Here is a 121,896-nt window from a genome sequence, read left to right as displayed (position 1 = left end):
ATTGATTAATATACCGGTATGAAATTCAATCCTTCTATAAAAAGTGCTTAGCTAACACATGCTAAAATTAGATCGATGTCCATAAGGGTCAGTTTAAAATATCCTGTCCAAGTAGGAGAAAATGAGTCATTCGTGTTCGTGAATGGAAATATGAAATGTGTTGCATAGTTTATCCAGGCCAAACATGTTCGCATATTTTTCCTGTGGCTCTATCGATTCTTGCAGATCATGTAGAAACATATTTTTAGGTTTCGTTTCATGCAAATATTATAAACGTCATTCCTAAATATGCATTATCCTACGTGACGTCAACAGGAATCAACCAACCCGATTGCGTTTCACTGACCCCGATAGAACCCATTTATTTTCTATGAGGTGCATCTAACTGCACCGTCTTAGCCATGGATACTAGAAAACCTTAGGCGTCTAGGGAGTGTGCTTGTAATCAGATTTAACAGAACATGGCGGAAATGTTACATTCTACACGGTAACAATAATGTAGCCGTGTGTGTGTGTGGAAAACATCGCTACAAGAGGCCGCTATCGAATGTAGAAAAATCAAAGATGGCAGCCGCATTGGGGGATACCCCCAGTAGCTGGGATAATCATGGAGATAGTACAGGTATGCGTCTGGCGATTTCGTATTTGTATCTTGCATTTACACTTATAAATATATAACTACCGGGTTTAGTCTTTCATTTGCTGACAATTATTACGACAGCTGAATAATCAGCATAATCTTGCTACCCCTCACCCCTTTGTCAACAATTATTTCTGTTCGCGTTTCGTTTTCATTTCGTCTTAGGTCTCCCCAGAAATAGAATCGCTAATCATTCATAATGTAATGTGTGTTTTTTATTGGCTGGACATTTCTTCAGATTCAATTCGCATGATAGAGAAGTTGTGAAGAAGGAAGTAAATGGAATTCTACCGTTGATATTTCATATCACTGGAAATGCTGGGAAGGAGCCAAATTTCACATCCGTAACCAGATACAAGTTTCCACTTTCGTATCATAATATTACGCCAAGCAAATTATGTTGCGTGTTTTTTTTCTTCCACATAACTAATGTTGTCAAGTTGTCACGTACATGGCTCAAAATTAAGAGGTCCAATCTTGAAAATTAGTAGGAATTGGGTTTTGGTTCTGATGTGTTAATACCTGTAGTCATCGTTAAAAGTAGGTCACTCAGAACTAGAGCCCTATCTCCCTAAATTATGCATGTTTTATAAGAAGGGAGAAGTAAAACATATTGTTAAGTGGCCACCTCCTACAAGTCATCTTGTTGATGGATGGGAGCATATAATATTGATGTCCTTGCTGTATGAACCTTCAGGGAGTAAGGAGCAAGAAAACTGGTCAATAGCTGTTGTCATTTTCACAAATATGCGTGGTCAGTGAGATTACTCCTTGTAACCCTGGGGGCACTTGGAGGCCATGAACCTATGTCTTCATTTAGCACACAGTTTTATCAGCACTGTGATGACCTGTCATTCCGTCACTCTTGCTATTGATTGTGCTTCTACTATGGCATCACACCATGTGCTGTTTGTAAACAAGCGTTGTAATACCTATCAAAATAATGGGGGTAAACAACAGCGATAAATGCAATCTATTATTAAATATTAGTGTACAATTTTGTACTACAGTTACACAATCTATTTTTGCTACATTAATTGAAAAATTGAAGGTGTTTTTTTTTCATAGAACTTTCCTGAATTTGTTGATAGATGAAAATACAAAGAAATTATAGTAAAATTAAATTTTTCATAAAGAACACAAATGGATATGATTTTCAGAGGAAAAATGACATTAATAAAGCAGATATTTCTTCCTGTATATTTTTGAAATATTACTGTAATATCTGCTTCAGATTGGTATACACAGATCTAGAGGTTTTAAGTCAAAATTACAAATTTTACCATTCCTGTTGATTTTCTATGGTAATTTGCATATTATACATAACCATGGATAATTATGATACAAGTATTTTACAGTATATTTTTTTTGTAACCATTATAATCTGTGGTTGCATATTAAAATTTTTGTTATTTTGTGTATAAGAAGATACTTTGAAAACATGAAATGTGAAATTTCTTAAAAAAAACAGGTAGAAAATATCTGATCATTTTTTTTTCAAATGGAATATTGTCAACTTTTCCAGCCAGGAACTATTAAAGAAGTAATTTTCTGTCCAATGGTGATTTACTCATATAATTATAAATGGTAAAGAATGTGATGAAAATTTATATCCATTCATCGTTCAGTTATTTTTTTAGTAGTGTTGGAAATCACTTAATAATTCATGATCATCTTATTAATCATCACCTTATGATTGATCATGAACTAAAATATAAATGGGAAATGAAAGGAGCATTGACATTTTTAATATAGATAGTAATCATGGTCAGTTTAGTTCTTTATGGTATTATTTTTAATCCTTTGGTTCATCAGTGCATAGAGTTCAAACAAGCACTACAATACAAAATGTATACAGACACAATTAACACTCAGTGTAGGTACGGTGTATAGAGAGAGACATCACACATGACCTTCATCTATTACCATTATGTATACTTTTAACTGGTTTATCCTAAATTACTCTAGCTAGTTTCCTATATTAAAAATAAACAACTCATCATGTGAAAGCATAAAAGTGAGATGAATCATATGCATGGTGCTTAAAAGTAGTCTTTAGAAAATATTGTGATAAAGAGATATCAATTAATCACACTAACTTTACATTGTTGGGCATATGTGCACTCAGTCTTGAAGTTTCAGTGTTATATTTCATGCTGATGTTGTATTACATTACCGTATAATGTAGTTTCAATGTTTGGTGGGACAATTCCAATTGAAATAATTCTAGACTTTATGCATGTAATTGCGATGTATCACTGAAAATTTATAATCGGTGAACGCATGATGACAGCTCATTGCAAATTGGCTACCGTATATCTACCCTAGGCCAACACTTCATTTTGTTGAGTAATTAATAGTACCATGATCATATATTATATCCTCCTGAACGACCCATGTTATTCGGTCTCATTTTTAGTGCTACTGATATGATGATATCATTACTCGATAATAGTGACCCAAAATTAGTATTTTTCTTGGTGGATTTCTATTGAAAATGATTGTTGTACTTGTGCTTTAGTCACAGACTGTTACACCAGTAAAACCTCATTTTCAAGAGTGTTATCACATATGATTGCATTTAGAACATAAATGAATAATAATGTTTTAAAATACTCCACCAAAGATATCCCCTAATTATTGATAAGATAAAACACAGCTTCATCATACTGAATTTGTTATTGACATGTGGTATCATGACAAGAAATCTTGATTAGAGTAATTTACTTTGATAAATTACTGACCCTCCACGCCCAACCCACCCCCACAAATTAACTTATAAGGAATATTTTTAAGCTAACATGTTCAATGTGTATCTAATGTCAATGATTGTCAATCTAGGAATGCCCTGAACTTTGACCTCATTCAACAATAAAAATTGGACAATAAACTATAAACTAAATGATAGTACTTTATTTTGCAAAAACCAGATGATGAAATGTTCAGAGATGATGCCTCTGGTCATGGTAGAAATACAATTATCTGATGCGAGCTTTACACATGTGTCGACCTTAAAACTAAGAGTATACAGCAAGCTTGAGTGTATTTATGTATTGATTGATCTGTGGCGACAGGGTCAATCTGGGATATGACAAGCACTGCTTTCAGGGTGCTGACATAAACCCATATAGCCTAGGCTATTTGCTAAGGACAGCATGAGTGCTTGGATTTCATTCCGCTTCAAATTAAGTCAGATTTAAAAAAAATTAATTTCCACCCAATGCAACAGAACAGTCTAACTACCATAAATAGCTATAATTTTTCCTGAAAATACTGTGAAATATTTAGTTACAAATAGGGAGAGCTTAGAAAACACAAGCTGTAACTGATTAATACCAAATTGGTTTGTACTGATCTGCATGAATCTATATCATACACTGTAATTATAACTTATAAGGAGACTGAATTCTTCTGAGATAAAGAATTAAGAATTATCCCGCTCCTTATTTTCACCAGCATATATATATATATATATATACATCATGCATATGCATGAAATGTATACCGATAATATTATTATAATGGTTCAGTGATATTTATGATCTGATTTCCTGGTATTATCAAGCAATTGTGTACTTGATATTAATATTTTATGATTCTATCACATTCTATTACAATTTCAATTATTTCATGCATTGGAATTTCAATGAGGATCATTATGTCATGTGGTTAATGTATATATATACACACATACCTGAGATATTTATAACATCATGCTATACAATCAGATTTCAATTTCTACCACTTTTGAAATTAACATATTTATTAATTGATATCATATATAGTATAGTCATATTGTAATTGTCATTTTGCCAACATGTATATTTAAACTATCATATGAATGTACAGTTATGGTATTTTGACAGATCTTTTTAAAAATGAAGATCAAGCTTAAGTGATAATGCATCTTTTCACATAAGGATAATATAATAAATGTAATGGACATTATAGAAATATTTAATTGTCAGATATTTCAAATAAATAGTCTGACCCTGGTTAAAAAATTTGGAACATTTTTGGACATCTTTAAGAAGTTTGAGAGATGTCAATGTTTTTGTTTTAATGTTGATCTTTACATTTTGGCACGTTATTGTCGTTCAAAAGTTTTCAAGGATTTAAAAGTTCAAAAGAATTTTTTTTGAATCTATGTAGTACTAGTCTTTGTCTCAAAAGTCAATCATGGTTCTCTAAAATACATATATGATCATCATACTTATGTAAAATGATATATTCATGTATCATTCGATAGATCTGATAAGGATGAGTCACAGGTTTCTGAATTCTACTTTACATGAATGTCATAATTATGTGGGTCCTTGCTAACATCAGTTTAGAGTTATGAAGTATAGAGAGATTTGGCCATGGGTAGTGATGGGAACTCACTGTTAGTCTAGTTTCCTGTGTGTACCATACATAATGACAGACAAATATAACACTATATATACCAAGGCTGTAAAATAATGATGGAAGGTGTGAAAACTGGCAACTGAGATAGTGATGTGTTGATGATGTGGGTGTGAGATGTTGATGATGTGGGTGTGAGGTGTTGATGATGTGGGTGTGAGGTGTTGATGATGTGGGTGTGAGGTGTTGATGATGTGGGTGTGAGGTGTTGATGATGTGGGTGTGAGGTGTTGATGTGGGTGTATGTTGTGATGTGGGTGTGATATGATGTGTTTGGTGTGATGTTTCTGATGTGGGTGTGCGGTTTGCTGCTTGTGGGTGTGCGGTGTTGCTGTGTGGTGTGAGGTTTGTGCTGCTGTGGTGTGTCGATGTGTGGTTTGGGTGTTGCGGTGGCTGTGGTGTGGTGTGCGGTGTTGCTGCTGTGGGTGTGCTGTGGTGTGCTTGTTTGCTGCTGTGGGTGTGCTCTGTTGCTGCTGTGGTGTGCGTGTTTCTGCTGTTGGGTGTGCGGTGTTGCTGCATGTGGGTGTGCGTGTTGCTGCTGTGGGTGTGCGGTGTTGCTGCTGTGGGTGTGCGGTGTTTGTGCTGTGGGTGTGCGGTGTTGCTGCTGTGGTGTGCGGTGCTGCTGTGGGTGTGCGGTGTTGCTGCTGTGGGTGTGCGGTGTTGCTGCTGTGGGTGTGCGTGTTGCTGCTGTGGGTGTGCGCTGTTGCTGCTGTGGGTGTGCGGTGTTGCTGCTGTGGGTGTGCGGTGTTGCTGCTGTGGGTGTGCGCTGTTGCTGCTGTGGGTGTGAGCTGTTGCTGCTGTCGGTGTGCGCTGTTGACTGCTGTGGGTGTGCGCTGTTGCGGCTGTTGGTGTGCGCTGTTGCTGCTGTGGGTGTGCGGTGTTGCTGCTGTGGGTGTGCGCTGTTGCTGCTGTGGGTGTGCGCATGTTGCTGCTGTGGGTGTGCTGTGTTGCTGCTGTGGGTGTGCCTGTTGCTGCTGTGGGTGTGCTCTGTTGCTGCTGTGCGTGTGCGGTGTTGCTGCTGTGAGGTGTGCGCTGTTGCTGCTGTGGGTGTGCGGTGTTGCTGCGTGGGTGTGCGCTGTTGCTGCTGTGGGTTGGCGGTTTTTCTGCTGTTGGGTGTGCGTGTTGCTGCCTGTGGGTTTGCGCTGTTGCTGCTGTGGGTTGCTCTGTTGGCTGCTGTGGTTTGTGCGGTGTTGCTGCTGTCCGTTGCGGTGTTGCTGGCTGGTGGTGAGGGTTTGGGCCGGTGTTACTGCTGTGGGTAGTGCGGTGTTGCTGTGGGGGGTGCGGTGTTGCTGTGTGTGTGCTTGTTGCTGTGGGTGCGGTGTTGCTGTGGTTGTGCGCCTGTATGTGCTGTGGGGTGCGCTGTTGCTGCTGTGCGTGTAGCGTGTTGCTGCCTGCTGGGTGTGCGGTGTTGCTGCTGTGCGTGTGCGACCGTGCTGCTGGGTGTGCGGTGTGGCTGCTGTGGGTGTGAGGTTGTTGCTGCTTGGTGTGCGTGTTCTGCGTGGTGTGCGTCTGTTGCTGCTGTGGGTAGTGGCTGTTTTGCTGGGTGTGCGCGGTTGCTGCTGTGCTTGTGCGCTGTTGCTGCTGTGGTTGTTCGGTGGTGCTGCCTGTGGGTGTCGCGGTTTTCTGCTGGTGTGCGGTGTTGCTGCTGTGCGTGTGCAGGTTTGCTGCTGATGGTGTGCGGTGTTGCTGCTTGCGTGTTCTCTGTTCTGCTGTGGGTGTGCGTGCGCTGTTGCTGCTGGGCGCCGGGTGCGGTGTTGCTGCTGTGGGTTGGCGGTTGCTGCTGTGCTTGTGCGATGTTCTGCTTTGGTTGTGCGTGTTGCTGCTGTGTTGTGGGTGTGCGGTGTTGCTGCTGTGGCGTGTGTCGTGGTGCTTCTGGTGGGTGTGCGTATGTTGCTGCTGTGGGTGTTCGCTGTTGCCTGTCTGTCGGTGTGCGCTGTTGCTGCTGTTGGTGTGCGCTGTTTGCTCTTTGGTGTGCGGTTGTTGCTGCTCTGGGTGTACGCGCGTTGCTGCCTGTGGGTGTGCTCTGTTGGGGGGGCTGTGTTGGGTGGGCTTGGGTTTTGTGGGCGTTTTTTGGGTGGGGGTTGGGTGGGTGTGGGGCGGGGGGTTGTGGGGTTGGTGGGGGGGTGGGGTTGTGGGTTTGGGGTTGGGGGGGGTTTGGGCGGTTTTGGTTCGGGGTTGTTGGGGTTGGGGGTTGGTGGGGGGTGGTGGGGGTTGTGGGCCCCCGTTTGTGGGCTGGGGTTGGGGGGGCTTGTTTGGGTTGGGTTTGTGGGGGTGTTTTGGGGCGCGTTGTTGGTGGTTTTGGGGGGGGTTGTTGGCTGGTGTTTGGGGTGGGGGGTTGTGGGGTTTTTGGGGGGTTTTGGGGTCGGGGGGGCCCCGGTGCTGGGTTGGGGGTTGTGGTGTTGGGGCTGGTTGTTGGGGTTTTTGGGGGTTTTGGGGGGGGCTGGTGTGGGGTGTTTTGGGGGGTTGGGGTTTGGTGTTGTTTTTGGGTGTGTTGGGGGGGGGTGTTTGGTCCCTTTTTGGGTGTGTGTGGGGTTGTTGGGGTTTTGGGGGGTTGTGGGTGAGTTTTGGGGGTTTGGGGGTTTGTTTTGGGGTTTTTTGGGGGGGGGGGGGGTTTGTGGGTGGTGTTGGGGGGTTTGGGGGGTTTTGGGTTGTGGAAAGGGTTGGGGGGTGGGTTTGGGGGGGGTTGTGGGGGGAGGGGGTTGGGGGTTGGGGGTTTCGGGATGTTGGGGATTGGGGGTTTTTATGTGTGGGGGGTGGGGGTTGTGGGGGTTTTGGGGGGTTTTGGGGGGAGGGGTGGGTGTGGGTTTGGGTGGGGTTTTGGGAAAGGGGTTGTGGTGGGTGGGTGTGGTTGGGGGTTTGGGTGGGGTTGGGGGTTGGGGGTTGTGGGCTGGTTTTTGTGGGCTTTTTTGGGGTTTGGGGGTGGGGGTTGTTGTTGTTTGGTTTGGGGGGTTGTATTGTTTGGTTTGGGGGGTGTTTGGGTTTTTGGGGGTTGGGGGTTTTGGGGGGTGTGTGGGGGTTGTGGGTGGTTTTTGCCCGGGGTTTGGGCTGTTGTGTGGGGGTTTTGTTGGTTGGTTGGGGGGTTTTGGGCTGTTTTGGGGGTGGTCGGGTGGTGGGGGGTGGTGGCGGGGTTTTGGGCCCCGGTTGGGGGGGGGGTTTTTTGGGCCCTTTTTTGGGTGGGGGGGGGTTGGGGGCGGGTTGGGTTTTTGGGGGGTTTTTGGGTTTTGGGTGGGGGGGTTTTGGGGGGTTGGGTTGGGGGTGGGGGGGTTTTTGGGTGTGGGGTTGTGGGTGGTTTTTTTTGTGGGTGGTGGTGGGGTTTTGGGGGGTTTTTTTGGGGGGTTTTGGGGGGGTGGGTTTTTTTGGGGCCGGGGGTGGGGTTTTTTCTGTTTTGGGCCCGGGTTTGGTGGTGGTGGTTGGGTGTTGGTGGTTGCTGCTGTGCGTGTGCGACCGTGCTGCTGGGTGTGCGGTGTGGCTGCTGTGGGTGTGAGGTTGTTGCTGCTTGGTGTGCGTGTTCTGCGTGGTGTGCGTCTGTTGCTGCTGTGGGTAGTGGCTGTTTTGCTGGGTGTGCGCGGTTGCTGCTGTGCTTGTGCGCTGTTGCTGCTGTGGTTGTTCGGTGGTGCTGCCTGTGGGTGTCGCGGTTTTCTGCTGGTGTGCGGTGTTGCTGCTGTGCGTGTGCAGGTTTGCTGCTGATGGTGTGCGGTGTTGCTGCTTGCGTGTTCTCTGTTCTGCTGTGGGTGTGCGTGCGCTGTTGCTGCTGGGCGCCGGGTGCGGTGTTGCTGCTGTGGGTTGGCGGTTGCTGCTGTGCTTGTGCGATGTTCTGCTTTGGTTGTGCGTGTTGCTGCTGTGTTGTGGGTGTGCGGTGTTGCTGCTGTGGCGTGTGTCGTGGTGCTTCTGGTGGGTGTGCGTATGTTGCTGCTGTGGGTGTTCGCTGTTGCCTGTCTGTCGGTGTGCGCTGTTGCTGCTGTTGGTGTGCGCTGTTTGCTCTTTGGTGTGCGGTTGTTGCTGCTCTGGGTGTACGCGCGTTGCTGCCTGTGGGTGTGCTCTGTTGCTGCTGTGGGTGGGCGGTTTTGCCTGCTGTCGGTGTGCGTGTTGCTGCTTTGGGTGTGCGGTGTCTCCTCGCTGTGGGTGTGCGGTGTTGCTTTGGTGTGCGGTGCTTGCTGTGGGTGTGCGGTGTTGTGTGGTGGGCGTGTTGCTGTGGGTGTGCGCTGTTGCTTCTGTGGTTGTGTGCGCCTGTTGCTCTGGCGTGGTGCGGGTGTTGCGCTGTGGGTCGTGCGGTGTATCGCCTGCGGTGCGTGTGCGCTGTTGCCTGCTCTGGGCTGTGCGGTGTTGCTGCTGTGGTTGTGCGGTGTTGCGGCATGTGTGCATGGCGGTGTTGCTGCTGTGGGTGTGCTCTGTTGCTAGCTGTGGGTTCTGGCGTCTGTTGCTGCTGTGGTGTCGCTGTTGCTGCTGTAAGCTGGCACTGTTGCTTTCTGTGGGGGTTGCTGTGTTCTGCTGTGACGTGTGCGCTGTTGCTGCTTGGGTGTGGCGGTGTTGCTGCTGTGGGGTGTGCGTGTTGCGGCTGTGGGGGTGCTGTCGTGCTTCTGTGGGGTGTGGCGCTTTTGCTGCTTATGGGTGTGCGCTGTTGCTGCTGTGGGTGTGCCGCTGTTGCTGCTGTGCGGTGTGCGCTGTTGCGCTGTGGTGTGCGGTGTTGCCTGCTGTGGGTGTGCGCTGTTGCTGCTGTGGGTGTGCGCTGTTTGCCTGCTGTGGGGGGTTGTGCGCTGTTAGCGGCTGTGGGTTTCGCGCTTTTTGGCTGTGGTTGTGCGCTGCTGCGTGCTGTGGGTGTGCGGTGTTGCCTGCTGTGGGTGTCGGTGTTGCTGTGGTGGGTGTGCACTGTTTCTGCTGTGGGTGTGCGCTGTTGCTGGCATGTGGGTGTGCGCTGTTGCTGCTGTGGTGTGCGCTGCTGCTGCTTGGTGTGCCTGTTGCTGCATTGTTGCTGTGGGGTGTGCGTTCTGTTGCTGTGGGTGTGCAGCTGTTGCTGCTGTGGTGTGCGCCTGGGGGTTTTGCTGTGGGGTGCGCTGCGCCTGCTGTGGGTGTCCGTGTTGCTGCTGTGGGTGTGCGCTGATTGCTGCGTGGGGTGTGCATCTGTTGCTGCTGTGGGTGTGCTGTGTTGCTGTGGGTTGGCTGTTGCTTCTGGGTGTGCGCTTTTGCTGTGGGTGTGCTCTGTTTGATCGCTCGTTGGTGTGCATGTTGCTGCTGTGGTGTGCGCTGCGCTTGGGTGTGCGTGTTGCTGCTTTGGGTGTCGCGCTGTTGCTGCTGTGGCTGTGCGCTGTTGCGGCTGTGGGTGTGCGTGTTGCGCTAGTGGGTGTGCGGGGTGCTGCTTTGGGTGTGCGTTGTTCTGCTGTGGGTGTGCGCTGTTGCTGCTGTGGGTGTGCTGTGTTGCCGGCTGGTGGGTGTGCGGTGTTGCTTGCTGGGCGTAGTGCGCTGTTGCTCTGTGGTTGTGCGGTGTTGCTTCTTGGTTGTGCTGTTTGCTGCTTTGGGTGTGCGGTGGTGCTGCTGTTTTGTGCGCTTTTGCTGCTGTGAGTGTTCGCCTTTTGCTGCTGTGGGTGTTCTCTGTTGCTGCTGTGGGTGTGGCTGTTGCTGCCTGTGGGTGTAGCGAGGTGTTTGCTGCTGTGGGTGTGCGCTTTTGCCCCTGCTGTGGGTGTGCGCTGTTCCTGCTTGGCTGTGCTCTGTTTGACTAGCTGTGGGTTGTAGCGGTGTTGCTGCTGTCGGGTGCGGTGTTCCTGCTTTGGGTGTGCTGTGGTTTGCCGGGGGTGTGCGGGTGTTGCTGTGGGTGTCGGTGTTCGTTTGGGTGTCGGTGTTGCTGTGGGTGTGCTCTGTTGCTGCTGTGGGTAGTGCGCCTGTTGCTGACTTGCGTGTGCGGTGTTGCTGCTTTGGTGTTGCGGTGTATGCTTCTTTGCGTGTGCTGTCTTTTGCTGCTGTGGGTGTGCGGTGTTGGCGCTGGGTGTGCGGGTGTTCTGCCTTGGTGTGCCGGTGTTGCCTGCTGTGGGTGTGCTCTGTTGCTGCCTGTAGGGTGTGCGCTAGTTGCTGCTGATGGGTTGCGCTTTTTGCTGCTGGCGTGTTCGCTGTTGCTGCTGTGTGTTGCGGTGTTGCTCTTGCGTGTGCGCTGTTGCTGCTGTGGTGCTGCGGTGTTGCTGCTGTGGGTGTGCGGTTTTGCTGCACTTTGGTGGGTGTCGGTGTTGCTGGCTGTGGTGGGTGCGGCTGTTGCTGCTGTGGTGTGCTCTTTTGCTGACTGTGGGTGATGCGGTGTTGCTGCTGTCGGTGTGGGTGTTGCTGCTGTGGGTGTGCGTGTGCTTGGTGGGTGTGCGGTGGTGCTCTGTGGGTGTTCGCTGTTTGCGCTGTGGGTGTGCGCTGTTGCTGCTGTGGGTGTGCGTGTTGCTGCTGTGGGTGTGGCTGCTTGCGGCTGTGGGTGTGTCGGTGTTGCTGCTGGGGGTGTGCGGTGTTGCTGGTGGGTGTGCGCTGTTTCTGCTGTGCGGTGTGCGCTGTGCTGCGTGGGTAGTGCTGTTGCTTGCTGTGGTGTGCGCTGCTAGCTGCTGTGGTGTGCGGTGTTTGCTGCTGTGGGTGTGCGCTGCTGCTGCTGTGGGGCGGGTGCGCTGTTTTCTGCTTTTGCTGTGGTGTGCGCTGTTGCTGTGGTTGTGCGCTAGTTTGTCTGCGTGGGGTGCGCTGTTGCTGGTGTGCGCTGCTGCTGCTGTGGTGTCGGTTGTTGCTGCTGTGGGTGTGCGCTGTGCTGCTGTGTGTTGGCTGTTCTGCCTGTGGTGTGCGTGTTGCTGCTGTCGGTGTGCGGTGTTGCTGCTGTGGGTGTGCGGTGTATGCTGCCTGTGCGGTGTGCGGTGGGGCTGCTTGGAGTGTGCGCTGTTGCTGCTGTGGTGTGCGCTGTTGCTGCGTGGGTGTGCTCTGTTGCCTGCTGTGGTGTGCTCTGCTTCTGCTGTGGGTGTGCGGTGTTGCTGTGTGGGTGTGCGGTGTTGCTGTGGGTGTGTGCTGTTTGATGCGTGGGTGTGCTCTGTTCTGCCGTGGGGTGTGCGCTGTTGCTGCTGTGGGTGTGCCGCTGCTGCTGGCTGTGTGGGTGTGCGGTGTTCTGTCGTGGGTGTGCGCTGCTAGCTCTGTGGTGTGCGCTTTGTTTCTGCTGTTGCTGTGGGTGTGCGCTGCTTCCTTTGGGTGTGCGCTTTGCTGCTGTGGTGTGTGTGTCGCTGTTGCTGTGGCTGGGCTCTGTTCTGCTGTGGGTGTGCGGTGTTGCTGCTGATCTGTGTGGAGGTGTTCCTGCTGTGGTTTTGCGGTGTTGCTGTGGGCGTGCGGTGTTGCTGTGGGTGTGCGGTGTTGCTGTGTGGTGTGCGGTGTTGCTGTGGGTGTGAGCTGTTGCTTCTGTGGGTGTGCGCTTTTGCTGCTGTGGCGTGTGCGGTGTTGCTGCTGTGGGTGTGCGGTTGCTGCGTGCGTTGCGCTGTTTCCTGCGTGGGTGTCGGTGTTGCTGCTGTGGGTGTGCGGTGTTGATGCTCTTGGTGTGCGGTGTTGCTGCTGTGGGTGTGCTCTGTTGCTGCTGTGGTGTGCGCTGTTGCTGCTGTGGGTGTGCGCTGTTGCTGCTGTGCGTGTTCGCTGTGCTGCTGTTGGGGTTGCGGTGTTGCTGCTGTGCGTGTCGCTATTGCCTGCTGTGGCTTGCTCTGTGTTGCTCTGTGGGTGTGACTGTGTTGCGCTGTGGGTGGGCGGTGTTGCTCTGTGGGTGTGCGCGGGTGTGTGGTGGGCTGGGGGGGGCGTTGGTGTGTGTTGTTGTGTTATGTCTGCGGCGTGGGTGGTGACAGAATATGGCGCTGTCGCCACTGCCCTGCTGTCGTAAGTGGGTTTGCTGCTGTGGGTGTTGAGCGCCGAGTGCCTGTGTTGCTGCGTGGGTAGTGCGTGGTGCTATGTGGGTGTGCGCGGGTGTTGCATGGCAGTGTTGGGGGGGACACAGGCTGTGCCTCTGTTTGTGCTTGTTGGCGCGCTCGTACTTTCCTGGAGGGGGTGTGAAGCTATGATTGTGGTTGTGAGGTGTTGCTTGAGGTCGCTTGAAGCGTGGAAAGGGTGACGAGGTGTCTCGGATTGGGTGTTGAGAGGTTGATTATAGAGGAACAGGGGGTGTGCGCAGGGGGGGGTTGATTCGCTAAGCGTGTGGTGTAGCTGGTTTCTGATGTGGTTTGCGATGATGCTTACTGTGGTGTGAGGTGTTGCATGCTGGGGGTGTGCGATCTGCTGCTGTGGTGTTAGCTGTTGCTGCTGGGCTGTGGGGTGTGCTCTGTTGCTGTGGGTGTGCCGCTTGTTATGTTGACTGCTGTGGGTGTGAGCTTTGCTGTGGGTGTGGCGCTGCATGCTGCTGTACGGGTGGCTTTATGCTTCTGCGGTGTGCGCTGTTGCTGCATGTGTGGGTGTGAGCTGTTCTGCTGTGGGATCTTGCAGGGGGCGGGGTTTCCCGCCACGTCACCTAAAGTCTCTCCTCCTCACTGAGTCGTGCGCTGTTGCTGTTGGTGTGCGCTGTTGCTGCTCTGTGGGGGGTGTGCGCTGTTGCTCTCGCTAGTCTGCGGATAGCGCGAGGGAGGTTGATCTCTGGCAGATTCTGCTTCGTGGGACGGGGGTGCGGTTTTGATGCTGTGGGTGTGAGCTGTTGCTGCTGTGGGTTGTGCAGCTTTGCTGCTGTGGTGTGCGGTGTTGCTGCGGTGGGTGTGCGGTGTTTGGGCTAGTGGGTGTGCGGTGTTGCTGCCTGTGGGTGTGCGCTTGTGCTGCTGTGGGGGTAGTCGGGTTGCTGCTGTGGTGTGCGCTGTTGCTGCTGTTGGGTGTGCGGTTTGTTGCTGTGGGGGTGCATGTTGACTGCTGGGAGTAGTGCGTGTTGCTGCTGTGGGTGTGCGCTGTTGCCTGTGGGTGTGCGCATGTTGCTGCTGTGGGTGTGCGCGGCTGCTATCCTGTGGGGTGTGCGCTGTTGCTGCTAGTGGTGTGCGGTGTTGCTGCTGTGGGTGTGCGGTGTTGTCTGCTGTCGGGTTCGCTGTTTGCTTCTGTGGGTGTGCGGTGTTTCGCTGGTCGGTGTGCGCTGTTGCTGCTGTGGGTGTGACGGTGTTGCTGCCCTGTGGGTGTGCTCTGTTGCGGCTGGGGTGTGCTCTGTTGCTGCTGTGGGTTGTGCTTGTTGATGACTCGTTGGTAGTGTGCGGTTTGCTGCTGTGGGTGATGCTATGTTGCTGCCGTGGGTTTCGTGGTTTGCTGTGTGGGTGTGCTGTGTTGCTGCTGTCGGTGTGCGCAGGAAAAACGCCGAGGGATGACGAAAGAAGGAGATAAGAAGAGAGAGAAAGAGTGTCGATGAAGAGGACGGGGGGGGGGGTGATTTGACAACAGAGGAAGGAGAAAGAAGTGATAGGGAGCGTGGGGGGCGACGAAAAGGAACTAGAAGGAACTGGAGGAGGGAGGGAAGAAAGGAATTTTAGAAGGCGGGGGCAACGGGAAAAAAATAGTAAGGCGGACAGGAGAGGGGTAAAAAGTCGAAGATGGGGCGAGACCGCTGTTTGCGCTGTGGGTGTGCCGGTGATTTGCTGTGGGTGTGCGCTGTGCCTGCTGTGGGTTCGCTTTGCTGCTGTGTGTGTGCTCTGTTGCTGCTGTGGTGTGCTGTGTTGCTGCCTGTGGGTGTGCGTGTTGCTGCTGTGGGTGTGCGGTGTTGCTGGCTGTGGGCGTGCGGTGTTGACTGCTGTTGGTTGCGCTGGTGCTGCTGTGGGTTTGCGGCTGTTGCCTGCCGGTGTGGCATTGCGGTGTTCCTGGCTTTGGGTGTGCGGTGTTGCTGCTGTGGGGTGCGGATGTTCTGCTTTGGGTGTGCAGGTTTGCTGCTTGGGTGTGCGTGTTGCTGCTGTGGGTGTGCGGTGTTTCTGCTTGGGTGTGCGTGTTTGCTGTTGGTGTGCGGTAGTTGCGGCTGTGGGTTGTGCGGTTTTGCTTCTGTGGTGTTTCGGTGTTGCTGCTGTGGGTAGTGCGGTTTTGCTGCTAGTTGGGTGTGCGGTGTGTTGCTGCTGTGGGTTGCCTCTGTATGTGCTTGGGTGTCGTTGTTGCCTGCTTGTGTGGTGTAGCGCTTGTTGCTCTGTTGTGTTCGTGTTGCTGCTGCTGAAGTGTGCTCTGTTGCTGCTTGATGGCGTGGCGCCTTTCTCGCCTGTGGGTATTTCTCTGTTGCTTGGTGCGTGTGCGGTGTTGCTGCTGTGGGTGTGCTGTGTTGCTGCTGGTTGTGCTCGGTCGTTCCTTACTTTGGGTGTGCGGTGTTGCTGCTGATTGGTGTGCGATGTATGCTGCGATGTTGTGCGCTGCTGGCTTTGGTGTCGCTGTTGCTGCTGTGCGTGTGCCGGTGTTGGCTGCTGGGGGCTGTGGCGGTGTTGCTGCGTTCGGTGGTGCTGTGTGGCCTGTGGGTGTCGCTGCTGCTGTGGGTGTGCCTGTTTTGCTGCTAGATGCGTTGCGGCTGTTGCTGCTGTGGGTGTGCGCTTTGCTGCTGTGGGTGTCGGTGTTGCTGCTTGGGTGTGCGGTTGTTTCTGCTGTGGGTTGTCCTTTGCTGCCTGTTGGGTGTGCGGTGTTGCTGCTGTGGGTGGGCGGTGTTTCCTGCTGTGGGTGTGCGGTGTTGATGCTGTGGGGGGTGCGGTGTTCCTGCTATTCTGGTGTGCGGTGTTGCTGCTTTTGGGTGTGCGGTGTTGCTGCTGTTTGTGTGCGGTCGGTTGCTGCTGTGGTTGGGCGAGTATTCTGCTGTGGGTGTGCGGTGGTTGCTGCTGTGGGTGCGGTGTTGCTGCTGTTGGGTTTGCGGTGTTGCTGCTGTGGGTTTGCCGTGTTTGCCTGCTGTAGGGGTGTTGGTGTTGCTGCTGTTGGTGGCTCTGTTGGCTGTGGGTGTGCGTTTCGTTTGCTGCTGTGTGGTGGTGTGGCTGTTGCTGCTGTGGTGCTGCGGTGTTTGCTGCTGTGGGTGTGCGCTGTTTGCGGCTGTGGGTGTGCGTGTTTGCTGCTGTTGGTGTGCCGTGATCCTGCTGTGGGGGTGGGGCGGTGGTGGCTGCTGTGGGTGTGCGGTTCCTGCTGTGGTGTGCGGTGTTGCGCTTTGGGTTGTGCGGTGTTTCTGCTGTGGGTGTGCGGTGTTTGCCCTGTGGGTGTGCGGTGTTGTCTGCCTTGTGGGTGTGCCGGTGTTTCTTCTGTGGGTGTTCGGTGTTCGCTGTGGGGTGTGCTGTGTTGCTGCTGTGGGGTGCGGTTTTGCTGCCTTTGGGTGTGCGGTGTTGCTGCTGTCGGGGGGGCGGTGTTTGATGCTGTGCGGTGTGCGGTGTTGCTCTGTTCGTGTAGCGTGGTTGCCTGCTGTGGTTGTGCGTGTTGCTGCTAGGGATGTTGCTGTGTTGCTGCCTGCTGGGTGTTAGCGTTGTTGCTGCTGTGTGGGTTGACGCTGTCTGCTGCTGTGGGTGTGGGGTGTTGCTGCTTTGGTGTGCGCTTTTGCTGGCTTGGGTGTGCGCTGTTGCTCGCTGGGGTGGTCGCTCTGTGCTGCTGTCCGTGTGACGGTGTTGCTGCTGTGGGGCTAGCTGTGGGGGCTGTGCGGTGTTGCTGCTGTGGGTGTGCGGTGTTCCTGCGTTGGGATGATGCGGTGTGCTGCGGGGTGTGCGCTGTTGCTGCTTGCGTGTGCGGTGTTGTTGCTGTGGGTGTGCGGTGTTGCTGCTGTGGGTTTTTGGTGCTGGCTGATGGGTGTATGCGATGCTGCTTTGGGTGTGCGCTGTTGCTGCTTTGCGTGTGCGGTGTTGCTGCTTTGGGTTGCGCTGTTTGCTGCTGTTTGGTGTGCGGTGTTGCTGCTGTGTATGTGCCTGTTGCCTTTGGGCTGTGCCTGTTGCGCTTGGGTGTGCGCTGTGTGCTGCTGTGGGTGTGCGCTGTTGGGTTGGTGTGCGTTGTTGCTCTTTGGGTGTGCGCTGTTGCTGCTGTGGGTGGTGCGTTGTTGCTGCTGTGAGGTGTCCCTGTTGCCTCTTGTGGGTGTGCGGTGTTGCTGCTGTGGGGGGTGTGCATGTTGCTGCTGTGGGTGGTGCGGTGTTGCTGTCCGTGGGTGTGCGTGTTCCTGCTGTGGGTGTGCGGTGTTGCTGCTGTGGGTGTGCGGTGTTCCTGCTGTGGTGTGTGCGGTGTTGCTGCTGTGGGGTGTGCGGTGTTGCTGCTGTGGGTGGCGGTGTTGCTGCTGTGGGTGTGACGGGTGTTTCTGCTGTGGGTGTGCGGGTGTTGCTGCTGTGGGTGTGCGGTGTTGCTGCTGTGGGTGTGCGGTGTTGCTGCTGTGGGTGTGCGGTGTTGCTGCTGTGGCTGTGCGGTGTTGCGCGTTTGGGTGTGCGGTGTTGCTGCGGTGGGTTGCGGGTGTTGCTGCTGTGGGTGTGCGGTGTTGCTGCTGTGGGTGTGCTCTGTTGCTGCTGTGGGTGTGCGTTGTTGCTGCGTGGTGGGTGTGAGGTGTTGCTGCTGTGGGGTGTGAGGTGTTGATGATGTGGGTGTGAGGTGTTGATGATGTGGGTGTGAGGTGATGATGATGTGGGTGTGAGGTGTTTATGATGTGGGTGTGAGATGTTTATGATATATCACGACAAGGATACTGATGGAAATTCATTTTTTTTTCACAGATGCTGTGGTAGATCAAACCCGTGCTCTGTCTCTCCTGATGGACAAACTACATGGACGCGCTGCCCAGCACAAAAACTGGGCTGAAAGCATCAAGGCAGTCCGTATGGCCATCATGAATGTAAGTATGAGCATGTATTTGCATCTTTTGAATGTTCATTTAGTTTTCATTCTAAATCTGATATAAAGAAACCTATTGTCATTCTCATTAAAATTGTCAAAGTGGTCTTATGTTAGATTTGAAATGTCAGATTTGACTGATGATGTCATGATGATGATGACGATGATGATGATGATGATGATGATGATGATTTTTACAGGACAAGCGGCAGCAGTCGGATGCTTTGGAGAGGATGCACATACAGACATGTTTGGACAAACTTCATCGGGCCATTAAAGGTACTGTAGAGATGACAGGGCATCCAGTTGACCCTTGACTTTTAGCAATTTCAGAAGTCAAATCAATATTTCTGAGAAATCCGAAGGGTCAAATAAATGTCAAATAGACATGTCACTTCAAACCCTAGAGTCAGATCTCAATTTGGGGAGTCAAAAACATACTCTCAAGGGTCTACTGGATGCCCTGGATGACCGGTCATTTTTAATTGAACAAGGGAAATTGAAACCTGTAGCTGATCAACAACAACTCAACGAATTTCAGAGATGGTTGGAGTGCACTCACCAACACACATCTTGAATTAAAAAAAAGTTACCTCCTTTCTCTTGAGAATACTGACATCCATCCACAGGAATGTCTGTGGACTAGTTCTTGTTAAGGGGCACAACATTTTTATTGTCAAAAAGCCTTAAAAGCTTTCAGGCATAGAAAGAGAATCTTTCGAAAGGGATCATGAATGGAGTGTAATATTTTGTTATTCAGCCTTTCAGATGTAGGAAGAGACTGCCATGCTCTGACGTCATTTTCTCAAATTATGATTTCCAAGCCATTTTTGTTTAACAACTAGCGGCTCCTACTACACTGACACAGGTTAAGATGAGAGAACCAAATTTTATTGATTTTTGGGATTGTATTATGGAAGTACTGCTGTCAGATCAATGCCACATAATACTGGTCCACTAGTTGTCAGATACCTGCTCACTTGTAAACTTGTAACAGGATCGTTCATAATGGACACAAGTGATAAACACTAGATTGTAGAGTCCAAAACCTTCCTAACTTACCAAAGTCAAAAACAGTGTTCAAGCCTTTCTAACTTAAATAAGTCAAGAACACTAGGTTATCATGTCCAAACCTTTGTTATTAATAGACATGATACACAGGCCAAGGTAAAAAAAAACATTTGGTTATATATATATATGGTGTCCAAACCTTTGTAATTAAAGGACACAGGCCTAGGTAAAAAGATTTAGGTTTATACAGTGCGCTCTGTCCAAACCGGACTCTGTCCAATCCGGATTTTTGCCAAAACCGGCCAAAAAATTTGGTCCCGAAAATTTCCTTCTTTAGGCCACACCAAATTAATCAGTTGTTCGTCGGGAATCCCGCTCCAAAAATATCAAAGTCGAGAAAAAAATAAAAATAATTTTTTCCCGCACCTCCGGAAAAATCGTCAAATCCGGATTTTTTTTTCCGTTTTCCGACTTCTTTTTCCGGTTATTACAACACATTTCGACGCTTGAAACGCCGACCCAAACAAGCGTTTCGTTGATACCTGATGCAGAGATGAAAAAAATGGCGGAAAGGCTCCGGCCTAGCACGAGGATAGTTACTCCAATAACATTAGAGGTTTACACGACAGGAAACTTTTGACAGGCTGTCATGTAACGATATCCACCAATGTAATCAGGTGGAATAAGACCTCATATACGTATAGGAGAGTCTGCTGTAAATTCTTGGAATAGTATGGGTATTTTTATAGTAAGTGTACAGAGGGGGTCGGGTGCACTAATGTAAATACAGCGATCGAAGCGGAGAACAATGAAACGTTTTATGACCTTTTTATCCGCAGTATTAACTACCACCTTGGTTTAAACAGTATTTTATTATCAATGGTATATACAATACATGGGTCATTATATACAATAATTGGAAACTACCACCTTGGAAATTTTTTGTAATGTGGTAACAATCAAAGTATTTATTTTATTTCGAAGAATGATATTTTTTGTTAAATAAGGTCAGTACCTATGTGATATTTTTTTTATTTGTATTCCATAATAATAATCAGAAAATGTGGAATTATTTTATTCCAATTTCATCATTTCACAGTTGTCCTCTTAGTATTAGGGCTATTCCATTAAAATATTTAAATGACCCCAGGATTCCAAAACAATTCACCTCTGTCCATGGTTAGATTTCGCTCCAATTACTTCTGTGTATTAAAATTAATTAAATAAATTCTTTGGGTGGTACCCCTAAAACAAACTGGACTCCTGGGGTAGGGTAGATGTTTTACTGGAAAAGCCCTTAGTTTTACTGTTAAATACAAGTCAATTATATTTGATAGATGCTGAATTCCGAGCCATATACATTTTAATGATTGTGTTTCTAATATGCCAATTTTCTGTTGTTTTATATGGTATTATTATTTTTGTTCCAGATAATTATATATGATATAGTGATTTTGTTTTTTCTGTGCCAATTTTCTTTTGTTTTATACATTATTTTCTATTATACCGGTATTTGTTCCATACAAATGAGAGAACTGTGTTAAATTTGATTTGATCAAGTAGATCAGGTATTAAATTGTTGTTGGATTTTACATACAATTGTTTAGTTATTTGTGTATGAAATCACTTCATGATATACATGTACTTGAATTGATCACAAATAGACACAAACATCTGTTCAATATGGTATTCAGTTTATTTCCAACATTTAATGAAAAAAAAATAATGGAAAAAAATATCGCTCGCACATCATTTGAACGCTTCGCCTCTTGAAATCTCTAAATGGAAATTTTTTGCTAGAAAAAAAAATTTCGCTCGCTCGCCCCAATTTTTTTTACCAGTTTCCCGAAGAACAACTGATTAATTTGGTGTGGCCTTATTTATAGTTAATAAACTCTGCATAATCCGGACTCTGTCTATTCTGTAATCTGGCCATATCTCCCGGCCCCATTCCTTCTGTATACTAGTAAATCTACTCTGTATAAACCGGCGTCGGTCCCATTGATGTTTCCCTGGTAGCGGTAGCTTCAGGGGTTCCCGACGAGTGTTAATACAGTTGTAATTGCCGCACAGGTATATTATTAATTGACCATTAAACGCCATTGTCCACAGGTGGCTACGGCTGGATAATCACCGAAACAGTTGTTAGGTACAATAAAGAATTCATTTTGTCAATTAATACCCATAATGTTACGTGTTTGTAAATGTATCGTAATTAAGAAATGTTTCATGCTACATGTACCTGGCTTCCCCTTCGCGGATCTCACTACACGAACGTACCCGGATGAGGAAGTCAGAGATGATGGTGACGACAAACCTTTTGTATTAGTCCGTTTCTATTGTAAAACAAACATGGATCTCATGGCAGCCGCCAACATTAAGGACCAATAAGAAATTGAGGCTAATTCCTCAGATTGGGAATCTGCACTTGTAGAAAGTGTCAGATCGGTTGATTGTTCGGACTCGGTGAAAGGCCTCTTAAAACAAGCAACAATCTGATTTTTTTTCAACCGATGTAACGTTACACATGGTGTCATATTGCCAGTGTTGAATTAAATTATGTTATTCAATTCAAAGTTTGAATATGCATGAATAATGCACAATGACATCTTCTTTGTAATATATCTTTATTATTATTATTATTATTTTTTTGCATTCAACGACGATATCAAGTAGAATCTCTACAATCCGGAACTCTCTACAAACCGGTCTTATTTTCTGGTCCCAAAGGTGTCCGGTTTAGACAGAGTGCACTGTATATAAATATAATGGACACAGGTCTAGGTAAAAACATTGGGTTATATAAATATATTGTCCAAACTGTTGTAATTAATGGACACAGGCCTAATTAAAGACACTTTGTAATTGATGTCCAAACCTTTGAAATGGACAGTCTCTAAAACACTCCACCGTCATGATGTCTGAACCTCCGTAATGGACACAGGTCAAAACACAATGTAAAATCACTCCACAGTGTGTGGATTCTGTGATGGGTATGTCAGGTGATATATACACGGTCACTGCTGTGGATTCTGTGATGGGTTTGTCAGGTGAGATACAAGGTCACTACTGTGGATTCTGTGATGGGTATGTCAGGTGATATATACAAGGTCACTACTGTGGATTCTGTGATGGGTATGTCAGGTGATATACAAGGTCACTACTGTGGATTATGTGATGGGTATGTCAGGTGATATATACAAGGTCACTACTGTGGATTCTGTGATGGGTTTGCCAGGTGATATATACATGGTCACTACTGTGGATTCTGTGATGGGTATGTCAGGTGATATACAAGGTCACTACTGTGGATTCTGTGATGGGTTTGTCAGGTGATATACACGGTCACTACTATGGATTCTGTGATGGGTTTGTCAGGTGATATACAAGGTCACTACCGGGATTCTGTGATGGGTTTGTCAGGTGATATACATGGTCACTACTGTGGATTCTGTGATGGGTTTGTCAGGTGATATACACGGTCACTACTGTGGATTCTGTGATGGGTTTGTCAGGTGATATACACGGTCACTACTATGGATTCTGTGATGGGTTTGTCAGGTGATATATACAAGGTCACTACTGTGGATTCTGTGATGGGTTTGTCAGGTGATATATACATGGTCACTACTATGGATTCTGTGATAGGTTTGTCAGGTGATATATACAAGGTCACTACTGTGGATTCTGTGATGGGTTTGTCAGGTGATATATACATGGTCACTACTGTGGATTCTGTGATGGGTTTGTCAGGTGATATACACGGTCACTACTGTGGATTCTGTGATGGGTTTGTCAGGTGATATACAAGGTCACTACTGTGGATTTTGTGATGGGTTTGTCAGGTGATATATACAAGGTCACTACTGTGGATTCTGTGATGGGTTTGTCAGGTGATATACATGGTCACTACTGTGGATTCTGTGATGGGTTTGTCAGGTGATATATACATGGTCACTACTGTGGATTCTGTGATGGGTTTGTCAGGTGATATACAAGGTCACTACTGTGGATTCTGTGATGGGTTTGTCAGGTGATATATACATGGTCACTACTGTGGATTCTGTGATGGGTTTGTCAGGTGATATACAAGGTCACTACTGTGGATTCTGTGATGGGTTTGTCAGGTGATATATACAAGGTCACTACTGTGGATTCTGTGATGGGTTTGTCAGGTGATATACATGGTCACTACTGTGGATTCTGTGATGGGTTTGTTAGGTGATATATACATGGTCACTACTGTGGATTCTGTGATGGGTTTGTCAGGTGATATATACATGGTCACTACTGTGGATTCTGTGATGGGTATGTCAGGTGATATACATGGTCACTACTGTGGATTCTGTGATGGGTTTGTCAGGTGATATACACGGTCACTACTGTGGATTCTGTGATGGGTATGTCAGGTGATATATACAAGGTCACTACTGTGGATTCTGTGATGGGTTTGTCAGGTGAGATACAAGGTCACTACTGTGGATTCTGTGATGGGTATGTCAGGTGATATATACAAGGTCACTACTGTGGATTCTGTGATGGGTTTGTCAGGTGATACATACAAGGTCACTACTGTGGATTCTGTGATGGGTATGTCAGGTGATATACCGTATAGCGGGAAATTTTAGCGGTCATAAAATTTGGCGATTTGGTCATGAAAACTGGAAGTTAAATTTTGGCGAGTTAAAATTTAGCGATTTCCATTAAATCTAGGGTTTTAATTTGGCGTTGAGCATATATATTACCTACCGGTATATATAGATAATTATGTTATGCCCATACATTCTATCCATGCTGATGAAGTGTGTTGTCAAATTAATGTTTATATGAGTATGTGTACAAGCAACAGACAAAGAGAATTTAATCAACTGTAGCTATCGACGTGGTCATCTATTGTATGATGTGTATACGTACAGTTATGTTAAACAATGAGTATACAGGTAAAGTGTTAACATCAGTCCATTGAATGGTAAGGGTAGATAGCTTTGTTTTCACAAAAAATAATTATGATGCGATATATGTCATACTTGTATTGCTATAAAGGATAGCATAATTACAAGTTTATGTTTGGGTGTATCGTGAGTAGTTGTTCACTAGCTATAGCTATTCATACCTATCGGCATTTTGGCCGACAGGTGCAAGGCAACAACCAACGTTACGCACCAGTCGTTACTCTCGGGAGTAATCAAAGGTAAATGGCGATCGGAACGGAAACTAATGGCAAAATTGAAATTTTCGCATCTTTTTAATTGGCGGTGTTAAAATTTGACGGGTTAAATTTTGGCGATCTATATACGGACCCGCCAAATCGCCAAATTAAAGCCCCGCTAAAATTTCCCGCTATACGGTATACAAGGTCACTACGACACTACTGTGGATTCTGTGACGGGTATGTCAGGTGATATATACATGGTCACTGCTGCGGATTCTAGAGTGTTCCTTCATTACTAGTTCTCTGATCAATCAAAAAACCAAATATGGATTGACTTTATAGGAGTATCGGAGACAGTATTAATGGTGATCCTGGTTGAAGGTGTGATGTGAGATTATACTGAATGTGAAGTCATATGTGTGTATATGTATGGATATAGTATGGAATTCATCACTTTTCATTACATGTTCAAACACTATATATACAAAGTAAAAAAAAGAATACAAAACATTTCCCATTGTGTGTTGATGATAAATTTGTACAGTTGAACGTGACTTAACATAAATAATTTAGATTGTAATTTTGTAAGAAAAGCTTGATGATTAACATGTACACACATACACTAACACCCTGGGTTTACTATTATTAGTGTGTTCACACGTTCTAGGTTAATGTCCTCACAAGGATAAATTATTTTTGGGTTTCATGATTTCATAAATTCCTTTGATTATAATTTATATGTACTATATTTTTGAATTTTAGTCATGATAAATATAAAAATAAATTTCAAATTCAAATCTTGTCTAAATTTAGTATTAAGTTGATAAAAGTTGATCTGGGACTGTATAATGCAATGTTTATTTTCCTAGAAATTAGCATATGTATACTTATCTCATTGATATTAATGTATGTATATGAATGATGTATTGAAAACTGCATGGTACTTGTACGGACATGGTAGTCACATACATGTGATGCCTATCGACTGCCATTGATCACATAGAGCTAGCCATTGTAGTAAGAGACAAAACATTGATTTATTTGTGAAACACTGTGTTCAGATCGAAGATGATACGAGGATGGTGGAAATATGTACATGCATATGTGCTATAAAATTAATAAATTGTTGGGTAGTATCAATTTATGATAGAGACAGATGTTTCTGTGTCCATTAAACCTGGGGATATATAAAATGCTGGGTTGTCTGTAAAGTGACACGTCCTGGTATATGTGTCCCTGTGAAATCAATAAATGTGTGTAGTATTGATCATTGTCCCTGACCTTTAACCTTCACACTGACATAGGATCTTACATGTGTGACGTCTACCTCATTTCTCTCGTGTCCATATAATGGGTATACAATACTGTATTGTTATATTTTTATTGTCTGATAAATGTTGTTGTTATGGTCATTTTTTTTTTCCAATTTATCTACTTCATACACCGGTACCGATATAGATAATTTATAATATGCATGCTGTAAATATTCAGAGAGTATTGTTTTTCTTTGCTGCCATGATTGTATAGTGAAATTTGAAACAAATCTGTTAATTGCTAAACATAAACCATATGTTCAACATGAATAATAAGCACATAATAAAAAACGCATGCATCCACTTACTTTTCTGTGAAAGAAGATGCATATATTCTTATATGTGTTTTTAATTAAAATAGATAAAAGGTTTCTTTCCTCACTGATCTGCTAATAATCTAAGGAAAATGAAGATTTTCTAAGAAATGAAAAAAGCTTACCCCTGTAAATGAATTTCATGCACGCTGACTTAATGTTTTTGTACATAATGTATGTGCGCTAACCGTATTTGACCTAATTAGCACACTGTGCACTTATAAAAATACAAAAGGGGTGTGCTTAATTAAAACCATGTTCAGAGAAAAATTATGTGAAATTTGGATGGGAATTTTTTTTTTCATTTGCATACCTTAAAGCTTTTATGTAACAAAAACGAGTTTTGGTTAAAGGACTGAGGATTTTATTTTGGCAGATAAGTGAGGTAATGAACTTTTCATGTTTGATTAGTGCGCACATCATCTTTTCTTGAGTGAATGTACATTTTATAGGCCAGATACATTTATTAGGTTGAATATGGTAATAGAGCAAATACAGTAATATCAGCTGGCATTTGTTTGTATTTTCAGTTAGATTTAATTTCATTTTCTCTTATTAACTGTTTTAGTAGCCATGAACTCTTTCATTACAGAATTTCAGTTTACAAATTCAGTACAGGCCTCAGATATATAGGTTAATAATGACGATATGTACTACTGTTTTCAGTGGTGAATCAACAGGTATATAGGTTAATAATGACGATATGTACTACTGTTTTCAGTGGTGAATCAACAGGTATATAGGTTAATAATGACGATATGTACTACTGTTTTCAGTGGTGAATCAAAAGGTATGTAGGTTAATAATGACGATATGTACTACTGTTTTCAGTGGTGAATCAAAAGGTATGTAGGTTAATAATGACGATATGTACTACTGTTTTCAGTGGTGAATCAAAAGGTATGTAGGTTAATAATGACGATATGTACTACTGTTTTCAGTGGTGAATCAACAGGTATATAGGTTAATAATGACGATATGTACTACTGTTTTCAGTGGTGAATCAACAGGTATGTAGGTTAATAATGACGATATGTACTACTGTTTTCAGTGGTGAATCAACAGTCTTTACTGGAGAGGTTGGAATCCATTGCCCGTCAGTTGGGTCTTAGCTTCAGTGTGCCTTCCTCACCAGAGAACCGTGCTGTCATCAGCTCTGAGATGTTCCAAGTGGAAATTATCATGGAGACTGGGGGTGTAGTAAAGGATGTCAAGGTTTTTCACAATGGAGATCCAACGGTAAATTATAATCACTTTGTAAATTTATTGGGTTTGAAAAAAAAAGTGGTATAATTAAAAGTTGGTAACCACATGTACTGTCACTACTAGTAGTCCAAGCCTGTGTATATTTTGATCACCAGCACCGTTCCATAAATTATTTTAAGAATAAAAATGTATTCAGCGATTTTAACTTTTCTACCTACATAACTATCTGTGTTACATTCTTGAAGTAAAAGGGGTAATAATTCATCATCACAGATTTTTTGATACTTCTATAAACCAGGAGTGACTCATAGAGTATCTTATGTTAAATTGAATATGCATGTTTTACATTCACAGAGTTGTGAGGAGCTTACAGAAATATTAAGGTATAGTGAATTATTTTATCATTCTTTTCTGACTAAAATTGGAACTTATTTGTAGAAAATGTATTATCTGAGGCAAAAACAAGTTTTGTTTGGTTGGAACATTTTAAATACTGTTTAACATAAAATGTTTGTCGTGTTTTAAGTTTTGTTATTTTCATGGTTTCTATGGAACCACAAATGTATGTATTATTGTGAAAGTATTGTTGCATGTATGTGGGATAAAGTTTGTACCCATGGAAAATTTCATGTTATTGCAGTAGGTTGGTAAAAAATTTTTTTCAAAAATGTTTCGATGATTATGTATACATGTAATGATATTGGTACTTTGCCTACGGAAGTCATATAAAATAGTGATATCTACATACTTATCCACCAATTGGACTTAATTTAACATTAGAACAAAACAATAAATCTCTACATACTTTCCAGAGGTCCATTGACTGTATATATGTTAGTGGTGAAGGTCGTTACAACGATATCGGTACATGAATTGTAGTAAGGATAGGGGATGTAGATACATGTATGCATATTAAGAATGTTTTATATGAACACTCAGAGATCTGTTTTTAACCTCTCAAAACTGCTTTCAATTTAAAACTTCAAAATTTCATTATACAGAATTAAGTGGATTTTATATGTATCGTTAATCAACAAAATTGCATACATAGAAAATTGTAAGTTATAAAAAGAAAAGAAAAAAATGGACCCATGGAAAATATCTAATACTAAAGAAGCTAGGAGCATGTTTATGACTTTGAAAGCATGTCCTTAGAAATTATCAAAACTGTTTCAGATACACGCTATATATATATATATGTATACGTATTGCACAAAAAACATGGTTGATGGGGTATTACACAGCATACTGGAATTTGGCAGTGTTGATTATAAAAATACATGGACGTTTTCAGTGTTAATACTGAATTCAGTATTGTGGAAATACTTTCCCCAATATAATTAAGAAATGTTAGATTTTTACAAAAACAGCTATACCAGTATTACAGGAACCAGGACACTTTCACACATGAGAATTTTGCTTGTGTCGGTTATAAGACTGTGACTGTGTCGGTTATAAGACTGTGACTGTTGGTTATAAGACTGTGACTGTGTTGGTTATAAGACTGTGACTGTGTTGGTTATAAGACTGTGACTGTGTTGGTTATAAGACTGTGACTGTGTTGGTTATAAGACTGTGACTGTGTCGGTTATAAGACTGTGACTGTTGGTTATAAGACTGTGACTGTGTCGGTTATAAGACTGTGACTGTGTTATAAGACTGTGACTGTGTTGGTTATAAGACTGTGACTGTGTTGGTTATAAGACTGTGACTGTGTTGGTTATAAGACTGTGACTATGTTGGTTATAAGACTGTGACTGTGTTGGTTATAAGACTGTGACTGTGTTGGTTATAAGACTGTGACTGTGTTGGTTATAAGACTGTGACTGTGTTGGTTATAAGACTGACTGTGTCGGTTATAAGACTGTGACTATGTCGGTTATAAGACTGTGACTGTGTTGGTTATAAGACTGTGACTGTGTTGGTTATAAGACTGTGACTATATCGGTTATAAGACTGTGACTATATCGGTTATAAGGCTGTGACTGTGTTGGTTATAAGGCTGTGACTGTGTTGGTTATAAGACTGTGACTATATCGGTTATAAGACTGTGACTGTGTTGGTTATAAGACTGTGACTGTTGGTTATAAGACTGTGTCTGTGTTGGTTATAAGACTGTGATTGTGTTGGTTATAAGACTGTGACTATATCGGTTATAAGGCTGTGACTGTGTTGGTTATAAGACTGTGACTATGTCGGTTATAAGACTGACTGTGTTGGTTATAAGACTGTGACTGTGTTGGTTATAAGACTGTGACTGTGTCGGTTATAAGACTGTGACTGTTGGTTATAAGACTGTGACTGTGTTGGTTATAAGACTGACTGTGTTGGTTATAAGACTGTAACTGTGTTGGTTATAAGGCTGTGACTGTGTTGGTTATAAGACTGTGACTGTGTTGGTTATAAGACTGTGACTGTGTTGGTTATAAGACTGTGACTATGTCGGTTATAAGACTGTGACTGTGTTGGTTATAAGACTGTGACTGTGTTGGTTATAAGACTGTGACTGTGTTGGTTATAAGACTGTGACTGTGTTGGTTATAAGACTGTGACTGTGTCGGTTATAAGACTGTGACTGTGTTATAAGACTGTGACTGTGTTGGTTATAAGACTGTGACTATGTCGGTTATAAGACTGTGACTGTGTTGGTTATAAGACTGTGACTATGTCGGTTATAAGACTGACTGTGTTGGTTATAAGACTGTGACTATGTCGGTTATAAGACTGTGACTATGTCGGTTATAAGACTGTGACTGTGTTGGTTATAAGACTGTGACTGTGTTGGTTATAAGACTGTGACTGTGTTGGTTATAAGACTGTGACTGTGTCGGTTATAAGACTGTGACTGTGTCGGTTATAAGACTGTGACTGTGTCGGTTATAAGACTGACTGTGTTGGTTATAAGACTGTGACTGTGTCGGTTATAAGACTGTGACTATGTCGGTTATAAGACTGTGACTGTGTCGGTTATAAGACTGACTGTGTTGGTTATAAGACTGTGACTGTGTTGGTTATAAGACTGTGACTGTGTTGGTTATAAGACTGTGACTATGTCGGTTATAAGACTGTGACTGTGTTGGTTATAAGACTGACTGTTGGTTATAAGACTGTGACTGTGTTGGTTATAAGACTGTGACTGTTGGTTATAAGACTGTGACTGTGTTGGTTATAAGACTGTGACTGTGTTGGTTATAAGACTGTGACTGTGTCGGTTATAAGACTGTGACTGTGTTGGTTATAAGACTGTGACTGTTGGTTATAAGACTGTGACTGTGTTGGTTATAAGGCTGTGACTGTGTCGGTTATAAGACTGTGACTGTGTTGGTTATAAGACTGTGACTGTGTTGGTTATAAGACTGTGACTATGTCGGTTATAAGACTGTGACTGTGTTGGTTATAAGGCTGTGACTATGTCGGTTATAAGACTGACTGTGTTGGTTATAAGACTGACTGTGTCGGTTATAAGACTGTGACTGTGTTGGTTATAAGACTGTGACTGTGTTGGTTATAAGACTGTGACTGTGTTGGTTATAAGACTGTGACTGTGTTGGTTATAAGACTGTGACTGTGTCGGTTATAAGACTGTGACTGTGTTATAAGACTGTGACTGTGTTGGTTATAAGACTGTGACTATGTCGGTTATAAGACTGTGACTGTGTTGGTTATAAGACTGTGACTGTGTTGGTTATAAGACTGTGACTGTGTCGGTTATAAGACTGTGACTGTTGGTTATAAGACTGACTGTGTTGGTTATAAGACTGTGACTGTTGGTTATAAGACTGTGACTGTGTTGGTTATAAGGCTGTGACTATGTCGGTTATAAGACTGTGACTGTGTTGGTTATAAGACTGTGACTGTGTTGGTTATAAGACTGTGACTGTGTCGGTTATAAGACTGTGACTGTTGGTTATAAGACTGACTGTGTTGGTTATAAGACTGTGACTGTTGGTTATAAGACTGTGACTGTGTTGGTTATAAGGCTGTGACTATGTCGGTTATAAGACTGACTGTGTTGGTTATAAGACTGTGACTGTGTCGGTTATAAGACTGTGACTGTGTCGGTTATAAGACTGTGACTGTGTTGGTTATAAGACTGTGACTATGTCGGTTATAAGACTGTGACTGTGTTGGTTATAAGACTGTGACTGTGTTGGTTATAAGGCTGTGACTGTGTTGGTTATAAGACTGTGACTGTGTCGGTTATAAGACTGTGACTATGTCGGTTATAAGACTGTGACTGTGTTGGTTATAAGACTGTGACTATGTCGGTTATAAGACTGTGACTGTGTTGGTTATAAGACTGTGACTGTGTCGGTTATAAGACTGTGACTATGTCGGTTATAAGACTGTGACTGTGTTGGTTATAAGACTGTGACTATGTCGGTTATAAGACTGTGACTGTGTTGGTTATAAGACTGTGACTGTGTTGGTTATAAGACTGTGACTGTTGGTTATAAGACTGTGAGTGTGTCGGTTATAAGACTGTGACTTTGTTATAAGGCTGTGACTGTGTTGGTTATAAGACTGTGACTGTGTTGGTTATAAGACTGTGACTGTGTCGGTTATAAGACTGACTGTGTTGGTTATAAGACTGTGACTGTGTTGGTTATAAGACTGTGACTATGTCGGTTATAAGACTGTGACTGTGTTGGTTATAAGACTGACTGTGTTGGTTATAAGACTGTGACTGTTGGTTATAAGACTGTGACTGTGTCGGTTATAAGACTGTGACTATGTTGGTTATAAGACTGTGACTGTGTCGGTTATAAGACTGTGACTGTGTCGGTTATAAGGCTGTGACTGTGTTGGTTATAAGACTGTGACTGTGTCGGTTATAAGACTGTGACTGTGTCGGTTATAAGACTGTGACTATGTTGGTTATAAGACTGTGACTGTGTTGGTTATAAGACTGTGACTGTGTTGGTTATAAGACTGTGACTGTGTCGGTTATAAGACTGTGACTGTTGGTTATAAGACTGTGACTGTGTTGGTTATAAGACTGTGACTGTTGGTTATAAGACTGTGACTGTGTTGGTTATAAGACTGTGACTGTGTCGGTTATAAGACTGTGACTATGTTATAAGACTGTGACTGTGTTGGTTATAAGGCTGTGACTGTGTCGGTTATAAGGCTGTGACTTTGTTATAAGACTGTGACTGTGTCGGTTATCAGACTGTGATGTTGTTTGTTATAAGAATTTCATCATGTTATGGATGTGAAAAACTGACCTACATTCTCTCCATTGTTATTTCAGCAAGGGGCAGTTTGACGAGTTTGTTGTTCACTTGGAAGGTCTGCAGGATATCTACAAGATACCGGGTGACAAGTAAGTCATCAACCTCACCATTTCCATGGAAACTATGTCATCAGGATATAAACAATGTCATCAGGACCGTTGCTGAGGAATATCCTCAGAAACCAATATATTTATATATTTATAACCAATACATTTGTGTCCATGAAATGGATAAAGTTACAAGAAAAGTTAAACAAATTTAAGGAACTATCTATATGTTGAAACACAGTAGATCTATATTTCTAAGTCTGCAGTACATATGTAATTTCTAAAGGATGTGATGTTAATTCATCCTCATGGGTGAAGCTACCACCCCCCCCCCCTATAACATGGATAGCTATCTATATTTATCCCTGTGTGTAATGTTGGCACCTAGTAACACATAAGCAGCTGTCAAGCATTTTGATTGAAGCAAATGTTTATACAGTAAAACTCACTTGTGTCGAACACGGTTGAATCGAATACATCGGATGAGTCGAACGTTTCGTTCGGTCCCGATTTTTTCCCTTCTTTATCTTAGTAAATTAAGCACGGATGACTCGAACACTGTTGAATCGAATACTGCGGTTGTGTCGAATATATTTTGTGGTCCCTCCCTTCTAAACTATACCAAAATTTCCATTTTTGTGTCGAACATCGAGGCGTCATGCTGTCTCAGGTAAAATTTGCTGGCCTCGTCTGATTGACCGAGTGTGACCGATCACCCGTAACGGTGTAAACAGAGCCTATTATTAGTTTCCGGCTGTCGGTTACGCATCATCCAATTGTTTATACAGGTGCCCAGGTGAAGTAAAACGTTCAGGTATACATAACTAAGAATAAAATGTGCACGTTTTAGTCTACAAACCGATGTGTTCTGTTTACTGTTTTGATGCACAAGGCCGCCGAAAAAAATAAGGAAAAGGTAAACGATAAATTACATATCTTCCATCGAAAAATGCAAAGAAAAATACCTGTCTGTCATTGATTTATCTATATATGCCTAAATTCTGAATACGACGATGCAATAGTAACAATGATATGCGGAATGTTTTTACTCTGTTCAAAAGATTGTGGCAATGCATGATTATGCAGCCGATAAAACACTGACCGCGGCCTTCACCTTTGATACAAAATCAGCACGCGTACGGTCGATCAATTTTCCCGGACTGTTTATTGTTTAATATTGTTAAATTGGAGAACAATATAAACGGATTTAAAGATAGATAATATGAGTACAATATATATATTTATATTCTTATAATATATGTAACGTTTTCATAGAATATTATGCTGTCATTTGCGACTCCCGTGTGTAAATCGTGTGTCTATGTCAAAGACTATTTTACGCATGAACTTTGTTTTTATCTGTAACTGTGCACAATATTGTTTATTAGATAAATGAATAATTGTTATCATGTACAATTAATTAATTTCTTTGTTATTATGTATTGCTTATTTTCGACTATCTTATCATGCAAGCACTTGTTCTGCATACAACCGATGATAGTTGGGTTTTGTCTCCGTATACAAACACGGATAAGTCGAACCATCGGATAAGTCGAATATTTTGCTTGGTCCCGTCGACTTCGACTTATCCGAGTTTTACTGTAATTCGGTTGCTAATTCAGCAAAAGATGTACATGATGAAGCACATTTTTATGCCCTTGCTATGAAATGGGGAAAGGGGTGGGGGGGGGGGAGCGCATAGTGTTATGCCATGTCCGTCCCATCCTGATGCAATGTAACTAACTAATCCCAGGAACTGCTGATGCGATTCTAACGAAACTATGTTTTGGGTGACAATAGTCATTGGGGGCATTTATATCTTACAGACATATTCTAGTTTGAAATTACATTTTAGTGGAGTTGAACCTTCAAATTTGAAATTTCAATTTTTTATGGCAAAGTTCATCAAATATTCATAAACCAGTAAAGATAAAGCTAGGATTTGATTAATTCTACTGTAACCTTATTTGATATATACATTGTTATGTATGTGTTTCAATTCATCACTCCAGAAAACAGAAGTCAAAGGCCTTCTTAGCCTTGCATTCTCTGGAGACAGATCTCAACAACCTTGCTCAGCTACAAAGGTAGGTAGTGTAACTGGAACTAAATGTCAGTGTGGATCTCTGGATACAGAATCTTACAAATCTATTTAAAAAAACCTGTATCTTATTAAATTCATAAACAAGAATGCCATACATGAACTGTATTATATTATCAACAACAGGCTTATTTCATTCCAGACCACAATGTCACAATACAATATGTCACTTTTTGATATCAAAATTTTTCTGAAATAGGAGAGCATCTTTAATTTAGAAGTTATTACCATCAGAGCACATTCGTCTGCATTTGGTTTAGTATGTAAAAAAAAAATATTAGCCCCTACTCCTACTACAGTAAACTCCACATTTCACGAAGTCGGATTTAACGATATACCGCATTTCACGAAGTCCTTAAAAATCCCCTACTGAGCCTCTATATAAACCTTTGTAAATTAATCCTGTATTCACGAAGTCGCTATGTACGAACTATCGCTTTGTGCGATATGGTCTGGGTGTCCCCACGGGATAATTTACCTGTATGTACGAACTGTGAAAACAACTCATTAACCCTACCCGATATAAATCGCTGTAAAAACAAGTCACTGTTCATTTGTTTGTCACTTTATACACGAAGGAAGGTGTCAAAATGGCTACTCCAAAAAAGAGAAAGATATTGGATCTTCAAACGAAACACCAAATTTTGATTGATGTCGACAAAGGAATTCAATCAAAAAAAAACATAGCGGAGGCTTATGGCATACCGCAAAACTCGTTGAGTACGTTGTTGAAAAATCGGGCACAAATAGAGAAAGCTTTTAATACTGGAACTTTCAGTCCAAAACGCAAGTATTTACGGACAGCAAACCACTCAGATATTGAGGAAGCGCTTTTTAAATGGTTCCACATGCAATGTGCGTGATAAAAATGAATGGAGATCAATCTCCGAGGACCAAATCTCGCTTGCCGATTTTGTGACGATCAACGAGGATATTGTCACCACTGAACAAACAACACAGAGTGATGTTATTGAGGAAATAAAAAACAAAATGGATAACAAATCGGAAGACTCTGAGTCGGACAGCGATAGTGATACCGGGATTGAATTGAAAATTCCTACTCTCGTAGAGTTCGTGGACAGTGTTGACAAAATAAAAATGTTCGTAGAGTCACGCGAGAATGTCGATGAAACAATGTTTGCGTGTATCACCAAACTTTCTGACTTTGCTGACAAGTGTCATTATTCTTCAAAACAGAAACAAATGACTGACTTTTTTTTACGAAAGTATGAAAAAAAATGTTCGATGATCGCTCGCCGGTATATTTTCCTGTGTAACTGATACGTACACGTGTACTGTATATAGGCTAATGTACACATGATTCAATGCATGCGTTTAGCTTACGTTGTGTTAATAACAATTTGTAAATAATAATCAAAATGTAAAACAAGTTTAACAAAATGTCCAGTGATTGTTGTTTTTAAATACTGATCATACAGTTAGTGTTTACACATTTACGCTAGGCCTAGCTAGCCAGCTGGTGAACGGTATATATATCGAGACTAATTTTAGACAGGGAGGACTGGTCGTGTTTCACGAAGTCCGGTTTCTACGAAGTTGTTTTCATGGTCCGACTGACTTCTTGAAAACCGGAGTTTACTGTATATTGACATTTGAAGGTCAAATGATGCATCAACTCAGGAACCAAGGTATAGGCTATCTATCTTAGGGCCGTTTTAAAATGAGCTGTCTGATTGGTCGACAGCTATAGTGGGTATTGTTGACAGAGCTGTCGGCTAATCAGATTGCCCAAAATTGTTCCATCGTTGGCTATCACAACCACTTTTGGTCAATTTTCCTACCTTAAAATCATTGTCACATGACAAAAGAATAACATGCATTGATATCTAAGGATTCTAAACCAAGGTACAATACTGAAGATTGTGTGCATTTTGTATTATTGTCAGACTGAGTTTGAATTTAAAGTGAATTGACATCATCCCCTCTTCCGAATAGTAACCAGATGCAGACGCCTGTGATAAGAGAAAAGAAATGTTCTAAGTGTGAGTCGACTGCTAGATGTTGCTATTGAAAGAAAACTCGTAAAAGAATGATGAGGTCACAAGCCAGGTCATCATAGAAGTGAGATTGTAACTATGACATGTTTGACTATGTAGCAGCATTTGACTTGTTCATAAGCAGTGTCATTCTTGTTTCATTGAAGTGCTATTAAGGGGGTGGCCAACTGTATCCACAAGTCACCGCTAGGAATTCTGCTGCCAAGGAAAGGTGGTAAGTAAAACAGCATTAAAACAACTGTTTTCTCCATAAAGTTTCATGTAGGATCGGGAAGGAACATGATTTCTCCAATGGTTGGTAGCTGGTTTAACGTCTCCTTTCACGGCCATACAGCTTTATACCTAGGTGATGTGAGAGGGACTGGTGGTAGATACAGATGGTGGCCTAAATCTCCCTATAATTAGACATGTCCTATCTGTCTGGTATGTCCACAGGGCTGGAAGGCTACCTGGGACACGGCCGTGGTCCTCGTCAGTCCAGTGTCAAACACAATATGATTCTCCATTGTCTTCTGTTTAGGGGATATCAATGAGACAAAGACTGATTTGCTGTTCTTATTGCAACATTTTAGGTCTTCATCATTTATCACATGATACAGGTTGACTAGTGTAAAAACTGTTTCAAGAATCATGCATATCGGTGATCTCTGATAAAGGTAAAAGGGAGTTGAACTAGTGAATTATGTTGTCCCTGATTTGGTGAAGCTCCTGTAATTGTTGAAGGATAATCAGGCTAATTGTATGTCAGGTTTAATGCATGAAACCAATCACAAATCTAATTTTGAAAACACATTGTAAGGGGGCAGAGAAGAAGATTATGGAGAAGAGCACTCTTTGGACATCTATGTATCATTGTATGACTCTTTGTACATGTATGTATAGGACTTGTATAGCATGTCACATGTCCTACATGATTCATATACATGTATGTATAGGACTTGTAAAGCATGTCACATGTCCTACATGATTCATATACATGTATGTATAGGACTTGTATAGCATGTCACATGTCCTACATGATTCGTATACATGTAGTGTTAACAATGTATTCCAAACAAGCAAACATTGTTTACATTATTTATTTGAAAACAAAACAAAAACGTGTCCTCAACGTGTCTAAGATTTTGGAGGATTTTTAATGTTATATTTTATAGGTGTTAGAATGATGCCTGATTTCATTATTTATCTTACTTTGTATGTTCCAGGATGTCCAATGAAATTGATTTACTTTGTTTCACCATATGATCTGTTAGACAAGAAAACAAAATCACCACATCCGATGACAGTAGAAGGTAAGTTTCTAGATGAATGACAGTGAAGTATGAGTTGAATTAAAGATGGAGGTTGAAGGTGATTTCCAATGACTTGGCTGAACATGGTTTCAGTGTCTGTTAGTCATCATGTCTCAGTACCAATAAAAAAGTCGAATATGAAACTCTTAGGTACAAAGTAAGAGCTAAGTAAGACAATTTACATTGTTGTTCGCTTTAGTTGTAACAAATTCCGAGTAAGGCCAGAGTATTGTTTGTTTTAGTTGTAACGGAGTACAAGTTAGGCCAAAGTATTAAATTGTTTGTTGTAGCTATAACGGAGTACGAGCTAGGCCAGAGTATTTTCATTGTTTGTTGTTTGTTGTAGCTATTACGGAGTACGAGCTAGGCCAAAGTGTGACCGTGTGTATAGAACCCTGCAATCCTAATAAACTACAAACCATGCCACTGATGAGTGTTGTCAAACAAGAAGGCAAGAGGTAAGCTGCCCACACCTGTTAACGACAGTTTTACTGCATCGAAAAGGCAACTTTTGTGCTGTTAACTATTTAAGAGGGGCATAGTGGGTCCCAAAGGAGGGGTGATGGACTATCATGTTCACAAAATTAACTCAGACTGGTATGATGATGTAAATCTTAAAGACATGGTTCTAAGTTCTTTATATATAATAGGATGTAACATCAGCCTTCTGTGTGTCAACTTTTTAGGTTCCACCGTAAAATGGGGGTGAGAGGTGGGGGTGGGAGGCATATAGCTTGTGTGTCACGTCATGCCATGTCCTGTAGCATTCCCGTCTCAATGTAAACACTATAATTAGCTACTTCATTCTTAGACAGAGTGTGGTCAAACATTATATAAAGGTCAAGTATGAGTATACTTGCGACGTCGTTTTGTTTCAGGGTTACAAGGTCAAGGCCAAGGCCAAGGTCACACTTGCTATATATAGAAAACCGATTCAATTTAAACACTTAGCAACTTAATTCTTTCATGGGTTTTGGTCAAACTTTATGCACAGGTCACATGGCAGTGTGGGCATTTATATGTTTCAGACATTTTCTAGTCTTTAATTGCTTCTTGTAGATAATTGTTAGAACTACAGTCATCATATTTGGTTCAGCATCAAATGTTATAAAGATTCCTCATAAACCTGGTAAATGACATTGACCTGTTTTCTAGGTCACAGCTAGAAAACAACATTGTTTAAAGATTCCTTAATTAGATTACTGTAACTTCTTCAATTAATCCTTAATTGCCACTTAATTACTGTTACTTCTTCAATCAATCTTTAATTGCCACTGTACATGATATGTTTGACACAGTTCCGTTGTGTGTTTTCAGTCTTCCTTGCTTCCAAGGCCTTTCCAATGTTAACAGCTGTACACTGTCTGCGAGTTTTGTGTTGGTTCTGCCTCAGCCGATTCCAGTGGCCATGTCTAACGTGCAATCTATCCAAAGTGTTACAGGTAATTTTATTTTATGTTTTTCTTGTGGTCTTCATTTTATCCTCTGGATATTCAGGGTGTAATTGGTATTTATATCCCTCAAACTAAGTACGTATACCTGGTGTCGTCAATGTTTCCTTACTTAAGGAAATGTCTTAACTTTAAATTTTTCATAGGTTTGATTTGAGAAAATTCTTCATTAAGGTACTTTCCTTAAATTTTCTATAATTCACTCCAATGGAAAATTTTAGTTAAAGAAGTATAGATGAAACTGGGGCATTTTAGAACCAAATGACTACAACGTGTATATTATGTGCTTGAAGAACTAAACATAATGCTGTGTGTATATAAGTGTTTGAAGTTCTAAACAAAATACATTGTGTTTATATAGAAGGAGTGATCCCAACACAGAGTTTCTTCCAGAAATTTAGTCCTTCAGTTTCGAAACATGTAAACAACTGAAGGAATAAATTTCTGCACGAAACTCCATGTTGGGATCACTCCTATACATTATTACCTGGATTTTTGAATAAGATCCACGGCAGTTTCATCAGGATTGGCACCTATAGCTACACTTATAGGGATGTTATAGTAAGTGTTTGAAGTTCTAAACAAAATACATTGTGTATATATAGTAAGTGTTTAAAGGACTAAACCTCATACATTGTTGTTTTTTTTCTAGAACTAGATGTGATATCTGTTGGTGAGACGAAGCCCTTGTTACAGCTTATAAAGCAACGTGCAGCCAAAACACAGAATCATACAGAGGGCAATGAATTTTTTGTTGTAAGTCACATATGCCATTTATATTGGTTCAGGTGGAATTGTTATTACTAATTAATGTAACATTTCCCAATTTGGTTCAGAATTATCTTTTGCTCAGATCTATAAACCTCATATTTCTGTTAAAATTGTAAAATTAAATAAGTTTTTTTGTTAACTTGTCATTGGTCATAGACAGATTTGGACTGGAGACATGAGATTCACAACACATCAGAAGAAGAAAAATGTCAATCTTTTGTTATGATTATTGAAATTTCTCTCTTTTAAAAAAAAATCAGACAGAAAAATTGTGCATAAGAGACTGAATTCAAATTAATTCCACTTCTGAGAATAAATAGTTTTTCTCTGTATTATTTCAGACATTGCCTGACCAGCAGCATGTTTACTTTATGTGTGACATCAGTGGGTGTTCACTTGACCAGCCGGCCGTGATGGTCAGCAGAATCCCGTTCACACATCCGACCAGTGTGGCTCAAGTCCTTAACCACCTACGACAACAAGTCATCTTTAATACTGTTATAGAGAGTTGTATTCGGCCAAACGCACAGCAGGGTATGTTACAGCTACTCCAGAGCTCCTCTTGTGATCTCCATGTACAGTCTATTCTAAATATAGATATTTGAAAAAAAAAACTGAACATAGTGCCAATGGGGCCTGAACAAATATTCCCAAAATATTGCCTTAAACTGCAGACTTATACCTACTTATAAAAAAACTTGAGTCAAGACAAGTCAAGTTTTTTTTTTTAATTACATTAACTGTTGAGAATTCCAAATATCATAAGTATGATTCTGAAAAGTCACAACATAGTGTCACAGAATGTATAGAAAGGGACATCTTTAGATTGGTTGTTTTAAGGCATTATACTACTATTAAAGATGTAATGTACTGAATGCTTGTTAAAGATTAGTGGTAAAGTACTGAATCCTTGTGTTAAAGATTTAAATGAGATGTACTGAACGCTTGTGTTAAAGATTAGTTATTATGTACTGAACACTTGTGTTAAAGATTAGATTTAATGTAAATTACTGAACGCTTGTGTTAAAGATTAGATTTAATGTAAATTACTGAACGCTTGTGTTAAAGATTAGATTTAATGTAAATTACTGAACGCTTGTGTTAAAGATTAGATTTAATGTAAATTACTGAACGCTTGTGTTAAAGATTAGATTTAATGTAAATTACTGAACGCTTGTGTTAAAGATTAGATTTAATGTAAATTACTGAACGCTTGTGTTAAAGATTAGATTTAATGTAAAGTACTGAACACTTGTGTTAAATATTAGTTGTAAAGTACTGAACACTTGTGTTAAAGGTTAGTTGTAAAGTACTGAACACTTGTGTTAAGATTAGTTCTAATGTACTGAACACTTTCCTGTATTAGTGCTATTTCATTTCAGATATTAAGAGTTCGGTAGTGTTTGATTTAGCTGCAGCCTCCCTACAGAGTCTGACGGTTACGTTTGAGCATCCATTACAGGATACCATGGTTACAGGTAAAACATAGTACATAGACACAATCTTCATCTCCCAAACACTTAATGATGAACTTGTTTTTCTACATTTAACCCCAGACTGAAATTTCTGTGTTGGATTCTACTTATGTGCATTCCATACATGGATACAAATGTCATTTTTTTGCCACAACATCCATACAGCTGTATAATTATTGACTTTTCCTTCTTAATTCGTAGTCAATGACTTTTTTCTCCCAGATCTTAAATGATGTTTATATGTATATATATATAGCTTGCAAAAATCAAGATCTGTGCTGATCTCAAAATATAAATATAATTGAGAAAAATAATTTATTTTATGCTAATTTTCAAGGAATATTCCACACATGTTTGGATATTTATAGCTTTTATAAAAATTGCACAACAGCATCTACTTAAGCTTGTGCTCTTATGGAAATTGTATGCCACAATTAACCATTCAAACAAACATACAATATTTAATCACTTAATTATCAATTTAGCTTGTCTGATCTGACCATAGGAAAGATATTTTGACACTGACAATAGTTTTTAAAAGTCAGTAGTTCTTAAACAGAAAACCCAGATATTTTGAAAATTGTGTGGAATATATCTCTAAAATAGAAATTGTTAATTAGCTTAAAGTTAATTAAATTTCTGTGTTATAAATATCCCTGCCGTGATGTGACTGGTCAAGGTTAACTAGACATGATGTCTTGTGTGGGACAGATAGTACTATGGTACCATGTGGTAAGGGAGAGAACTCTTGTCTTAGTTATGGTTACGGGTAATTGACAACATATCAACTCAACAAGAAAGTAGGAATTTGTCATTGTCAGCACATCTTAGGAACAACCTTGGATTCATGTGAAATAGAGATCTGATTATTTGTGATTTCTTATTTTATCTGTAAATAATGTGAGACTTCTTCTAGAGTATTTCAACATATGACTGATTCATTGTTCTTTATCAACAGCTGATGTCGACTTATGTGATATAACCAATGTCAAGTTCAAAGTGTGTATAGGCCAGGATGGTGAGGAACTCTGCTCGGATGACATAGCAACGAAAATATTCCAAAGGTAATACAGGATCAGTAAGGATTTCATAAACATTTAGTAACATAACGTGGGCGGTATCGAGATATTAGATTATTTACTGAACTTGATTATTTGGGAACAAAACACCAATATATGAAATCTTTAATTTACTGATCTGAAATTAATATTTGAAGTTTTCTGATACAGATTAAAGTCAAATGAGTGTCTCAGTTATAGAATACAATATATTTTAAATCCAAATTATTCCAAAAAATCATTGTACAGATATGGTTATCTGGAAATATCTCAACAAAAAATCTTAACATTCTGTAAGTAAAAGTTTAAAGTCACTAAGGTTTAGATATTCATGATGGCAGTTTCACCAGAATCAGTATAATCTGTAGTGAGTGTTGAGTATTTGTTTTGTACTGGTTAGTGTTGATTGATGACTTTTGCTGGTTAGTTATATGTGTTTGTGTCTTTTTCAGGTGTTTATCTATACCTGTAACCCTGAGATCCGTAATTCATAAAGTGTCAGAAAAGCTACGCAAGGAGCCGTCACCGGAACCTGTACAAACTAACCACAGGAAGCAGTGGCCAAACTTTCTACCTATTCGCTACAATCCTGTTCATTTTCCCATAGATAATAAACAGACAAATCTACTACACAATCTGTTGCCACCACAACAAGTGCCCATCAAGATGCAGCCTAACATAGCTGTACCTGTGGGCCTACCTCAGAACCCAGTAATGGACACTAGCACCACTCCCACGGATGACAAGCCTAGTAGTAATCCCCTCCTGGCTACTCTTCTGGACCAGGACTCTCCCAGTCCTGATTCATCTCCTGTTAACGAAAGTCCCATGTTGTCCAAGTTACTGGGAGATGATACTCCAGCCCTAGCTTCCAGTATCCCCGCCCCACGGGCACAGAAACCTAGAAAACTTGGCAAAAGACGCTCGCGAGATACGCTCAGTGGACGGAGTCCAAAGCATCGAGTGTCAGACAGTGATAGTAGTAGTGTTAGTATGGACCATTTAGATTCCAGTATTTCTTTTGATGACTTACATCATCCTGGCACTGCTGGAGGTGGGGGAGGAGGACCAGGGGGAGGGGTGGGTCATCCTCACCCTCAAACCATAGACCTTACCACTCCTGAACCATATCCCATGGAATCACCCATGAAGAAGTTAGAAAACACTTTGGATAGAATTATACCAAAGGACCAACAGCAATACCAGCAGCTTCAGCAACAACAGCTACACCAACAACAACTCCAACAGCAGCATCAGCAACACCAACACCAACAACAACAACAGCAGCAACAACATCAACAGCAGCAAAACCAACACCAGCAACAAAACCAGCACCCGCAACAAAACCAACATCAACAACAAAACCAACATCAACAACAAAATCAACATCAACAACAAAATCAACAGCAGCTGCAATACCCGCCACAGCACGATCTACACAATCGACAGGAAAACGAATTATCCATGTTGTTATCCGATGGCAAGGACGCGGATAACAGAAATTTTTACCCAACATCCAATGCCGGGTCAAAAAACGAGATATCGTCTACCTCTCTTGAGGCGCTCCTCATAGGGTCGGGAGAGGTAACAAAGACAACAGATCCAAGCTTCTACACAAACAGTCAAACCAACCTTCGCGGGGAACTCAGAAAGGGACTGACATCACCGGGAGTGGTGAGACAAAACTCTAATCAAAATGCTCAAAACCAACATTCCGGGGAGTCGGGGGAACACAATCCCTCTAGTGTTGGCTCTTCCCGCGGTTCAACTAGCTTTTCCCCTAACTATAGTGATTGTGACACTCCAAGGGAAAACAATTATAAGTCTTGTGATAGTCATCCGTACAGTCTGAGTGCAATGTTGAGTAGCAATGTTAGCAGTGGTGCTAACAAAACGGCAGCTAGCTTTCCCACCACACAGATGGTGTATAGCAACAACGTCAGTGTGCAACAGCGAGAAATTAAACTTGAAAAGATGGAAAATTCCTCTCTAAGATCGCTATTAGATGGAAAGAGTCGATTAGAAAACAGTATTGTGAATAGTGATATTCCGATAAAGGCGGAACGGAACCTAAATTTGAAATTAACATTAAAAAGGGCACCTCGTGTTGTTGAGAGTTCACCGTCGCATGTTAGCGATGTATCATTGCCAAAGAGTAAAAGTACTGGAATGTTTGACTTTCAAAGTGACGATGATGAGCCTTTTGAGAATTTTAAGGAACGTAGAAATATGACAGTGAGTGTAATTGCGCAGTCCCCTACCAGGCTCCAGATTAAGCCTAAAATGGCAAATATTTATGATTCTAACAGTAGCAAAGTAGACAAGTACAAAAAAAATGAACTAAGGCATAGTAGTAGTGTAGGAGATACTGGCAAGAGGAAACGAAAGCTAGACTCCAAAAAAGAGAAAAAGAAACGAAAAACTGGAGACCGAGGTAGTGATTCCATGGGGGAGGCAGCTGTGTATACAACGTCTACTATGGAAACTGAGGTGAAAAGTGACAATTTGAAAGTGAAATTTATCAAAAGTGGTAGTAAAGTTTCCATGGAAAGTAGTCCAAAGACTTCATCCCCTTCCTCTTCTAAAGACAGAGAGAAAGGAGAAAGTTCAAGGAAGGCTTCTAAAGAACATTCAGACAAGTACGAAGTGTCTTCAGTAAAGAGTAAATCCTCGTCATCTAGTAGTCAGAAATCTTTATCATCATCGCATAGACACCGTTCGATATCATCACCTAGTGTCACGGTCAGTAAAGCCGACTCCAAGCTCATCACTAAAACGCCCACAATAAAGCTGAAACCCATTACCATGCCTCACAGTTCGTCTGTAAATGTTCCATCTGTCAAAACTCCAACGACAAGCTCAAACTCCTCCAGCAAGAATTCACTCACACCAACATCAGCAACGATAGGCCGTATAGGGGCGGTGTCGTTGGCAACCTCTGGCAGTTCTAAAAGTGGGTCAATGACACCGCCCCCCTCTGGGAAATCCTCTACATCAGCGTCAGTGAAAACGCCCCCAATTGGCAAGGGGCCTACGGCAGCATCTATTTATTCAAGCAAGTCTCAGACATCGTCGTCTACCTCAGGGAAGTCGTCTGCAGGATCCTCCAGTAGAAATCTGGCAACGACCGGTCGAAACTCTACAGGGAGTCTGTCCAAAGGGTCTAACGGACTGCCATCTAGTGGAAACAAAATGTATTCTTCTGAGAGGAAAGGTGGATCGCCATCACTCTCTGCTGGAAGAAATACACCAAATTCCTCTGTGAAGTCGAGTAGTTCCCTGACAAAATCATCTACCTCATCCAGCAAACCCCAGTCTGGGAGCTCAACCAATGCCGCCAATGTGTTATCTTTTCTCAACACAAATGCCAGTGGAATAGCTAGTCTACCGCCAATACCAAAACGATCTGCATCCTCATCGTCTTCTTCTTCCAACAAATCCACTTCCACACCGCTGTCTGCAGCAAATCCTCCCTCATCCACTGTGTCCTCTACGTCTTCCTATTCCTCGCCTGTAAATGCTACAGCTGCCATGAAATCATCGAGTGCTATAAACAGTAGTAGTACCAGCACATCAGTTTCTAAACCCAACAGTGTCTCTGGATACGGTGGAGGCACCAACAAGGGACCGGGGGCCCCACCATTCACAACTGCTAGTAAAGGGGGTAACCCAATCAACAAGTCCAACAACGCCCCGGTTCCTAGCCAACATACTGTCAATAAATCTGTGAGCAACAATTCCACACCCACCAGTAATGCTAATCGTAGTTCTAACAATACTGGTGTGTCTAACAGGCCTTCCCCAATGTCTGGAACAACAAGTGACACTTCCAACAAAAGCTCAAGTAAGTCTGGTGGTACACCTTCTTCGGGTTCTAATAACATTAACAACCATGGTGTCAACAACAAAATCTTCCCTCCAAGCACAGCATCACACAACTCCAGCAGTAGTAAGCCTAGCCACACATCTGTCAACAGCACAGAGCGTGAACCAGTGAGGAAGCCGTCGTTGGTGTCAACCCCTCCGACTACTGTCAGTAGTAGCAGCGTTACTGCAAGTGTTAACAGCACAGTCAGTAGTACTGTAAGTGGTGGTTGTACAACTAGTAGTCCTGTTAGTACAACCGTTACCAGTACAGTCACTGTGACTGTCCCGTCTGTCAGTGGAGGAAACGGCAGCACCCCGGCTACTCACACCTCACCTAGTAGTTCTACAGGAGGAGGGACAGCTTTGTCCGCAAGCGCTATGGCCAAAGCTCGGGCAAGGAAAAGTTCCTTGTCTGCCGTCATAGACAAACTCACAAAGTCCAGTCAGCAGAGTGTTCATGTTAGTAGTGTTCCCGAGGGTGGTGAAGAGTCTCCAGGTGGGGAGGAACGCGGGTACGACGATGCCTTTGAGGCGGAAACAGAGCTGCAGGAAGGTGGCGCTGCTGCTGTCAAGAAATTCGTAAATGCCCAGCCCAGTGAGGTGGGCAAAAGTGTGAGCAACAAGTCTGTACAGGGCAGAGGGCGACCAGAAACTGTAGACAATAAAGGTGTACCTAGTGCCCAGAAGTCACCTGGTAACAAGGGCTGTGTAGACAGTCCAAGTAAAAAGGGAGGGGGTGGTGAGACTTGTAAATCATCAGCTCCACGCGATGGACGTAGTGACTCCAGAAATTTGTTCTCATCAATCATGGATAGTTTATCGTATGAAGAACAGACTTCCAAGGGAGATAAATCTGTAGGTGAAAGTGATAAAAGTGTATCCAATTCCAAAAATAATTCATCGTCACAAGTTCTGAATGTTGGCAGTAATGAACGTGAGGGTGGATCAGTGTCACGGGATGTTGACCACCCTAGTCCTGCTAAAAAAGCGAGAACTCACTCTCCAAAAACAAATCCCAACAAATTCAATGGGGAAACATCCTCACCTAGGGATGCGGAAAGAAAGGGTGAAAATGAAAAGGATTTCTTTAAAGTGCCAACACCCAAGTCTAACAGTGTTGAAGAGAAGGACTTGGAGGACACAGAGAATTTGGTAGTGAGGAGAAAGGCGCGGACTAGTACGACTAGACCAGTTCTGAGTCCAGCTAGTCCTGCCAGTAGTCCAGAAAATCTTATCATTGATTGTCAGACAATGTCTCCACGCACGCTCCAAAACAAAACCAACTCTCCGCAGTGTAACCAGGACATCGCCGACACGGTCATAGAAAACAACAGAAGGATCAACTCCAGCATCAAGACTTCCAAGACTCACACGCCATCTCCAAAGTTAAAGGGAACGCCTCCAACGAATTCTCCTATCACCGTGGTGACCAAGGACCACTCCAACCCTAGTTCTGTTTCAAACCCCTCTCCGTGTGACATTGATGATGACCTCATGAATGAGGCCATTATGGGCTTCAACAGCTGAATTTGTGTTGTAGTAAGGGTGTGTTCAACAGCTGAATTTGTGTTGTAGTAAGGGTGAGTTCAACAGCTGAATTTGTGTTGTAGTAAGGGTGTGTTCAACAGCTGAATTTGTGTTGTAGTAGTAAAGAGGTGACTCTGTCAACAGTCTGCCATAGTCAAATCACTGTAGTAGCCCTTCCACTTTCAAGACAGTCAATCTTTAGTGTTTCTGGTAAGCTGTTAAAATTTCACATATCTAATATTTTGGGGCAGTGTAAGTCGGACCTAGTATTAAAATTTGCGCAACCACTCTTTGTTTAACATGTTCAGCAGTAAACACTTCTGTAAATCACTGCTTTTTATTTTTACGATATTGATAATGAGCGCGAATACAGCGAAATTAAATGCTCTGCAAATATTACCAGCTACACAGTGACTTGTCTTACAGAGCACACGTTCAGTAACATATATTGTATACTGTCATAGGTACGTTAGTGATAAGAACTTATTAATCAGTTGTACTAAGGTGGTTGTATGCTGATGTCCTGATATCGATCTTACATTTTGGTATAAAAGGTAATAACTTAAGTTATTTTTCCATGGTCAGGATGCATGTTATTTAGTGATGTGCTGATCGACAAAGTACTGAAAATAATTGTATGATTGAACTGCAGGGGAATGAATCGTACTGTAAGTTAGTACATCAACAGTAGTTGGTCTAGTCAAGCTTCTCAGAATCATTATTTTTCAAATACAATTTTGAGCCTTTGGTTTACCTTTTGAATCTAAAAAAAAAAACTTGTCAAAAAGAAAATACTGTTCCAAAATATTTTTACTGTCAATTAAGAATCAGATAAACTCGTTTATCTAAGAATAACCATAAATCATCTAAGAATAACCATAAATCACATTTATAAATTATAAATAAAGCTTTTGGATGTTTTAATAATTTGGAAGTTATTGTCATGGGACTATTTTTTATACATTTGTCACTTTGGAATCATAATATAAGGTGGAAGATGATTAACGTTATCATGATTAAACTTTGAATCTCAAATTGTCAGGAGTTGGGTTCAGGATTTAAGCGATGATGGGGAAAGCTGTTTTTCAGACTAGGCATTGGCTTGAGGCAGATGTGATGGAGGGAAAGCTGTTTTTCAGACTTGGCATTGGCTTGAGGCAGATCTGTGATGATGGGGAAGCTGTATAACGGAGTGGGTGGATATTTTGTTTTAGGTCTGTCAAACTGATTATAACTGTGAATGAGTAACATCTTAAAAGGGAGATCTTTATAAGTGTAGATGAAGGATGAATAACTAGTCATAATTGAGAGATGAGGGGGGAAATAGTTGATGTATAACGAGAGTAAGACATGATGGGGCTATTATAGTGTTGTATGTTGTATGTCCTAGGATAAGAGCTAAGTATGGTGATCTTGTGTGGCAAAGGCCAATCACAAAAAGGTTCAGGAAAACTAATTGTTATGATAGTGCTTTGATTGAACAACACTGTTGTGTTGAAATATGAGGAGATACAAGGCGATGAGTATGAATTTACTCCAGTAGTAATAGCGAACACTTATTGTTGTAACCAAGTCCATCGAGTGATCCTTAGTGCTACAGTATAATGAATATGTCAGATAAATCAGTACAAGGCTTAGCACCAGATAACAGGTATTATTAAATATGGGTATGTTCATGTTGACCTTGATGAGGGCAACCTCCATTTAATGATGTCATGAGTTGTATTTAAGATCTCAATCTATCTCCAGTAGCCTCCCTCGTAGATTTTGTGAAGATCATTTCATGCCAAGCTTAATACCTTTCTTGGAAATCCGTTATACTGTCAAAATCTTTTAACTTCATTAACAGTTAAAGCAGTATTTGATGTTGAAAGTCCTCTAAACCTTTTTTTTTGTATGTTTGTTCCTTCACAAGAAGTCGAATATGTATGTAAACAATTTTCCAAAGAATGTTCATTCAAAAATCACTTTTTGACCTTATTGTGTGACTCTTTAAATTATGAATTGTATTCAATTTGCTCAATATCACTGCCAAATTTGTATTCTTTTTAAAGTCGTTCATGATGTCATGTTAGCCATGGTAGTAGTATTTTAATATTTAAATTTGCTGTCAAAGTAAATGTCTTGCTCTTTAGAAAATGCTTGATGAATCTTTAATAAGTTTAAGGCTTTAGAGAATTTATAATAAGTTTAAGGCTTTAGAGAATTTATTTAACAAGTTCATTAATTTGGTATGGTATTAGTGAGTAAACAAAAAAGATAAAATAGTTTTCTTATAAATTAGTATGAAGGATTCTGAATATCACTTTAATATCCTGTAGGTGTACCATATGATATACTTACATTATATTAAAATAGATTGTCAGAATCATTCGGATTTGTTTCTCACTTCTAAGGCAATGGTGTCACAATGAGTGATGTAACATGCGTAGCATACAAATTTATGACATGGCTGAAAAACATGGCAGAACAGGCCAGCGATGTGATAACTAATGTTGAACTCTACTAGGTTTTAGTATTGGAGAAATGATAGCCAGTTCTTCTTGGTGTTAGTCTATAAAGTTAAATATTAAATATTAAGTACTGTTCAGGGACATTCAGTGTTGACTGTTGTATTTTAGGGAGATTTTGTAAGATAACTAAACAGTTAAAAATACTTTGTAACATTACATTTACAAACTTATTTATTTATTCAGCTTACATGATCTTCTGGTATGTTGCATTGGGGTCTGTGAAATCTTACAATATTGCACTTGAACTTAAAAATATGAAAGCAGAAAATATATACACAGCCAAAGTTTTAGGTGGTGAAGAGCATGTTGTGTATTAACGTGTTTACTGTAGCTTCGTTGTGTAATTTATTGTTTGTACTTTTACTTGGCATACATTTTTAGTCAGAACTTTGTTGATACAACATCTGTATGTAAACAGCATATCTTTTCTCTGGTGAGTCAGAATCAACAGTCAATAACTACCCTGGAAAGGTTGATGGGAGACATGTTTTTATTCTGAAAACCTTTTTGTTTTTAATATGCCACTGCAATATATAGAATATGTTTTATGTGAAAAATAGTAATTTTAAAAAAATCATTTCTTCAGTTTTTTACAGGGTAGATTGGCTGTTAAATGAAAAATCAGCTGTTTTAATGCTTCTGATTGGAAAGAAATTAACTACATGTATATTGAGAAAGCAGTTTATAATATATTGTGTGCATGTCTTAACCGACAGATAACAGGTCAGTGAGATTAATTTTCTGGTCTTGTCAAACCACACTTCATCAACAAGTTGACCTGATCTCATATCTCTTTTTATCTTTGATATTAAGGTACAAAAATGTATAAGCAAGACTGCCTGTTAATGAGTGACAAAGGCCCTAGGTAGTTGTGTGGTACACATACTTCAAATAATGAAAATTGAGTATTGTATTCACGTACATAATTAGTAGTTAATTTTACATGTTTAAGGAAAGTATATGCATAATTATTATATTATATGAAAGTTTAAAAAGTGGTCATTAATCATTTTAAATTCAAACTCAAAATGTATTTCAGATTATATCAATCCTTTTGTAATCAGAATGAAATCAACGGTGAAAGGGATTAATCGTTACAATGAAACAAAATTTCGTATTGATTTTGATAAGCGTATGATTTTTACACTACTGATAAGCGTATGATTTTTACACTACTGATAAGCGTATGATTTTTACACTACTGATAAGCGTATGATTTTTACACTACTGATAAGCGTATGATTTTTACACTACTGATAAGCGTATGATTTTTACACTACTGATAAGCGTATGATTTTTACACTACTGATAAGCGTATGATTTTTACACTACTGATAAAGTGTATGTAGGAAAACCTTGATAACACAAGCCACCTTCCTTCTCAGCAAAACTGCCTGGTCTACAGAGAAGAATATGGTAGTGGGGTGGAAGAGTTAGCTAAATTAAGTGATTACCCCGAATACTGTGGCAGTGATCTGTATTTAAAGAATTGTTTCCAATACATGTTAGCAAGGACTTATAAATGTAATTTTTATAACCCCTCAGTAATTTCTGTACAATAATTACTATGTGATTGTTCTAAATCAAATATCTGAATTTTGATTTTCTTATTGTTTTGGTGTGTTTTATCAAAGAAATTGAGAACTGGTAACCGAAATTGTGGTCTCTTTTTATGCTTCCGACTTGTTATACATTTTATAATCATGTATTACATCTGCATGACAATACCACATTAAAAACTAGATGTGTGAGTTAAATGACTACGAAGAGTAAATGCCATCCAGTGTATGCTGTTTATGACATGGTAGCTATATAGAGATACCTTACTTCTCCATCAAAATGGCTATAAATTCAATATAAGACAGCAAAGGGTGTAGGAACTGTCAGTCAGTTAGAAAAATGTCAGTCAAGTTAGACGACAGCTTTGCAGGCAAATATAACAAATTGTATAGCACAATATGATGTTTGCCTGCTGAACTGTCGTTTATAATGGTTATGAATACCAGGGCAGTTTGATGCTTTAGACATAGGGTTGTCTCCCATCGTATATACACCTATTTTACTGATGTGCACTGATATATGGCATTATACAACTAGATGGTTTTGATTCTGTAAATATCATTCAATCTGTGACACCTACGTACTTAATTGAATGAAATATGTTCACTGTATATGACGGATAATGCATTACAATAAAAACTTTGATATGAATCAAGTTCTACATTTGATAAGATGCTGACCCTTTGATTGAATCAAATCAGATGTTCTATTTAATAATAAGAACAGGATATTTAAAATTTTATAAGAAGTGAACTATATTTAAAGAAAATGCAGTGCGTCCAAGAGAATGAAGAGCAGGTCTGTGTGTTTATTTTTATTGGTGTTTACACGCGTTGGATCTGACTTAATTAAGCAGGCATATGCTGTAGTGTGGAATACTTAAGGGTATTATAATTAGATGTCGAGATGTTTCACTGTTACGAGTTTTGAAAAAACGAACTGGTTTATATGGCATACATAATAATTTGATAGTCATTTGTCTTATTCCATTCAAATTGATGAAGATGATTTCAAATATATCTTTTGCTTGGATATCTTTATACCTCTGATTATTGGGTTATTTGATTGGAATAACATTTATAGAAATCATGCAATATAAATCTATTTTTTGTTTTCTGATTATGAAGGTGATCAGATGCGAGATTTTGTTGCAAAATAGCAATTTTGACAGAAAGACATGTTTTAGATAAATTATTTTATAAAAAGTTAAACTTAGTTAACTGAGTGTTATTGTTGTTTAGTGATGTTTTTGAATGTCTAGTGATGTTTTTGATCGTCTAGTGTATGCAGGTGTCACCCTGATTTTCATCTGTAAATATAACCATAGAATTACCATACGCAAGAGTTTCTCTGTCACGTGTGTGTGTACAATAGCTGCACAGGGCAGATTTCCATCAATATACACTTGCAAAGGGACCTCGTGTCCATCCCTGACCCTTGTAGATATTGTTACTCTGGCCTCGTGTCTATACCCCAGTGTGGTCCTGGTCTTGATGAGGTGCTGGTTATCAGCCCCTCCAATCATTACATCAGATTTCCCCCCAGAATTGTTCCCTCTCAAGGGTCGGGTGATGGTGGAGACGAGATCTTGTATCTGGAGAGTTGTATGTTCATATTTATATCATATTGAAAAAATCTTTCATGTTTTATTGTAAAATATGTGAGCATTTATTTATCACATGTGGAAAAGACCACTGATTATATTATAAATAAAAATATAAATATATATATAAACAAGTCTTCACTTGTAGTGTAAGATTTTAAAGTCGCTGTAAATAAGGCACATACCAAAAGATGTTGATTTTTGTAAATAATATATATATGTAACTAGGACTGTCATAGTGTTTATAATGAAGTTTAGGGTCGATAAGTATGTATGTAGCATCTCAATGTGATGGGCGGCCAGCCACGCTCCTCACTGTCAAATTGAAAAACCGTTTCCCATGTCAAAATAAATGACACTATGAATCAAATCACTTGTTTTTGTTTATGTCTCAATGAATTTCTGACCAGTCCTTGTACTATGTCTCAATGAATTTCTGACCAGTACTTGTATTATGTCGCAATGAATTTGTGACCAGTACTTGTATTATGTCTCGATGAATTTCTGACCAGTACTTGTACTATCCCCTTAAGGTTGGCCGAGGATTGTGGAGCACATTTACAAAACTGTCTGAGACAACTTAACAAAACTTTATACACACTCCAATCAAGTGGTCTAATAGTGCCTTTTGCTTTGGAGCAGTTTTCTGTATCAATATTTTACATGGTTGCCTTGGAAACAAATAGTAAATTCCACTGATTTTAGAGTTTCCAGAACATATCGTCAAAACCTCCTAAGGGGTACTTTGGATGGGGCGTTATGAAATTTCCTCATTGTAACGACCTCTAACTTCTATCAAGGTCACATGGTAAAACTTAAATACATGTTCATGTTATCTAAAGAAAGGCTAAGTCGAAAAAATATTTTTTAAAAATTTGTGATTGTTTAAATATTGTTTTGATGCCCTCAATAATTTTTGCATATATTTCATATCATGCATCTGAACTTCATATTGACCCTATAACAAAACAAGAGTTGTCAAAAGGCAGTATAGCCTGCTGAGTGGGTTGAAATTCAGAATTAGGTCAAAGGTCACGGTCAAGGTAAGAAGGTCAGCAAATGTAATGACAATGGAAAGGTCTTGTCACAAGGAACACACATCACCTATGTAAGCTGGATTATTATAAAAACGTTGATCTAGCTGTCTACAGACAGAGATGAAAATGGACTAAGGGCAAAAAGGCTGAAAATTAGATTACTCAATCTTTTCAATGGGAAAAATTACAAGTTTACATTGGTAGCAGTGTACAGTAAAAATGCCCAATTTTGAAAAATATGACACATGTCTTAGATATGTAAACATTGCCAGTTAACCCTACATATAAACTCTAATAAGTATATATATTTGTAATCTGTACAACATTTGCAATTTTAATACAGCTCTGAAGGATAAGTTAACTGATATTTTCTGTGATTTTTAGAGCTGTGAATACCATGGTAACAGCTTAAAAATGCTCAAAAATTGCAAAATATTATGATATTTGACCCAAAATACCACAATTCTCTACACAATTTTTTTTCTGAAACCTATTTAAAATTAAATATCTCTATCCCAAAGACAGAATTAAACTTGTTTTGACATATGTTGTAAATTAAGTTTTTCCGCTATCTCACCTTTACTGTGGGCATCCATTTTTCGCTGTAGGCAAAACTAAATTTCCTGTGTAAACACACTTGCGGAAAATCCGGAACCAATTTATTAATTTTTGTTTTAACAAATGGGAAGCCTGTATGTACTTCTTCATACTGAATATACCAATTATAGTGTACATTTATTTTTTCATTTTTTATGCATATCATAATACAGGAGTTATTTGCTTAACAAAAAAATTGCCCATGGACAGGCTGTCCTACTGTAGTGTGTTACCATTACACGGATATTCTCAAAAAGGCTGAAATCAGCCAATCGGCTGAACATTTTCATCTCTGACAGACGATATAGTTTCCCTCCAACTTCGTCCCAGTGTGAATTATCGTTTGTCTGCCTATCTCCTACACTTTTTGACCGATCTCTTTCAAACTTCATGACCTTTGAAACTTGGAAGACATTACTAACATAATACAAAGTTGTGTCTCCTTGAGAATTCCAATTAAACTGCTTTTGTTTGCAACACTTAAGTTATTCTTTGTTTACTTCAGTTTTCATTTTTTTTTGTCTGGAGATCTACCTTTTTCAATTTCTTTGTAACTTGGTAGGGTTCATAATCATGTCGATGTGTTTCACTGAAAAAGAATTTTGATTAAACTGGTTTTTTTTTTGCGAAAGTTGTTACCCTCTGTTTATCTCAGTATTTGATTTTTGTTGGGAGATTTCCTCCTATATGTTTTCGACCAATATTTTTGGCCCTTAGAATGTATTAATCATGATATAAAGTGACATTTCCCCCCAAAAATTCTGATTCTACTATTTTTCTGAAATCTATTGCTGTAAATTGATGAAGACCAGTATAGTTTCTTTCTCAAACTGTCAGAAAATTAAATTGGACTTTTAGTGAAAATGGATTCATAGAATGCCAGACATCTCTAAGGAAATGCAAAACATAATTTTAACACAAGATAGTATATATTTAACAGTATATGGCATTTGATGAACATATTTTGTTCCATCCTGGGGTACTTTTGTTAAATGATACACCACAATCAAGCAGATAAAAAGACAACCACATAAAATGTTTGATGAAATCTTTATTCTTCGACTGTATCGTGACATCCACAGAACTGTCGAAAAGTTCATGTATCATGTAGATCCAGTACATATCTGTGTACATAATAGATTTTATTCTTATATAGCAAAATTGTTGTCTGTGAAAATAGTCTTGCTCTCAGCAAATTACAACAATTAGAAAAAGAAAATTTTAGGAAGAAAAAAATATTGATATAACAGAAATAAGAGATTTTGAAGAAGGTATTTACTTGTGATAGCTTTAACAAACCAGTATAGCTTGACTTTATGAAATTCCACTCTGATGGAGAGGAACATCATCAGTATATGTGTACCAGTATAGCTTGACTTTATGAAATTCCACTCTGATGGAGAGGAACATCATCAGTATACGTGTACCAGTATAGCTCGACTTTATGGAATTCCACTCTGATGGAGAGGAACATCATCAGTATACGTGTACCAATATAGCTTGACTTTACGAAATTCCACTCTGATTGAGAGGAACATCATCAGTATACGTGTACCAGTATAGCTCAACTTTATGAAATTCCACTCTGATGGAGAGGAACATTATCAGCTATACGTGTTCATTGTGTCCAAATGGTATATATGTCCCCATAAAACAAACACACTCTCTAGTACAGTTAAATATAACCATGAAAAAATGTCTGCAATTATATACCATTTTTAGCTTTTCAGAATAAATTTGGCTAACCTTGGACCCTTTATATTATCATGCTATCTTAAGTTTAGGGTTAAGGTTGAAGTGGTTCAGTAGTGTCAATGTGATAAGATACAGATGTATTATAATGTTTAGCTTTCCAAGACCTGTGCATAATAAAACTTTCACCCCTTTATAAAAAAATAGTTATTCTATATATTGTTATTATAACACAATTTGACCTTTCGTTGTGACTTTTGACATCTAAGGTACAAACATAGGATTTTAATACATTTTCTTTTCCAATATCAAAATTATATTGAAAAGACAAAACAGAAAGTATGCCTTCTTTGATTTCGCACTTTTAAAACATTTTATCTGTCAAATCTATGTGATAAGTATCTCAAAATTGTTTTCATACCAAATGAGATTTTAAGAAACTTGTCTGAACAATTTTGTTTCATAAAGTCGCATATATGAAACAGTAACTCATTTAAGATCATATATACATCTAAATTATCATAATCAACCGAAAAGGGCAGCATGAACCAAATTACTTAAAATCTATTTTTGCTCATTGCAAGATTTATCTCCCTTTGATCAAACTTCATTTAAAGCACCACATTAACTCCAGAATCCATAAAATGCAGAAAAAAAGTAAACAATACAAAACAATTAGTTTCAATTATGTGATACACAATTATACTGGCTGTGATTGCTGTCATATGACTGGAAGGATAACACGCATAAGGTGGTCTAATGACAAACTAGCTCTCAAATGATGTTACCAAAAATATCAAAATATAAAATAATCTTGTACACGTGAGGTAAAAATTCTAAAATATCTGGTTATGCATACAAAAGCTACACTTTTTATCTGTATATACTGTACACAGACAATATACCCGAATATTTACAGCTATGTACAGACAGAAAAGGGTATTTACAGGTAAGTCAAGATATGTACAGGTAAGGAATATATACATGTATAACGTACACTTTCACTGTTTATTAATCACAAAAGCTTTTAATTGTTGTCTTACAACCACAAACTTTTTTAAGTGTGAAAAAAAAAAAACATTTAAAAAAAAATAATACAAGGCAAACCATATTTGACAAAAAGTCCCTCCACACTTAATGATACACTTGAATGGATACCACAACATGTTAATAGTTTATAGTTTGGTCCATGTGAAACTGATTCAGATTTTGTTTTTCTCCGCTTTGTCTCAAAAGAAAAAGCGTTTATACATGTAGTTTATAGACAAAAAATTCTTAAAAGTAGCTATAGGGAAGAGATTAAATTCAAGTAAAAAACAGTTGTTTGCAACACACTGCCTTCCAAAGAGGCAGCTGTATAAAAAAGTGTAAGTTTTAGGTGGGAGAGTATAAAAAACATGTCCCAAACAAAAAGTGAAAGTTTTAGGTGGGAGAGTATAAAAAACGTCCCAAACAAAAAGATGAACAAGTGATGTACTGACTGTTACAATGCAAATCTACTTTTTAAGATAGTATCAGACAAAAATACAAGTTGTTTAGAGTAAACTACAGTAGTATCAGACGGAAAATACAAGTTGTTTAGTGTAAACTACAGTAGTATCAGACGGAAAATACAAGTTGTTTAGAGTAAACTACGACAAATCTAGATCCCACTGTGCCATCCACTTTAAAACTTCAGTGGAGAATGGCATCCCAAACTTACAAAACAAAATTTTTGGGCCTGGCTATTTACTAATGAATTATAAGACAGCCTTTAATTAACATCCTGTTGCAGGGCTTTTTCTCACTGGTTTGGAATGGGGCTTTTGTGTCTCATTATGGGCAGAAAATTGATGAATTGAAAAAGATTTTTTTCAGGAGTAAACTTCAAATTTTGGGAATAGGTTTAAATATATGTTTAATTATTTCGATTGGGAACAGGGCCACTAACGGACCAAAAAAGCCTGGTTTTGACACCATATTAATAGATATCATTATGTTATACCATATTGAGGCTCCAGCCAGGAAATATTCAAGTTTTTAAAATTTAATATTTTTACGGTCATGCAAAAATAACCAGTTTTATGGTCATTGCTGTAGGTCAATGATGACTGGTACATTTTCAGCCCCGAAGACCATGTAGGATTTTATAATGGGTTAATATCAACATTTGATCCCCCCTCTTACTAAAGATAACAAAATATTAAATGAAATGCTGCCACTACCTAAGTGACCCTATAAAAAGGCAAACACAAGTTGTTCTCTAGAGTCCATAATTAAACCTGTATATAAATGAAAACAGATAAAGGACTAGGGGTGGATATGATTAGAGTCCACATCAGATATAGAGTGAGTATCACATAGAATTTGGGCAAATAAATCATTTTTAATTTCATAAAAAATTAGGGGGGAAATTTGCAAGTGGTGGGTATGATCGAGTGTAAGTCCATATTAGTTATATTTGGGCAAACAATCACTTAATTCATATAAAATTGATGATGCACATCACAGCGTATAGGCATTCTGACTTAACTTGATACATGTATATTGAATATTACTTAAATGCAACAAGAATGATTTCATGTACATTCCACCTGGGTACAAGTAAAGACTATTATTACCATTTTATTTACAGTGACTACAATAATCAATTAGGTTGTAGAAGTTAAACTGGCCCCGTGGGCACCGAACAGTTAATTGTTTAACCAAGACAGCCGAACAGGTCATTGAATTATTAATACATATATCTATTTAATTGACTGAATTTTGAACCAAGTCTTAAGTTAGGGGATGTCTATCCCATATGAAGTATTAAACTAGAATAAATGAATAGCTGCCTGATGAAAGATCTCATTGATAGGATGATGTACTTTATGTAAATGATTTCAGAACTTAACTGTAATGTTTAAATTATTTATGAAAATGCCCTGGAGAAAGTGAAACAACAAAACAAAGATACAAAACTATATAATTATAATAATATAACAATGTGATTTGTATGTGATACAATAGATGAGACAACCCCTTGAGAAGGACAACAGTTCATTACTACAAGGCTACGTTGTATATTAGCTACCTTTATTGATGTTTTTTACAATAACCATAATCTGAACACAATATTTAAACAAAATCTTTTAGCTACCTGATGACTTGACCTGTGTGACGGCCTTTATAACCAAGTGGGAATCATTGTTATTACTTGTTGTGATGCCTGGAATGTATCCTGCGTCATTGTTCTGGGTTCTGACCTTTGCCCTGTTTACTATCAGTGCTAATATTTTTGTATGAAATGTGACTTGCGCCTTTGTTGACTAAAATGCCAAGAGTGTGATGTATGTCGTTCTTGACCTAAAGGCTATTACACTATATGTCCAATGGGAGGACCCCCCAATTTTTTTTCAAAATTCTATGCATTCCTGTTGCTGGAGAAAATTCAGCCTATATATTATAAAGTATTATTTGAATTAAATCACTTTGATGGTAGATCCTGATCCCTGTTTGACAAACCTGGAATCCTCCCATTTCTAGATATTTTACTGGAATATAGTTAATATAATTTTAATGCCTATGTGACTTGTGACGATGTTTACTTGATCTGTGGGATTGTTTGTCAACATTTCCCTGTGTAGATGATGTCCTTGTTTCATTTTTATCCTTGCCAGACTTCTTTCTCACTGTGTTGTCACTTCCTGACAAAGTCGGTGGATTTGAGTCTGACAAAGCGGGTAGATCCAGAGAATCATATCTTGCTGCTTTCTTGTTCTGTCGTGAAGCGTGAGGGGTCGAGGTAAAAAGACCACCGCGACACTTTAGTGGACTTGATGAAATGATTACTTCATTACCCGGTTTTCTCCGTGGACTGCAGACAGCATTTAGTTTCTGCGGACTACAGTAGTTAAATTCAATGTCATCATCAACACATTCCACACTCGATACCTCTGCCCCGCCTCCAGTGCTGTTCTTGTTAAATTTTCTCCTTTTCGGGGTACAGTTAAATCCCATTAACTCTGGTGGCAGGTCTGAAAAGTCTGCCACATCAGCCTTCCTTTTGTTCGGGGTAAGTGTTCTCTGGTGGTGCCTCCGTCGCCTTGGGGAATTAAATATCCTAGGACTTGAGTGTACATCATTTAAATTTGTGCTAACATTAGCCCCACTGGGTTTGGACCTGTTCAACTGGGTGTCGATGTAATCATCAAGTGTTTCCTCCCACGACGAGTCTGTACGTTTCCCTGGCGATGTAAATGTACAGTTTGCATAGTCGATAAACTCGTTTTTGTTCTGTGAATCTTCGTCTTCGACCCCCTCGTCATGTTCCAAAAGCCATTCATGATCAGAATTTCCCTCCAATTCCACCTCTGTTGTTTCCACATAGGACATCTCGCTGCCTAACAGAGTTCCACCAGTGGCATGTTCTGGCTGGAATCCTTCGAAAGGCTTATCGTCTTCCTCACTATGTAGAATCTTAGCCATACTGCGATCACTTAGTAATGTCCAGCTCTTATTCAACTTCACCGTTTTAGCCTTGGGTGACAACTTAACAGCTGCTGTTTCCCACTTCAAGGTAGTACCGTCACTCTTTTTCATGTGTCCTTTGTTAAGTTTTTCTTTACTGGACCCCACACCAGAATCACTCTGGCTGTTCTTCCTCTTTCTATGTTTTGACGACTTGCCAGCCATTTTTTTCTCTTTATGTTTATTACCATTAGACCGTTTCTCTCTGTGTGGAAAAGCTCTGCCATCTTCCTGTTCTGAGAAAGTGAGGTCACTTAATTCTAGCTTCTTGATGGCCAAAAATTTATTCTCACTGCCACCAGTTGGACTGCGTGACTTATCTAAAGCTTGTGTATCTACAGAAACAATGGAAGACATGGTCTCACACTTTGTGATGTTGTCTAACTCCAGTTTTTGCCTGGCACTGTGCCTGTGTGAACTTGAACACTGGCCTTTTCCTATAGAAATTTCTTGCTTATGCTCTGATGCAGTTTCTCTGTTGGTTTTGCCGCTGTTTTTATCAGACCTTAATTTTGGATCTATAACACTTCTTTGTTGAGGTAGATTTTTATTTTCGATAGCTGGGTCAGGAAGCTTAAGTTTCTGAAGTTTCTTGGAACTTGATAATTTTCCTTCGGAGGAATGTTTCTGGTGTGGTCGCCAATTTCGATTTTTCTTTTTTGAACGCGATGTCTCCCCACTGTAGCCACTTCTGGGGCTGTTGATAACATTTCCACCTGACTTGAGTGGAGAAAGATTCCTGATGTCATAAGGATCACACACTACAGACTTCTTTCTTTTAGAATTGGATGATTTTTTGTGATGTTTATCAATAGTTTTCCCGTTTTTGTTATATTTTGGAGATCTACTGAACAGCGGTGAAGGACTCCTTTCCATGTTGTCGTGCTCCCTAGATTTATTAAGTTTTCTGTTACGTCGTCTCATGTCAGGATGCGACTTAGAGGATGCACTGCCCTGAGAAGATAACTGGTCCTCATTTTTCACATTCATCTGACCTGAAGCTGATTTTCCTGCGAAAGTTTTAACAAGATTTGCATTCATCTTCCTACCACTGGTTGATATAGAACTTGGTGTGCTTGCGGGAGATTCCAATCTTGTTTTAATGGCTGAAGTATTTTTCCCCTGTATAACACTTGGTGAGTTATCAGGGGTCGAAAAGTTTGTATTAGACTTGACTTTTGGTTTCTGATGGCCATCATTTGGAGCCGATTTATACGACTTTACCGGCGAAACCGTCACTGTTATCTTCTTGCGTGGCATACCATCCAACCTAGATACAACAATACCACCACTGCTGTGAGGGCTTCTCTCACTTAATTTTTGTGCTGCCTGGCGTATCTGGGACCTTTTCTTCACCATCTCCATAGAGTTGATATAAAAGCCTTCGTTTATAGAATTGGACATAAGTTCCGAGCTCGCTACTGGGTCAGGGTTTCGTAGACTTCCTGGCTTCACTTTGTACTTTCGTTGATGACTTCATCACTTCATGATTACCTTCACATTTTCTATCTTCAGATTTTCTATCTTTGCTTTCTAAGCAAGAAGATTTTGTGTTTTCACGTTTGGAGCCACCTTTTGAAGAAGAATTTGTATCTTGTCTTTTATCAATTTTCACAGAATTCATTTTTTCTTGAGAATTCTTTACACCTTGTGAAAAATCAATATCATGTGTACTGTCTTGTTTCAGAGTATTCGACGTGGTGTGCGGGGAATCCTTGGCAGAATTGGATTCTCTGTTTCGTACGCGTTTTTTGGGTGTGACAGGTTCACTTTCAACAGACTTTTCCATTTTGTTTATATTCTTCTCTGATCGTGAATGGTTTTTAGATTGTCTTTCCATGGAATCATGTTTTGATTTGAGGAACTTTTCCTGGCCTTTCTCCTCATCTTGACTAACAATTTTTCTTCGCGTTCTTGGTGAATTGAGCAGTTGAACAGATCTTTCATCGTCATGTTTGCCTGTATTTTTTTTATCTGGTGAGCAAAGCCTTGACATGATGGAGTCGGCCGACATTTCCTGACTGGTGGTATCACATTTTACCCTACCACGGCAGTTTGTATCAGAATTTCTGTCCTTCACTGGCGACTGATTCCTAGTTCTAGAGTCTCGACTTTCATTACCATGTGACCGATTCCTAATTTTAGGAGTAGTAGGTTCATGAATTTGATTAGGATCGATCTCAGCTTCATCTCCATAATTGACATCTCTTGTTGGCGACCGACTTCTAGTTGTAGTGGTGATGGAGTCTTTGACTTGACTGGAGTCAAGCTTGGACTTATTTTGACATTTTGTCCCTTTACCAGGCGAGAAATTCCTAGTTCTAAGCAAGTCTTTGCCTTGACTTTGGTGAAGGTTATCTCTTTTTTGACAATTTGAATCTTTAACCGGTGAATGACTTGTAGTTGTTGTAGAATCAAGGTTGGCCCTACTTTGAAATTTTTTATCTTTAACTGGTGAGCGACTTCTGGTTCTAGTTATGGGTGAATCTATAATTTGACTAGAAACAAGTTCAGTTTTACTTTGAGAGTTTGTATTTTTAATTGGTGACCGATTCCTGGTTCGAATGGTGGTTGAGTCTTTGACTTGACAGGGGTCAATTTGATCGAGATTGTTTGAAATGCTATCTTTATTCACACTCTCAACCTCTTCAATTGTCTTTGCTTGTGACCTACATAGTCTTTGTCTTCGAGGAGAAAACTGAATCTCGGAAGTTTTTACACTAGATCTTTTATTCGGACTAAGGGAGACAATTTGTGATTCAACATGAGACGACTTCCTGGAAAGAGTCCAAGAGGAAGAATCCCCATCAACTTCGTCATATTTGTCTTTTGTTACTTCCTCTAATTTTTCACAAACTCTTTCTAACAATTTTGGAGAAGATTCTGGAGGTAGTGAACATGGAAGACCTTGTTTTGATCGTGTCCTCGTTTCGCGTAGCACCCTGATCCTATCTCCGGGTAGAGGACTATCTACATTGTTCACACAATCAGGCAGTTTTCTCTGGTTTTCAAGGGATTGATTTTCCTCTGCAGTGTCTCCTTTTACTTTACTTGAACTGTCTAGCACTCGCACACAAGCTGGTTTCTCCGGTTTGTCCGACCCAATCAGACAATCCTCACTAGCGGACAGCGACTGATGACGGGCCCAGGAGACACGACTAGGAGACATGTTTGGATACACACCGAGAGAGTTTCTCATCCTTACAGGGACGACATGGTTCTTAATGTCTAATCCCTCACTAGTACAACTTTGTTTCTCAGGGGAATGTTCTTTTTTCATTTTAGATGTCGCTGATGTCATCTGATCGGAGTCTTTGGGAGAGTCAAATGATACTTTTGAACTTAAAACTTTCGATTTACTATCTTTCTTAAGTACACTTTCTTTTTTCTCGACTGTATTGTCTGTATCTCCAAACACTTTCTTTTTAATGTCCACTTTACCAGAATTATCTTTCAGTGGCTTTTTAGACACAGAAGGAGTTAGTCTTTCAGACACTGGTTTGGTGTCTCCAGGATTTCTCCTCGATTCCCTGCATTCCTTTGACTCCTGTATGCTACAGTCCATCATTACATCAGGTTGCCTGCCCTTTGTTGGACTCTTTGGTTTTGATTGTTTCTTTTTTCTAGCTGTGCCTTTTGCTGCCGACTTCCCTGGGGTTATCAACACCACCTCTTCATCTGACCCACTGTAACATACAAATATTTGCTTTCAAAGAAACATCACCTCTCATCTCACTAAAGGAATCATCCAAACAACACTAGTAAAATTTAGGACAATTTATTTTCAAAAAGTTATTCCGACAAAGCACACTTCAAATATGTCTGTATTTATAGTCGTTTATTTTTACAGGTTAATATTTTGTGAACTAGATCATCAGATTAAAAATTTTGCGTTACACTGCCTTTAATATCAAAGTGTATATATAACACGCATATTACATATATATACAGAAATTATATTCAATGGTAGAAATATTTACAGAGTAATTATTTTTGCACTATATTTAAAGACTGGATACAGCAAAATTAAATCTCCTGGGAATATCGTCAACTACACAGTATTTTATTGACATGAAAAGTAGACTCATCATTGAAACAGTTTGTAGATAAATATACGATAGTAAGCATCCTTAAACAGGAGAATTTGTGTATTTATATGTGTAGTAGTATAACTAGATTTAACTAGAAGCTTACATTGTTTGAAATTTATATATTTATATTAGGAATATAGTGGTCATTGTTAGGCATAACATTTTATGAATGTTTGTGGGTGTTAATAAAGGCCTTTGAAGTCTTTTCCAAGGTTTGCCTGAATGCAGTTGAAAGTCTTTTCAAGGTTTGTCTGAACACAAGTTTAGACCACTAGGTCCGTCCTTCCATATGTCAGGCAAACAGCAAGAGAAGTTAGAAGACAGCAAGGCCGAGGATACAACACTGCATTAGGACAGTTTAGCCGAGGATACAACACTGCATTAGGACAGTTTAGCCGAGGATACAACACTGCATTAGGACAGTTTAGCCGAGGATACAACACTGCATTAGGACAGTTTAGCCGAGGATACAACACTGCATCAGGACAGTTTAGCCGAGGATACAACACTGCATCAGGACAGTTTAGCCGAGGATACAACACTGCATCAGGACAGTTTAGCCGAGGATACAACACTGCATTAGGACAGTTAGCCGAGGATACAACACTGCATTAGGACAGTTTAGCCGAGGATACAACACTGCATCAGGACAGTTTAGCCGAGGATACAACACTGCATCAGGACAGTTTAGCCGAGGATACAACACTGCATCAGGACAGTTTAGCCGAGGATACAACACTGCATCAGGACAGTTTAGCCGAGGATACAACACTGCATCAGGACAGTTTAGCCGAGGATACAACACTGCATAGAACAGTTTAGCCGAGATACAACCTGCATTAGGACAGTTTAGCCGAGGATACAACACTGCATTAGGACAGTTTAGCCGAGGATACAACACTGCATCAGGACAGTTTAGCCGAGGATACAACACTGCATTAGGACAGTTTAGCCGAGGATACAACACTGCATTAGGACAGTTTAGCCGAGGATACAACACTGCATTAGGACAGTTTAGCCGAGGATACAACACTGCATCAGGACAGTTAAGTTTTTTTAAAAAGTAGATCTTAAGGTCATGGTTACGGTCAGCAGGTTCGCAAATGTAGCACCAATGGAAAAGTCTTGTCACAAGGAACACACATGTCAAATACCTAAGCTGTATCCTTATTTAGTATTGACACAACACTGTTTTATAAAAACTTTAACCTATCTATCTATAAATGATGCCAATGGTATAGCAATAACTCCCCTGGACTGTCCAGGTGAGCTAAAAACTTAATGAAGAGGTACCTTATATTGTCTGTATTACGCTTCTTGGTACAATGTCTCAGTAGTACCCTCTGTAGGAAGCGGGCAGTACTAGGGCCTGTCAGAATCAGGTTGTCCAGAGGTTCATAATTCTTTTTATCTCTGATAAATGTCCTGTGTTGCTCCTGGATCACATGCTGGGGAGAGAAGATGGTATTTGTAACTAAACTCCACAAATACTTATTTGACTTATAAAGGGCTATTCCATTAAAATATCTACCCAACTCCAGGACTCCACAATAAATCACTTCTATCCAGGGTTGGATTACCTTCCTATTACTTCTATGTAATTTATTAAATAAATTCTATGGGTGGTACCCCTTAACCAAACCTGGAGTCCTGGGGTTGGATAGTTTTACTGGAATAGTCCTTAGAAGTCTCCTATATAATATTAATGATGATATACATATATATGCCTTCCTAATGAAGAAGCAAGGCTGGACATAAGACAAAAATTTACAAAATCTCTGGTGCATACAAAGTACTGTAAAGTCATATACAGTGGATCTTCTCTAAACTGATCATGCATGGGACATGAATATTTGGCTGGCTTACAAGATTTGGTTTGGAGAGGTGACTCTTCTAAGCCAGCAAAATATTCATGTCCCATGCATGATCAGTTTAGAAGATTTGGTTTGGAGAGGTGAAGGGCCGCGGTGGTCGAGTGGTTAAGGTGTCCCGACACGTTAACACTAGCCCTCCACCTCTGGGTTGCGAGTTCGAAACCTACGTGGGGCAGTTGCCAGGTACTGACTGTAGGCCGGTGGTTTTTCTCCGGGTACTCCGGCTTTCCTCCACCTCCAAAACTGGCACGTCCTTAAATGACCCTGGCTGTTAATAGGACGTTAAACAAAAACAAACCAAACCAAATTGGAGAGGTGATCTGATATAACCATTCAGGGTCCAGAGATAATATAATGAAATGATAATATTGATCAGATGACAGTTTGTGTTTTTGAAGCAGCATTAAAATTATGGAACTTAATAAATTTGTTGAATTCAGAATCTAAAGAAAAAAATATTCCTATACTGATTGCATATGCCTACAATCACTTCACTTATTATTGTGTCAAGTCTCCCTACACCTCATGGGGCAAAATAATTATTTCATTTTACACTAGAAAGGTTTTACTATTAAAATGAAAGCAATTAGGCCAAACAAAATTAATGTCTTGTTTCTCAGGCACATTTTTCCAAAAAAGGATGAGGGAGGGAGGCTTTTTTTTTTTTTTTTTACTACCTAAAAATGTGATGAGGGAGGGACTTTTTTATTTTTTTCTCTCAGTCACATAATGATACATATACATGAATCATGTGATTTGAAATTGTGTCAATTGTTAAATGCATAAAATGAATAAAGAAATCTTAATTTTAAACTATTGTCTTTATTTTCTGGTATTAAACTTGCAATTTAACGGTTAAATTGAAAAACAATTGAGATACAATTTTATGTTCAATGTTCACCAGATGTACACAAGTGATCAGGAACTCCCTATGTTTTAAGATTTGGTTCTTACATAATGTCCAAACAGTTTTGTTGCTTCGTTTACCTTCAAAGACATCGATCATTAATTTATCAAAAACATCAGCTTTCCGTTTGCCGATCGCGGCCGACACATCATGATCCGTGAATTTTGGCGGAAACGACCAGTCGTCGGGACCAAGCGATCCATCGCGCAGACCCTTGTAAAGTTCGCCAAACGAACAAGTGTCGCTATAATTCGATATGATTGTCCAGGGTAAAATAACACTGCCAGAAAAAGATATTTGAATGGAAATCATTGCTACCATGTGCAATCGAAAAATCAAGCTTCTAAAAGATAAACAAACGTTTCAATGATCTGATTTGGGAGATTCTAAAACACGGATCGGGCAAGTTCCGGATATTGCGGCAACCAACGTCGGATTTTTTTCCGGAATTTATTTTTCGGCGCGGACGTTTTTATTTTTTTGATTTCAATAAAAAGTGAGTGGTGCGGGGGGTTCATATTGGATGCGGGCGGGCCTGAGAAACAAGAAATTAATTTTATTTGGCCTTATTTTAAACATCCACCAGTTAAACCTTATTTAGTACATAAACAGTAATTGAAAATAAAACCTGACCTACTATTAACTTACATAGACAGTAATTGAAAATAAAACCTGACCTAATATTAACTTACATAAACAGTAATTGAAAATAAAACCTGACCTACTATTAACTTCCAAACCTACTACACATGTATGCCTCAGCTAACAACAGCATATGCCACAGGAGATTTCACAGTTGGTTAGTCTGACCACCTGATTTCATAGTTGGTTAGCCTGACCACCTGATTTCATGTGGTTAGTCCGACCACCAGAATGCACATGTAGTTAGTCTGACCACCTTATTTCATAGTTGGTTAGCCCGACCACCTGATTTCACTGGTGGTTAGCCTGACCACCTGATTTCACAGTTGGTTAGTCCGACCACCTGATTTTACAGGTTGTTAGCCCGACCACCTGATTTCACAGTTGGTTAGCCTGACCACCTGATTTCACAGTTGGTTAGTCCGACCACCTGATTTCACAGTTGGTTAGCCCGACCACCTGATTTCACAGTTGGTTAGCCCGCCACATGACTGCCATGTTTACCCAGGTAAAGCCTGTTAATGTGATTTCAGTACATTTTTTAAAACTACAAAATCGATTCAGTATTGGGCAGAGAAATGGATAGCTGAAGTTTTTTTTATAACTATAATACAGAAAGATCAATTCTGAACATCACCATTTCATTGATATTATGAGGTAATCAGATGAGAAGGATCGGTTTTTGGAAAGTTGCCCTGTATTATCCTTGGGCTCAAATATCTTCTTCTTTCTTTAAAAATGCTGTTTCATGGTAACTTGACCCTTGTGGATTAATAGTATCAACAAAACCCACTAATAGAAAAAAAATTAAAAAAACACAAAAAGTGTCAAATTGCAACACTTCACTTGTGGATGTATAGTTTGTTGATTCAGAATATCCATGAAATCAAGGAAAATAATAAAAAATAACAACTTTGAAAAGTATGCGTTTACTTTATACCGGGTAATACTCTTGCCAACACTTATCTGTATACTTAACTTACACTATATAATACCTGCATACTGAAAGTTTCCCACGTTATTAAACTACTACATAGTACTAATGATCAGCATTCTAATAAATGACTGACTGTAGCATCCTCTCTTTGTCACCAACTCAAGTTACCTTGTCCAAGTCGTCATATTTTATCTGACAACATTCACAGTATCCTCTCTTCCGTTCCTGGATTCGTTTCTGTTCCTTGCGCCTCCTCAGTTCCCCAGCGGTAACCACTTTCATTCCACTAAACCCACCACCCTGGTTCTCTGATGGACGGCTTTTCCTGGGAATAGATATCATTATCTGTACAGTTGATCGTTCAGAAATGAGCTAGTAATACGAGTGTCAAAATTCGCAAAATTTGAAAGGCATCTTGGGTTTTAACAATCACAGTATCTGATCTGTACATTGATTCCTTTTGATCAGAAGGAGATTTTTTTTTTTTTTTACTTTAACCAGAATTTAATTTCTTTAAAACTGCTCTTTCAGGCCTCTGTACAGTGAAAATTTAAAATTTACAATTTTGATCTATTTTTGGCAATGGAATCCATCTGCACAATTTACCGTTCTGACGATGTGATGCATGTCAAAAGTAAGTTCTCTTTTCTGCCTGACTTATAAACCTACCCTGGAGCCTCTACTCTCAGAGTCTTGTCTACCTGACTTATAAACCTACCCTGGAGCCTCTACTCTCAAAGTCTTGTCTACCTGACTTATAAACCTACCCTGGAGCCTCTACTCTCAAAGTCTTGTCTGCCTGACTTATAAACCTACCCTGGAGCCTCTACTCTCAAAGTCTTGTCTACCTGACTTATAAACCTACCCTGGAGCCTCTACTCTCAAGAGTCTTGTCTACCTGACTTATAAACCTACCCTGGAGCCTCTACTCTCAGAGTCTTGTCTGCCTGACTTATAAACCTACCCTGGAGCCTCTACTCTCAGAGTCTTGTCTACCTGACTTATAAACCTACCCTGGAGCATCCACTTTCGAAGTCTTGTCTACCAGACTTATAAACCTACCCTGGAGCCTCTACTCTCAGAGTCTTGTCTACCTGACTTATAAACCTACCCTGGAGCCTCCTCTATCAGAGTCTTGTCTACCTGACTTATAAACCTACCCTGGCGCGTCCACTCTCAAAGTCTTGTCTACCTGACTTATAAACCTACCCTGGCGCGTCCACTTTCGGAGTCTTGTCTGCCTGACTTATAAACCTACCCTGGAGCGTCCACTTTCGGAGTCTTGTTACTGCCGCTGTCCTCACCACCGATGCCTGCTGGACTAGCTGGCATGTTGTTGTCCATCTGCTGTGCCAGTCCGATTCTGTCCCCGCGCTCCTCTCGCGACCTTTCACCCCGCCCAACTGTTGTTCCATCAAATGGACACGTCCCCTTCGGAGTATCAACATTGGCAAAAGGCCAGCTGTCCAGGCTTCCGTGAACAGGTCGATACTGCCGAGTTTTGGATTCAAATTTCAGCATAGGTGACCTCAACCTCTTAACTAGAAGTGTAAAAATAGAATATGTGGAACATGACTTCCTGTTCCACCTTCGTGGAATAATCTGCAGATGAGATTTCACCAACACAAACACAGTGGTTAGATATGATACAGAACAGAGTGCAACAAACCAAAAATCGAATAAGTTTTATATTGACAATCATCCTTCAATTTTACTTACAATCATAGTTGGCTGATTTTTAGAACAATATATATTGTGCACATGAAAATCTTGGCAACAACAAAAATTAATAGACCTAACTTGCTTCAATACACCTCTTTTGCATGAACGAGCGCCAGAAATAAGAGTGTTTTTCACAGTTCCTTGAAATTTATACAGCAGATGACTTGTTTGTTTGTGTTTTACGGCCCGTCGACAACTAAGGTCATTTAGGACAGGAGATGACTCAAAGATGTTCCTTCAGTATGTTTGTATTGGGTTCAAAGTTTTTGCAGTTAGTGGTGACATACTTACTTTTACATCCCCTGGTGTTAGCTGACTGATTACTCTGTAAATAGAAACGAAATACAGCATTCAAAACATACAAATATACACAATCAAAAAGTAGAAAAAAATCTCCAGACTTCCTGCCAAGTGTATATATGTGTTGTGGTTCGATCATCTACTAGGCTATTTCAGTGGTACGTATAGTTTTAAAATTAGAATGATAATTCAAATTATAATCATCTTGATAATTAGGTATTAACTGGACACGAGGTTTATATATATACTGTGATGCCAGAAGCCAGCAATGTATTGAGTCTGAAGAACTGAGACTGCAGATTTCAAAGATCACTAAACATTTTTATAGTGGAATATACAACCAGAGGAGAATATCTCAAGATGGAGAGATTCTCAAAGAACTAACTTCCTGCTTTGTTCATATTTATGTTGTGGTTCAATATAAGATACCTAGAGGAATCCAGTGCCCTCTTCAGGAAAGTAGTAAACAAATGAAAAAGAAGAGGAACAACTAAATCCAGGTTTCCTGTTTGTTTATAAATACATGATTTTCCCTGTGTAGACAGTTCTTAATATGAAATTTAGGAGGGGTAGGAATGATTTGTGTTTGGCCTTCCCACTTGAGAATTGACAAAATTGCATTAGAACAGAAAACCTTCAGGAATGTTTTAGCTTAGGATATTGCTCACAATAAAAAACTTTATATATATATATAATTTGAATTACAAACCTTGGAGCTGTCAGGGGGTAATTTTGCTAATTCTTTGAGTATCCACTTCAAGGCAGCTACAAAATACAAATATTGTTATATATAATTCATACTGATCATCCTTTTACATCATGTTTGTGATATATTTGCAAAAGTGGTCCTATCATGAAGTGTCACTTCAAAAAAATATCTTTACAATAGTTTCTTTAATGTTAAGATATAGACTAAACAAAAACAGCCAACAAGTCCATTCAAAATAATAAAGGACTCCATTTATACTCAGTATATACCCTGTTAGAGGTTCTCTGTCACAATGATTCTACCGACCAGGCAACTTACCTTCAACTGAAACGATCTTCACCTTCCACTTTTCTGCATTTTCTATAATACTGCTAGTCTGTGAACATGAAAGATGAAGAATTTGAAACATTAACTTGGAACACTATTATCTTATGATACTGGCTGTATTTAGTTAACATGTAGGTAACTTCTTTACGTTTGACCCGAGAGAAACAAACAGTACTGTGTGTTCAGTATACTTAAATAAATATTTCAAATTAATGAATTATAGGTATCATAGAAAATGTTTACATCAGTTTCAACGAAAATGTTTTACAGCAGATATCGAAGAAATGGTTTTACATCATGATGTTAAGTCCTTGTTGAAGATTGCTGTATTATACCTTTTTCTGTAATTGTGCCTTTTGCAGTATCGCTTTACCCCTGGTAACCTAAAAAAACAAAAACATGTACAGTTGGATTATTATAAAAGTGTGTATTTGTCATTTACTGTGTATTTATCTTGGTATCTCTTGTCGGAAAGAAATCTTGCTTATATTTGCCAATCATATTGTCTTACTGCAGGATTCTGTCTTATCAAGATTCCAAAAATACTTCCACTATCTACATTTCCACTGGCCATGGGTCAAGGCAGTATTTAGGGGAATATACCATTTTTACTATTTAGAGGAAAACCCAGGTTCTAAAAGTCTATTCCCCCACCCTACAAGAATACAATTTTTTTTTTCAAGCTATTCTACATTGTTAGCATAGCATATCATAGGTAACACAGACATGTAAAACATTTAATTATTTGGTTATTTAATTAATCTGGGTGAATATATAAGATTATTGGCAAAAATTGTTAAAAAAATGCTTTCCTGGGGAATATGAACCATTCATTCATTTGGGAAAATTTTCACTAGCCTATATTGGAATTTTCAATGCAGGGAAATCAATTCAGCTGAAAAAATTAACCCCTTAACAAGAAATGGGGGTAAAATGACTTCTGCTTGCTGTTTGAGGTCGAATAAAAGATAAACAACATTAGATTTGTCTTGATAAGTCACTGATTATCAATTTGATTTCAGACAGCACATGGTAGTGGCCACCTTTCAGCCTCTTTTACAAGTTGTACACTACAGGTATTTAACATTTAATCTATTATAGAAAATTGTTTAAAGCCATAGAAACTATGAAAGCACTACAGGGTTTTTGCCAGCTATTTTGGGAAAGGGTCCCTGAACAAAAATTGGGAAAATATCATCGGTGTTTCATCAAATTTGGGAATATATTATAAAGTTGGAAAAATATATGAATTATACAAGCTTAGCTGTTTCTTTTCATAATATTTGTACAAATGAATACAAGTCAGCATCTCTTTTCAGGATATTTGCTTTAATCAATCAGAGAATGTTTAATTTTCTGTCTTTAGTGTGCTTAAACTTTAGTGTGCCTGACTTTCAGATCGGGAATTACCAGTATTTCGTTTGAAAAAGCTCGTAACTTTTATTAAATCTTTCGAATCTTTGAGCAAAATCTTCTTTGCGTAATATTTGGAATTGTGTGACATCGTCCTGAGTCCAGTACTTAATTTGACCTCGGTAAATAGAACGAGTCGTTCTAACGTACGTAACGAGTCGTTCTTATGTACGTAAACGCTTTGCATTAAACTCCCCTTTAAACGGGCGATTCAAACGCAGATATGATATGACTTCAATAAGACTATCCAAGCGCATGCGCGCATCGCAAAACCAACAACAACACGATGACTCACGGTAACATTTTAACGTTGACAAAATAATGACTGGAAGCTTGTATAAATCCAAATTTTTAAGTTGTCTTATGTTAACAGCGATTGGGAAAATACAGACCGGAATTGGGAAAATATAGACCGAAATTGGGAAAATACGTGCCAATTTTCAATTTGGAATGGGTCTGTGTACCGGACCCAAAATATACCTGGCAAAAACCCTGCACTATGACACAAAAGAGTAACTTCCACACATAACTGGGTATTGGGGAGATGCAGTTAATACGCAGGATCAAAATCCTGATCAGCTGACAAAAAAAATCAAAACACACACAGTCTGGACATAGATTTTGACATGCCTAGTATTTTTTTTAAATATTAACTGCGAAAATGTTTTTATAAGTTGGGTTCCTTTTAGAATTTTAAATATCCGCCTGCAGATCTAGACAAGCTACTTTATAGTGCTTTTATGGAATAAGTAATGAAAAGAAAGTTATATACATGTTTTATTAGCTGACAAGAACAGTGAATTACAGTCCCCACTTGATGTGAATTTACATGCAAAGATTTTACACTTTATAGCAAATCACCAGGTAATACTCACAGATTGGGGTGCTTTAGTTTCCACAGCTCCAGGTGATGGCGAAGGGCCACAGTTGAAGGGGCTTGGAGTTGAGACACCTGCAGGACTGTCAGCTGATTGAAGTCTGTCCTCATTTTTCGGTTTTGGTCTTGGATGACTTGTAATAAGGTAATTTATTTCTTTGACGAAAAACTTTTCTACAGACTGATAATAAAACAGAAAATTATTTCGTCAGAAAGCAGATCATGTAAACATCATAAAAATAGATTAAATGTTTTCATTTTCCTATGTTTTCCTTTACTGTCACAAAATTTACAAATCAATGTACATTAGTGTTGTTTGTCTTCACTTTCTAACTTCCCAAATCCGAGTTTGGTATGCATTTTAAATAATCACAGTTTCTTTGTGGAAATGATGAGTTAATTTGAACAGATGAGGATGATTAATGATCTGTGTGAAGCAATCTTAATCAAATACCTGATTGGTAGACTTATTTTTACATTCATATTCGGTCAAATCTCTATCCACATGTCCTTATCTAAAATATCAGTCCTGTATCTGCATTTGCCTTGAAAAGAAAGGCCTGAAGTGTTTTAAGCTTTGCAGATATTTTTTTAAGATGTCTACTGAGATTATTTCACAAGTTAATTTTTTGTGACCCTTTTTTTGTATACTTCAAACAGATGTAAAAAATTATCAAAAAGATCAAAGATGAAAGTCTTCAACCACATTGGTTATATATTACATCTATTTCTAGTTTTTAGAAACAAATCCACACCCCAATCATACCCCTTCATAAGCAAACTAGTGGTTTCCCTTGATCTGTCCGAGGCAGGTCACCTGCTTATAATAATTAAAGCACTAACTTATGAACTTACTGAACCAAGTCTCTTTAAGTCAGCTTCCAATTTCTTTGTAAGTCGAGCATCTTTGACATCAAGGTAAATGAGTTTGCCAGTCAATGGTAGCTTTGGTTGTTTGTTATCATTGTACTCCAGTTTCCTTTTACCCTTGGGGCAAGCGCTTTCTGTTGAGACAAATGTGACAATACATTTAATAGTTTAGTTTCTTGCTGTGTATGACAAATCATGCACACTTATTAAATTAGCCACTTCGACTAATTTGAACGAATAATAATAATAATAGCATTCAGTATAGTACATCGTATCACATAAGTTTATACAATATTTTCAACATTTTCTTAATAAATAATGATAAATAATAAATAGTATCAAATTGTTGTGTTATCACAGGTGGTAGTTTGACATATATATATACAATGCACTTTATTTTTTGGCTTTACCTAGGATTGCCCATGGATGAAAGCCGGAGTGCAGCGTATTTCCAAAGGGGTCCTCGAGTAAAAAAAATCTTAATTCAAAATATTCATTTTAAAATAAAACTTCTAAATGCTATACTGATTGAACTGCATTTTGTATACTACTTGACTTGCATTTAACTATTTAGATCTTACATTTAAATCACTTACTGTTTTTGCTGTCTTTGCCGTTGGACGGTTTTTTCATTCTTCCTCAAATAAAACTAAACAATCTAAAAATTTACGGCTTGCCGGCCAACGCTCTACATTGAAAACGCATAGTTACCATCATCACTACAAGAAAGTGGAAGCATTGATGCAAAAATAATTTTTCGTTCTACCAAACTTGACTGAATTAAAAGTAATCGAATAGCATTTTAAAGGGAAATAATAAACATTTTTAGAATTTAAAGTTGATGTTGTTTTTCTTCTTCCTATCTTGCCGCCAAATATAGCCCCGCAGAATAATGTTATGAGATCGCTGATTGGCTAAAATTACGAACGTCCTTCCCCTTCAAGAAAACAATCCAATATGGCTGCGCCCATGAACAACGTGTTTGTAGGCTCTGAAATAGGTTTGTTGAAAGGAGTCAGTCTTCCAAAGTCAAAGTGGGAAAACATAAACTCATTAGAAGGAGCAAAGAAGGAAAACGAAATAACTACACTTTGTTGGGGAAATGATAATCAGACTGAAATTTGTTTAGGTTTGAAATGTCAAAAAGTGAGAACATACGACACCATCTCGAAAGAGTTTTCTGATGAAACGGATTTCCATGTAGACGATGGAAGGTTAAGGGGTTTACTTAAGATCGACAACAATTTTGTAACTGCATCTAGTACAGGAGTTGTCAGACTTTGGAAAGATGTTGAGGATTTCACGGAGATACAAGCAGGAAAGGATTTGTATTGTATGACGAATAATCCTGTAACTCCAAATGTTTTGGCAACCGGAGGAAAGGAAAACGAACTTAAAATATGGAACTTAGAGGAACCTGAAAAACCAACTTTTCAGACTAAAAATGTGAAGAATGACTGGTTAAATCTGCGTGTTCCAGTTTGGGTAATCCAAACTCGATTCTTACCACAGAGTGAGAAATTGGTGACAACTACTGGTCATCACCAGATACGGGTATATGACCCAAAGGCACAGCGAAGACCGGTATTAGACTTTACATACGACGAATATCCCATCACAGCCTTATCTACATGGGGCAGTCAAGATAACCAGGTGCTTGTTGGAAACACACAAGGACAAATGGCACTGATAGACCTCCGCAAGAGAGCTATGGTACAGCAATATAAAGGCTTTGCTGGTGGAATCCGTTGTATTCAGTGTCACGAAAGTCTGCCACTTGTGGCATCTTGTGGTTTGGACAGATATCTTCGTGTACATGACTTGGAAACTCGTGAATTGTTACACAAGGTGTACCTAAAATCCAAGCTTAATTGTCTTTTGTTTGGTAGGAAGTGGGAAAGTGAAGAGAAAACAGAAACCAAGAACAGAGGCAAACAGATAAATGTAATTAAGAAGGAAGAGGTGGGAGAAGATAATGAAGAGGAGGATGAAAACATGTGGGAACAAATGATGGTAGTACAAACAAGAACGAAGAGGAAAAGTGAAGTGCCAGAGGAAATTATAGGTTACTCGAAGAAGAAGAAAATGCAAAGGACTGAAAAAACTGTGAAAGGGATGAAAAAGAAAAAAGAATTGTGATAAAGACATTGTTACCGGATTTTAAAGTGGTGTCTATTTCAGACATGGTCAGGTCTACATTAAAGTCAAAATTATTGTTGGAAAATGTTTGTTTTTATTTTATGTATAAGGTGATTATCGAAATATTAGCACATGTTGTAATGTAGATGATTCCTTTTCCTAAATCAAGTAGTACTTTAAAAGTGTTAAACAACAAGTCAAGTTTGCATAGAGATTGTCTTGATAAAGCATATTATGCTGTCAGAAAAAGTATACATTGACAGTCACTGATTATGTCGGACGTAATAACACTGATGGAATCTCAGAGTTGGTATCAATAAAATATTCCTGTCACAGTTACAGTAATCGCACTGATGTGTTCGTATGGGAAGTATTATACACTGACAAAATAATGTAATCATAAAGCACTGATCAGAAGAAAGTTACTTTCCAGACACTCGTCTTCATATTCCAAATTACACACACTCATCTTAATATTTCAAATTACTGACATACATCTTCATATTCCAAATTACAGACCTGCTTCTTCATATTCTACATTACAGACACACATCTTCATATTTTACAGACACACATCTTCATTTTTAGCTTATGCCATACCGTAGCGTCCGTCTGTCGTCCGTCCATCAGTCCGTCAACAATTGACCACATAACCACAGATCAGAATTTGACCAAATTTGGTCAGAAGCATCCCTATGGGGTGGGGACTCAGAATTGTACAAATGATGGGGCTGACCCCCCAGGGGTCTGAGGGGCGGGGCCAAAAGGGGTCAATTTGGCTCTATTAATATAAACGACTTCTTCTCTGAAACCAGGCAAAGGATATTGTTCCTATTTGCCTGGTAGCATTACTATTGGGTGGGGATTAATAATTATGCAAATGATGGGGCTGACCCCCCAGGGGCCTGAGGGGTGGGGCCAAATGTGGTCAATTGGGCTTTATTGATACAAACAACTTCTTCTCTGAAACCGAGCAATGGATATCGCTCATATTTGCCTGGTAGCATCACTATTGGGTGGGGATTGAAAATTGTACAAATGGTGAGGCTGACCCCCCCCCCCCCCCCCCCCCCCCCCGGGGTCTGAGGGGCGGGGCCAAGAGGGGTCAATTTGGCTTAATTGATATGAACAACTTCTCTGAAACCAAGCAATAGATATTGCTCTTATTTTACTGTGAGCATCCCTTTGGGGTCAGGAGTCAAAATTGTACAAATGTTGGGGCCGACCTTCCTGGGGGCTGAGGGGCAGGGCCAAAAGGGGTCAATTTGGCTAAATTGATATAAACAACTTCTTCTCTAAAACTAAGCAATGGATATCGCTTATATTTGTATGGTAGTATTCATAGGAAGTGGGGACTCAAAATTGTACAAATGTTGGGGTTGCATTTCATATAGAATATGAAGAAGCAGGTCTGTAATTTGGAATATGAAGATGTATGGGGGGGGGGGGGGGGGGGGGGGGGGGGGGGGGGGGGTAGCATCCCTCTGAGGTTGCGCCAAATGTCAATTTCATTTCATGGATTAATGCATTTTTTGGCATTAAAACCTCACGTACCCATATAAAATGCCTATGATATATTGACATAGCAATACCAGTGACAAATATACTTAATCATCATTCTTGTTTCATGTCTCATGAAAACCAGGTGAGCGATACAGGCACTCTGGGCCTCTTGTTCTAATTACAGACACACATCTTCATATTCCAAATTACCGACACTCATCTTCATATTCCAAATTACAGATATTCATCTTCATATTCCAAATTACAGACATTCATCTTCATATTCCAAATTACCGACACTCATCTTCATATTCCAAATTACAGATATTCATCTTCATATTCCTAATTTCAGACACACATCTTCATATTCCAAATTACAGACACTCATCTTCATATTCCAAATTACAGACATACATCTTCATATTCCAAATTACAGACACTCGTCTTCCTATTCCAAATTACAGATATTCATCTTCATATTCCAAATTACAGACATTCATCTTCATATTCCAAATTACCGACACTCATCTTCATATTCCAAATTACAGACATACATCTTCATATTCCAAATTCCGGACACTGGTCTTCAAATTCCAAATTCCAGACACTCGTCTTCATATTCCAAATTACAGACACTTATCTTCATATTCCAGATTCCAATATCTAATGATATGTAGATCTGACTGTTCAGAAAGAAGATGCACTACATCAACATTATCCACAATAATGGATACTTAGAGACTGAGGTAAAGAAATATTAAAATCATGGAAAATTCCAATTCAATGATTGACACTATTGGTATAAAGAAATATTACTCTGATGGAAATTGTGGTAAAATGAAAAATTACAATAATTGAATAGGTCATATTACAATGACAGATAATGTCAAAATATTTCTTAAATAATGGACACTTTCAATAAAGAAAATACTGAGTAATGGACGCTTTTTAAAGATAGAGAAATAATGCCACTATAAAAACATGTCAATTAAGGACGTATTCAGTAATGGACATTGTCAGTGTAATTAATAGTCTTTATTATTTGTTAAGTCAAATAACCAAGAAGCTATTTTAAGTGACCTTTAACACCCTTAACAATGTAGTACCAGATCTATAAATTTAACAAATAGGTAGATTTCAAAAGTGGTCGGGTAACACACTTTGACTTTCACCTAGGCGGTCGGGGTTCGACTCCCCGATCCGACGTGAAAAGGTATGGAGTCACCTGCCCGACCACGTGGGTTTTCCTCGGGTACTCCTTCCCATAGTAAGACCCGTCGCGCGCTTCCATCCGAGCCAACAAGAGTGGTTAATATAAGTTAATATAACTTGTTTCCCAATTGTTGTAAAATAAATAAAGTTTACATTTTAAGGTAGATTTCAACAATATCACAATAACAACAATATAGTTACTGATTAGTGCATGTCATCACAGTTTATGCAAATAAAAATTTGAAATCCTAAAAAATGTAATTCAATTATGAACGCATCAGTCATTGATCCACAAGGAGTTGGCACGAATTCCTAACCCACGGTTCAAACGCATCGCTCAAACTCGACATTGTAGACTAAATTCCTTGACGTACACCCTTGCAACTTGAAAAAGTTTTGCCCATTAAGGCTTGCCTTTGTGCAACCAACACAAAATCGATAAATGTAACGCGAATGAAAGTAAAGATGTAATAAGAAAAAACTATTTATTAACCCGAAGTTTTTTTTGCACATTTTGGCTCTACTAAACATCGTTATTTCGCCCGCCGCGCGGAGTCGTCGTTCCGCAAGGCCAGTTACAATGATAAGAACAATTGTAACGAAAAGATAATAATCTTTGTTATATCGCCCCGCGGTAAGAAAAATATAGTTGTCAGCGATGCGTGACTAATACAAGACGTGTATTGTTACAAAAAATCAATAACTATTGTTACTTCGCAGCAAAATAACGAATTGGTAAAATGGCACATCGGCACCATAAATACTATTCAAAATCTTACATTAAAGCCAGCCACATCTGTTTTACAGCTGTTGTGTATAAATATGTAAGGCAAGTGGACAGTAAACAATATAAGATAAAATAAATGGCTAATTGATTTCAAATTTTATACATTTCTTTGTTTAATTGTTATTAAGTCTTAACTTCCCTAGACCCCTATCCAACTCCCCCCCCCCCCCCCCCCCGCCAAAAAAAAAGAAGAAAAAAATAGAGAAAATCACAAGTCGTGTAGCTATAGAATCAAATAAATATCTGATTAACATGTGCATCATTTAAATATGTGTGCGTGTACTACACAAATCTCTATATATAACAATGTTATAGTCAAGTATTATAGTATCATTTAAACAGGTATAGACGAATAATTATATATATATTTTTTTTACTAGAGATATTTGCACCAGTTAAATTTCACAGTGATCTTGATGCTGGCCTTGAAGACGCGGTATCTCCGTCTACGGAGTGATAATATCTTAATTATTATATTATTACTGGTGGTTCAGAAGTTCAGGCGTCGACAATTAAATATGCTAGGCTATATCCACCGTCCCCAGGGTAATATTCACAGCAGATATGATGCCTTTACAGGATTAGGGAGGGTCGTTAGGAAGGAACGAATTGAATTTTGTTTTTATGCAGATGTTCTTCATTTGTTGTTGTTCTTGTTGGCGGTGAAAGTATGTAAATATGAATCTCAGTATTACTATTTTTCTTTGAGAGAATGCTAGAGTAATTCACTGGGTACAGCTATTCTAAACACAGAAAAGTAAAAACGAAAAGAATAATGAAATATATAAAACTCTGTTCCAGCCAGCCTAACAATAGATACTCATGTCTTAGATAAAATACAGACCAATATTAACTGGCATGGTTAATATCACGAAAAACGTGTGAACCAGATGATATCGATTGGAAAACAACTTTGTTTATTGAAGTGTTGACTTGTATAAGAGTTACTGCCCTTTGAGCATTAAACATGAGGTATTCCGTGAGCTCTGTGGTATTCCGTGGTGTTTCCGTTATTCCGTGGTGTGTGTGATATTCGGTGGTGTGTGTGTGATATTCCGTGGTGTGTGTGATATTCGGTGGTGTGTGTGATATTCCGTGGTGTGTGTGATATTCCGTGTTGTGTGATATTCCGTGGTGTGTGTGATATTCCGTGGTGTTTCCGTTATTCCGTGGTGTGTGTGATATTCGGTGGTGTGTGTGTGTGATATTCCGTGGTGTTTCCGTTATTCCGTGGTGTGTGTGATATTCCGTGGTGTGTCTGGTATTCCGTGGTGTGTGTGATATTCCGTGGTGTGTGTGATATTCCGTGGTGTGTCTGGTATTCCGTGGTGTGTGTGCTATTCCGTGGTGTGTGTGATATTCCGTGGTGTGTGTGATATTCCGTGATGTGTGATATTCCGTGATGTGTGTGATATTCCGTGGTGTGTGTGGTATTCCGTGGTGTGTGTGATATGCCGTGGTGTGTGTGATATTCCGTGGTGTGTGTGATATTCCGTGGTGTGTGTGGTATTCCGTGATGTGTGTGATATTCCGTGGTGTGTGGTATTCCGTGGTGTGTGTGGTATTCCGTGGTGTGTGTGATATTCCATGGTGTGTGTGTGGTATTCCGTGGTGTGTGGTATTCCGTGGTGTGTGTGATATTCCGTGATGTGTGATATCCCGTGGTGTGTGATATTTCGTGGTGTGTGGTATTCCGTGGTATGTGATATTCCGTGGTGTGTGCGATATTCCGTGGTGTGTGTGATATTCCGTGGTGTGTGTGATATTCCGTGGTGTGTGTGGTATTCCGTGATGTGTGTGATATTCCGTGGTGTGTGGTATTCCGTGGTGTGTGATATTCCGTGGTGTGTGTGTGATATTCCGTGGTGTGTGTTATATTCCGTGATGTGTGTGATATTCCGTGGTGTGTGGTATTCCGTGGTGTGTGTGGTATTCCGTGGTGTGTGTGATATTCCGTGGTGTGTGGTATTCCGTGGTGTGTGTGATATTCCGTTGTGTGTGTGATATTCCGTGGTGTGTGGTATTCCGTGGTGTGTGTGATATTCCGTGATGTGTGTGATATTTCGTGGTGTGTGTGATATTCCGTGGTGTTTGTGATATTCCGTGGTGTGTGATATTCCGTGGTGTGTGGTATTCCGTGGTGTGTGTGGTATTCCGTGGTGTGTGTGACATTCCGTGGTGTGAGTGATATGTGTGATATTCCGTGGTGTGTGTGATATTCCGTGGTGTGTGTGATATTCCGTGGTGTTTGTGATATTCCGTGGTGTGTGATATTCCGTGGTGTGTGGTATTCCGTGGTGTGTGTGGTGTTCCGTGGTGTGTGATATTCCGTGGTGTGTTTGATATTCCGTGGTGTGTGTGATATTCCGTGGTGTGTGTGATATTCCGTGGTGTTTGTGATATTCCGTGGTGTGATATTCCGTGGTGTGTGATATTCCGTGGTGTGTGATATTCCGTGGTGTGTGATATTCCGTGTTTTGTGTGGTATTCCGTGGTGTGTGTGGTATTCCGTGGTGTGTATGATATTCCGTGGTGTGTGTGATATTCCGTGGTGTTTGTGATATTCCGTGATGTGTGGTATTCCGTGGTGTGTGTGGTATTCCGTGGTGTGTGTGATATTCCGTGGTGTGTGTGATATTCCGTGGTGTGTGTGATATTCCGTGGTGTGTGTGTTATTTTGTGGTGTGTGTGATATTCCGTGGTGTTTGTGATATTCCGTGGTGTGTGATATTCCGTGGTGTGTGGTATTCCGTGGTGTGTGTGGTATTCCGTGGTGTGTGTGATATTCTGTGGTGTGTGTGATATTCCGTGGTGTTTGTGATATTCCGTGGTGTGTGATATTCCGTGGTGTGTGTGGTATTCCGTGGTGTGTGTGATATTCTGTGGTGTGTGTGATATTCCGTGGTGTGTGTGATATTCTGTGGTGTGTGTGCGGTATACCGTGGTGTGTGTGGTATTCCGTGTTGTGTGTGATATTCCGTGGTGTGTGTGATATTCCGTGGTGTGTGTGATATTCGGTGGTGTGTGTGCTATTCCGTGGTGTGTCTGGTATTCCGTGGTGTGTGTGATATTCCGTGATGTGTGTGATATTCCGTGGTGTGTGTGGTATTCCATGGTGTGTGTGATATTCTATGGTATGTGTGATATTCCATGGTGTGTGTGATATTCCGTGGTGTTTGTGATATTCCGTGGTGTGTGTTATATTCCGTGGTGTGTGTGATATTCCGTGGTGTGTGATATTCGTTGGTGTGTGTGATATTCCGTGGTGTGTGATATTCCGTGGTGTGTGATATTCCTTGGTGTGTGTGGTATTCCGTGGTGTGTGTGATATTCCGTGGTGTGTGATATTCCTTGGTGTGTGTGATATTCCGTGGTGTGTGATATTCCGTGGTGTGTGATATTCCTTGGTATGTGTGATATTCCATGGTGTGTGTGATATTCCGTGGTGTGTGATATTCCTTGGTGTTTGTGATATTCCGTGGTGTGTGATATTCCGTGGTGTGTGATATTCCGTGGTGTGTGATATTCCTTGGTGTGTGTGGTATTCCGTGGTGTGTGCTATTCCTTGGTGTGTGTTATATTCCGTGGTGTGTGATATTCCGTGGTGTGTGATATTCCGTGATGTGTGATATTCCGTGGTGTGTGATATTCCTTGGTGTGTGTGGTATTCCGTGGTGTGTGATATTCCTTGGTGTGTGTGATATTCCGTGGTGTGTGTTATATTCCGTGGTGTGTGTGATATTCCGTGGTGTGTGATATTCCTTGGTGTGTGTGGTATTCCGTGGTGTGTGATATTCCGTGGTGTGTGTGGTATTCCATGGTGTGTGTGATATTCTATGGTATGTGTGATATTCCATGGTGTGTGTGATATTCCGTGGTGTTTGTGATATTCCGTGGTGTGTGTTATATTCCGTGGTGTGTGTGGTATTCCGTGGTGTGTGACATTCCGTGATGTGTGGTATTCCGTGGTGTGTGGTATTCCGTGGTGTGTGTGGTATTCCGTGGTGTGTGTGATATTCCGTGGTGTGTGTGATATTCCGTGGTGTGTGGTATTCCGTGGTGTGTGTGGTATTCCGTGGTGTGTGTGATATTCCGTGGTGTGTGTGATATTCCGTGGTGTGTGTGATATTCCGTGGTGTTTGTGATATTCCGTGGTGTGTGTGATATTCCGTGGTGTGTGTGATATTCCGTGGTGTGTGGTATTCCGTGGTGTGTGTGATATTCCGTGGTGTGTGTGATATTCCGTGGTGTGTGTGATATTCCGTGGTGTGTGGTATTCCGTGGTGTGTGTGGTATTCCGTGGTGTGTGTGATATTCCGTGGTGTGTGTGATATTCCGTGGTGTGTGTGATATTCCGTGGTGTTTGTGATATTCCGTGATGTGTGATATTCCGTGGTGTGTGATATTCCGTGGTGTGTGTGATATTCCGTGGTGTGTGTGATATTCCGTGGTGTGTGTGATATTCCGTGGTGTTGATGATATTCCGTGGTGTGTGGTATTCCGTGGTGTGTGTGTGATATTCCGTGGTGTTTGTGATATTCCGTGGTGTGTGTGGTATTCCGTGGTGTGTGTGATATTCCGTGGTGTGTGTGATATTCCGTGGTGTGTGTGATATTCCGTGGTGTGTGTGATATTCCGTGGTGTTTGTGATATTCCGTGATGTGTGATATTCCGTGGTGTGTGATATTCCGTGGTGTGTGTGATATTCCGTGGTGTGTGTGATATTCCGTGGTGTTGTGTGTGGTTGACCTTCCGTGGTGTGTGGTATATTCCGTGGTGTGTGTGATATTCCGTGGTGTGTGTGATATTCCTTGGTGTGTGTGATATTCCGTGGTGTGTGTGGTATTCCGTGGTGTGTGTGATATTCCGTGGTGTGTGTGTGACATTCCGTGGTGTGTGTGATATTCCGTGGTGTGTGTGATATTCCGTGGTGTTTGTGATATTCCGTGGTGTGTGGTATTCCGTGGTGTGTGTGATATTCCGTGGTGTGTGTGATATTCCGTGGTTGTTGGTGAATTCCTTGGTGTGTGGTATTCCGTGGTGTGTGTGGTATTCGTGGTGTGTGTGGTATTCCGTGGTGTGGGACATTTCCGTGGTGTGTGTGTGATATTCCGTGGTGTGTGTGATATTCCGTGGTGTTTGTGATATTCCCGTGGTGTGTGGTATTCCGTGGTTTGTGTGATATTCCGTGGTGTGTGTGATATTCCGTGGTGTTTGTGATATTCCGTGGTGTGTGGTATTCCGTGGTGTGTGTGATATTCCTTGGTGTGTGGTATTCCGTGGTGTGTGTGTGGTATTCCGTGGTGTGTGTGATATTCCGTGGTGTGTGTGTGATATTCCGTGGTGTGTCTGGTATTCCGTGGTGTGTGTGATATTCCTTGGTGTGTGGTATTCCGTGATGTGTGTGTGATATTCCGTGGTGTGTGTGGTATTCCGTGATGTGTGTGATATTCCGTGGTGTTTGTGGTATTCCGTGATGTGTGTGATATTCCGTGGTGTGGATGATATTCCTTGATATGGGTTATTTTCCGTGTTGTCCGTGATATTCCGTGGTGTGTGGTATTCCGTGGTATGTGTGATATTCCGTAGTATGTGTGATAATCCGTGATGTGATTGATATTCGGTGGTGTGTGTGATAATCCGTGATGTGAGTGATATTCCGTGATGTGTGGTATTCCATGGTGTGTGTGATATTCCGTGGTATGTGCGATATTCCGTGGTTTGTGTGATATTCCGTTGTATGCGTGCTATTCCGTGGTATGCGTGATATTCCGTGGTGTGTGTGATATTCCGTGGTGTGTGTGATATTCCGTTGTCTGTTTGGTAGACCACGGTCTCTGTGGTATACCATGGTATGTGTGATGTTCCGTTGTCTGTTTGGTAGACCGTTGTCTCTGTGGTATATCATGGTAAGTGTGGTGTTCCGTTGACGGTTTGGTAGTAGTTTGTGACATTTTGTTTTTCCGTTTTATATTATGTTGTCCTTGGTGATATTCGTGTTGTGTGTGGGAGTCTTTTTTATTGATGTTTACTGATATTTTATAACTATAATTATAAATCATACGTTTTCGACGTGTCGGTTTGAGATAACTAAAATGAACCAATGATTAGAGTACTTTTCTTTTACATCTCTTTAAAATTGTATTCCACTAATTAAAAGGGAAGAGAGTTATGGAGTACAATTGAACTGGAATGGCATATTGTCCCTTCTACACCTCATATTGAGTTCTCTTAATCATTTGTCGCATGTTTACTAATTAATTCCAGGTTTTTATCTATAGTACATGTTACAGTGATAATTAAATAACGACTAGAACCTCACAGACGGGGCATACAGAGTACTACCTCATCTGGCTCCGGATCTTCGCTGAAGAGGTCCGTATTCTAATTTTAAAATTGTTTAAAACGTGGGAATATCGTTAATGTTTAATGGCAAAAATTTCCTTCCCATTACCCCAGTTGTATCTACTCGTTCCAGGTGTTAGATTACAATATCTCAAGTCTCAACACAGAAATTATTTATTATTGAAGTTTTAATTTCAAAGTACAGTCAAACTTAGTTCTGGAGAACTCTAATAACTGGAAGACTTTACTTACCTTGAAAAAAAAATTCAGTTTCAACAGTAAAAAGTTTATAAAGAAAACACTCGGTGATCTCGAATACCCGGGCTATCTCGAAGTTGTCATTGTCCCCCAACTACGAGATAACGAGATTCGTCTTATATTATCTGTCCTACTTTACTTAATTCCATTTTAAATGTTTAATTGATTTGTTCTGAATGTATTGAATGTCCTCTAGGAATAAAGAGAAAATATTGAAAACTCTTCACTATCGTGTATAGAATTTGGGGTCAGAACCACTACAAGCCATGTTTCTGACCCAAATTCTACATCTAAGTTTAAAATCACATTTGAGGGTAGATTTCCAAATCCATTGTTCGAATTACATTTTTAATGGAGAATTCCATACTCGAGGGTAGATCTCTTGTTCCACGCCCTGATAGAGAATTCCATACTCGAGGGTAGATCTCTTGTTCCACGCCCTGATAGAGAATTCCATACTCGAGGGTAGATCTCGAGTTCCACGCCCTGATAGAGAATTCCATACCCGAGTGTAGATCTCGAGTTCCACGCCCTATTAGAGAATTCCATACCCGAGTGTAGATCTCTTGTTCCACGCCCTGATAGAGAATTCCATACTCGAGGGTAGATCTCTTGTTCCACGCCCTGATAGAGAATTCCATACTCGAGGGTAGATCTCGAGTTCCACGCCCTGATAGAGAATTCCATACCCGAGTGTAGATCTCGAGTTCCACGCCCTGATAGAGAATTCCATACCCGAGTGTAGATGTCTTGTTCCACGCCCTGATAGAGAATTCCATACTCGAGGGTAGATGTCTTGTTCCACGCCCTGATAGAGAATTCCATACTCGAGGGTAGATGTCTTGTTCCACGCCCTGATAGAGAATTCCATACCCGAGTGTAGATCTCTTGTTCCACGCCCTGATAGAGAATTCCATACCCGAGTGAAGATCTCTTGTTCCACGCCCTGATAGAGAATTCCATACCCGAGTGTAGATCTCTTGTTCCACGCCCTGATAGAGAATTCCATACCCGAGTGAAGATCTCTTGTTCCACGCCCTGATAGAGAATTCCATACCCGAGGGTAGATCTCTTGTTCCACGCCCTATTAGAGAATTCCATACCCGAGTGAAGATCTCTTGTTCCACGCCCTGATAGAGAATTCCATACCCGAGGGTAGATCTCGAGTTCCACGCCCTGATGGAGAATTCCATACCCGAGGGTAGATTTCAAAATCCGCTGTTCGAATTACAAATTTAATGGAGAATTCCACTCCCGAGGGTAAATCTCGAGTTCCACACCCTGATGGATAATTCCGTATCTAGGGAAGGATCCACACCCGGGATTTCCACTCCCGAGGATAGTTTCCATGACATCATTAGACTCTAATCTAAATAACGACCATTAACATGAATAAGTCATGCGATATCACCTTAATCATATGAAATACCTTTTAGGTATTACACATGACGTTAAGTTGTTTGTGGGACATACAGGCACATGTGAGCATCCCTGTATCATATTTCATTTTCTCTACTGTAAATATCTTGGTGCCATGGGAATATCGACATGTGGTGAGATACAGGAGGATATTGGATTGTGAACCGCGCTGTCTAAGATAATCACATTTATTACAATGGAATAATGCTGATTGGTATTAAGAAGAAGTAGTTACTTATTTCTCTCCTACAGTAATTAAATGATACTAATTGAAATATAAAAACATCTGTTCTAATCGTCAATTAACTTCCGAGACGGGCATGTGCATTGCTCTCGCTCATCAACATTCGGAAGGACTCGTCGAGACACAATACATTGGGAGTGCCTCATTTGCTATTTACGATGCTACTTACACTATTATTAGTATGTTTTGGTGTCTTTACAAATAGGTTTGCCTTGTTTTTACAGGGTTTAACGTCCTCGCAACAACCAGGGTCACACGAGGACGGATGTCAAGGAGACACCAACAGTCAGGGTCATATGAGGACGGGTGTCAAGGAGACACCAACAGCTAGGGTCATATGAGGACGGGTGTCAAGGAGACACCAACAGCCAGGGTCACACGAGGACGGATGTCAAGGAGACACCAACAGTCAGGGTCATATGAGGACGGGTGTCAAGGAGACACCAACAGACAGGGTCATAACGAGGATGGGTGTCAAGGAGACACCAACAACCAGGGTCACACGAGGACGGATGTCAAGGAGACACCAACAGTCAGGGTCATATGAGGACGGGTGTCAAGGAGACACCAACAGACAGGGTCATAACGAGGATGGGTGTCAAGGAGACACCAACAACCATGGTCACACGAGGACGGATGTCAAGGAGACACCAACAGCCAGGGTCACACGAGGACGGATGTCAAGGAGACACCAACAGTCAGGGTCATATGAGGACGGGTGTCAAGGAGACACCAACAGACAGGGTCATAAGGAGGATGGGTGTCAAGGAAACACCAACAGCTAGGGTCATATGAGGACGGATGTCAAGGAGACACCAACAGCTAGGGTCATATGAGGACGGATGTCAAGGAGACACCAACAGCTAGGGTCATATGAGGACGGGTGTCAAGGAGACACCAACAGCCAGGGTCACACGAGGACGGGTGTCAAAGAGACACCAACAGCTAGGATCATATGAGGGCGGGTGTGAAAGAGGCACCAACAGCCAAGGTCATAGGAGAGCGGGTGTCAGGAAGTTTCACAAATAGTCGCCTCTAATGACATGCAGTGATATACAGCAGGTATATCCTTTCCCCGCTCATGCACGGATTTATTTGCACGTAGACAAAATCAAAATCAACGAGTTACACACTGCATTGAGACAAACAGCTATAAAGTTCGTTATTGCAAGGTAACCTGTTTTAACGGATACTACAATAATGGATATATCTGTTTAATTAGCCTATAATTTACGTTATTGTACAATATTGAAGGTTTCAAGTTATCATGAAGACAATGACGTCATTGAAACATGGTCATTTCATGCACATTGGGAATATTTTCTTCATTTTATGGGAATACATTTCACTGACTAGTAAGTTGTTTTATTGCATTTTTTTGCCAGTGAAATATAGAAAGTTATCAAACTAATAAAACTTATATTTTCACTGCAGCGATGAGCAGTGAAAATATAAGATTTTGCATTGAAAAGTTTTCCGTTTTTGACCAATCAGAGCGGACCTTTGTATTCACCTCGTTGCCGATTTATTATATATCAGTGGAAACAAAATATGAGTAGTGTTCAATTTTACATTTATTGCAGAGCCTTCTTTGTCATTAATTAACTGTCAATACACTTTTTATAATGTCCTGACGAATATCTTAAGTGAAGATTTCAATAAACAAAGGTCATTTTGACATTCATTTCTTTTTAACCCGACAAGATGTAAACTAACACACAGGCAAACTTGGTTTCGCTAATTCTAACAATATACTGAAGTTCAATAGGGGATTTGTCTTATTTTTGAAGCTGTACTATGCAAACACTTTCTATATTATCCTTATACTGTGTCCAACAAATTGAATTGTTATCGGGTTCGAATGGTTTATGCCATCTAAAGAAAAAATAAGGCATACTATGCAATAAATTATAAAGGAAAATATATGTTTCGATCTAGATAATAGCTAAATAGATAAATTTGAACATTTATATCACCGTAACATGCTCGCTTTACTTGTACGATGAATCGAGTTACTAAGCTTGATTATACTATTATATTATTATTATTATAAAATAAAAATAGATTCTCATCCCCGCCCGCCCCGATTGTCTGGTCCGCCTCGATGTCCATGTTGTATTTACAATATAGTGACATGTCACAAGATTAAAGCTTATGATTTCCAAAAATTCCGAAAATTAAACTTCCAAAGTATTCACCAGATTATTTAATATCCATTTTATTCCTGTTATATTGAGGCTATAAAACATCGCCATTTTTAGTAACTTAACCATCAAAGTAGCAATCTGTTAGGCCAGTTCAATAATTTCACTAAGAATCTCGATAAAGATTTGGAATTAAATCAAAATTTTGCTTTTAGAGGAAACGAACAAATGTAAGTTAGTAATATTATGAGGGTAAGATACCAAATATTAATGTGAATACTTTTTACTTTTATTTTTAGATACTTATAGGCCTACTATATTAAGTTTTCTGGGGTAAGATACCAACATATTAATGTAAATATTTTTTTCATTTTTTTTAAAAAACATATAGGCCTACTTAATTAAGTTTTCTGAGATTTTACACAGCTATTTGTAGATTTGTATTTGCTTTCTCCATCTCTTTCTACACCTAGTGGTAAGTCTAATGATTGTAATGTGCCAAATGTCCATTTCATGGGGATCAAATTGCTTGCTATAGGTTATCATAATCATATCTTTTCAGTTTTGAAATATTTTTATTCATCCTTTTGCATATCATGAGTACATAAAATACATAGAAAAAGCATAAATTTTAGATACAGTTTTACAGCAACACAATATCGGTTTTTTGTGTGAAGATTATCAAGGGTGTCAGTGATAAGGCATATAACATTTAAAAAAAAATTGTACATGTACAGTGTATATATATTGAACAATGTTTAATGGCTAATAAATATACAGTATTGAACAATTAAGATAAAGATGTACCATTGTTGAATTATATATAGCTTACAGTATTAAGAGGTTGATAGGTGTACATATATAGTATTGAAGAGTTATGACATATGTATGTATAGTAAGTTGACCATCACTTACATAAACTGACGATGTTGCATGATTGTATAGTATAGAATAATGATTTTTAAGAAACAGCAGAAATGCAAGCTACCCGAGTACTATTTTTTGAGACTTATAATCATATCTTGGTTGTTATATTTTACTCTGGAAAGTAGAACATCATAATAAGTGGGATTCGCTGTACTGTAATAAATCACTAATACTGATGTCTGGAATAACGCAAGCAGTAAAGACACAAAGACACTTTATCTATTGTTTTAATTTCTATTTTTTTTTTCGTATTTACAAATGTGAGAAAATCATAGAAAAATAAAAGATAAAATTCGCCCCTTCCTGATTTTGAAAAGAAATGGGATGATAATCTAGGAATTTCTCTATCATGACATTATATATTTTTAATGCAGTGTACATTGTTACATGCGAGGTTAGTAGGTTTGACGTATGGTGTGTATGGGGCGAGAAGATGTATGGTACATTTCTTCATCAAATAAATGGATAATAAAGTATATTGATTCGAATACGTGTGTCTATCTCTTTAAAATTATTTGATAAATTATATTCATTCATATACAATACAATAAATTGGCGGTCACAGCAATATAGCAGAGAAGTACCTGAACGAAATGTTTGCAATAGAATGTTTCTAAAAGGGGAAAATTTGACCTTTAATGGATTAATTTTAATTCAATTTATTGACTGTGGGCCTAACGGTCTATGGGTATTTATTACATACAATACATAACAAGGATATGAGACAACAAGACAATCATTTCTATAACTCTATTGTCATTAATAAGGACACAAATGAGTGTGCGATGTCACTGGGAATGAGATTCTTTGTAATTCATGACGACCAGGCCAAACGTCGACATTTACCCGGTCTGAGGGGTATGGTGACTGATTACAGCCACTGTATCACGGGGTCTGGGGATTCCTTGTAATCAACAGCGAGGCATAACGGTGACTTTAACTGCATTCTGATGAGGAACCTGGCGGAATCTTTATGGATGAGTATAATTTCAAAAGGTACTTGTACAGCAAAAAACAGCTGGCGGCCTATTTCGTTACATCTGATTAGGGCAATACCCTCACAATATATTTATTTAAAATCAGAATGAATATATCTCCGTAATACAAACGAGTGCTTTATTAAGTTTTACCTTAACCGTAAGTGTTAAGTTACATATCATAATTAACGAAGACGACATTATTCTTCTGAATTTAATCAAATAATCATGTCTGTATTATTAAGCAGAGTTACATAGGCAATCGGTCTCCGGAATCTAGTTATAGAATTTATGTTGTCTGAAGCATTTTTATTGTACCTAGAGAAATACTCTACAAAAACTGACCAAATCACCTGCAGCTATGACGAATTTGTACAATGTTATGGGTTAACTTTCATTCCTCTTGATTCAGCGACCCTTTTGTGAATGTACTAAGTCATCTTGTGGCATTGCTTTATAATATAATCACGTGTTCTTAAAAACCACCCAATAATCTAAACATGAGAAAACTTATCATATTATTAGGATGTTACTATCAAGAAAAAGAAAGCTCACAATTGGAATAATTGACATCGACATACAGCTTTATGTGCATTTCGAAGTAAGAGTCTGGCGTAGAGGAGTCTAGTGTGCCATTGACTTCCGTCCAGTTCAGGAGAGTAGAGGAGTCTAGTGTGCCATTGACTTCCGTCCAGTTCAGGAGAGTAGAGGAGTATAGTGTGGCATTGACTTCCGTCCAGTTCAGGAGAGTAGGGGAGTCTAGTGTGCCATTGACTTCCGTCCAGTTCATGAGAGTAGAGGACTCTAGTGTGTTATTGACTTCCGTCCAGTTCAGGAGAGTAGAGGAGTCTAGTGTGCCATTGACTTCCGTCCAGTTCAGGAGAGTAGAGGAGTCTAGTGTGCCATTGACTTCCGTCCAGTTCAGGCGAGTAGAGGAGTCTAGTGTGCCATTGACTTCCGTCCAGTTCAGTAGAGTAGAGGAGTCTAGTGTGCCATTGACTTCCGTCCAGTTCAGTAGAGTAGAGGTGTATAGTGTGGCATTGACTTCCGTCCAGTTCATGAGAGTAGAGGAGTCTAGTGTGCCATTGACTTCCGTCCAGTTCAGGAGAGTAGAGGAGTCTAGTGTGCCATTGACTTCCGTCCAGTTCAGTAGAGTAGAGGTGTATAGTGTGGCATTGACTTCCGTCCAGTTCATGAGAGTAGAGGACTCTAGTGTGTTATTGACTTCCGTCCAGTTCAGGACAGTAGAGGAGTCTAGTGTGCCATTGACTTCCGTCCAGTTCAGGAGAGTAGAGGAGTCTAGTGTGCCATTGACTTCCGTCCAGTTCAGGCGAGTAGGGGAGTCTAGTGTGGCATTGACTTCCGTCCAGTTCAGGAGAGTAGAGGAGTCTAGTGTGGCATTGACTTCCGTCCAGTTCAGGCGAGTAGGGGAGTCTAGTGTGGCATTGACTTCCGTCCAGTTCAGGAGAGTAGGGGAGTCTAGTGTGCCATTGACTTCCGTCCAGTTCAGGAGAGTAGGGGAGTCTATTGTGCCATTGACTTCCGTCCAGTTCATGAGAGTAGAGGACTCTAGTGTGTTATTGACTTCCGTCCAGTTCAGGAGAGTAGAGGAGTCTATTGTGCCATTGACTTCCGTCCAGTTCATGAGAGTAGAGGACTCTAGTGTGTTATTGACTTCCGTCCAGTTCAGGAGAGTAGAGGAGTCTAGTGTGGCATTGACTTCCGTCCATATCAGGAGAGTAGAGGTGTCTAGTGTGGCATTGACTTCCGTCCAGTTCAGGACAGTAGAGGAGTCTAGTGTGGCATTGACTTCCGTCCAGTTCAGGAGAGTAGAGGAGTCTAGTGTGTCATTGACTTCCGTCCAGTTCATGAGAGTAGAGGACTCTAGTGTGTTATTGACTTCCGTCCAGTTCAGAAGAGTAGAGGAGTCTAGTGTGGCATTGACTTCCGTCCAGTTCAGGAGAGTAGAGGAGCCTAGTGTGTCATTGACTTCCGTCCAGTTCAGGAGAGTAGCGGATTCTAGTGTGCCATTGACTTCCGTCCAGTTCAGGAGAGTACAGGAGTCTAGTGTGGCATTGACTTCCGTCCAGTTCAGGAGAGTAGAGGAGTCTAGTGTGGCATTGACTTCCGTCCAGTTCAGTAGAGTAGAGGTGTATAGTGTGGCATTGACTTCCGTCCAGTTCAGGAGAGTAGAGGAGTCTAGTGTGTCATTGACTTCCGTCCAGTTCAGGACAGTAGAGGACTCTAGTGAGCTATTGACTTCCGTCCAGTTCAGGAGAGAGAGGAGCCTAGTGTGTTATTGACTTCCGTCCAGTTCAGGAGAGAGAGGAGTCTAGTGTGTTATTGACTTCCGTCCAGTTCATGAGAGAGAGGAGTCTAGTGTGCCATTGACTTCCGTCCAGTTCAGGAGAGTAGGGGAGTCTAGTGTGGCATTGACTTCCGTCCAGTTCAGGAGAGTAGAGGAGTCTAGTGTGTCATTGACTTCCGTCCAGTTCAGGAGAGTAGAGGAGTCTAGTGTGTCATTGACTTCCGTCCAGTTCAGGACAGTAGAGGACTCTAGTGAGCTATTGACTTCCGTCCAGTTCAGGAGAGTAGAGGACTCTAGTGAGCTATTGACTTCCGTCCAGTTCAGGAGAGAGAGGAGTCTAGTGTGTTATTGACTTCCGTCCAGTTCAGGAGAGAGAGGAGTCTAGTGTGTTATTGACTTCCGTCCAGTTCAGGAGAGTAGAGGAGTCTAGTGTGTCATTGACTTCCGTCCAGTTCAGGAGAGTAGAGGAGTCTAGTGTGTCATTGACTTCCGTCCAGTTCAGGAGAGTAGAGGAGTCTAGTGTGGCATTGACTTCCGTCCAGTTCAGGAGAGTAGAGGACTCTAGTGAGCTATTGACTTCCGTCCAGTTCAGGAGAGAGAGGAGTCTAGTGTGTTATTGACTTCCGTCCAGTTCAGGAGAGAGAGGAGTCTAGTGTGTTATTGACTTCCGTCCAGTTCAGGAGAGTAGAGGAGTCTAGTGTGTCATTGACCTCCGTCCAGTTCAGGAGAGTAGAGGTGTCTAGTGTGGCACTGACTTCCGTTAAGTGCAGGAGAGTAGAGGAGTATATTGTGCCATTGAATTCCGTCCAGTTCAGGAGAGTAGAGGAGTCTAGTGTGGCATTGACTTCCGTCCAGTTCAGGAGAGTACAGGAGTCTAGTGTGTTATTGACTTCCGTCCAGTTCAGGAGAAAGAGGAGTCTAGTGTGTTATTGACTTCCGTCCAGTTCAGGAGAGTACAGGAGTCTAGTGTGTTATTGACTTCCGTCCAGTTCAGGAGAGTAGGGGAGTCTAGTGTGGCATTGACTTCCGTCCAGTTCAGGAGAGTAGAGGAGTCTAGTGTGCCATTGAATTCCGTCCAGTTCAGGAGAGTAGAGGAGTCTAGTGTGTTATTGACTTCCGTCCAGTTCAGGAGAAAGAGGAGTCTAGTGTGTTATTGACTTCCGTCCAGTTCAGGAGAGTAGAGGAGTCTAGTGTGTTATTGACTTCCGTCCAGTTCAGGAGAAAGAGGAGTCTAGTGTGTTATTGACTTCCGTCCAGTTCAGGAGAGTACAGGAGTCTAGTGTGTTATTGACTTCCGTCCAGTTCAGGAGAAAGAGGAGTCTAGTGTGTTATTGATTTCCGTCCAGTTCAGGAGAGTACAGGAGTCTAGTGTGTTATTGACTTCCGTCCAGTTCAGGAGAGTAGGGGAGTCTAGTGTGGCATTGACTTCCGTCCAGTTCAGGAGAGTAGAGGAGTCTAGTGTGCCATTGAATTCCGTCCAGTTCAGGAGAGTAGAGGACTCTAGTGTGGCATTGACTTCCGTCCAGTTCAGGAGAGTACAGGAGTCTAGTGTGCTATTGACTTCCGTCCAGTTCAGGAGAGTAGACTCCTCTACTATCCTGAATTGGCGTTATCAAAGACAACACTCTGATTTAAAAAAAAAAAGTCATATATATTAAAGCGAAATTTGTTTCGTAAGAAAAAGTTCATTCTGATATGGAATACCATTCGTCCTAGATGGTATGTAGCAAAGGATTTATTAGTATCTCGAAATTCACATTCAGAATGAGTCTTTATACATTACAGCCCTAATTGAAAACCCTCCTGATGGTACATTGGCCACTTCATGGGAGGCTATCCTCCTCTCGATATATTGAATCCCTCATGGAAAGGTTATTTCTCTACACATTTGACATTTTATGGAACGTTTTTATTCCTCTACACATTGGACATTTTATGGAACGCTACCCTCTTAATACATGAGACCCTTTACAGAAAGTTCCACTCTCGACAAACTGAACCCTTCATAGAAAGCTCCACTCTCGATAAACTGAACCCTTAACATAATCTCCACTCTCGACAAACTGAACCCTTAACATAATCTCCACTCTCGACAAACTGAACCCTTAACATAATCTCCACTCTCGACAAACTAGACACTTCACAGATAGCTCCACTCTCGACAAACTGGACCCTTCATGGAAAGCTCCACTCTCGACAAACTGGACCCTTCACAGAAATCTCGTCAAAATGGACCCTTCACAGAAAGCTCGACAAACTGGACCCTTCACAGAAAGCTCGACAAACTGGACCCTTCACAGAAAGCTCGACAAACTGGACCCTTCACAGAAAGCCCGCCAGACTGGACCCTTCACAGAAAGCTCCACTCTCGACAAACTGAACCCTTCACAGAAAGCTCCACCCTCGACATACTGAACCCTTCGCAGAAAGCTCCACTCTCGACAAACTGGACCCTTCACAGAAAGCTCCACTCTCGACAAACTGGACCCTTCACAGAAAGTTCCACTCTCCACAAACTGGACCCTTCACAGAAAGTTCCTCTCTCGACAAACTGGACCCTTCACAGAAAGCTCCACTCTCGTCAAACTGGACCCTTCACAGAAAGTTCCACTCTCGACAAACTGAACCCTTAACAGAAAGTTCCACTCTCGACAAACTGGACCCTTCACAGAAAGTTCCTCTCTCGACAAACTGAACCCTTCACAGAAAGCTCCACTCTCGACAAACTGAACCCTTCACAGAAAGCTCAACCCTCGACAAACTGAACCCTTCATAGAAAGCTCCACTCTCGACAAACTGGACCCTTCACATAATCTCCACTCTCGACAAACTGGACCCTTCACATAATCTCCACTCTCGACAAACTGGACCCTTCACATAATCTCCACTCTCGACAAACTGGACCCTTCACATAATCTCCACTCTCGACAAACTGGACCCTTCACATAATCTCCACTCTCGACAAACTGGACCCTTCACAGAAAGCTCCACTCTCGACAAACTGAACCCTTCACAGAAAGCTACCCTCTCTATACATGGAACGCGTCATTGTAAGCCTCCATACATGGACTGGATGGATATCTGTAAAATGCGTGTCCAACTGGACAAGAATTCCTTAGAGACTCGGCAACGTGATGAACGAGAACGAACACAATCCAAATTCAGCTGTGTGTAGTTCAAATCTTGCAATCAATTAGTTTGGAATAATTACAAGAAATAATTGGCGTACTTCTGAATCTGAAGTATGGTGTTGTGTTAGCCTCGAGGGACTTGCGGTGTAGCGTATTACAGACGGGAACGACATTTAACCACTTGTTTACAAATTTGATTTCAATTTGCAGTATCGCCCTCTGTTATCGCCAACGTAAAGCTGGCATCACAAACATTGCACGACAGGGATTACTGTAGATTGAGGTTGAGATATTTGATTCGTGGGTATCACGCAGTAACCGTTTAACACTATCCCCTCCCGCCCTCACTAACAAGTGTTGGGAGGGAATGTTTTACTGTATCACTGTTAGTAAAGGGAATGAATCTTTGTGAAGAGTTAGGATGACAAGATGTTGTGATAACTTTAATTACCCGATACTTAAAGATCAATCTACAGACAGGAGGAAAACATTGAGGATATGTCAACCTCATTCTTTAGGACAGGCATGACGTAGTTAAGTGTTTGGTCCATCATCATCATCTTTAAAGAATTTGTCAATCTAATTACCCATAGAAAGCATTACTGTTGTCCAGGAAAATTAATTCTGCTGAAAATGTTAAAGTGTTTATTGTTATTAAGTTAAGGAACATTGATGTAACTGGAACCTGGTTTCTAATCTTTACCACAAACCTTCAATGGTATTAAAATTTTTGAGATTTCAGTTAAATACATATATGTAACAATGTGAATTGTACATACTTTGGATTAACTTGCTATTTGTTTCCTAATGTCTTTTCATTAATATAATACGTCGATGAACACATGATAATCACGTGTTCTGGAATATTTTGTATGCTGACACTGAGAGTATAGAAGGCACTATGGGGTTTCTCTCTCTCCCAGAATGCCTCATTCAAGATGGCTGCCAATGTTGGCAGCCATCTTGAATGAGGCATTCTGGAAGAGAAAAAAACCCCATAGATGACTTCAATTCTCTCCCCTGTATCTTGGTTTTCAAATACAGAAGTGACATACATTTCTTTGTATTTTCTTGAGATTTTTATCTTTTCAGGTTGTTTTGGACATCTTCTTCTTTCAATATCTGTTGTTGATGATTCATGGTGTATACCAAAAAACATTGGAACCAGATTCATCAGAGGCCTTGGTGATTAAACAAGATCTCATGACGTTATTGACTTTCGGCATGCTAGTATAGTATGTAAATGGCTAGCCGGGTTGGTTTTCACGACGTTATTGGCTTTAGGCATGCTAGTATAGTATGTAAATGGCTAGCCGGGTTGGTTTTCATGACGTTATTGACTTTCGGCATGCTAGTATAGTATGTAAATGGCTAGCCGGGTTGGTTTTCATGACGTTATTGACTTTCGGCATGCTAGTATAGTATGTAAATGGCTAGCCGGGTTGGTTTTCATGACGTTATTGGCTTTAGGCATGCTAGTATAGTATGTAAATGGCTAGCCGGGTTGGTTTTCATGACGTTATTGGCTTTTGGTATGCTAGTATAGTATGTAAATGGCTAGCCGTGTTGGTTTTCATGACGTTATTGGCTTTAGGCATGCTAGTATAGTATGTAAATGGCTAGCCGGGTTGGTTTTCATGACGTTATTGGCTTTCGGTATGCTAGTATAGTATGTAAAATGGCTAGCCGTGTTGGTTTTCATGACGTTATTTGTCATTTTTGTCATTATTTTGTCATGTTTTGTCATTATTTGTCATGATTTTGTCATGTTTTGTCATGTTTTGTCATTTTTGAGAGGCATGACATTCTTCAATTACAGTTGTCTTGGAAATTCTATGATGTATACCAAAAAACATGGCAGTCATTACAATAGAATTCTGATTGAAATACAAGAATTCAAATGACCCTGATGTTTTGAAAGGTGAAGTGAAGTCAAATCTATTTTTGGAATAAAGGAAAAAGTTGCCAACAAGTGTATAAAAGGAATCATCTTACGGGAAATATGTATCATTTTTATGATGTTGTCAAATTCAGCATACACCATGTTAAAAATCATTCGGTCTCCAATCAAATTTTACCTGAGGTGGAAACTGAGAAAAAGCAAAAGCTGGATATCATTGATAATGTGCATCAAAACAAAAAATGATTATTGGGAAGTAATAAATGCTGTAGACCGTACTTGTTTACGTGGAAAATTAGTTTGTGAAATATTTACCAAAGATTTATGTGAAGTGCAAAGAACCGATTCATTTCTTAAACAATTTGAACTGTTAGCAACACATGAAAAGGTATAAAAGGAGTTGCAATGAATATATGAATAAGAAAAAATGTTGCCAAAAAAGCAGAAAGATTTTCTGAAGAAGATATGGTATGATCCAAAACATGTGTTGGGATTCACTGGCCCCAAGAGGTTGTATGAGGGCATACAAAAGAAAGGCAAATTGAAGATAAGTCTATCACAGGTCACTGCTTGGTTGCAGAATCAAGATCCTTATAGTGTAAGAAGACAAGTTAGACACAAAACACCAAAAGTCAAAACTCCTTTGGTGAGTGTGGATTACATGTGGGATGCTGATTTAGCAGATGTTTCCAATATTAAAGACTATGATGAAGGCATCACTTTCTTACTAGTTGTTGTGGATCATTTTTCACGTTATGCTTGGGTACTACCCCTTAAAAATAAGAAGGCTACCACAGTGTTGGAGGCTTTCAAAAAGATATTTGCAGAACGTCAGCCCATCATCATCAGATAAGATCATGGAAAAGAATTCTTAAACAACGCATTTCAAAAGCATTGCAAAGCCATTGGGGTCACCCACATTGCAAGTCACAGTGCTCATAAAGCTGCATTTGCTGAATCATTTATAGGGAAGTTGAAAAAATATTTTGTACAGATACTTGCATTCCAATCAAACGTTTACCTTTATCGATGTGTTACCTGACATCATTAGAAGTTACAACAGTAGAACACACTCTGGTCTGCATGGATTTGCACCCAAGGATGTAGACAATGACACACAAAACATCATCTTTTCGAAAAGAGACCATGAACCTCCCAAGAAAAAGATGCCACACAAATTCAAAAAAGGAGATCAAGTGAGGCTGAGTTACAAAGTCCGTGAATTCCGTCGGGGGTGGCATCAGAAATGGACAGATGAACTATTCATAGTCTCTCACAGATATTACAGAGGAAGTGTTCCGGTTTATAAAGTCAAAGATATGATGGGTGAACAGATAGAGGGGGTTTTCTACGCTCAAGAATTACAAAAGGTCTACAAATCAAAAGAAACGAAGTGGAAAATAGAAGAAGTCTTAAAAGTTAAGAGAGTCAAAGGAAAGAAATTAGCGTTGATTAGATGGTTAGGATGGCCAAATTTTTTTTATTCCTGGATAGATTATGATGACATTGAAGTGCCCATAAAAACTATAAATAAGCTGGAAAAAAACACCAAAATAAAGAAAGCCATGGCTTACGTGTGTCAATTTTGTTCTAAAATGTACACGTTGAAAAACTCTCTGGATCAACATATCAGAAGAAAACATTTCAAAGATCTACGTGAAATACCGTGTTCATCATCTGGCAAAATTACCTCTCAGGAGGAATTTGATATAGTTAATGTACCGGTAAGCACGTTACCCCCAGTACCTAGAGGACATTTCTTGCCCTGGAAACATTTCTTTACCTGTATGATAGCAGGTCCTACAGGAAGTGGAAAAACAACGTTTGTGAAGAGGTTTATAGACAACATTCAACAGATAATGACTCCCATACCGGATAAAATCCTGTGGTGCTATGAAGAATATCAAACAATCTGTGGTTTCATTGACAAAGTAGAGTTTCATGAAGGTTTACCCGATCTAATGGAACTAGACACGTCTGTGAATAATTTGATAGTGATAGATGATTTGATGTCTGAAGTTAACTCTGACGTAACGTCATTATTCACCAAGAAGAGTCATCATTGCGTCATGTATATAGTTCAGAATTTATTTTGTCAGAGTAAAAAACATAGAGACATCAGTTTGAATACTCATTACATTGTTTTGATGAAAAATCCTAGAGATTCGTCACAGGTCAGGTGTTTGTCTCAGCAGATGTTTCCAGGTAAAACTTTACTGATGGAAGCCTACAAGGATGCTACTCTTCATCCTCATGGATATCTGTTAGTAGATTTGAAACAAAACACTCCTTCAGATCTCAGATTACGTACATGTATATTTCCTGGAGAGTATCAGTTTGTGTATGGCACCTAAAAACGTATATATATATGCTTCATGGAAGGTAGATGTTGTTTGACGAAGATGTCTTCATATCTGGAGAAACATTGTAAAGACTTGGAGTATTTTTGCCAAGCCGAACCTTCTATATGCAAAGTCATCGTAGAAAAGGCCAGTAAAAGTTTCATATACTGTTTATGTGAGTGCATACAAAACATTCTACAGGGTCGTTTGCCTTTGACACCAAAGCAAAAGAGACGGTTGTCCCGTCACAAACAAAAGTGTAGACAATTATTGAAATCTCCGTTCAAAACTAAAAAACGTATCATTCAACAAGGAGGATTTTTACCTGCCATCACATCCATCTTACTACCCTTGGCAACACAAGTCCTGTCCGGTCTATTTAAAAGATGAAAAAAAAGATACTGGACGTACAAGGTCCCGTCACCAACTTCAGACCTAAGCCTCCTGTAGACTCTTTCGTGAAATCCCTTCACCACATTGAGGGGGAAATGGCAAGTACTTTGCAACGTGAAGATCTTCCACTTGACGAAAAAATGACTTTGTATGATCAGGATTTAAGAAAATACCTTTCTAGACATCAACAATACAAACAGGATGGTTTAACACCCAAGGTAGTCACTACCATCGAAAATTTTCCCAAAGAGGACCTCACACGTAAACTTGTTTTGCAGAGTGTACCAAAAACTGCTCAATCTAAGACAGAAATGTTGATGGATAGATTAAAACAGGTAGTCCAGTGGAACGACAAAGGAGAATTTGGATATAAAGGTGCCCCGGTGATTTCAGGTTCTAATCTAGTGGATTTAGTGGGCAACGCTACACGTCAAAGGTCTCTGAAATACGTCAATCCTCAGGGGATGAATACCCTTCTAACAGCTTTAAGGATCTGAATGTCCCTCAGAGCTGGATAAGTAATACGCATGTGGGTTAATGTTGCATTTATAATTAAAAAGAACAAAAAACATCATGTTTTAATATAAATTCAATATTTAATGATTTCCCGGTTAGTTCTGTTTGTTTTTTTGATCGGATTTTAATGTTAGGTGTCCAACGTCTTTATCGGGATGTTTTCGTCGTTCCTCGTGTTCTCGCGTGGTCACGTGACCGGCACGAAGGACTACATTAACACTTGGTCAGTAAATATGGCCAGAGCACCCGATCAACGTATTTTGTCGTACAAACAAATATGATACACTTATTCATCGTGCTAAGAAACCGAGAAAAAGTGCTGTACATTCTTCTATTTATTCAAGTATGGTTACATAACGGCGTTATAAACTGGTGTTAATTGAAGAAATGCCGATTAATTGACTACTTTTTAAGTAATTTTGACGATGTTTGTCATTTTCGTAAGAATGTACAGCACTTTTCGTTGCTCTCATACAATTACCTTCACGCTCGTACTTGTTTCATACGTATTGATTTAGGGTAGTCGGGTGCTCTAGGACGATTCATAGAGCAAGTGTTAATGTTCATTCTCCAATATTGGAACTCTTCAGTGTTTTAAGTATCAAAATCGGCATATAGAAACGAACAAACGTTAATAAACGAATGCAATGGATCGTAATTAATTCAATTAATTATTTACAGATGATTTCCAAAGACATAAGGTATAGTTAGAAGTTTTCGGCTGTACACATGCAAGTTTGTAAATTCGTCACTGTGATGAAACCACCGTCCTCGTCGTTGCCATGACAGCCGATCGAAGCTGCGATCACGAATGCACTGACAAAGTGAAAGTTGAAGTATTTTTCGCAACATGCGGTTTAAACTTAAAATTACAATCACACCTCATATTGATTGGGGTTGTTTAATCATACCTGATCAATTGAATTATCAGAAAACTAACAAAAACATTAAAAAACACAGAATGAAGCCTTCGTGTCAGGCAGTGCAGACACAACGCGGGATCTGTAAACAATGTGACGTCATTGGAATGTACAAGTTGCAACAATGTATAACAATGTATATTTTACATGAATACACTAATGAGCAACAAAACGGGACGCAACATTAACCCACATGCGTAAAGAATATTTGGATAAAATGCAAACTGTTGCCTCTACTCCTTTACCAACGATAAGAGAGAATATACCATCTGAAATGTCTTTGGCTAGACCTCCAGCTACTCTTACATCTATGATGCCATCTCCAGTCACCCCATTGGCTACATCTCAATCTACTCATACACCATCTCATGTTACCCCTTTGGCTACATATCAAGATTTTCATACACCGATACCATCTGGAGCTACCCCTTTGACTACATCTGAGAACACCCTCCTATCTCCAACACAAATGGATTGGAAGGAATACAGTGATGAGAGTGGCTACAACACTTTTTCTACACCCACTTCACGATCAACGTTACCTAGAAAACCGGTTTCAGACATGCTAAAGAAATGGAAAAAATTTAAGCCTACAGATTAGAGCCCGGAAAAAGTATAAAAGTCATCGAAACACTCCAGTCAAATCATAATAAAATGACTGACAATACCAGTGTAACCTCTAAGTGGTTGTTGTTTGGTACCAAACTGCCAAGAGAAGAAATTGTTTTCTTTTGTCAAGTGTGCATCATCTATATCATCATCTGCTGTAGCATCTATCATCTGAGCATAGGTCATCCACTAGAGTCTCTGTGGGTTTCTTTGTTGAGCAGTGGTATTGGCTATCTAATACCTAGTCCTACTCTAAAAAAAAGAAAGATGTTTTACATAACCCTTCCCAGTAATAGTTCAATGGAGTACTTTCAAGACAATACATTAACAACTTACAAGACACGTTTGCCTCAACCTCTAGATCTCAAAGGTTCTCTGGAGATGGGTCTAGCTGAAATTCAATATCCTCACTCTTGGTTCAACGTACGTGAAGGTGAATTGTGGTTGGAGATGATCGTTGGTGGCAGTGACAATGTTGCTAATGTTGAATTTGATCCTGGAGCTGCATTAAAACTTTACGTTAAACCAGGTTATTATCCCAATGTGCTCAATATTTTAGAATACATATGGGGGGCCAAAAACATGGTATCACATGGAGATATGTTCAAGATTTCTACCGATGAAATTGATCAGAGGGTAACTTTGACTATATCTACTGGCTTACGTTTAAATCTCAGTCCTATGCTGACAAAATTGTTAGGATTTGAGTATTCACGGTTTTCTGCAGGAAAACACACTGGCAGTAACATGGCTGACGTTCGTCAAGGTTTCTATTCCATTTATGTCTACTGTCCTTTGGTTGAACCACAGATGGTGGGTGATTCCAGGGTTCCACTTGTCAGAATAGTTCCAATTGAGGATATGCCAGGACATGTCATCAGTAAAGAATTCCAACCAATTCATTATGTACCATTACAACAACGTCAATTTCAAGAAATAGAAATAATGTTGAGAGACGATACAGGCAAACCCATTCCATTTGAGAGAGGAAAAGTTGTCGTCACCTTACATTTTAAGAGGCATTCTTTAGGTTCAATTTATCAGAACTAAAAGGTCTATATAAGAAATTATTATTAGGCTCAAACTGAAGAAAAGCAATCGATATGAAAGCTGCTCACCAATGTAATAGAAACCTATTTGATAGGTATTACTTGAATCAAGCTGGGGAAGGTGGTAATGTCTTCAGAGGAACGAGAATGCAGAGAGGTCATGGTATAGGAGGTCTGTTTAGAGGTTTATTCAAAACCATTAAGCCTTTACTTCATTCTGGAATGAAGAGCATCACTCCAATTGTGAAGAAAGGAGTGAGACTTGTAGGAAAACAAGCAATTGATTCTGGCATGAAATTGACTAGTGATTTGCTAAAGGGGGAAAACATCAAAACTGCTGCAAGAAAACGTGCCATCGAAGCTAGAGATCAGCTTAAGCGTAAAGCTTTGCAAGACCTAAGGCCACCTGGAAGGAGAAAAAGGAAAAGGAAAGAATCATCCAATCAGCATAGAGCAAAAGATATCTTTGATGCATGATTTCCCCCCAAAAAAGGCATATATATGTGTGTGTATGTAGTTTATACAGAGTGGCGTTGAAAGATGTCTTTAGTTCATCAGAACTCCTGTGAATGTGTCCAGTCAGAATTAGATTTATTCGATACACCACCCACTCAAACCAGTGTAGAAGATGGATACTGGCATCAAATTGGAACGGTCACATCTGTCAATGATGGTGGCCCTTATGTCTTTGACGTATCAGGAGCTGGAGATGATTACTTGGATCTAGCAAATACTTCCCTCTACGTGAAAGCACAGATCCTCAATAATGATAGCACCAACCTTCCTGATGAGAACGTTGCACCTGTTAATCTTTGGTTGCATTCTCTCTTCGGGGATGTCAGCGTCTGTCTCAATGAAAAACTAGTCTCGTCACCAAACAATATGTATCCATTCAGAGCTTACCTTGAAACGCTACTTAGCTATGGTCCTGCAGCCAAAGAATCTCAGTTGACCAGTGGAATGTGGTATAAGGATACAGCTGCGCAAATGGACACTGCTGGAAACGATAATCATGGCTACATCAAGAGGAAATTGTCAACAGCAACCAGTAGACCTGTGGAAATGATGGGAAGACTCCATTCTCACCTATTTGCCCAGGAAAGATATCTTGTCAATAATGTGAACATGAAAATAACGTTAACCAGAAGTAAAGATGTTTTCTGTTTGATGGGAGAAGACAAAGAATTCAAAGTTGTCATCAAGGACATCTATCTAAACGTGAGAAAAGTTAGACTGAGTCCATCGGTGAGACTGGACCATGCAAAAGCCCTGGAAATATCACCTGCCAAATACCCAATCAGAAAAATTGCAATGAAAGTATTTTCTGTTCCAAGAGGAAATCACAATTTTGTAAAGGATAATCTGTTTCTAGGACAAATGCCTAAGAGATTGGTCATCGGATGTGTGGACAGTGATGCCTATAGTGGACTCATAACCAAGAATCCTTTTCATTTTAAAGATTTTGATATTAATTTTGTTGTCCTGAACGTGGATGGCAAACAAGTCCCCACCAAGCCTTTGCAGCCAAATTTCACCCAGAAACATTACGTAAGAAGCTACATGGGTCTGTTTCACACTACCGGCAAAACGTTTCGTGACGAGGGTAATAACATCTCAAAGGATGAATATGGCACTGGTTTTACCCTCTTTGGATTTGATCTGACACCCGACCTTTCAGAAGTGGGCACATTTCATCTTATAAAAAAGGGAAACTTGTCTTTGGAAGTGCATTTCGGAACAGCCCTACCCAATACCATCAACGTTGTGGTGTATGCTGAATTTGACAATATCATAGAAATAGATCGTAACAGACAAATTCTTTTTGATTATAGTGCATGATGAATACTTTAGAAATAGAACTGATTCTACAAGCCGTTTCTCCTCATTTTGCAGGGGTGTATGCTAGAAATACATTACCTTCATGTCCTTTAAGTGTTCCTAGTCTCATGGTTTGTAATACTGACCCAGATAATAAACAAGGACAACATTGGATTGCTATGTATATAGATGAAGAAAGACGTGGAGAATATTATGATCCTTATGGATTGTCTCCCTTTCATTTAGATTTTATCAATTTCTTAAACCGGCAATGTAAAACATGGATTTATAATCCCGTTGCAGTACAGCATTTGAACACTCTAGTGTGTGGTCAACATTGTATCTATTACTTGGTTCACCGAGAGATGGGAATGACCATGAATGACATCACCGAATATCTTCAATCAGAATGGCATGCCAATACTTACATTGTAGATGATTTCGTTCATCATATTGAACGTTACTTGTTATAATAGTAATGAGTATACATTGTTATTAATTGCAGGTTTTGTGTAGTGACTGTATGTATTGCAATACATAACTTATAAAAAATATTGATTGTTTAATTAAGAAATCATTGTTTGTATATACGTTTGTGAATATAATAAAAGAAAAAAAACAAAGTATGAATTATGTTATTTTTTTCAATTATAATTCTATTGAATTGATTCCAATCTCCAAGACAACTGTATTTGAAGAATGTCTGTCCTCTCAGAAATATAATGACAAATCATGACAAAAAATGACAAATAAAGACAAAACATAACAAATAATGACAAAATCATGACAAAATCATGACAAAACATGACAAAAATGACAAAACATGACAAAATCATGACAAAACATGACAAAACATGACAAATTAATGACAAAACATGACAAATAATGACAAAACATGACAAATAATGACAAAATCATGACAAAGCATGACAAAATCATGACAAAAAATGACAAATAATGACAAAACATGACAAAACCATGACAAAATCATCACAAAAATGACAAAATCATGACAAAACATGACAAATTCATGACAAAAATGACAAAATCATGACAAAACATGACAAAAATGACAAAACATGACAAAATCATGACAAAATCATGACAAAACATGACAAAACCATGACAAATAATGACAAATAATGACAAAACATGACAAAAACATGACAAAACATGACAAAATCATGACAAAACATGACAAAATCATAACAAAACATGACAAAATAATGACAAAACATGACAAATAATGACAAAACATGATACATAATGACAAAACATGACAAATGATGACAAAATCATGACGAAGCATGACAAAATCATGACAAATAATGACAAAACATGACAAATAATGACAAAACATGACAAAATCATGACAAAACATGACAAAATCATGACAAAATCATGATAAAACATGGCAAAAATGACAAAACATGACAAAATCATGACAAAATCATGACAAAATCATGACAAAACATGACAAAACCATGACAAATAATGACAAAACATTACAAATAATGACAAAACATGACAAAAACATGATAAAACATGACAAAATCATGACAAAACATGACAAAATCATGACAAAATATGACAAAAATGACAAAACATGACAAAATCATGACAAAATCATGACAAAACATGACAAAATCATGACAAAATCATGACAAAAATGACAAAATCATGAAAAAACATGACAAAACATGACAAAAACATGACAAAAATGGCAAAATCATGACAAAATCATGACAAAACATGACAAAACATGACAAAAACATGACAAAAATGGCAAAACATGACAAAATCATGACAAAAATCATGACAAAACATGACAAAATCATGACAAAACATGAAAAAAATATGACAAAACATGACAAAATGACAAAAAATGACAAAATCATGACAAAACATGACAAAATATTTACCATTGTATGGCACTGCCACTATATAACCCTACCAATTCAGTTGCGAGTTCACCAGCCTATGAACTGCCAACAGGAAGTGATCTCTGCTACTGGTAAGCGCGGGAAATTTGAATTTGAAAATTTCAAAACAAAAATCGCATGACAAATAAAAAAATCGCAGATGGTAAATATAAGAATTGAACGGCTTTCAGTTGGAATTCATAGTCAATATGAATGCCAACTGAAAGCCGTTCAATGCTTAAATGACAAATAATGACCAAATCATGACAAAAATGACAAATAACGTCATGAAAACCAACACGGCTAGCCATTTTACATACTATACTAGCATACCGAAAGCCAATAACGTCATGAAAACCAACCTGGCTAGCCATTTACATACTATACTAGCATACCAAAAGCCAATAACGTCATGAAAACCAACCCGGCTAGCCATTTACATACTACACTAGCATACCAAAAGCCAATAACGTCATGAAAACCAACCCGGCTAGCCATTTACATACTATACTAGCATGCCTAAAGCCAATAACGTCGTGAAAACCAACCCGGCTAGCCATTTACATACTATACTAGCATGCCGAAAGTCAATAACGTCATGAAAACCAATCCGGCTAGCCATTTACTTAAGGATTGAATCTTGATTTGGTCGATTTCATGGGGTCATGAATTGAGTTGCTCTTGAGACAAATTTAATGAACTGCGAAGCAGTTCATGTTGAATTTGTCTCAAGAGCAACTCAATTCATGATCCCATGAAATCGACCAAATCAAGATTCAATCCTTATATTTCAATTGTTTTTTTTTTAAATAAAAAAGTCGGTCTAGATATTAATGTCTGGAAGCTTGTGCAAGTCCAATTGCGGAAAGCCCGAGGAGTTCCGGATTGTGCATTTCTAGTCGGTCGAGTAAAATAGTCCGCAATATTAGGATTAAAAACAGCATTAATTTGTCAAAATAGAAGTATTTAGCATATCTGGTCTTTCATACAAGAATGCATTATAAATTTGATAATTTTAATAATTATTCCATGTTTATAACAACAATGTAGAAAAAGTGAAATCGTTTCGCGGAAGGATTTTAACCATGTATTCATACGCACTGATCAGTGTTAATCTGGTCAAATTCATGAGCAAATGAAACAGATTAAGTTTGGTAGTTTCATTGAGTCCAACTTGAGTAGAAATTGAAATATATACTATACTAGCATGCCTAAAGCCAATAACGTCGTGAAAACCAATCCGGCTAGCCATTTACATACTATACTAGCATGCCGAAAGTCAATAACGTCATGAGATCTTGTTTAATCACCAAGGCCTCTGATGAATCTGGTTCCAATGTTTTTTGGTATACACCATGAATCATCAACAACAGATATTGAAAGAAGATGTCCAAAGCAACCTGAAAAGATAAAAAGAAAAAAGAAAATACAAAGAAATGTATGTCACTTCTGTATTTGAAAACCAAGGTACAGGGGAGAGAATTGAAGTCATGTATGGGTTTTTTTCTCTTCCAGAATGCCTCATTCAAGATGGCTGCCAACATTGGCAGCCATCTTGAATGAGGCATTCTGGGAGAGAAAAAAACCCCATAGTGCCTTCTATACTCTCGACACTGTACTATTTTTACTAGATAGTTTTATTAACATTTTAATTAAGTTTGGAACATCACTGACATGTGCTTGAGTAAAAGCTTATTCACGGAAACATACGATCTATTTCGACCACTCGGGTTTGTACACGATGCCAATGTCACCGGTCAGTTCAAGATCTGACAGTTGGCGACAACACATACTTTCTAGCTTTTCGAATAATCGATTGTTCAGTTCAAAATGTAATGGTGAATTCCCGTCTGACCTTCTTAGGACAAATGCCCTGTATTAAGGAACAAGGAATAAACAGATGAAACGGAGAATTAACCGTGTATGTAGTAATTTCTACATGCAACACACATACACACATATATACATGTATAATATATTTAGATTAATATGCGTCAATCATTTTGTTTTGACAATGGGAATACGGGTCTGTCCTGATTCACGGTCAAGTCCATTAGCCAGATAGTAATATAGAACCACATTGAATTATGTTAGGGACAGAATCGACACACTTAAAAAAAACCCGTCGTCAATACAAGGTATAAGCTTTTCACTCACTGTTCGCCATGAAGGGCGGGACCGCGGTGGCCGAGTGGTTAGGTGTCCCGACACTTTATCACTAGCCCTCCACCTCTGGCTTGCGAGTTCGAAACCTACGTGGGGCAGTTGTCAGGTACTGACCGTAGGCCGGTGGTTTTTCTCCGGGTACTCCGGCTTTCCTCCACCTCCACCTCCAAAACCTGGCACGTCCTTAAATGACCCTGGCTGTTAATAGGACGTTAAACAAAAACAAACCAATCGCCATGAAGGGGCACTCCTAATAGTCGGAATGAGCAGTTTTGTTTCAGTTGGTCTGTCGTCAGAAATAATGTAGGCATTGTTACCAAGCTGACATGGCATATCTGGAGAAAGACGTATCATGCCTTCAGTATCTCATGGAGAAGTATCATGCATCCGGGATCTCAAGAAAGACGTTTAAGCATTGAACTGTTACCAAATGGTAGTATACAGTCGATATGAATATGATTTGGGTGACAGATAAATATTTCATGTCGCCCGTTATTTACATTCATAATTTTATTTTATTTACTGTAGCTTAAGACGCGTTTAAATTTGCCGCTTCCCCTATCACTGACGTCATCAAGTTCAGATACTGGAACAGCCGAAATTTCCAGACGTAATAATATAGTCCCCCATGTCGTTATTAACAGCAATCACGTGAAATGTTTTTTTGCACACATTTGGCTTTATATTATATCTTATAAACATTTGTAGATATCTTCAAATTATTTACAATCGCATAATTTCTGATTGCTTAAAAATAAAGCCGTTTTTCGGTGCAATGATAAACGGTTAACATTTAGAAGTGATGCGGTGTTGAACGGATATTGCACAGGACAGACTCTATTCCTCGGAAACACTTATGTTTCTATCGACTGGATAGAATATAGAATATCATCTCTTAAATTCTAAATGAAAGTCGTCTTGACAGTAGGTGAAAACGATTCCAAGGATATTTCGTTCGAATCAGAATCCAGTCTAACCGGTCACATCAGTGTCGCTAACTTAGCAGACGATGTTCAACTTCTAAGTCAGGGGCTCGATTGTGGAGTAAGGTAGGCCTTTGACATCAGTGAATAACCACATAACTATAATTCAGTATGCATACACAACCAGAGACAATGTCGATACTGCCGATTTTTCGCAAGATTTTTTTTTATAAATGCTGGACTTTCAATGTTGCCGTGTCTAGCATTTCTGACAATTCGACAACGAGCCCCTGTGTGACGACATTGACAATTTGATTACTTCCTATAGATCAGGGATAGAGGTTATAATAATTTTGTGTCGAGTCGGTCGACTTCATTTTTTCTATTATTGAAATGTATTCTCATAACTTGCATTGCTTTATTTCTTTGTTGTGGTTTATGTAGATAAATGCTAGCATTCGAAAGCTCTCTAGGCCGAATGTAACTGGGGACCATTGTTTTAACCTACAACACCTGGAGCTGTATTCATACACTGACCGAATCACTGTTAATTGTAGTATACAGTCTCATGAATACAATTTGGTTTACTAACGACATATAGGCAAATGCAACACAGAATGTAAATATATTCTCATGAAAGACGTATCCTGCCTTCAGTATCTCATGAAGAAGTACCATGCATCCGGGATCTCATACAGCGCAATAATATAACAGCCGTATCACAAACAGAAAAAAGGACGTCGACATATTTCCCCGTGGCGACCGCATTACTCAGTTTTCAAATTAAGCAGACACACCTCCGCAATATGACGTAATAGACTCACGGTGCCATTTGTAATAACGATAATTACAAGAATAGTGCAAAACCAGATGTTTGCACTGATTCATGATAAAATCGTTTTTACACTAGCTGTTTTCTACGGACTTTACATCAAAATCTCCGTTCCAGGAGAAAAAGCGAGAAAAGTTTCCGTTGCACGCGCTATGGGGTTGTTCTGCTAATGCAACATCTTAGAGGTTTTAGGAGATTTTCTGTCGAAATTATTTTTATTTTCGTATAAGATAAGAAATGGAACTGATGATAAAAGTTTAGACTGAATTCCTTTTCGGGTTATGGGCGACTTATGGAACGCCCACTGCATTGCAGGGAAATAAAGCATGAACAGCTACCTCGATTCATATGAATATTATACACATTCCTATTTTTACCTCTCGAACTTCAGTTTAATCAGCTACCATAGAACATTTGAATAGTTTTCCTTTCTCTGTGCTGTGACCATCCTGTCAATCACGACTGATTTTATAAAATTATTTTATAACCCATCATAACAGCATCAGCAAACACCTACCAACATGTGGGATTTGTCAGGTTGTACCCAGGGCGTCACTGATGTCGGTCGCTAGGGGGCCATACCGACTCTCTGGTAAGACGTCGTCAATCATTGGCTGTGACTTTCTGACAGAGACGTCAACGTGATGTAGCACGTGCCGCCATGTGTCGCCGTTTTAACACTTTCCGGCACGTTGAAGATTACGACACTCTCTGGCTGTGACTGTTATGAGTATATGATGTATGTCAGTGTAATATCTCTCGGCTCCGAACCTCAAAGGGCCAAAAGAAAACTGCGCGGTTATATGGGCCGAGAATTTTATTTCCATTTCATATGAAATTTGATGAAAGGAGCCTTAGACTTTCTTTCTTTTTTTGCGAGCATATCGTGAGCTATAAAAATATCAGTTCTATAAATGTTAAAATAACACGAACTTTTTTTAAATATTTTTTTATCAGAAGATGAAATATTTGGAGATTATTTCTGTAGGCTGTCTCAAGCCCCTAAGGTTTGTCGTTACCCATTATGGTATGTTTAAATTCTATATGTTTTTGACCTCTTCTTACGTATGTACAAGTATACACCTGTTTAGCTTTTTCATTTGTATTGCTTCTTTTCTTAAATTTCCACCATTTGGTGGCCACTAACATCACAGACGAGTCCTCCAATGACCAAGCAGCTATAATATGGAGCAGTTCTATAACCAATTTGATTGAAACGTATTCTCAAATCAAAGATATCAGCGCCCTTTTAAAGATATAAAATGCTATTAGTTAATATTAGAAGTAATTGCTTGTAACTAATTGATCGAGATGCAGATTTTGTATTATATTTTATAGCCAGCTTTACAGTTACAGATAGAATGTTTCACGCGATGTTCAGAAATAATGGTGTTAAATTTAACACACACGCGAGATTCGAACGATAACAATGTAATATCACAAAAGACGAGTTGAAACAAAAAGCCTAGTTTCTAGTGGTAAAACTTGGTAGCGGCCTCCAGGGATCGCAAACTACAGTCACGTCTTTGGAAACGACAAACACCTGCACAAGAGAGAAACAACGGGTTCTTTAGACGTGGTTATCATGTCGATTAATAGACACATTGCATAATGAAATGTAATCTAATGTTCAGATGTTACTAGTTTCTATATACATATACAGTTTGTGTACGTGAGTGTATGTTAAAGTTGTCTTTATTTCTTTCAGTATCATGTGAATACTTTATGCGGAAAATCTGAATAAAAATGTCAAAAGTGAAAAAAAATCTTGTTTCTTTGTTACGAGTTCCTAAACACACAAAGGGATACCTATGGTGTTCCGTTGGGGCCAAATTTCCAATATCGCTCCATCGCTTCTTCGACCTAAACGCGAAGGAGCGAAAACACGATGGCGAAGGAGCGAAAACACGATGGCGAAGGAGCGAAAACACGATGGCGAAGGATTGAAGTTCCATCGCCATCGTGTATTCGCTCTTTCGCCATCGTGTTTTCGCTCTTTCGCCATCGTGTTTTCGATCCTTCGCCATCGTGTTTTCGCTCCTTCGCCATCGTGTTTTCGCTCCTTCGCGTTTAGGTCGAAGGAGCGAAGGAGCGATATTGGAAATTTGGCCCCAACGGAACACCATAGATCCCTCTGTTAGGTGAGCTATACGTAAGAGTGTTTTCAAAGCGATCAGCAGTAGTAAATGAAGCATAGAAAGAAGAGAGGAAAAGATAACGCATTCCTATTGCGCTTCGCACGTGTTCCTGCCCCTGCTACTGGTTAGGTTTCCAAACGTAAAAAACCGTTAGATGCACCACTTTAAATGTGTCAGCTTATAGCTTATATAAATATTGATGTCAACTCGGAATAAACACACATATACGAATATCATTATTGTTTTATTCACCATACACAAAAATACCTTCGATTTATTGTAAGTGTTGTCCCAGGAGTGGCGCCAGTGAAACTCGTTTGAAACATGTTTTCTCTACCTTCCTTACCTAGGGTGTTCCCATGTCCAAGCTTATTCGACATTCAAGGATTATCCACCAATTATTAAGTTTTTTTCATTTCATTGTTTTCAGGGGTCAAGGACACCAAGAATAAGAAAACAAATAACAGAAAGACAGTAGTGAGGGGAAAAAAAGAAAAAAAAAAGAAAAAAAAAACCCGAGATAGATGTCTCTTGCTGAAAATAAGCTCAGGGTATTGAGCGATACTTGTTGTTGGACATCATGGCCATTGGGAAGTTTTATGGTCAAAATCTCACCGGGAACTGTTCCACTTTCTTGTGTGGTGGCTCAGCGGGCACCAACACGGCTCTCATTTTGAGAACATGACATTGCCTGAATTTTACCTTGCTTTACATGGTGGGTTTGTGGTTGAATCAGGCAGGATACGCTAACCCTTTTGGGACATCTGGCCTTCCTGATCTGGTTTCCGTATTTATCTAAATTTTGTTAACATCTCTCGCTTTTTAGAAAGTTTGAGTTGCTTTAAATTTTCCTTTACAATTTGGTTTGTTATTGTGACACATAAGATGAAACCATCGTGTTTTGGGATCGTTCTGGCAGGTCGTTGACGGACAAATGTGAGTTTTTTTAAGATTCTGTTTGAGCCCGGCAGGTGAAATATTTGACAATTTGAAGTAAGCTACGTGTTCTGTTTGGTCCCGTCCCGTGGTAATATTTTGTTTGGCTAAGATCAGTAATTCTGATTGGTTACATTGATAAGTACATCCACCTCGCCCACATTCTAGAGATTTCCTCGGAAGAGTACTTTTCGGCAAAGAGAACGATACCAATCGGTATAATTCTTAATTTACCAAACACTATAATCTGTATTTTTGCATAGCGTCCTGTTGATAATTACAATATACGATAGTGGTTATTACATTCCTGGCGAAAACACTCGCCATTTCCCGTCAATAATTGCTACCTGTATAGGTAGGGCTGTACGCCTGCTGCCACCTACGATTCAATCTTCACACTTGGCGTATTCTTCTAGTACACAACATAACAGCATTTATGCATCTTCAGTCCTGTCACAGACAACAAAAATAATGTATAGATTGAAAATGGCCACCATATATGGCATATGGTGACATTTAATATCAATTCTAAACATATTACAAATTAACAATACAAAATTAACATAGCATTACACAATAATTAAAAAACGTCCAAAAATAAACATCTAAAAAATGACAATGGTAGTCAATTACAACAAAAGCCTGTGTGGGGGTTGCCAAACTCCGCCTTCAAACAGGCATGTGAAACATCATCCAATATAGTAAACATAAAATAAGAAGATAAAAGAATCAGGGGAGGAAGTGGGTGGGTTAAGTGTGAAGGCCTAAATAAACTTATGAAATTAGTAGAATACTTCAAATTAGAAAACTCTATTGACAATTTTTTAATGGCGCGCGTCGAAAGCTGCTACCCATAATTCCTAGCTGCTTGACAGGGGCAAATAAGTATGTATGGAAATATAAGTTATAAAGGGAAATAACTCGTGTATAATTTGTAGCAAATTAATACGACAATTTGGAAATGTGCAGGCCTTCCGATGCATAAATTAAGCTAAGTGCTTAGCTGCCCTTTATACTAAAAGGAGGAGAGTGTCTAAATAATATTGAATGAGGTATTGGTTTCTAAAACTTCATATCGATCCTTATACATTTAAATTCGATATATCCCAAGGTCAACATTTGTTTGAACAGTGTGCACATACATCGCAGATGTTGGAAACAGTGCTAAGCTGAAATAAACAACTGTTTGCTTTTCCTGAAATCACTGATACGTCCTAGAAGGGTGAAACAAGTGTTTGTTGTCACTAACATTACTGCCGAGTCTTAGAAGGTGAAACAACTTCATGATGTCCCTAACATCACTGATGAGTCCTAGAAGAGCAAAACAGCTGTATGATGTCCCTAACATCACTGACGCGACTAGAAGGACGAAACAGTTGTATGATGTCCCTAACATCACTGACGAGTCCTAGAAGGACTAAACAGCTGTATGATGTCCCTAACATCACTGAGGAGTCCTAGAAGGACGAAACAGCTGTATGATGTCCTTAACATCACTGACGCGACTAAAAGAACAAAACAGCTGTATGATGTCCTTAACATCATTGACGAATCATAGAAGGACTAAAAAAATGTTTGTTGCCACCAACATCATTGACGAGTCTTAGAAGAGTAAAACAACTTCATGATGTTCCTAATATCACTGATGAGTCATAGAAGAGCAAAACAGTTGTATGACGTACCTAAGGTCACTGACCCGACTAGAAGGACGGAACAGCTGTAGGATGTCCCCAACATCACTGACACGACTAGTAACCCGAAACAGCGGTATGATGTCCCTAACATCACTGACACGACTAGAAGGATGTAACAGCTGTGTGATGTGTCTAACATCATTGACGAATCCTAGAAGGACTAAAAAGCTATGTGATGTCCCTAACATCACTTATGAGTCTTAGAAGGGTTAAACAACTGTATGATGCCCATGCATCACACACGTGTTCTAGAAGGATTCAACATCTGTTTGTGGCAATCAGTTCTATATTTAGCTTTCATGTAAGGGGAACGCCAACGTATTTTGTAAAACAAGGTTTTGTTTTGTGAGTTATAAATGGAACATTGAGATATTCTTTTAAACAATGTGTTTTTGTTTTGTAAACTCAGCCTCGCGTTATTTTCTCAGCATTTTGTTGTTTCATAGTACATAGATTTCCTCTTAAAGTGTTTCACACGTGACGTCAGTAATGCTGGTACTACTAATACATTGAAGAGGTTACGAACGGCGGAAGTTGTTACAGCTTGAGGCAACTACCGGGAATTCCCGCGAGCTTCATCCGCGAATTTTTCAATTGTCATTAGAAAATGCGTGCATTCTGACATCCCCAGGGAAACACTAACTAGATTGTCTAACGGACCCGTGATTAAAAATACATGCGTCGTTCAGCTTGAGTTATTACTCTTTGGTGGTTAAAGCATTCAGAAATTGACTTCAATCGAATTTCAATTTTACAAGACTTAAATTCCGTCAGGTACCAAATAATGTGAACATGTCCTAACATTTGTCATCTTACATCATTACCGCATCAACAGAGGACGCGTTTATTGAGGATGCATGTTCGCTTTTATCCGACAGAAATAAACATGGCTTGCCTTTATAGCTTCATGTCTATGTTCTGAGCTAGTGTCACTATTCATTAGAGTTGAGATCTGATGTACAGGGTTATAGATTGATGTTTATGTGGTGCCTTTCTCATAGACTTCACACAGCTGCGAGGTAGCATAACATGAAAAATGACAAGTTTGGAAAGGTTATTTAGATTGTCTGCCTATAGACTTAAATGAAATTTATGTGAGTCGAGGGAAAATGTGACTAAAAAATACATGTTTGTTGTCGCCAATATAGTTCCCAATTTGAGAATAGGACCTGATCCGGATTTTACATTTATTTGCCTGACGTGTGGGGTCGATGAAGAAAAAGACGCTTATTCCTAGTGATCACCTGGTCTTATTCTCCAACTGCCTATTCTAGGTTCTTCTTTGGACATTGTTCGCCGATTCTATGTCAGAATTACGGGTTTGTTGTGTGTTGGTAGTCTCGGTCTGTTAAAAGTCATTTAGGTCCGCTATCTTTGGACTGTGGTTAGATGGGCGCGTGTCGACAGAAGAACACAAAAGATTAAAAATAAAGTTGATGCTCACAGACGGATTCTAAATCACAAAATGACCCGAATCAACACCTGGACCTCCTAAACTCGCTCAGCCTTTTTACAGCACACTTTATCACTTTGTTACATTACTAACAGTAGCCTTTGTACCGCTTAGCCTTTATCACTTAAAATGCTCACGACGATTTATGACAGAACACCAATTTGTTGGTGTCCGGAGGTGTCTTTTTTCCATAAAAAAAAAACAAGGATATAAAATAATTTTAATAGTTTAAGCGGAAACTGCGTTATCGAAGTTAATCCATCATTTTACTGATAATCAAGACTCATACAGCTAACCATCTAACTAGTCAATTACTTCGAAATACATGGTCGTGAAGTCAGTTCTAATTATCTTATTAAAATAAACAGATACTACCTACATGATAACGAAATGGTCATTCCAACTTGATATCGTTACGGTAAACTTTGACAAAATACATATAAATGCATATCTTAGGTAAATAAGACCAAGAGTTCCGGGAGGCAAAGCGTCTTGGTTTATCCTTTCGCCACCCGCCATGGAGATCTAGATCAAATCTGAGTTAAGTCATATGCTCAAAATGAGAGCCAGGATGAAACATTAACGTATTTGACTTCGTAACGGACAAGGGAGATAATTCGAAGGATAGTAGGGGTGCGTTCGGCAGCAACGCCAGTTCTACACCCGCCTATGTTCTACCAGCGGCCTAACGTCCGATGGAATATTGATTTGCCAAAGTCTGGAAATTAAGTTATCTCTTCTGAGTGATAGGCACGTGATTTGAACGTGATGATAAATTAGTTTTAGGATACTTCCATTGTTAACACTAGACGCTGACCAGTTGGTGAAGTACGAACATGATCAGTTAGCGAAGGTATACCAGACCCTCTCAAACCTTCGTCACAAATGACATTAGACTGGCAAACAACTATTCCATCACTTACGGCCATCATTTACCATGTTGGTCTCCCGACAAAGGTTATTTACTGCGTATTACCTGCACTGCTGTCTAGCCCACGTGATTCAAAATAATGCATTTTTAAAGCATTTTGTAAAATTAATTTCAGATGATCCGCACCTGCAGACGACACACAGGTAACACGACAATTTTATATTTTGTCATATTTT

General features: G+C 39.9%; 5 protein-coding genes across 6 annotated transcripts; 4 read left to right on the top strand and 1 right to left on the bottom strand.

Annotated features, from left to right (window-relative positions):
- Positions 1 to 345: 345 nt before the first annotated feature.
- Positions 346 to 51,356, top strand: LOC117343671 (mediator of RNA polymerase II transcription subunit 1-like). Of its 2 annotated transcripts, XM_033906128.1 has the most exons (17): positions 346 to 622; positions 17,665 to 17,783; positions 17,983 to 18,061; positions 26,624 to 26,811; positions 27,133 to 27,161; positions 32,033 to 32,104; positions 34,075 to 34,149; positions 36,328 to 36,395; positions 37,387 to 37,473; positions 37,820 to 37,931; positions 38,791 to 38,915; positions 39,577 to 39,680; positions 40,037 to 40,229; positions 41,078 to 41,173; positions 42,129 to 42,234; positions 42,681 to 47,624; positions 47,730 to 51,356. In XM_033906128.1, the coding sequence occupies exons 1-16, from the start codon at positions 565 to 567 to the stop codon at positions 47,620 to 47,622; spliced, it is 6,453 nt and encodes a 2,150-aa protein (XP_033762019.1). In that variant the 5' UTR covers positions 346 to 564; the 3' UTR covers positions 47,623 to 47,624; positions 47,730 to 51,356. The 2 variants fall into 2 exon arrangements, with proteins under 2 accessions (XP_033762019.1, XP_033762018.1); XM_033906127.1 differs by having other exon boundaries at positions 42,681 to 51,356.
- Positions 51,357 to 62,511: 11,155 nt separating this feature from the next.
- Positions 62,512 to 76,655, bottom strand: LOC117343569. The gene is made up of 11 exons (XM_033905990.1): positions 76,381 to 76,655; positions 75,770 to 75,918; positions 74,913 to 75,095; positions 72,960 to 73,007; positions 72,616 to 72,673; positions 72,298 to 72,353; positions 71,580 to 71,613; positions 70,825 to 71,107; positions 69,735 to 69,891; positions 66,500 to 66,654; positions 62,512 to 64,801 (listed from the first exon to the last, which is right to left on the bottom strand). The coding sequence occupies exons 1-11, from the start codon at positions 76,415 to 76,417 to the stop codon at positions 62,542 to 62,544; spliced, it is 3,420 nt and encodes a 1,139-aa protein (XP_033761881.1). The 5' UTR covers positions 76,418 to 76,655; the 3' UTR covers positions 62,512 to 62,541.
- A 72-nt stretch (positions 76,656 to 76,727) lies between these two features.
- Positions 76,728 to 78,008, top strand: LOC117344025 (WD repeat-containing protein 74-like). Its single transcript, XM_033906620.1, has one exon. The coding sequence runs from the start codon at positions 76,742 to 76,744 to the stop codon at positions 77,921 to 77,923; it is 1,182 nt and encodes a 393-aa protein (XP_033762511.1). The 5' UTR covers positions 76,728 to 76,741; the 3' UTR covers positions 77,924 to 78,008.
- A 16,519-nt stretch (positions 78,009 to 94,527) lies between these two features.
- Positions 94,528 to 96,042, top strand: LOC117344084 (mucin-17-like). The gene has a single exon (XM_033906734.1). The coding sequence runs from the start codon at positions 94,528 to 94,530 to the stop codon at positions 96,040 to 96,042; it is 1,515 nt and encodes a 504-aa protein (XP_033762625.1).
- An 11,405-nt stretch (positions 96,043 to 107,447) lies between these two features.
- Positions 107,448 to 108,746, top strand: LOC117344082 (uncharacterized protein F54H12.2-like). Its single transcript, XM_033906732.1, has one exon. It carries the CDS (start codon positions 107,448 to 107,450, stop codon positions 108,744 to 108,746), a length of 1,299 nt encoding a protein of 432 aa, XP_033762623.1.
- Positions 108,747 to 121,896: the final 13,150 nt, after the last annotated feature.

This window comes from Pecten maximus, chromosome 15, assembly GCF_902652985.1.
Source record: "Pecten maximus chromosome 15, xPecMax1.1, whole genome shotgun sequence".
NCBI lineage: Eukaryota > Metazoa > Mollusca > Bivalvia > Pectinida > Pectinidae > Pecten > Pecten maximus.
This window is presented reverse-complemented; position numbering and strand designations above follow the sequence as displayed.

What these genes read in the sequence shown, in the direction of transcription:
- LOC117343671 (XM_033906128.1), top strand. Translation starts at nt 565, where the DNA reads ATGGCAGCCGCATTGGGGGATACCCCCAGTAGCTGGGATAATCATGGA. An exon ending in TCCGTATGGCCATCATGAAT is followed by an intron (nt 17,784 to 17,982) that starts GTAAGTATGAGC and finishes TGATTTTTACAG; the next exon opens with GACAAGCGGCAGCAGTCGGA. An exon ending in GAGCTTACAGAAATATTAAG is followed by an intron (nt 27,162 to 32,032) that starts GTATAGTGAATT and finishes TTGTTATTTCAG; the next exon opens with CAAGGGGCAGTTTGACGAGT.
- LOC117343569 (XM_033905990.1), bottom strand. Translation starts at nt 76,417, where the DNA reads ATGAAAAAACCGTCCAACGGCAAAGACAGCAAAAACA. An exon ending in CGGCAAAGACAGCAAAAACA is followed by an intron (nt 75,919 to 76,380) that starts GTAAGTGATTTA and finishes TTGTCTCAACAG; the next exon opens with AAAGCGCTTGCCCCAAGGGT. An exon ending in ACTTAAAGAGACTTGGTTCA is followed by an intron (nt 75,096 to 75,769) that starts GTAAGTTCATAA and finishes TTTTATTATCAG; the next exon opens with TCTGTAGAAAAGTTTTTCGT.
- LOC117344025 (XM_033906620.1), top strand. Translation starts at nt 76,742, where the DNA reads ATGGCTGCGCCCATGAACAACGTGTTTGTAGGCTCTGAAATAGGTTTG.
- LOC117344084 (XM_033906734.1), top strand. Translation starts at nt 94,528, where the DNA reads ATGAGAGTAGAGGACTCTAGTGTGTTATTGACTTCCGTCCAGTTCAGG.
- LOC117344082 (XM_033906732.1), top strand. Translation starts at nt 107,448, where the DNA reads ATGTCTTTAGTTCATCAGAACTCCTGTGAATGTGTCCAGTCAGAATTA.